General features: G+C 38.9%; 7 protein-coding genes across 12 annotated transcripts; 2 read left to right on the top strand and 5 right to left on the bottom strand.

The window, feature by feature from the left end:
- Window positions 1-7125: 7125 nt before the first annotated feature.
- Window positions 7126-47932, bottom strand: LOC594032 (steroid 17-alpha-hydroxylase/17,20 lyase). Of its 2 annotated transcripts, none has more exons than XM_030979992.1 (10): window positions 47828-47932; window positions 41205-41390; window positions 40137-40310; window positions 39141-39234; window positions 33924-34082; window positions 16877-17085; window positions 14857-14979; window positions 12043-12279; window positions 9902-10000; window positions 7126-9291 (listed from the first exon to the last, which is right to left on the bottom strand). In XM_030979992.1, the coding sequence occupies exons 2-10, from the start codon at window positions 41371-41373 to the stop codon at window positions 9035-9037; spliced, it is 1521 nt and encodes a 506-aa protein (XP_030835852.1). In that variant the 5' UTR covers window positions 41374-41390; window positions 47828-47932; the 3' UTR covers window positions 7126-9034. The 2 variants fall into 2 exon arrangements, with proteins under 2 accessions (XP_030835852.1, XP_030835853.1); XM_030979993.1 differs by lacking the exon at window positions 47828-47932 and adding an exon at window positions 45013-45181.
- Window positions 47933-55533: 7601 nt separating this feature from the next.
- Window positions 55534-57336, bottom strand: LOC115921617 (cytochrome P450 2F3-like). Its single transcript, XM_030979231.1, has 3 exons — window positions 57093-57336; window positions 56269-56367; window positions 55534-55790 (listed from the first exon to the last, which is right to left on the bottom strand). The coding sequence occupies exons 1-3, from the start codon at window positions 57292-57294 to the stop codon at window positions 55534-55536; spliced, it is 558 nt and encodes a 185-aa protein (XP_030835091.1). The 5' UTR covers window positions 57295-57336.
- A 286-nt stretch (window positions 57337-57622) lies between these two features.
- On the bottom strand, window positions 57623-66693 carry LOC115921615 (cytochrome P450 1A1-like). Its single transcript, XM_030979230.1, has 8 exons — window positions 66540-66693; window positions 64249-64434; window positions 63099-63272; window positions 62218-62311; window positions 61426-61584; window positions 58252-58460; window positions 58004-58126; window positions 57623-57636 (listed from the first exon to the last, which is right to left on the bottom strand). Exons 2-8 carry the CDS (start codon window positions 64415-64417, stop codon window positions 57623-57625), a joined length of 942 nt encoding a protein of 313 aa, XP_030835090.1. The 5' UTR covers window positions 64418-64434; window positions 66540-66693.
- Window positions 66694-77915: 11222 nt separating this feature from the next.
- On the bottom strand, window positions 77916-117302 carry LOC100893015 (steroid 17-alpha-hydroxylase/17,20 lyase). Of its 5 annotated transcripts, none has more exons than XM_030979988.1 (10): window positions 116867-117302; window positions 108484-108669; window positions 103278-103451; window positions 101849-101942; window positions 95622-95780; window positions 87751-87959; window positions 85710-85832; window positions 82893-83129; window positions 80886-80984; window positions 77921-80286 (listed from the first exon to the last, which is right to left on the bottom strand). In XM_030979988.1, exons 2-10 carry the CDS (start codon window positions 108650-108652, stop codon window positions 80030-80032), a joined length of 1521 nt encoding a protein of 506 aa, XP_030835848.1. In that variant the 5' UTR covers window positions 108653-108669; window positions 116867-117302; the 3' UTR covers window positions 77921-80029. The 5 variants fall into 5 exon arrangements, with proteins under 5 accessions (XP_030835851.1, XP_030835848.1, XP_030835847.1 ...); XM_030979987.1 differs by lacking the exon at window positions 116867-117302 and adding an exon at window positions 116332-116550; XM_030979989.1 differs by lacking the exon at window positions 116867-117302 and adding an exon at window positions 116512-116547.
- LOC115921614 (uncharacterized protein K02A2.6-like) lies at window positions 110371-114288 on the top strand. The gene has a single exon (XM_030979229.1). It carries the CDS (start codon window positions 110371-110373, stop codon window positions 114286-114288), a length of 3918 nt encoding a protein of 1305 aa, XP_030835089.1.
- A 267-nt stretch (window positions 117303-117569) lies between the features above and the next one.
- Window positions 117570-120717, top strand: LOC115921613. Its single transcript, XM_030979228.1, has 3 exons — window positions 117570-117618; window positions 118928-119887; window positions 120086-120717. The coding sequence occupies exons 1-3, from the start codon at window positions 117570-117572 to the stop codon at window positions 120715-120717; spliced, it is 1641 nt and encodes a 546-aa protein (XP_030835088.1).
- A 17212-nt stretch (window positions 120718-137929) lies between these two features.
- LOC100891428 lies at window positions 137930-142725 on the bottom strand. The gene is made up of 2 exons (XM_030979986.1): window positions 142307-142725; window positions 137930-140020 (listed from the first exon to the last, which is right to left on the bottom strand). The coding sequence occupies exon 2, from the start codon at window positions 139987-139989 to the stop codon at window positions 138130-138132; it is 1860 nt and encodes a 619-aa protein (XP_030835846.1). The 5' UTR covers window positions 139990-140020; window positions 142307-142725; the 3' UTR covers window positions 137930-138129.
- Window positions 142726-144179: the final 1454 nt, after the last annotated feature.

Genomic DNA, 144179 nt, shown 5'->3' with positions numbered 1-144179 from the left:
AACAAAATGTCAAATTTTCAAATTTCGAGACCAAAAAAAAATATGTCCTTTTACCCCCCCCCCCCCCTGCTTATTCAGCGGCAGGCTGAGTCGTTGAGATTTTTTTGGCCCGATTTTAACCCCCCCCCCCCCTGAAAAAAATCCTGCGTACGCCACTGTCGACAGGGTTGCAACAAAAAAATGAGATACTTTGGACATATCAAGAGAATTAATCAAAAAAGATACCCCACATCCTTCTGAACGGAAATGTACAAATACCCAAGGGGAAGACCAGCTAATTAAAGGATGGACGCACTGTACATCAAGGCAAACTGCAACATGTCAGACGCCTTAACTCCCTGACTAAAGCCACTAGGCTGACAGAAGATAGGAAGGCGTGGCAAGCTGTTGTGAAACAGAAGCCATCATAGTTGCATCCCAGCGATGGTGTCGGCGGCTTAACCCTATACAGTGCGTCCCAGAAAAAAAAACGAAACCGAGAATTATCGGTGTTTTATCATAACTTAATCAAAATCATGATTAATAAGTGACACATATCGTCGCTGTTTTCACGAAGTGACGGTAGTAAAAAAAATTACATTCACTTTGCATGACGATTTTCCTCACTACCGCCACTCTGTGAAAACAAGGACGATATTTGTAAAGCTTTATTAGATCCTCCTCTTTCATTTGGTGCAACTCATTTTGTCCCTATTTTCACGAAGTGACGGATGAGCGCGCAATTAAAAGAAAGTTAGTTTTTAATAAATCGCTTTCAAACTTTCAAACCATAATCTCAACCTCCTCAATGTACCAAGGGCAAATAAATGTTATAGGAACATATCTCAATGTTTAGTTCTATGTTTAATTATTTCCATAATTTCTTATATTTCGGGGTGAAATGAGCTGTAAAAATAACCGTCACTTCGTGAAAACACGAAATTCAAGGACGCGCTGTAATTTTGTTTTCACGAGGTGACGGCTCGTAGCCCGGCGTAAAACATACGGGATTTTTCTGTCGTGGATGGAATTCCCGAAATGGACACTTAATACGACAAAACGTTATGTTTAATTGATGTGCAGATAAAATAACTCGAACTGCGAGATACAGTACATTTTCTGTGGCTGCTTTTTCCCCCTTTGTTTGAACTTTTAACACAACCGTCATTTCGTGAACACACAAATTACACAAAACGCTTTGATTTTGTTTTCACGAAGTGAAGGCTCGTAGCCGCGCGTGTATAAAACATATGGGATTTTTATTGAGTGAAGCAATTTCATGATAACCAACAATGGCAGTAGTGTAATATAATACTTGTCAAAGTAGGCCTAGTAGTAGAAGTTCCATTCTGATCCTTATTATCCTGATTATCTTTTGCAATACGTCTAGAGGATAAACTTATGACAACTGACAATTTGTCATGAATCATTGTCTTTATAAGCTCACCATTATATGCATCTGGCTCGAATTTGCTTAGGTATTTGGTACTGGATGATTTAAATGGTAAAAATTAACTTGTGTCCTACCCATTCTAGTCTTATTCATTTGCATTTATGTTTTATTCATTCAAGTTCTAAGGTTTCTGACTGTTTTCAAGACAATATCTTTTTTTGTCGAACATAGTTCTATATAGCTTGATATCTCATGGTAATTTTGAGGGGAAAGCAATCAAAGCAACGATTTCTGAATTGTAGCGACAATCGTTCGCCTTTGCCGCTCTTCAATAATACTATGACAAGCAGTATTAATTCATTTTTCTCCACTTTTATTCATAATAATTGCAGAGGTTTAGGGAAAAGAATTAAACAAAACGCCAAAATAGAGGGAATCCAAGTCCCAGACTTCAGTGAAGATCAAGCTGATTTTGAAGATATACGTATCGTTCAATATGCAGACGATACGACGATTATTACTAGATCTGTTAAATTTGTTAAAGAAATAATGAAAGAAGTAGAACTGTTTGGAGCACATGCGGGACCAAACATTAACTGGACCAAATCAAATCTTATAAAACTAAATATAAATGACGATGAAGTTGAAGATTTACATTTCACCGAAGACCCTATAAAATGTCTTGGTATTTATGTAGGTAAACATTTAAACTGGGAAAGTAAAGTACAGAAAATAAAGAATACCTTGGATTTATGGAAAATGAGAAAACTTACATTGTACGGAAAAGTTGCTGTGATTAAACATTTAGTTATGTCTCAGATAGTACATACTGCCACTGCAGTTCCGATCCCTTCTAAAATAATTAAACGTATAAATAAACTGGCTTACACATTTGTATGGAATTCTAAAACAGAAAAGGTGAAACGAAACATCTGTCACAATCCTGGAGTAGAAGGGGGGTTGGGAATGATCGACTTAGAGTCAAAATGCCGGTCACTCCGTCTTTCATGGATTCATAAATATTTAAGAGATGAACAAAGTGTTTGGAAAATTTTGTTTAAATATTGGATCAAGAAAATTGGGGATTTGCCACTTTGTTTGCATTTTAATTGCAAAAAAAGTGATATGTATCGTATATGTAGAAAAAAACAGTTGCCTAACTTTAATGTTGTCATGTTTTGTTCTTAGGCTGAATTAAAATATATTGATATGTTTAAAGTAACAGATCTTAAAAATGAAATGATTTGGTATAAAAGCAATATTAAAGATATGAATGAGTTATTGTATTTTCCAAACTGGATGAGAAACAATATTTTTAAAGTGAAACAAGTCTTAGTAAACGGTATCTGGAAAGAAGTTGATTCTATTTGTATTAATTTTCAAGAAAATGAATTACTTTCCGCCTTCAAATTGGCAAAGTTAAAAAGTGCATTTCCGAATTTGTTGGTTGCAGAAATTACGTAATAGGTTACAATATGTAAAAAGTCCATCGTCTGCAGTGGAATCCAGTACAATAAAATAGTAACAGGTGACTCCATTGATGTAGCGGTCATGAAAGCCAAACATTATTTTAATTTGATGTTAGAAAAAAATAGACAGGATCTGCCGTACATTTATTTTTGGAACGCTTATTTTGATTTACCCAATGAGTTTAACTGGAAAACGTTGCTCCATTATCCAAATTTTACTTTATAAATGACAACAGAATTAAGCAGTTTAATTTTAAATATCTTCATAGAATATTGCCCAGTAAAGACAATTTATGTAAATGAAAGATTAAAAATAATAATCTATGTGATATATGTAAATTCCGGACACAACTAACCACCTTCTCCTGGCTTGCAAGAAGGTTTCGCTTTTTTTGAAGATTGTATCCAAATTAATTGGTACTTTGTTTAATTTTAAAATCTTTTTGAACGAAGAAATTCTTTTCATAGGTCATGAAATAGAGAGAAGAGAAATGAATCTTGTCAATCTTATTTTAAACTTCGCTCAGCTATTATCTATAGAAACTATATTAGAGAATGTTTTGGAAGTGAAAGCACAGGAAACATGCTGTATATTTCATAAAAGAATTAAAGGTGGAAATTCGCACCTATCTCAATATGAAATGTAATCAAAAGAAATTCGATACAAACGAAGTTACAAAAGTTACAAAAATGTTTTCATTATTTTAGTTAGTGATTATGTCACATTAGTTTCATGTTCTGTACTATGTATGATATGTTACAATTGCATGAATTTTGTATTTAAACACTGTTGTAAATAGCTGTTATTTTATGATATGAACAATAAAGTCCCTCGAAAGAGGATAAATAGAAAACAAATTAATTAATTTTTCAAGGACTCATGATAAATTCGTTTAACCGTTGATTCCCCTCGATTGATTCTTTTGTTGGGATTATTTGGCGGGGAGAGATAGAAGTGAACGGCGGGTCTCACACTTAACAACGTTCATATGGCTCCGAATAGTCTCATTGGACAACGCCCCTATCGTCAGAGTCCAGCAACCTAACATGTACGTTAGCCTTTGGACTTTTACCTCCCACCCCCCCCCCCAAAAAAAAAAAAAAAAAAAAATCGTTAAAAATTCATTTTTTGTTTTAACGAAAAGCACATCCACCCCGACGTACGTTGACACTAGCTCTTTCATTGGAACCCTCATGTCTCATTGACTTTCTAAAGTTCACCCACCGTAATTTGGTTAAAATAGGTCGCTAGCTCGCCATTGCCTATATAACACATGTGAAACAAGTCAAACTTTGGACGCAATTTGCCACGCGATTGTAAGGTTATAGGTCAGGTACACGAAGGATAACAAGCATGAATTATCATAGATCAGTTCTGATCGGTTCATTATGTCCATTTCATTGTATTATGTAGTTTGGTAGGTTTATTTTAATAACTATTTAATTATTAGATATCAATGAAGATATGGAACAGATTCTTGTATTTTATATTTAGCAAAGCAATCTCACAAACAAAATCACTATCAAGTGTCGTCTGATCCATCGATTGCCGTCTGCTATATATATATACGCGAACTAGCCTACGTTTGTGCTGGCGAAAATGAGACATCGGATCAATATGCTCAAACAGTAGGCCTAAGCTTTTTTAAGTGTAATATATATATTTTTTTCCGAGGCAAGTTCTCATTTCATCATAGAAAATGGAATAGTATACTATTATATAAATCAATAACTTGACACATCTGTTAATGAAGTATGATGAAGAGTTCATCATAAATAATTAAAATGAAATCTAAAACTAATCAAAATTGTTTAAAGTAGTAGTCTACCACTTTAAACGATTTTGATTAGTTTTAGATTTTATTGTATATATTTATGATGAAATTTCTATCATACTTCATTAACAGATGTGTCAAGTTATTGATTTATATTAAATTATATATATATGCATCAATTATGTCAAAGATTTTTGGTATCCTTCCATGTAATATGTTTTGTGAACTAAAAAGTATCAATAAAACATCGAAATATAAAAGTACTATTTATATTATCATTTTTATAAGTATATATAATTAGTAATGGTATTGGTAGTCAGTAGTAGTATCATTATCATGGAGGAAAACAATTAAATGTAAGGAGGTCGTTGGTGGCGGGCTTTAGAACCGTGACCTTCACCCCGTTTCCACCCCGCTTATAGGTAAGCAAGGCTTAGTTTTTATGTGTGTTTAAATTGTTAAATTTGATAATATTGCTACTATGTTTTGTTTATATCCTGGTTTAAACGAATTAGTTTTATTATAAGGCTTAAAAATATGTTCAAAGAACATGATATTTGTTAACAGAAAGGTGTAATTTAAGGCGATATTGTTGTTACGTAATGCTCAGAGGGTGTGACTTTTTAATGTACGAGTAGATTACACGTAGAGGAAATGGATGCGTAGGCTATGCCTGTACGGTTACGTGCAGAATGCGTTTGTGTGTATGGACAATTGGGCCTTGGAGTGTGACTATTGTAGTCGGGAACTTGGGCGCTAATGAATATGTATTAGGTTTTGGTGTACAGTGTAGACAAACGTGATTAACGAAGAATTATGATTTTTTTAAGTTTGATTAATTATGTTAGGAATTCGTTATTGATCCAGCTTATACACTTTGGGCATTTGCAATGTCTTAAATAAGTTAAAGTTAATGTCATTAACGATTCAAATGTTTTAGTGTAGTAAACACTGATTACCCATTTTTGTCATAATTCTGAAAGATATGTCGTTGTTTATTTTTGTAATTGATAACTGTCTATCATTACTTGACCCCGTTTCCACCCCGCTTATAGCGGTGTGTCCATACAGAATAAAGAGCACCAACTCTACTCCTCAGGCTGCCATTGTCATCTGTATTGTCCGAGGTCTACCCCCACTCATTCCGGCTACCTGTCACAATCTACAGCCCCCTACATAAAGATGAATTAATTCAATTTTCTGAAATATTTACATGATGTTTCTCTAAATAATTTAAGCCAGCATAACCCGAACCTTAGTTGATGTAGCTCTCTCTTTTTAAAAATTATTATTAAGACCTCGTTAAACTTCTTGTAAATAATCTTTTTTGAATATTCCCATCTTTAATTTACCAGATTATGGTACATAATTTTGACATCTGACAAAAGTTATAAATCATATAATATTGAGAGCAAACTTTACGAAACGCTGGAAACGGAAAATTAACAGGGAAAAAAAGTGTTGTGCTGTTCATGTTACTTTCGAAAAATCACAGTAAGGAGATCGCAATGGCCTTGTCCATAACTTTTAGGAAAGTGAGAACGCCAAAACGAGGTATTAGGCCAAATGAAGGAGGAGGCCCTTTTTTCCCTTTTTTTTTTAAATGGCCCTTGGTTCATTTTCCTTGACAGTCAGGCTACTTTTTTTTTTTTTTTATATTTTTTTTGAGCAAAAGATCATTTTAGCAGTATGTTTTTCATGTTTTTTTACATTACTTAAAAAAAATAACAACAAAAAATAAATTAAAAATTAAAAAAAGCAGGCGGCCCTCAAAAAAGAAGCGGGCGGGGACGCAAAACATAATTTTTGTTTGAAATGGCCTTACGACAACGTTCTAAGGTTTATCCCACTGATCTGTACGTAAAATACAGATCAGTTGGGGGATCAGTTGGCAGTCAGACCGCAGCGTGCGCGATACATCATGCTTTTTTTTTAATTAAAGCAATGACGGTCAGGGTTTTAGGAAGTTTCAAGCAAAGAGAGAATAAGACAGACCAATCTCCTTGGACAGACAGACGGACAGAAAGGGGGAAGGGATTAAGGGTAATATGACTGAATCGTCAATGGGAGATTTCTCATTTTATTGATAGCGATCTTAGATTTTTGATTCCTTGTCCGATATTTCTGTAGCTTCTCAAAATTATATATGTTTTTCTCTCTGATTTTTTCACATCTGTTTCTAGATACCAACTGTCTACGAATGGCTAATTCTCCTTTTTTTATAATGTCGTTTTATAGCTTCATGGCCATACACAAAACATCACCTCTGAGAATATGCAATGGGTTTCAATGAAAATTATTGTTTTTATTTTTACTACATTCCATGAACACCGTCTGAATATTTCTTTAGAAATTGATATTACAAAATATATCATTATTATTTACTGTAAAATATTGTTGATCTTTACATAATACAAACATGATCTAATATTGTACATCGCAGCAATTATAAAGAATTATGCAATTATATGTACATCATTCTGAATTCTGTAGAAACTCGAAAAACAAATTTTGACAATTAGAAAAAAATAACGCTAAAAAGGGGAAATTAATGCGAATGAAGCAACATCAGCACAATTCAGACCACAGTTCTAATCTAATTCACAAGTTACAGACTCACAAATGCATATAAAGTCAATATTGAAAATTAGTACTGTCAAGAAGATAGACCAAGAAGATAGACCAGGAAGCTTGACTATTGTCTCAGCATTCTTCCAGTATTCGCGGTAAAGGTAAAGTAAATAATTGGCCTTCCCTACCCATTTATGTGTACATGGTTCCCCTTCAAATGACTTGAAGACAAGCAACGGAAAATAAATATCCTCTCCACCTTATATGATAGGCCTACACCTGTATAACATGCATATAAATCTTCAATTATATTCATTTCATTTCATTTCATTTATTTTCCACATTAAAAACCAGAAAATAAATACAAGGTAACAGATTACATTGTACACATTTGACACATAGAGCAAATGAAAAACAGATACATAAGCATAAAATAACAATGAAAATCTACATCAGTTAACAAACATCAACATAAACATAAAAAGGTAAGTAATGTAGACGGGGCTAGAAAAAGCGAAGCTTATCGAGTCTAGCCCCGGTAGCAATGAAGGGGAAGTCCCCCCTGAGAATGTGGATGGCCAAGTAAAGGCGGAGTAAACCCATCCTCAGGGTGGACTCTCCCTTCAAACGTCTGGTTTCATAATTAGATTAAATTGACCCGATGATAACATAATTGCGATTTGAAACATAATAATAATTGTTTTAAAATTTATATGACTATTTAGAATTGCAAAGATATTGTTTATATTTATACTTAAGTTATCGTAATGATGCAGATTGTTTGAGACTGTTATTTCTAGAATATTGTTAAAATCTGTTATAAAGTCAACACAGCTCTGAGAAGGAGGTCTATAAATTACTGCAATAATCATTTTTTTTAATGTAACAACACCAAATATTTAGATAAACAGGGGATTCAAAATGTTGGTAAAAGTCAAGGGGTAAACAAACAACAAATTATTTCTTCATAACTTTCAACACTTTAGACACAAGAAGTAGGAAGGTACACAACCCTGCCACAATCGACTTTATAATCCATCAATTTTTTTAAAGGAATCACATGTGTGGCATTTCTTATATTCTTACATTTCTTGTAGAGTCTTGTATCACTGCACCTTTGCATTCAATATTTACTAGTAAAACCATCCCAGAGCTGCCAATCCACTGAAAAAGACTTGTTTCTACTGATTAACAGTAATTTCAAAATATAGACAGTTGGGATTTTTCAATCATGGATTACTATATAAAGAAACATTAATAACTGTTACTGGTCGTAAATAATAAATTTTGTCCTCCTGCAAAAATATTAGTCATTGATTTGGTGTCAAGACCATCTAAATGCAATGGACAGAAAGTCCTTTTAACCACATCCATTACATTCACCAAAGATGTGTTTTAGCTTTTAAAAATAATTAAGAATTCACTTTCCTGAATCAATCTAACTTAATATTTGATAAAAGAGGACTCACAAAACCATCTGAGGCAGCTTAAACAGGCATGCGGATAGAGGCCCAGGCCGGTATTTTAAATTATATCAAAAATACTTAAATGTACTGGTGACAAATGTGTCATCACGTAGCCAATACAAAATCATGTGCAACAAACGTGTTACAAATCAGTGTGTGCTCATATAATTTGCTCTTCCATTATGGCCTGCCAATCAAAGCCTACAAATAATTAGCTTTACCCTGCGAGGGAGTAGTTTTAAGCTTGGGGTAACATAATTAGCCCAAAGCTTCAACTGAATACCAAAGTTGACTAGTATTTTACCTAAGCCGATAGCTGAGTAAAATATTAACCTTTCTGATTTAGTATTGAATTGAATTGAATACTGGCTCTGGACCCTACTAGTCTCGTTTGTTGATCATGATCTCATAAGAGATAAGGAGTCTACCAAATGCTGTCTGAGGAATCATGTTTAAGATGTCTTCAGACTCCTTTCCTGGGACCTTGCTGAAGGTGTAGTTCTGCAGGAACCAGGAAAAGATAAGGAAGAGATCAGCCTTGGCCACGGCTTCACCTAGACATCCACGACGACCCGCTCCAAAGGGCAGGAAGCTTGGAGGATGCTCACGGACAGTGCCACTACCATCCATGAAGTGCTCTGCAGAAAACAAAGAAATGATTAATTAGTTGAGTGCACTAAATAAAGAAAGCACAAGTGGCGAATAATCTCCAATAAAAATATTGTCCTGTCCCATTGTTTTAAAATATCATATTGTAGTAGGCTTGGAGTATCAACAGTGAGTTGATCGTTAATCAGTAGGACATGTTTTTAGACATGAAAACAGTGAGTGCCAACTGCAAAAAGAACGATCATTTGAATATGTTTGAGCCCCTGCAAGATATCAATCTACATTTACCACCTTTTATCTAGGAGCAATTTGGCCAGTTGGTCCTGTTCTTGAGGGAGAATATGTACGGAGTAGTCATTGGTCATCAATGTGGTTATTTAGAGGATGAAATAACTACCTGAAAAACTGTTTATTTCCTACCCCAATCCTCCCAAACCAAGCTCATAGAGTTTAAGCTATCCTGGGAGAGACATTCTTGAGGGTCATAGTGTATATATTATGTATTGATCATCACTGTCGTTCCTTTGGGAAAGTCAGAGACACATTCCACATCATACATCCATACATCCTTATCCCCCATGCACTCATCAAGTCTAAGATATCACTGGCAGAGGTACGTTGTAGAATTCATTTTTTTACCTGGAAGGAACTTGTCCGGCTGGTCCCATTCTTGAGGGTCATAGTGCATGGAGTGTGTGTTGATCAACACCACTGTCCCTTTGGGGATATGATAGCCACCTGCAAAGTCAACGGGAGCCAGAAACAATCAATGTAAGCAACAATTTGTAGTTTTAATACACAAGCAATCTCTAACACTGTAACACAAAACCATGACCTTTATAGACAGGTGGATAGGATAAGAGGCAACATTGAGTGCAGTTGAAACAAGTATCATTTGACAAAAGATGATGCATTCATATTCATATAACCTATACATCACACGTGTAATATTGAAATTTGAAAAAATATATTTCCATAACTCTGTGGATGAGTTTGGTTCTATACATCAACAAACCATCAGCAGTTTGATCTCGATACATATATGTATCACGGTATATTTTGGGAAAAACATTTTCCCGATTTTTCTGCAACCTGCTGCCCCTCGCCGCGTGAAAATCCTCAAAAATTATCTTATCCCTCATTTGACATTACGGACAGCTCAAGAAAGAATAAGAATCCACAAGATAATGCATTCAAGTTTTAACCATCCCTACGAGCACTTGCAACTACTTTATACATGTGGCGCATTATAGCTTTTCACACATTACCTTAATGGAACAATCGCAGTGTTACCAACTTACCACATAGTTAACGACACTGTGTACCACATAGTCAAACGTAGTGTGGGCCACATGTGATTTTAGGACATGTGGTAACGCTGTGGTGTACTATGTGGTGCGTACCACAGTGTGGTAACGCTGTGGTATCAATTGCACCACATAGTAGGAGATATGCCAAAAGTCAGGAATTAACTGTTTCAACCGGAAATAAGCCCACAGACTATGTGGATATTACTTTGTGATAAACCACATGATCTCAAAATCTCACACTGACAATATACTGTGAACACAGAGTTTACACATAGCGATTCATACCACACTGTGTTAAATATTGTAAACCACATGATTTGAAACCAACACTGTGACTATACTGTGAACACAGAGTTTACACATAGTTCGGTACATACCACACTGTTGTAAATGTGTGTCACTCTGTGTTAAATATGTACAACTATATGGTAAACCACATGATTTGAAACCAACACTGTGACTATACTGTGAGCACAGAATTTACACATAGTTCAGTACATACCACACTATTGTAAATGTGTGTCAACCTGCGTTAAATATGTATGCCTATGTGGCAAACAACATGATTTGAGCCCCACACTGTGAAAATACTGTAATCACAGAGTTTACATATAATTCAGTACATACCACACTGTGGTAAATATTCGTCAATATGTGTTAAATATGTATGACTATGTGGCAAACAACATGATTTGAACCCCACACTGTGACAATACTGTGAACACAGAATTTGCGCATAGTTCAGTATATACCACACTGTGGTACAAAAGTATCACTCTGTGTTAAATATGTACGACTATGTGGACTATGTGGTAAACCACATGATTTGAACCCCACACTGTGACAATACTGTGAACACAGAATTTGCGCATAGTTCAGTACATACCACACTGTGGTACAAAAGTATCACTCTGTGTTAAATATGTACGACTATGTGGACTATGTGGTAAACCACATGATTTGAACAACACACAGTGACAATACTGTGAACACACAATGTACACATAGTTCAGTACATACCTCACTGTGGTACATACATGTCACTCTGGGTTAAATATGTACGACTATGTAGTAAACCACATTATTTGAACCACACACTGTGACAATACTGTGAACACAGAGTTAACACATAGTGCAATACATATACCACTGTGGTAAATATGTGGTACTCTGTGTCAAGTATGTCAGTTTATGTGGATATTATGTGGTAAACCACATGGACTGAAACTCCACACTGTGACAACAATGTGAACACGTAATGTCCACACATAGTTGACTATATGTGAACATAGTGTGGCAACACCATGATTGTTCCATAAGGGTTCTGCCTCACGACCTTTCTTTCCAGGCAATGCTCGAACATGCCTGACATAGCAGTGGCGGGCATATTTCAAAAGTTGTGCCCTATACACCCCTCCATCCACCAATTAAGATGGCTTTTAATTGATGAGGAACCTTTCTCAAACTTACCAAATTCTGTATCCCTGGTAGTAGCATGAAGATTGGTCGGAACAATACTGCTGTAACGCAACACCTCATAGAGGCTTGCCTCCGTGTATACGAGCTTCCCGCGGTCGTTGATGGTAGGAAGACGATCACGGCCGATGACATCATCGATCTCGGCGCGGATCTTTGCCTGGATTTCTGGGTAGGTCGCAAGGAGAGCCATGGCCCAGTACAGGGTCTCAACGGTTGTCTGAATACCAGCTATAAAACACAAAAATTTTAGCATCAGTTCTGACATTTAGGAACTTCTAATTTCTGCAATTTTGAGATTTTTCGACATCAGTTAACAAAAAATGATTAAAAATAAGAATTTTGTGTTCAGTTTTGTCCTCTCAGAATTTAATTCTTTTTGGAGGCGTTGATTTAAATTCAATATCAATAAGTATTTTTTTAATCAACAAAGACATTTCTAAAAAGGAACGTCAAATTAAGAAGTATAGTGTACATCCAGGATCCGGAACATTTTTTTTTAATTTAGGTTTTATTTCCACATTAACTGCATATGAAAAGAATTTACAAAGTAAGGCATATACAAGGTAACAAAACATGTACATAATAATCGATTGATACAACAGTGATAAAAACGATTTAATGGCAAGTCATTAAATACAAATGATGCTTACAATAATCTGCAGTAATGAGGAGGAAACCTTGGGAGCATTATGCTTGAAATTAAGGTTCCCTTTACATAATACATTTGTTACATACTATATAAAACAAAAAACAAAACAAAAGAACAAAAACGGGTGTGTGGTGTAGCCAGTCAACAATTAGTGTTGATAATACCGATGCACAGTGGGCCAGGGAGGAACCAAATCGTGCCAAAACTAATTTCTGGGGATTTATTTTCTATAAATCCATAGGAAATGTTTGTATGTCCAGGGATTTCCGCTTAAATGGTATTACCAACATTTTCTCTGATATCTAAGCTTTAAGTTGATACCAGATTTGGCTGCCCGATTGTGCCCGTTATTATGTTAGAGCCGTTTTCCTTGCAACATTGCCCCGAAAAATGTGTTTATTTTGGTCCGCGGTGTCAGAACAAGTGTCACGCGCCCCCAAGCGACGTGATTTATGACCGCGAATCCTTCATGATTCAGCCGCGTACTAAAAACAAACATATTTTTCGGGACAATGTGGCAAGGGGAATCGGCTCTAACATGACAACGGGCAAGATCGAGCAGCCAAATTTGGTATCAACTTAAAGCTTAGACATTAGACAAAATGGTGGTATTAAAATATAAGCGGAACTCTGCGGAAATCTAAACGTTTTCTCTGGATTTATAAAAAAACATGGATAATTAGTCCATTTTTCAGTGAATTAACCTTTAATATAATGAAGATTGTGTTTCTATACATATTAACCAATTCATGCAACGAAATGAACTATCAGGAATATGTGAGAGCAATGTCATATCAATAACTTAAGAACTTCATGTTAAATTGAAAGATTTATAAAATAAGTCACTTTTGCACTAAAACTGTGAATATGTAGGATTTTGCTGTTTGAAGGAGTAAATTTGTACCCTATTTGTGCTTACCGGAATCAAATCTTTCACTGAGGTATTCCTCAATGTATTACAGTTCAACTGGTCAAGAAGAGAATTGAAAACAATGAGTTTTGGCGCACTTTGGTTCCTCCCTGGCCCACCGTGCGTTGCCATGGTTACGCGGACGAGCGTTGAATCGGCTGTGCGTAAACGAAAACAGTACAAATGTGTACCGATTATGCCTAATAATAATCGATGGACGTGGGGAGGAAAAGCGCCTGCACATGCAGTGTAGCAAATTCTAGCAAAAAGAAATACCATACATGGAAAGCTTAGGTTTGGGCGGACATTTTGAGATTACCATCATTGCGGGAATCGGCCGGAATCCTAATAAACATGCTACTTTTATATAAAAATTGCAATTTTTTTCCTTTTTTTGTGAAATTTAATGCTCATTTTTCCCAAAATGAAGCTTCAATAAATTTGGTCATTGTATTTTCTAATTGGGTTACCAATAGGCAAGAAGTGCACGCAGTATTAAGTTGATTGCTTTTCCCTTCATACATTCTCAACACCTATTGTAAAGTTGCCTCTTTTATCATTTTTGGAGCAACATATAGATTTTCCCATGTTCGCAGGGGTATATGACACTTTTAAAATTTGCTAAATATTTAAATATGGGTGGAAAACTATTCTTTAGAATGTTTTCTTCCCCAAGCGAATGAAAAAAATATAAAAATTCACATTCGCCGATTTTGAATTTTGGCACACTCTGAGGCGATTCTGGCCCACTGTGCGATGGTCTCTATCATGATGACCTTAAGCATTTTCACACTGGAGTAGAAGTTTATGTTTCAAGTGATATTTAAAAGTAATTAAACTTGGCAGCTGTTTGAGCGAAATGTCCGAGGAGTTCCAGTACACAGGACCAGTATAAATCAATTTTTTTAGAGAGATTAAAGGGCAATTCAACCTTTTTAATAACTTCATTAGTTTGTGTGCAAGCAGAAAAACAAACAAAAGAAAATGTTCGAAATATGACATCACTACATAATTATATGCGAATCTCAAATTGGCAATGTGGCTAGTGTATTGTGATGTATTCAAACCCAACGCTAGTGATTGTTGAACTAATTTCTTATTTCTAATTTATTTTCAAATACATTCACGCCTGTCGATGGGAGGGGGGGGGGTTCGATTAGCCTCCTCCTATGCCCTTTATAATTAATACAGGGGCACTACCGACTGGAGTTTAGTTCACAGGCTAATACATTAATCATACATGTACCTCCAAACATATCAGCGATCGTCTGGAAGACGTGAGTATCGGTCAGTTTGTCCACATTCTCTCCTTCTTTCCTTGCATCTTCTTGAGCTTTGAGAAGTAGACTGTAAAAATTATTGATGTTCTCTATGAAGAGGAATAGAAAATGCAACACATTTAGCTGTAATGACTCAGTTATGTTTATAAAGGTGGACTAAGTTTAAACTGGGCCCTGTTTCATAAAACTTCTTGTCAGTAACAAATGCTAAATTTCTATGACAGATTTGCTCGCAGCCAATCAAACACAAACATTTCAGTAGCTTACGTACAACAGTTATTGTGACTGTCATAACAGGGCACTAGTTTTACTTAGTCTGCCTAGGTCACATTTTCCGCGGCGGCCGTGCGGTCTAAAATATATACGGCCACTAGCAATTCTATAACTGCCGCAGTATTCCCACAGTCAGATACGGTCAGGCGCGGATCGAGGATTTCTTAGGGGGGGGGGGGGGGGATTTGAAATCAATTTGAAATTTAGTGTGCTGAAATTTGAAAATCGTGCCGGCCAATATTTCGCTGAGTGGGGGGGGGGGGGGGATTGCGTACTAATGTTTTTGGGGGCCCTCGAAAATTTGAAAAAACGCCCCCCCCCCCCCTTGAGCACCAGGGGGAGGGGGGCATCTAAAAAAAAGGATAAAATTAACGTGTTTTTACACTTTTTTTCCCAGGGGGGGGGGAGGGGGCGGGGGACCCGGGCCCCTGGATCCGCCACGGGATACGGTTGCGGTCACATGTTTTAGGGTAGCCGCACGGCGTATTTTGAATTTGTGGAGACAGAAAATCTGCGGATGCATTATACGGCCTTTAAAGTGATAACGCACGGTCGCCTTAGGGCGTCCCGGCGGCGGCCGTAGCTTTTTGACAATTACTTAGACAGACACAAGGCAACCGCAAGGTGCCCGTAAGGCGGCTGAAGGGGGACCATATTGATGCCACCGCTTCAACCCTGAGTATATGAAACGCAAGGTCACCATACGTCCGACGTACGGTCGCCGTGGAATCGCTATACGACATGGCTACGGCGTGTCTAATCGCTACAGCGAAGCTAGACATTAAAACAGTTATAACTCCGCGTTATAATCACACGGCGAATCATACGGCTTGTAAAGATAGGAATACACCCTAGGGTGACCCTGAGACCACCGCAGATTCTCTGCGGCCGCCGCAAGTATCTATCAATTTCGGGGGCGTACGACCGCCGTATCGTTTGGTTGTCCTCGGCCGCCCGCTCATTATATTTCGGGCCGCTCGTATTATTAATATTATTTTTTATTTTGTTTAATTCAATTTTTTTTTCTTTTTTTCCCCTTTTTTTTGAGGGAGCAATCTTAAAGGCCAAGCATACCATTTTATGCATTTGCAAGGATCAACATGCGTCCCGTTGACAGTTTGGTCTTTTCAGTTTGCAATTCTGTATTTATTAAACTTGCCATTTTTATTTTTGTATGCCAAAATGCCGTTCATTCCAGTCAGGTTCTGAGCATTCTTAAACTTATTTTAAAGCCCATCTGTACTAGTTTACAGGAGGGATTAGACCACCCTGCAAGGTCACTGGACAGGTGGTTTCTCATCAAGTCAGCTCTCAGTTAACATAAGATAAAGAGGATCATGGGGGACCAATGGTCACCGATTAGGCATTGTGGCATTAGGGAGGGGGAGGGGGTAGTGAGCTAATTTTTCTTCTCTTTTGCCCCCCCCCTGGAAATGTTAAAATCGCGCTGACCAATATTTCGCTCATTGAGGGGGGGGGGGGGGGGGGGATAAGGAGCACAGTTTTTTTTTTGCCTCAACGGGGGGGGGGGGGGGAGGAGTGAACACTCCTTTTTTTCACAACACCCCTCCCCCCCTCGAGCAGAACAACAAGAAACGTTTTTTGGCCGGGGGGGGCATTTTCGTCGGACCACCCCCCCGTGGATCCGCGCCTGGCCAACCCCTACCCACCACTGAATTATACTGTGATATATGATTCCACTAATTCTCTCACCCGGATCATAATGTTCTCTTGTTTCCTCCACCTGCGAACGCAGGAAGCCAAACTGCTTTTCTAAGTTTTTCTTTATCATCCGTGCACCGCTGGTGGGAAGGTACTTGGCCCAAGAGAAGTAGTCTGCTGCTAGACCTAATCCAGATGTTTCACTGAGTTCGTCGTTTAAGTCCATCCACTGCACAACTTTAGGGTCTTCCAACTCATAACTACAATCCAATAATTATATAAAGAAATCAATTTCCGGGCACTTGCAGTGGACGCATTTTCACCAGGCGTTATTTCTTGAAAGATACTTGCACAGGATTAGGGTTCGCATTGGGTTTAGGATTTGGGTAAGGGTAATCTTGAAAATGAGCTGTGCCACTTGACTTCGTCTCAGGACATAGTGCAGTCCCAAGATTACGGAGGAGCTATCCCAATAAACAAAATCACGTGAAAATCACGTCAATATCAAGGTATCGACTTGAGGAGAGTTACGTTCTTCAAACACCGTACATTTACGTAAATGTGTTAATACGTTTATTGCATTAGGTAACTTAAAACACACGTACACTAAATCACGCAATTGTCACTGCAATATCACCATTATAATAACGTGATTATCCCTACCTTGGAGACCATGGTTTGTAAACCTAATACTCCCGTGTTTGTTTGGTTATGAAATTACATCTTCATACACGAAATTATCGCGTCGCAGAAACACGTGAAGCGTTAATGATAGTTTTAGTCAAAATATCTGCGTGAAATTCACGTGAATATTACGAGGCTGACTTGAGATGAATCATGTTCTTCATTCACGTGAAATTTACGTCGAAGAGGAAGTATGTTACTGTAACCCGCGTTCAACCCAATAATTACGCAAATGTTACACAATAAATGAACCAAAATAATGACGTTCTCATCCCGTTTCTGAACATCGTGTCTTGGATCTTCCATAATTACGTCCAGGCGCGCCGGAATCAGTTTGGGATTAGAGGGGGTTGGGTGGGGGGGGGGGGGTGCAAACATCCCAGAAGAGAAAGCTAGTTGCAACTGGTCCAGTTGATGAACCGTTTTTAATGCCAACTGGTAACCCTGGAAATTGAAATGGGCTTAATGATCCAGTTCCAGGCCAGTTATAATTCAACTGGTCTAGCTGAGCCATTAGAACCATTTGGTAAAACTTCCAACCAGTTGGACAGCAACAATACTTCAATACTGGTACATCTGTATTTCCAATGTAAAGGCATTGGTAATAAGTAGACTTACATTATTGAATTAATCGAAAAAAATTCGTATACTTGTACTTTATTGAAATTATTTTAGTTCACAGTTAATGTTTCCCTTATTCATGTTTAACTATTTATACGAAGTAGCGAAATGTTCTAATAACTGGTAATTTATATTTGTAGTATTTTCGAAATGAATTGCATATAACTAAATCATCAGTAATTAAGAAATATGCTGTAAATTCAGATAAATTGTTTAAAAACATAGATCTGCACGCACCCCATATTCAATATGCAAATGAATTGGTGTCAGCTGGGTCAACTCGAAATATGCCAACGCTCAGTCATCAACTGGTGCAACTGGAAATGTGCACACTCCAGTTATCAACTGGTGCAATGAAAATATGCCAACCGTCAGTTATCAACTGGTGAACATAGAAATATGCCAACAGTCACGGGATTATCACCACGGAACTTAAATAGTAACTGTGAAACCATCAAGACACCCAAGAATAACTCATTTTCACATATGGAAAACACGGAATACCCAGCTTATATTAATAATCCGTTTGAGTCACGCGATCATCACCGCGGAACTGCTGGCAACTTTGACTACGATTTAAATAGGTGTTTTAAGACACCTAATCATGACTAATTTTTCACACCTAAATATCACGGATTCACAGCTTAGATTAGTAATCAGTTTTAACTACGTGATCATCACCAAGAAAGTTATGGTAACTTTGAAACCATTTAAATAGGTGTTTTAATACACCTAATAATGACTAATTTTTCACACCTAAATATCACGGATTCACAGCTTAGATTAGTAATCAGTTTTAACTACGTGATCATCACCAAGAAAGTTATGGTAACTTTGAAACCATTTAAATAGGTGTTTTAAGACACCTAATAATGACTAATTTTTCACTCCTGAAAGTCACGTATGACAAGCTTAGATCAATAATCCGTTTGAGTCACGAGATCATCACCGCGGAACTTATGGCAACTTTGACTACCATTTAAAAAGGTGTTTTAAAATACTTAATAATTACTAATTTTCACACCTACATATCACGTTTTCACAGCTTAGATTAGTAATCAGCTTGAGCCACGTGATCATAACCAAGAAATTTATGGTAACTTTGAAACCTTTTAAAGAGGTGTGTAAGACACCTCAGAATTACTAGTTGAATATAACCAGAGATTCACGGACAGAACAATAAGACGATTAGCCGGTGTAAGTAACGTGATTATTACCATCAACCTTGGATAACCTGTGAAACCAATCAATAAAGGTGCTTACAAGACCAAATAATTACGTATTTATCGCCACCATCGGTTAACTGACAAAAAACTCGTTGCTTGGTCAAGTGGTTATTTGGTCATAAACACTTGATTTACAGAGGTAAGTGGAATCACGTTATTATTATTATTATTATTATTTTATTTGGCAAATCAAGTCACATAATACAACAATATAACAAACATGAATTGAGATTAAAAAATCAATAGAAAGCATATATAAATATTGCAATAGCAGGTGCATCCGGTCGAGCTGCCCGGGTATGGAAAAAGTTAACCAAATAACTGTGATCCGCAGATCTTCCTCCCCACACCCGACTAGATGCACCTGATATTGGTTAAAATAAAGCTTTAAAAAGAAAAGATAGATGAGAAGAAAAATGGAGGAAAAAGGGAGAAAAACGAAGGAAAAAGAAAAAGAAAAAAAGAAAAGAAAGAGAAAAAAAAAAAAAAAAAAGAAAAAAGAAAAAAAAAAAAAAACATTGCATGACAATTTTTTTTTAAATTGTGAATTCATGACAGGTATAGTAACATATTGTTACTGTTAATCATTAACACCATCATCACGTTGTAAAAAAAAATATATAATATCATTATCATTATCGTTATTAACATTATTACTACTACCGTTACTATCATTATTATTATGATTATTATAATTTATATCATTGACATCAATATTTATATTAAAACATCAACAAAAAATTAATTTTCATTGAGAATACAATTTCAACAACAACCAGTCTCGAAGCTATTGCACGATCATAATATGTACAGATGAAGGTAAGCCCTATATCATGTTTATGAAAATATTAAAATTCAGTAATACAATTTTGGAATGGTTTGGAATGGTTAAAATGGACTGTGTATTATTTCAAGTACATATCATTATTGTTTCATATTATATAATGAGAAATGGAACAAAAATTATACGGTATACATCTCAGGTGGTTATTATGTGAAGTCTTATTTATAGAATTGAAGAATTATTTATATTCTATAAATGACTATAAACAGCAGCAATTAAACAACTAGCAATAAGAAAGCATAAACAGCATTAAAAGATCACACTGTTACAAATATGTATAAGCATATTCGTCATTATTATCAACATCATTTATATTATTGTTATTGCAATCATTATTATTGCTACGATTATAACATAATAGTTACAATCATTATTAATATTATTAAGAAATATAATGTATAATACAACATGAATAAATACGGAATCATATATACAGATTCACAAGCCAGAGTTCAACACCTTCAAGTGGGAGCACCAAGTGCCAATTTGAGTCAATAGTACATCGTTACGAATATGTTGAGGAAGTGTGTCCCACAATCTGGGAAATGAGTTAATGGCTGACGAACGCAGTCTTTCAGTTCGAGCGAACAAATGTTTGAACTTCAGGTCGGTACTATACCTTGGGTTTACATTTATGGCGCTGTTTACACTATCGCAGGATACATACATAAACAAACATTTGATAATGAATGTGATCAAAATATACTTCCGACGAGACTCAAGAGATGACCAGCGGAGGCGTCGCAACCTTTCCTCGTATGACATTTCCATTCTTCTTTGTTTAAGGATAATTCGGGTTGCTCTACGTTGAATACCTTCAATCTTACCGATTAAATTTTTCGTATACGGGGACCAACCGGTAGACCATACTCGAGTATGGGTAGAATAAGAGCTTTGTACAGACAAAGTGTAGCGTGGGAAGAGAGACCAGATGAAACACTAGAAAGCAGCCCAAGGAGCCGGTTGGCTCGTGAGACAATGTAGTTGACGTGACTATCCCAAGATAAGCGGTTATTTATCATGACACCTAAATATTTGGTCTCAGTTACTACATCAAGAAGAACGCTATTGATGCTGTACTCGGGAATACCTGGATTCTTAGCGCATGATATCCTCATGACTTTAGATTTTGAAGCGTTGAGACACATCTTGTTGTCTTGGCACCACTGATGAATGCTATCGATGTCATTTTGGAGGTATTGGTGATCGACGGGAGCATACATGGGGCGAGAGATGACAGTGTCATCCGCGAATAATGCACATGAGGAGTCAATGTAGCGGGGCAGGTCATTGATGAACAAGTTAAATAGACAAGGACCTAATACGCTGCCCTGTGGGATACCGGATGTTGGTGAACTCCGTGAAGAGAAATATCCTTTATACTGAACACGCTGTTGACGTCCAGACAGGAAAGACCGAATCCAGTACCATACGTCACCAGTAACATTATATAATGAAGACAATTTGTGCAATAGAACATCGTGAGGCATGCGGTCGAAGGCTTTTGAAAAGTCGAAAAAGACTGCGTCAATACGGGGCGGGCGACGTTGATCTAAGATAGACATCCACTGGTGAGTAATGGTCAGAAGTTGGGTCACACATGATTTTTTAGATACAAAACCATGCTGGACTTGTGATGAAAGGCAATTCGATTCCATGTGATTGCAGATTGCCCTAGAAATGAACGATTCCATCAATTTACTAACAATGGACGTTAGTGCTACTGGACGATAATTTGTTACAAGCGACCGATCACCAGCTTTGAAAACAGGTGAGATATTAGCCTGTTTCCACGAAGATGGTAGAGATTGATGTCGAAGAAACAAGGCGAATAGGCGCTGAAGAATTGGTGAGATAACTTTTACAGATTTCTTAAGCATCGTTGGCGTGATAGAATCAGGTCCTGGACTTTTCTTATCTTGTAGAAGCATTATAGCCTTTGCTATATCACTAGTAGATATCTCGACGGAACAAAGTGGAGGAATCGGATGAACACACGCGTCAGGAACATTTGGTAAGTTACTAGGAGGAGGATAAATAGACTGGAAGTAAGTTGCAAACCTTTCTGCAATGTCGTTTGGTTTATTGATGACGTTGTTGTTATCAACGAGGACCGGAGGGGCCAAGCTAGTCTTTCTTGACCTAACATAGGCAAAGAAACGTTTTCGGTTATCATTCAATGTAAACAGGTGGTTGACATACAACCAGTATGAACTGTTAATCATGCTCTTCGTTTTATTCCGGACTTCTTTGAACTTCATCCAGTCACCTGAACTATTAGAGCATTTAGCAATTGTGAAGAGCCTATGTTTCTTCCTAATGAGGCCCTTGATTTCTCGAGTGATCCACGCTTTTGTCTTCTTGGATCCGGATAACTTATGTGGTATGGCATCACGGGAAGCTGCCAACAACAAATCAAGGAATCCTTCCCAAGTGGCATCAACATCATTAGGGTCAAAATACAGGTCCCAGGGAGCTAACTCCAACAATTGATTGAAATGGTCAAAGTCGGCTTTTTTGTAGAGGAGAAATTCGCGTAATGTACCCTTTCCAACGAATGGCTTGAACAGTCTGAATCTAAAATAGATGGCGAGATGATCACTCGAAACCGGGTTAGGCTGAACATTAATAGAATCAAATAGATCTGGACGGTTAGTGTAGAAGTGGTCAATCGTCGAACCAATTGTGGGGTTACGTGTTGACTGGCGTGTGGCAGACTTCACTTCCTGAGACAGATCAGCTGCTTCCAACATGGACAACAGCCTAACAGCATCAGGTGCATCAGGATCCTTCACATCGATGTTAAAATCACCAGTCAGTATGATACCTCTGTGATTCAATGAGGACACCTGGATCTGGTCGATGTGGTCTTGAAGTCGATCCCAGAAGTCCGATAGGTTGCTTGGAGGTCTGTATAGTGCAGATACAATCCATTTTGAACCGTTTATGGATATCTCCGCTGATATATTTTCTAACTGTTGGTGGTCGAGATTTTCCAACCGTCTAGGGTTTAGACATGCTTTCAAGCACAAAAGAACACCACCACCGTGACGTACATCATTAACAGTTTCACGATCTCGTCGAAATATGACATAGTCATCAGGGATCGAAAGTTCACTATCAGTACATGATGAATCCAGCCAGGTTTCCGTAATACAGATAATGTCAGGTCGAGTGCATTCTATGAAAGTTAACAAATCTATGCACTTGTGCCGTATACTTCGGGCATTGAATGATATTCCAGACAAGCAACGGTGCGTTGACAATCTGGTTTCTGTGGTAGAGGGTCCTGGATTGACTTCTATATCTCCACTACATATTATCGAGAGTTGAAATGTGATATATGAATTAGCGTAGTAGGGAATACGGGCTCCGTGGTACCCTCTGTGTAGACTACTTTGACACCGTACAGGTTCAAAGCGATGAGCATATTCAGTTACAGGCGCTTGCCTGGGGCAAGTACTTAAGAGAAGGATTAGTAGTACGCTTAACTTGTGTATCTCCATCGGAGCGTATTGGCCAGTACCCCTTGCTTTTGAATGATGTTACCCTTCTATTGTCTGAGGGGGACACTTCTATTGTTCTCTTGTCCCCTTCTCAACATACACAGCAAAGTGACTACACGAACATGGCTTCAGTACATACCCAGTACAGCATAAATCAAGAAGTGTTTTCCAGGAAATATCACAACTGGAAGCGTAAAATTCAATTCCAAACTTGTCCTGGTGCTTCCCAGATATACACTTTCTCCAGTAGTTAACAGTAAAAACATGACGTTTGACGAAACAACGATCACAAAGTTAAAAATTAGGTTAGATGAGAACGTGAACAGGAGTACCTTTTTTGTTTAAATGAAGGCACGTGTCGATAACGTTTAAATCTAGTTCAAAAGGCACTATACTTTAAAATCACTTAAAATACACTCCCAAAAGAGGTTACTTTTTGGTGTTCTGTTTATTGGGATAGTTGCTATATCATCCCCCCAAAATAAGCAGCCGATATCTGTTTTATATACTGCAACAGGGGCGGATCCAGCCGGCGGCAAGAGGGGGCCCAATCCGTGAGAAAATATTTTGCGGCGACTCAGCCAGCCGATGAATAAGCGGGGGGGGGGGGGCACTTTTTTGCCGGGGGGGTGGGGCCCGGGCCCGCCGGGCCCCACTCCATCCCCCCGTGGATCCGCACCTGTACTGCAACCCCGAGAGACTTTGAAGAAGAAAAATATATGACGGTCAAAGTAGTTAATTATTCAAATGAAAATTTATCCTCTAAGAGCATTGCGCGTCTCGCTCAGCGTATCCAGTGCGTCTGTAGCGTCTCATACATTCGCACTTTTATTGTACATTCATGTTTCCAGTATTATTTCCATTATACGCTACTCATTTATATTTATTTATTCGGACCACGTGCGTTCATCCATCCAATCGCGCATCTTGGTTCCAAATTCAAGTTCAAGTTCAAGTTCATTTATTCAAAACCACACAAAACATGATATAATCTTTTACATAAAAAAGAGACTGGTAATAGTACATTAGTCAACATATAATAACTTGATTACATCATTAAGTGAATGGTTTTTAGGACCCCTGTAGAAGCTAAGCTTGTGAGCGGGGCCCTATAGTCAACAAAATACAAACATTAACGATATGGCAAGGTGAATAAAAAGAATGTAATGTTTATACAAGGGATGGAAACAAACTAAGCTACAGAATATAGAACACAAACAAATATTCACACGCGTGCGCACACGCACACACACACTCACACACACACACACACACACGCACGCACACACACACACACACACACAGAGTCCTTAGTGGTCTATAGGCATTTGAGAATGTGAAATTATTAAGATACAAAGTAGAATTATGTCAGTCTTCCAAGTTGGTACGTTTTAGATAACCTTCTAAACCTAGAAAGAGTTGTACTATTTTTTTTTATATCATTAGGCAAACTGTTCCATTCTTTGATGCAAAAGATATGGAAAGAGGTCAGAGTGATATTTGTTCTTGCAAAAGGCTGATGAATAAAACCCCCTCTAACGTGTATTATAATTATGAATTTGCGAGTTCTGACGGAAAAAAATCTTTTAACGTACATTCATGAGGCATAGACTTAAGATTAAACATAAACAATATGCAATTGAACGACACAAGTCCACTCAGTGGTAACATTCTTAGTCGAAGGAACAATGGAGAACTTGGATGTCTATAATATGAATTAGTAATAAGCCTTATTGCCTTCTTCTGCCATACTTTCAACTTATCAAGATATGACTTAAAAGTGTTTCCCCAAGCAACATTACAATATGTCAAATAAGGAAGAATTATACTATTATATAACGTTATCAGCACTCTTTCAGGTAAAATCAATTTCAATCTAAAAATTACACCTACACTTCGGGACAACTTAGTGCATACAACATCTAAATAATTCTTCCAAGATAAATGCTCATCCATTGTAGAGGTGTTGTGGTCGAGTGGATACGTCGCCGGACTGTTGATCACAAGGTCCGCGATTCGAGTCCCGCCGCCGCACTAATGTCCTTTGGCAAGATATTGATCTACATTTGCCACACGCCACCCAGGTAAAGTAAATGGGTACCTGGTAGGAATTTATTCCTTGAAATGCTAGAGCGCTATAATGGCAGCACAGCTAAAGCTGGGGTAATAATATCCAAGTTTGGAAGCGCTTAGAGACTTATTGTGAGTTGCGCTATATAAAAGCTGAATATTATTGTTATTATAGTTAACCCTAAGAACTGAACATTTTCGCTAAGCGCAACATCATGGCCTCCAACATTAAGAGAAGTAATACCATCTGGAAGCTTTTTACCCTTTGAGCGAAAAATAACACATTTGGTCTTTTGAACATTCAACAATACCATGCATACAGTTTCTGAATCTCTTGATTTGCAATTAGTAATAAATCTTCAGCCTTCTTATCAACCAGCAGCAAGCTGGTATCATCAGAAAACAGGGAGTATGAGAATAATGTTGACGAGTGTATTATATCATTTATATAGATTAAAAACAACAGGGGACCAAGAACAGAACCCCTAGGTACACCATATTTAATAGAAGCAAGTTGGGAACTAGTACCATCCACCACAACAAGTTGAGTCCTGTCAAACAAATAGCTTTGGAACCAAGACAATGCTACACTACGTATTCCATAGTGCTCCAGTTTCCTGAGGAGGATACCATGGTCAATGGTATTAAACGCCTTAGATAGATCTAAGAATATCCCCAGACAATACTTGTCTCCATCAATAGCTTTGATGAAATTACTTAATAAATTAAACACACCCATTTGTGTGGAGAAGTGCTTACGAAAACCGCACTGCTAAGGAATCAAGATATTCTTTTTAGATAGAAACTCATAAAGCGTTTATAAATTATTTTCTCAAGAATTTTAGAAAAGATTGGTAACAGTGCTATTGGCATATAATTAATGACATTATTACGGTCAGATTTTTTATATACTGGTACCACTTTAGCTACCTTGAGTTTATCTGGAACAAATCCCTGTGATAAAGACATATTAATGATTTTACATAAGGGATCAATAAAAAGGTGAATGCACTCCTTTATAATTCTAGGTGAAATATCATCAGAGCCACTCGATTTAGATGGTTTCAAAGACGACACAATATCGATGATCTCAGAGTTTGAAGTTGGTTTTAGAAACATAGATGCATTATCTTCACACTGTTCATATAATCACAAAAAGATTGTGGTACTTGAGGAATATCTTTACTGATTTTCATGGGTAGTCCAATGAAATATTTATTAAAACTTTCAGCCTTATCCTTGGCAGATGATAGGAGTACTCCATTAAAATCCATCTTTTGAGGAAGTGAATGCCTATTTGACCGACCTAACAATTCATTGATATGAGACCAAGTTTTTCTTATATCGCCTTTAACACTGTGGAACAAATCATCGTAATAATTTTGCTTGGCTATACGAAGAGTATTAATCAAGACATTCTTATAATCAACATATTTCTTTTTATTCTCAGCTGTTGGTCTCTTGACATAACTAACATAAAGCTTATGTTTGCGGTTTATTGAGTTCAACAAAACATGAGTTACCCAAGGTTTTTTACATTTACTCTTTAATGTTACCTCAACTAATGGGAAACATAAATTATATAATTTTAGAAACATTTGTAGAAAATGTTCATATAGATCATTGACGCCTTCCAGTGAAGGCAGAGCCTTCCAATCAATTTCAGCCAAGTTTTGCTTGAACCTTGAGATTATTTTATCATTTATTTTCCGCTTCAAAACCTGTCCATCTCTCTTAACAGAAGTTACTACAGAGTCCTTTTTTATACAAAATATAGGCATATGATCTGAAATATCTGAACATATTACACCCGAGCTAAACTCATTTTGAATGCAGTTTGTGAAAATAGTGTCAATCAATGTTGTACTAATTTCGGTTATACGGGTAGGTTTAGTGACAAGAGAAAATAATCCAAATGAATAAATAAAATCAACAAAATCCTTAACACTATGATCATTATTATAATTCAATAAATTGATGTTGAAGTCCCCCATTAGATAAATCTCCTTGTTTTCTTTACTCAATATCTGTAGCTGATGTTATAAATTTTCAACAAAGGATGTACTATCAACGTTAGGAGCCCTATATACACATCCAACAATAATCTTTTTACTGGAGCTTGTTATTTCAACAAAAACAATTTCATACCCTGAATTTGACCCAGATAAATCTACACGTAATTTAAATTCCAAATCATCTTTGATGTACAAACATACCCCACCGCCAGGGGCGTAAATCCGTACCGAGTAGTGGGGGGGGGGGGATGATCGGCGATAGCCATCACATACTAGCACGAGCACACGCCCACACTTATTTACGCAAGCGCGCGCGATCGCGCACGCACAAACACACAACACACACACACACTCTCCCGCGCGAAGCGCGGAAGCTTTTGCATTTCATTAAATTATTAGAGAAAGAGACGATTTGTTAAACTGTGCTCGACTCCTAATCTTTGTCTGAATTCGGTTTACCCCTCCCGCGCAAAGCGCGTAAGTTTTGACGTTTCATTAAATTATTAGAGAAAGCAGACGATTCGTTGTACCGTTTTCGACTCTTAAGCCCTATTTATCTGAATTCAGTTTTCCCCCTCTCGCGCGAAGCGCGGAAGCCTTGACGTTTCCTTAAATTATCAGAGAAAGCAGACGAATGGGTGTACTGTACTTGTTCTCGACTCTTAATTCTCGTCTGAATTCAGTTTCCCCCTTCCCGCGCGAAGCGCGAAAACTTAGACGTTTGATTTAATTATTATAGAAAGAAAACGATTCGTTGCACCGTTTTCGACTCTTAATAAACCCTATTTGTCTGACTTCAGTTTCCCCCTCTCGCGCGAAGCGCGGAAGCCTTGACGTTTCCTTAAATTATTAGTGAAAGCAGACGATTGGTGTACTATTCTCGACACTTAATTCTCATCTGAATTCAGTTACCCCTTCCCGCGCGAAGCGCAAAAAGCTTAGACGTTTGATTTAAATATAATAGAAAGAAGACGATTCGTTGCACCGTTTTTGACTGTCATTAAGCCCTATTTATCTGAATTCAGTTTCCCCCTTCCCGCGCGAAGCGCGAATAGCTTAGACGTTTGATTTAATTATTATAGACAGAAGACGATTCGTTGCACCGTTTTCGACTCTTATTAAGCCCTATTTATCTGAATTCGATTCAATTCATTCAATATAAACAACAAATTAATTAATTCATAGACCTACACAAACATCACATGCAGGCGCGTACACAGGGGGGGGTTTCTAAATTTCCCTAAACCCCCCCCCCCCCTTTTGGATTTAAAAAAAAAAAAAAAAAAAAAAAAAAAATATTCCCATGGCTGACCTCAAAAAGATGACCTTACCCCCCCCCCCCCCCCCCAACGGAGCAAAATGTCAAATTTTCAAATTTCGATACCAAAAAAAAAAAAAAGTGTCCTTTTATTTGATTGTATTTGATTGATCACAACTTCAATAATTCATAACTTTCTTATTTTCATTCAGAATTTGCTCAAACTTTCACTCACCTGATTTTCTTATTATTCTGCCTCTATCGAAACAAACTTATTCTGGGGGTGGACTTTCCCTTTAAGTTTTAGGTGTGAACAAATGACAACCGCCGAGTAGGACTTGGGAAATGCAACAGTTACCGTATTATTTATCACTCTCAATCAGATGCGTTCACAGTTTTCATACCTCCTAAAAAAATGTTTCTGGAATTCATATAATGAAACATGTACTGTGTTTATTAATTAAATCTAATGAATTCTTTAATTTCCTCAGCCAAATCCTTTCTCAAATATATAAACAATAAGAATGTGTACAGGCTTACCTTCAAATAACTGAAGAGACAGACGGCCACTATAAGTCTTGAACACGCTAGGTCTGGAACTTCAGTCTTCATCTAGCCCCCCCCCCCTACCCTCGGAGGGACCGCATGCGCGTTCCTAAAATCTCCAGGAAAGGGGTACTTCGCGCGACAAAATCCGGCCCGAGAATTGTAAAAAAAAGGGGGTGTATTTGACTTTTCATCCGGAGGTTTCTTTGAAAAGGGGGTGAGTTTTTTTCTCTCTCTCTCTTTGGACTCCTGAGAAATGTAAAAAGGGGGTTATATAATATCTTGAATATCATAGAAAAATTGATCAAATCCCGGGATCAAATTCCTGAAATTTCTGCTAGCTTTGAAAGCTCATTCAGGATTATTTCATTTTGAAAAGTAAAAACATTGGCCCCCAGTCCCCCTCGATCGACTAGAGCTCACCTGAAATTAGGAGGGGGTGGGGGTGGTACATTTAGCAGTGTTCCGGATGATTTTTTTTTTTTTTTTTTTTTTTTTTTTTTTTGGGGGGGGGGGGGGGTCTCCAAGGCAAGAAAAGCCAGCGAAAAGCCGGCGAAAGGAGGAATAAAAAATGTTGGCAGTCCAGAGATAGGGGGGGGGGGATGCTTTCAAAGGGAGTGAACGAGCATACGCGTACCCTAAATAACACTGAGTGGGGGGGGGGGGGGGGAGCCGGGCATCTACTGTACATGATTGCACTTTTTAAGCGCTCGCGTGCTGGCGCACTTTACGTCTGGGCTATAATAATACCTTGCAAAATAACGAAAAATTATTCTGAAGTTTATGAAGTGTTTGTTCGCGCACGTCGCGCAACTATTCTTAATGATCGTGAGATACTGTTTACGTGTTGGCTATACAGTTATACATACATACAAAAAATAACTAATTTCTCATGCATCATGCTGAAATTGAAACAATCACATTTTTTTCTTCTTCTTCTTCTTCCTTTTTGTTCTCTCTTTTTTTGGGTGTAATATTAGGGGGGATGTTTGTACAGGCCACCCCCCCCCCCTCCTTTAAGCCAGGGGGGATGCATCCCCCACCCCCCGGGATTTACGCTCCTGCCCACCGCCATTCTTTTCTGCTCTACATGTACGAAGTTTCAGAGACACCTATTACAGAAAAATCATGCTTTAAGCAAGACAAAAATTTCCAAGTACATTCTGTTGAAATGCACCGCAATCAACATGCAAAATCTCTTAGCATTATGTTCACATCTTCTTCAACAATGGTATCCATTATTAACTATTTAGAAAACCAATGGCACAACAAACTCTATACACATACAAGTCTTGAAAAAGACTACTCAAGATGGACCTATCAAACATGCACACACACAGCACACACACATACATAACAAAGCACACGCGGACATTCACACACACACACACACATGCACACACGCACACACACACACACAATACATGAATATGAGTAGATATAACAAATATAAGAACAAAGGTAGCGGTAAAGATACACATAGTGAAAGAATTTAGAAAAATAGGATGAATAAGAGAGAAAAAAAGGATGGTGAGGAAAGAAGTAAAAACAAAAAAAGTCAGAAATCTTTGGAGATTACAAGGCACCCTCATATTTTTAACACGAGGTTTTCTTCACTCCTGCATCCATCTTCAGTTGAGTCACACGCCACGTCTTCGTGATCTCCTCTCCACACTCGAGATGACCCAAGTTGGGCGGGAATCCATCAATCGGTTCTTGAGATAACGCGATCACGAGAACGGGACGGACGGACAACCCGAAAACATAATGGCTGCAGGCGCGGATCCAGGATTTCTTAGGGGGGGGGGGCCCAAATTTGAAATTATGCGAGCCAAATATTGGTACGTAATGGTGACCAACAGTGACGTGATGCGGGGGGGGGGGGTCGGTGCAGGGAGGGGCGAATTTCCCCCTCCCTCCTCCGCGAAACGCGGAAGCTTTGACGTTTCATTTAATTATTAGAAAAAGAAGACGGTTCGTTGTACCGTTCTTGAAAATAAATCTCGTCTGAATTTAGTTTTTCCCCTCTTGCGCGAAGCGCGGAAAATTTTAGGATTTATTAAATTATTAGAGAAAGAAGACGATTCGTTGTAGAGTTCTCGACTCTAAATTCTCGTCTGAATTAAGGTTCCCCCCCGGAAGCTTTTAAGTTTCCTTAAATCATTAGAGAAAAAAGACGATTCGTTGTACCGATTTCGAAAATAATCCTCGTCTGAATTTAGATTCTCCCCCCCCCCTCCCGCGCGAAGCGCGGAAGCTTTTACGTTTCATTAAATCATTAGAGAAACAAAACGATTCGTTGTACAGTTCTCGACTCTTAATCCTCGTCTGAATTCAGTTTACCCCTTCCGCGCGAAGCGTAGAAGCATTTACGATTCATTAAATCATTAGAGAAAGAAGACGATTCGTTGTACCGTTCTCGACTCTTAATCCTTGTCTAGATTCAGTTCCCCCCCCCTCTCCCCCTCCTGGGCGAAGCGCGGAAGCTCTGACGTTTCATTAAACTATAAAAGAAAGAAGGCGATTCGTTGTACCGTTCTCGAATCTTAATCCTCGTCTGAATTCAGGATCCCCCCCCTCCCGCGCGAAGCGCGGAAGCTTTTAAGTTTCCTAAAATCATTAGGAAAAAAAGACGATTCGTTGTACTGTTTTCGAAAATAATCCTCGTCTGAATTTAGATTCTCCCCCCACCCGCGCGAAGCGCGGAAGCTTTTACGTTTCATTAAATCATTAGAGAAACAAGACGATTTGCTGTTCAGTTCTCGACTCTTAATCCTCGTCTGAATTCAGGTCCCCCCCCCCCCCGCGCGAAGCGCGGAAGCTTTTAATTTTCAATAAATCATTAGAGAAAGAAGACGATTCGTTGTACCGCTCTCGAAAATAATCCTCGTCGGAATTAAGTCCCCCCCCCCCCTCCATCCCACGCGAAGCGCGGAAGCTTTTACGTTTTATTAAATCATAAAAGATTGGTATTACCGTTTTCGCCTCTGAATCCTTGTCTGAATTCAGGTTCCCCCTCCCGCGCAAAGCGCGGAAGCTTCACGTTTCATAAGATTATGAGACAAAGAAGACGATTCGCAGTACCGTTCTCGATTGTTAATCCTTGTCTGGGGCGGCGGCGAAGCCGGCCCCGGAAGGTCGGAGGTTTTAGGCGTTTAATTAAGGTCATATGAGCATATTTTTCTTTGTATACCTTATTATTTCGTGACACTGGCAGGCAACTATTTGGCGTTGGGTCCAGGGGGCGGAGCCCCCCCAAAATTCAGGGGTTTTAGGCATTAAATTACCGTCAGATGAGCATCTAAGGGCCCGCCGTAGGGCCCTTGGCGGGATCCAGGGGGCAGAGCCCACGGAAGCTTAGGGGTTTTAGGCATTTAATCACGGTCAGATGAGCATATTTTGATGCCTCATTATTTGTTAACGCTGGCAGTTAACTATTCTTTCTTTCTTGCTCTCATTCTATTTTATTTCTCTTTAATATACTTTTTCAACAAAAGTGTGGGGGGGGGGGGGGGAGAGCTCGAGGCTCCCGATCCCCGCCGTACCTCGGGCCCTGACATGTAGGAATATCAAGAATCATATTTCTTGCCTGACTCTGCAAATTTAGGAATTTGTCATTTTCCAACAAACACATACAAACGTATAATTTACTAAAAAGTGAGGAAAAATCTCGGAAATGATGTCTTTTCAGCATTATTTGTAATCACCGTTGTGGAATTAGAAATAAACCACGTTTGAATTTGATTTCCACTAAGCCCCCCCCCCCCCTTTCAGTACGCCAGTATCTCCTCTTTTCCTTTACCTTTCCTTCCTTCTCTCTTATTTGTTTTATGGGGGGGGGGGGGGGGGGTCAACAGCCTGGGAGGCAAAGCCCTTTCGGCCCCCCGATCTCCTTCTTCCCCCTTTTCTTTTCCTCTTCCTCTTCTTTCTTTCACTTTATCTCCTCTTTCCCTTTCGCTTCTTTTCCTTTTTTCTCTCTTTTTTTTTTTTTTTTTTTTTTTTTTTTTGCGGGGGGGGGGGGGGCCAAGGCCCGCTCGGCCCCCCCCCCTGGATCCGCGCCTGAATGGCTGATCCTGCTACTTCGTTGCGGAGGCATAACAAAGAATAGAGAGTTGCCCTGCATCACAGTCGCATAAATATTATTAAATTTAAATTTAAATAACTCAATTTTCTTACTGCCTATATAAAGTTTCTTTCCAATTCAACTCCATCTGTACTGCTGATTTGTATGCTTCATAACAAGCTGATGTTAAGATTTGCCTTTCGACTAAAAAACTACTAAATAAAAAACCTACCCACGAGTATCAAAACCGTTGGGTAGAACTCACCTTCGTCCAAAGCACATCTGTGCGAGAACATTGTACATGATTAGATTGAGGAGAAACTTGGGGTCTATTGGTTGTCCCTCCGTCATGGCCAACTTCTTTTCAACCTTGGGGTAGACGCTGGAGATGAGACCCTGAAGAGGCTTGCCTGTTGCAAAATGCCTGGGAGCAAGGAAGAAAGGAAGGAGGTGTCGTAGTCGAGTGGTTTAATTGAGCACTTGACTGTATAAACAGACAGTTTTCTGCATTTTGATATGTTTTATTGATTTCTTGATGCATATGTTGTTATTATTAAGTTCTTATTTAATGTACTTCCTCTATCAATGTGTTCTATTACATTCTTCTCACTTTGATTACTATGTATTTTAAATTTGTCTATAAATCGATAATAATGTCTCCCAATTTGGATAACTTTCAATCATCAATAATAATTTTCCATAATTTGGATAACTTCAAATCAAATCAACTCAAATTCATAATGTTATACAGTTTTGCTAACTTCCAATATTACCGTATCCACATGACTGTATAAACAGACAATTTTCTGCATTTATCATACATGCATAGTTTGAACAGCTCTTTTTCGAATCCTTCTTTAAAATAATCCTAACAGTATTTGATCTACATGTATATTACCGTTAGTTTTAGTTACACATTCATTTATAAATTATGTTGACCTTATCTTTATATTTTGTTTTATGTATGCACCAGCCAATGTGGAGAGCCTCTCGACAGAATTTTTTTAATTCTTTTAGGTGATCCTCAGGCATTGGCTGGTGCTAAATATCATTATGTTTACAGTATGTTCTATCATTTGTTAACCTTGTGATGTTTTGTATGTTATCATCTTGCCTGGAAATGAAATAAATAAATAAAAAAATAAATAAATAAAATGCAAAGGTCGTGTTAGGAATACTCCCAAAGGGAGTGGAGATAGTGCACACTGCATGTGTGCGAACGAATCTGATGACCGGGGTAATAATATCTGTTAAAGGTACTATGTCCCTTTTGCAGCCAACGTCAACTTCTGTAGAACTTTGCAGCAATTATGACTGTGTCACGTATTTCCTATCTGTGAAATTTAACGTTAGCAGTGTCCTAGTATTCAAATTATGCACGGAACCCGTTTAGTTTCTAGACTTCCCTGTCAGACACTATTGAGTGACTGACTAACATCTTTTTTAACACGTATCAAAGGAGAAGTCTACCCTATTCTCGCGCGATTAGTGGGGAAATGGCGGTCAATAAGGATCGCGCCAATCACTCGGCTTAACGTTTATAGTCGGCGAATAACAAAAATCATATAGGGTCCAGAACTAGACTACCAGTTGACTTGCTGATACCCCCACCACCCCCCTCCCCTAAAATTACAAATACATGAATGAAATAAGAATATATATGTAAAAGCGATCTTGGCCTTTGATCCATCAAAGTTTTGAAAATGGACTTAAACCCCTTTTGAACCACTTGATATTTTGGACGATATCATAAACAAATTTTAAAAAATTGGAATGCTCCGTTTCAATGATAAATTGGGCCCGCAATATATTCCATAGGTAAAAACTTTATGGTAAGGGTAACTGTTTCTGTTTCTGAAAGAAATAAAAATCAATATTCAACGCTCAAATGTTTGGGCAAGATTTGACTGCAGCCTGCACTGTTTGTTAATACCCACCACCCCGTCTCTGTCCATAAACACAGTCTACAGGAACAGTAACAGTTTCTCATTGAAACATGGACTAAAGTAACCTGTCTACGCAGTAGCAAACACTACATTCCTTGAATAGGACATTGCAAATAGAGGTCACAGACAGTACTCTTCATTAAAGACTAGGGGCCCACCTGTACTTTCTCATCGATCATGCAGTTATACCAGGAACTTGGAAGAAATCCGCCCCCCCCCCACTCAGTGTTATTTAGGGAACGCGTATGATTGCTCCCTGTTTTTGAAAGCACCCCCTATCTGAGGACTGCCAACATTTCCGAACCCCCCTTTCGCGGGCTTTTCGCGGGCTTTACCTGCCTTGCAGACCCCCCTATATTCGGAAAAAAATCTCGATGTACCCCCTAAATTCAGAATAATTTCTCAGGAGTCCAAAGAGATGAGAAAATAAAGAAAAAACACCCCCTTTTAAAGAAATCTCCAGGTGAAAAGTCAAATACACCCCCTTTTTTTTTTACAATTCTCGGGCCGGACTTTGTCGCACGAAAAGTCCCCCTTTACCGGAGATTTTGGTAACACGTATGCGGTCATTCCGACCCCGGAGTGGGGGGGGGGGAAGGAAGTGAGACCCAAGCAGGGTTCCACACATTAACTCCACACTATTTTGGGGGCATTGAACTTTTTACAGACTCTGTGTATGAACCAGGGCTCAAATTAATTTTTTGTCCACGGGGCTCTTCCCCCCTCCAAAAAAGAGCCCCCGTGAGCCTTCTCACGGGGGCTCTTTTAGTACTGACGGGGGCTCTTTTTTATACAAATATCCATTATATTGGAACCTATGATACTCCTCAATTTTTTGCAATTTCGTTATTATCATTTTAATCAGCGTTTTCCCTCTTACAAATTTACAAGCTACATAGCTGTTCTCTCGATTTTTTCCCGTTCTGCACATTATTTCCTCCTCATTATTCGGAGCAACTTTTACATTCTTTCTTTGCTGAGCCGCGTAGCGGCGAGGCGATTTTGTGTGTGTGCTATTTTGGACAGGCGCGGATCCACGGGTCGATTCTACCGGCCCGCCCCCCCCCCTAGCCTCCCAAACCGCTAAAAAAATAGGATAGTAACGTAAATTTTACCTTAAGAAATAAAATAAAAAACGCCCCCCCCCCCTGACCTGCCAGTGACACAAATGCGGCATCAAAATATTTGTGCTTCTCTGACCGTAATTAAATGCCTAAAACCCCTGAACCCCCCCCCCCCCCCCCACACCAATTTACGCTCGCTACCCTCTACCTGATCGTAAATATTTTAGCCCCCACTTTGATAAACGTTCCGCGGGGCCTGTGCATATAATATATACGCATACAACACTGATCTTTATGATGTCTTTAACGTGACATATTTTCTTCTCACCTTGCAAATGAGAAAGAAAACAAGGTCATTAAAAGGGATTAAGCGACAAATAATGATTGTGATTCAAATTGATGCGAATATTTGTTTGGATAAGAACTGCTATTCACCCGAATCTTCTTTGTAAAAACAACTTTTACAAATCGCAGCCATGCTTACTGAGTTGAGACGTTCCATTCAATGTAAAATTCTCATTAAAGAATACACTTCTCCTAATCTGAAAGTGATCTTACAACACAGTGGCAGATTTGCATGGCTGTGATTTGTAAAAGTCGTTTTTACAAAGAAGATTCTGGTGAAAAGCATTGCTTATTCAAAAAAAAATCCTTGCATCAATTTGAATCACAATGATTATTTGTCGCATGATCCTTTTATTAAATAACCTTGTTTTCTTTTTTGTTTGCAAGGGGAGAAGAAGCTATGTCACGTTAAGAAATCATAAAGATCAGTTGTATTATGCGCATATATTATGATATTATGATCATCGATCATGCAGTTATACCAGGAACTTGGAAGGAACCCGCCCCCCCCCCCCCCCCCCCCACTCAGTGTTATTTAGGGTACGCGTATGATTGTTCCCTGTTTTTGAAAGCACCCCCTATTATTCGGAGCAACTTTTACATTTTTTCTTTACTGAGCCGCGTAGCGGCGAGGCGATTTTGTGTGTGTGCTATTTTGGACAGGCGCGGATCCACGGGTCGATTCTACCGGCCCGCCCCCCCCCCCCCTAGCCTCCCAAACCGCTAAAAAAATAGGATAGTAACGTAAATTTTACCTTAAGAAATAAAATAAAAAACGCCCCCCCCTGACCTGCCAGTGACACAAATGCGGCATCAAAATATTTGTGCTTCTCTGACCGTAATTAAATGCCTAAAACCCCTGAACCCCCCCCCCCCCCACACCAATTTACGCTCGCTACCCTCTACCTGATCGTAAATATTTTAGCCCCCACTTTGATAAACGTTCCGCGGGGCCTGTGCATATAATATATACGCATACAACACTGATCTTTATGATGTCTTTAACGTGACATATTTTCTTCTCACCTTGCAAATGAGAAAGAAAACAAGGTCATTAAAAGGGATTAAGCGACAAATAATGATTGTGATTCAAATTGATGCGAATATTTGTTTGGATAAGCACTGCTATTCACCCGAATCTTCTTTGTAAAAACAACTTTTACAAATCGCAGCCATGCTTACTGAGTTGAGACGTTCCATTCAATGTAAAATTCTCATTGAAGAATACACTTCTCCTAATCTGAAAGTGATCTTACAACACAGTGGCAGATTTGCATGGCTGTGATTTGTAAAAGTCGTTTTTACAAAGAAGATTCTGGTGAAAAGCATTGCTTATTCAAAAAAAAATCCTTGCATCAATTTGAATCACAATGATTATTTGTCGCATGATCCTTTTATTAAATAACCTTGTTTTCTTTTTTGTTTGCAAGGGGAGAAGAAGCTATGTCACGTTAAGAAATCATAAAGATCAGTTGTATTATGCGTATATATTATGATACCAGAACAAATGTTGATTATCAGAATGTCATTTTGGAATACCTCTATACAAATACCACATTGTCTTTAGCCCGTATCAGTATTAGTATGATCCAATATAAAGCTATTATTCTTTATTCAGTTCAGTATAATGCTCTTCACTCGCTGGTATGAACCCAACGTAAAAACGCAAAAATGCAAAATGTTGCCGGATCCAGACTTAGATTCGGACGCCCATTCATCACTGGCGCCTGTGATTCAATTCCCCGCTTCCCCGCTGAATACATGGCAATGATCATGATAATGATAAACACCCCGTATGTACACTGTATACAAAGACCGCTAATGGGAGACAAGCAAAGTGGTTTTTAAGGGCAGGTGGTCTTTATATTTAGGTTCTGTTGGTTTGTGTTTCATTGAGAAGCCAGTTACAAGAGAAACAAACACATGTGGCCTTTATACAGCCCGGGTAATAAATAACATGATTGCAGTGCGCTGAGGGAGAATATTATTAATACTGATGGAGTAATCTTGGGTAAATAAGACATATTATTATTATTATTATTATTATTATTACTATTATCAAAGGCAGGTAGTCTTTCTACACAGGTGGTCGCTTGAGCAGGTCTGACTATATTAGCTCAGTTTTACCTGAGAGCTGAGTGAGCCAACCTGCGATGAAGTTTCCAGGTCTCATTGTAAGGGCTAAAAGCAATATCCTTGAATCCTTCCGTGAGGAGTTCCACTGAAAATTGAAATACATGAAAACACGATATCAGCAAGAATATACACCTACTTAATTATGTTTGCGTACATCCTTTTTCAATACATTCATTTTAACCCCTACTGTAAAGATCGACAGTGGCCGGCATTTATGATGCCCTTTAGGTCAACCAAATTTGATTAGCATTAATATATTGCTGGCCAAGAGAAAACAATAAAATACAAGGATTATTTTCTTAATAAAGTTTTCTTAATTTTAAGCATGCAATACTATGGTGACTGCATGCCCCAACACCTCAAATGTCAATTCCTTCTCTCTAACTTTCTCTCTCCCACATATTGCTTTGTCTTTCTCCGACTCTGCATATCTTTGCTGCATATAACCTCTCTGCTCTTTCATCTGCTATCTGAATTTGCAAAGATAATTTCAGTATCTAAACATATATAACTATAAAAAAAAACATGATTATGCAACAAACGCAAAGCAACATTGTTATAATTGAGTAAAGTAGAAGAAGCAAAGGAGAGAAGGCAGGAAAAGCTAGAAAGGTAGTCGACTTGGATGGGGCTTGGATTACTACCTCAGTCATAGCATCAGAATAATGTTGATATTATACATACAGCACTCCGTCCTGGTGGTCCCTTATCATTACATCAGTCAAATCATAAAATATTATGTTGATTATTATAATTATCCCAGTTATAGCATAAAGTATTACTTGATATCATATAGCAATTCTGTAACTGTCTGGTGCTCCGACATTATTACCTCAGTCATAGTTAAAATAGTATGTTGATATCCAACAACTATTATCCCTGTCACGGCATAAAATATTATGTTCACAACTTAAACAACCATTATTCTATATAATCATAGCATAAATTATTATGTTGATATTTGATTACTAAACCCTATCCACTTACTAGAGAAGAAATCTGGACGACCAGCAAAGTCCACGCTCTGTTTGAGGACGGCTTCCTTGATCAATGCTTGACGGTTGAGAACTACCATCCATCTCTGCCCCGCCTTGAAGCCAAAGACATCACCGTACTTCTTGGCCCATTCCCCAAAGACAACCTCAGGAGAATCATTCATACCTGAAAACCAAAGGAGCATAACAAACATGAAAGATTTAACTAACATTAAAATGTATCAAGATGAGATATCAAGAGGAGAAGCTGTATAAAACCTCTAACAATGACAGTAACAGCCAAAATAAGAAAGCACAAAATTTAGTCTAGATGTAGATCTGAAGTTCAATGGCAATATGAAAATCTAGTACCAAACTGTTTTTGAATACTTTCTTGTGAAATGGAGCTCTCTTTTGGATTTTGGATTATAGCTTCTAATAAGATTCTTCACAGACATTTGCATGCAGTGGCTTAATGAGCAAAAACGTGCCTTTTTTCCCCTTTTTTTTTCTGGGGGGGGGGGGGGGGGGTGACAAAAAAAAACCCGCATCAACCCACTCTTACATGAAAGCACCGCTGCACGTTTTTCAAAGTAGGGTCAAGGGGCAAAGCCCCGGCGGGTGTCAAGGGGCAGAGCCCCCGAAGCTCAGGTGGTATGGGCATCAGTGACGGATCCAGGAATTTCTTACGGGGGGGGGCACAAAATGGCATGGGTTGAAATATATATAATACGATGAAGCGACAGAGGAAGGCTTTAGCGGCGAGGGAGCGGAGCGACCAAGCGGGGGTGGGTATGGCAGGGGGTTATGACCCCCTCCCAGAATAGGAAGCTTTTACAATTTTAGAACCACATTAGACGCATTTTCAGGCACTTCCTGGAGTAATATGACGTAAAATTTCTTTCTCCTACCCCCTCCAAGAATAGGGATTTTTTGCAATTTGAGAACCACATTTGGCGCATTAATGTTGAAGTTTGTGCAGCTGAATGGCTCTCGATCCACTCTGTGTATTTTTCTGCGATTTTGTTGGAATATCACTAGAAGTGGGTGCCTGGTAAATTAGGATCTACATTTGACTTACTGTAGATGCTGCCAACGATAGGCAGGCCTCTTGGACCAGGAGGAAATCGCTTTGGCCTCACGATGGTCCAGAGGGCCAGCGTAGCAGTTACCACTCCAAGGGTTGCTGTAATGGTCAGGGCATTAATCTGACCCAAGCCAGACTCTCCAGCTCCAAGCAGATCAATCATGATGGATTTTAATCAAGCTATAAACAAATAGCAAAAAGAAGTTTCCATGGATTTGCATGTATATATGGTTCCTGCCGGTACATCATTAAAAATTGATTTAAATGGTAGAATACTTTAATGTCTATACGATAGCTCACTTGTACTGGACTTTTCTCAAAGCCAAAGTTATATCCTTGTAGGCTCGAACATTGGATAAGTGTGAAAAGCCAAAAGCAACCTGCCTGCAAATATAGAGCAAACGAAAAACAACTGAATCTTTCAAAAGGATTATAAGGTGGAACAAGCAAAGTGACCTTCCCCGACTCCTCCCGTAAGCACACTAAAGACATGTACTATCTTTTTCATGTGACAATGCAATGCCAGACGTATACAGTGACCGGGAATCAAAGGCCAACGCCTAAATTCCGTACTAGATGATGATTGATTGATTGATTGATTTTATTCACCAAGTCTCCAACATACAACAATATAAAAGAATAACAGATCGAATTAAGTCAGCTTGAACAGGATAACACACGAAAGCTCGAGTCAGAGCTTATTTCCAGTGGGGTCCCCTACAAAATTATTAAGTTAAAGTCGTATTATCTACAGAAAATTAAAAAAAACTTATTAAAGATAATAATGATGATAGTAATAATAATGAAATTTAAATAATAATGATATAAATAATAAGTACAAGAAGCATAGGAAGATAAAAAAAGAAGAAGAAGAAAATGCAGAAAAAAAGGAAGAAAAAAAAAAGAAGGAGAAGAAGAAAGAGGAGGAGAAGGAGGAGGAAGAAGATGAATATAATGATGAATATGTTGAATTTCTAAAACGTACGAAAACATAAGTATATACAAAATTAAAAAGTATGAACCTGGCAGAGAAAAGAAAAGTATTCTGTATTAAGGCTATATCAATGTCATTCGAATATCTCTTCTGATTCCTTTAATTATCCCCTCGCCGACGAAGTCGGAAAGGATAACGATAACGATAAGGATAAGGAAAAGGCGCTATATCGAATATCTTTTGGATGGATGGATGGATATTAACGCTGCCGCCCGTCCGTCACAAATCTGGTTTCCGTTCAATAACTTTAGTAATGTTAGATAAATGTTAATAAAATTTGATATGAAGGTACATGGTATCAAAACACAGCCTAAGTTCGATTTCAGAATAAGTAGGTCAAAGGCAGGGGGTGCCCGGCAGGACCACCCCCTGGCAAAAATGGCCCCACAAAAGTTTGACAAAAATATGGTAACCACAAAAATGTACCTTTTTCTTTCTTTTTTCTGCTCAAAGGGGGGGGGGGGGGAGGGGGTGTTGAGTAACTCATTCCCCCCCCCCCTTTTGTTTTAAATATATATTTTTAGTGCTCACTCACACCTTTTCTTTCGTAAATGTACCAAAGAGTAGGGCAGGAGAGACACTGCAGTAGTCATGTACACACAAAAAACAATACAAAAAGCACCTGTAAAAAAGAATGCACATTATTATACCATTGACCTAATTCGAATGGACGTTCGTCGTTTTGTTAAAGAATTCATTGTGATTGTCTCCGTCAATGTCGTTTTAATAACATTCCGTACATGTTTCTTCACTTTGATCTCTTGAGGTCTGCCACCAATAATGCTACGTTTACACTATGTTCCCGGTCGCCACGGCAACCCCGTTTCGGTCCAACGTGGACGAAACGGGATTGACGTGACACAACGAGGGGGCCCGTATGGGCGAACGTGACAGGCCGTGATTGCCGTGGATACTGTGTCATAATTTTCAACTGTCAATATATTTGCCACGGCAGTCACGGTGCGGATCAGAAACCTAGAAGGCCGTAGTAAAACGGGGTGAACGGAACACAACGTGACAGTCCTTAATAGGCCGTAACAAAACTTGGAGATGGTCCGTAGTGGGACTGGAAGCCCGCACATTCCCCGGCATCTTACGGTCTTTTCAAGTTTTGTTACGTTCTGCCACGTTTAGTGCACGTTTTGTCACGGTTGCTTCACGGTTGCTGCGCATTTTGTCCCGTCTAGCCACGTTTTGCCAAGGTTTGCCCCGGTTCTCACGGCAGGCCAGGGTATATGGTAGCCTTTTTGTCGCGTTTAATCACGGCGCATCCCGGCGTCTGACGGTTTACAGGCGCGGCGCGTTGCGTTCTGACACGGCGCACACGGTCGGGAGGTAGTAAGACGGGCGCGACAGCAGCTTCATTCGAGTCTGAGCAATCGACGACACATTACTGCATCTACAATACGAAGAAAGAAGGCCAAGCTATGCCACCGAAGAAGCCAAGACGTTCGAAGGCCCTCCGTCCTGAACCACCACCGCCACCACCACCAGTGGTAGAGGAGCAGGAACAGCCTGAAGATCCTCGCCGTTCACTCCTGCCAAATAAAGAAGAGCATGCTGCTGCTGCTGACCCGGTCCCTGAACTGGAACCTGAACCTGAGGCTGGGGAGGCTGAGGAAGACGCACCAGCTAGGAGGAGGGCAGCCCCCAGGGTCGTCACCACCTTTACGGAGGATGAGAAGGAGCTCATCATTGACTTCCTCCAGCAGCATCCTACGCTGTACGTTATTGTTTGGGAGGCCTTCTTTTTATACCGTGGGCACAACCGTACTCCAAAGCTGCCCGGCATCCACGATTCATCCGTAGAAAGCCTTGACAGAACGTGAGGGACCCCATCAGAACATGACGGGCCGCGAGGGAACGTACTGACATCCGTGGTAGACCGGGGCCTAACCGTAGTGCGCCTTGGAGCCTCCGGGACTCAGCAGCCCGTTTCCCCGCACGTCCCGTCACGGATACCGTGAAAGACCGTGAGAAAACTTGATAAGACCTAACAAAACTTGAACACAGAGAAAAATATTGCCAAAATCTCACGGCGCACTAGGTTTCGGGCAAACGGGGCTGCCGTGGCCGCCGGGAACATAGTGTAAACGTAGCATAAGCCGGGACAGAATCAAGATAGTGATTTTAAACATGTTAATATGAATGCGCAGAAGATAATAAATCGCTTAAATCATTGGAAATCAATGTGCAGCTGTGGTTAATAATCGGAAATTGTTGTTCCATGTACTATGTTTTATTTTTGAAAAACATGTTGGTATTACCAGATAGGTTATATTTGGATTGTTTGTGATTTAAAATCCCGTTTCCCCCAATTTCCTCATAATATTCCAGAATTACAACGCACATAGCTCATAAAGATCATGGCCTTCTAATTGTTTGTTGAGGTCATTGGTGCGAATCAGTAATAATAAATTTCATATCACCAAAATCGTCTGCTTTTCCACTTTGCTGCTCCTCATTGGTAATGTTTTTTTAAATTTAAGACACACTCTTACAGAGCACACCCTTCAAACAAAACCCAAGAGAGGGAAACTGCTCCTTTATCAATGACGCAGTCGTTATTGTTAAAACAGCTGAATGTTCTCATTAAGATGCACATAATGAGAAGGCGGCGGATCTCGTTGGATCAAAGAAAGAATCACGTCGAATGTCCATCCGTAGTAGGTCCATGATTAGGGACTTTTAGCACGAATTTGCACGAAGACAATGTGAATTGCTACGGTCGACGTCATTTTAATGCACTGCCTTGAATGGACGTCACAGGTATCAGTCCACGCAAATCTAAAAGTCCCTTATACCCACCCTGACGACGTACGCACAAGTTTAACCAGCAAGGACGAAGAAGAAGAAGAAATTTGTTTTTATCTGTCGTTTCCTCTTAGAAGAATGGCGGAACTTGATTAGTGATACTGTATTATAAAATGTCACAATGGACACGTCACTAGGCGATAACAAGTCTTTGTCTGTCTGATAACAACAGTGCTGTGTTTATACTGTGTCTGTGTCTAAAACTTTGAGAGTACTTTATAAATAATGATGACATATCGTTTGTTTACATATGACTTTATTAGTTGATTACGTCAAAGCATTTCCCAAGTATGGGACGCCACGTTATAAATTAATATTCGACGAATCCTGGGGGGGGGGGGGCGGAGCGCTGGATTCCCTCAAATTCCACTGGACAGATTTTGTATATAATTTCAGTTTAAATACCATGCGATTATGTATGTCTCCGTTTGTTATTTTGACTCTTTGATTACTTTCATAGCTTGATATAATTGGATGTATTTTTAATACCTATTGAAAAAATAAGTTTTCATTATTGTTTAATGTTTATGATAATTGAATGTGAATGTGGAATATGAAAAATAGTAATCTGAAAATAAGTAATAATGATAATAATACATAATAATGATAAATAATTGATTATGGTGATGATGAAGGAGAAGAAGGAAAAGAAGAAGAAAGCGAAGTTTCTGATCACTACGCAATTAGATACCTCTTTCTCTCTCTCTCTCTCTCTCTCTCTTTCTCTTTTTCCCCTCTCTCTCTCTCTACCATGGGCATAAATCTGTAATTGATACCTATTGTTCAGGGGGGATGATCTATTCATTCATCCCCCCTGAACAATAGGTATTACGTAAGGATTGACGCTCATGCGCTCTACTGTTTTTTCCTCTCTTCCTCCATCTCCCTCTGCCAGTTTCTGTTTCAGTTTCAGTTTCAGTTTAATTTTTCATTTCCAACAGAACAGTAATTATGACAAGAAATCAGAAATACAATTCAACATTCAATGATATAATACATTTGACATGGTTTAAAGTTGTGAAATAGAAAGTATACATAATTATCCGGTATAATTAAAAAAAAAAAAAAAAATTATAAAGATAAACCTGTCTAACCTCCCCCTATATTTCTTTCTTTCTGTCCATCCGCGTCCCTTCTCTCTACATCCTTGTAATACAGGGTATATATATATATATATATATATAAAAGTGCGAGAATTCTAAACTCTGACAGAACAACGGGTGTTCCATAATATGTAGGCGTGAAGAAAATGGTCTATGATTGAGTGATATTAAGTTTGTATGCCATGTATGCCATGTATATTTGTTCATACAATGTATTTGCTTTTGTATGTGTTTGCACTTCAGAACCTGAAGAAGGCCTCACAAACCGAAAGCTCGTAATACAATAGTAAAGTACAGCTACGTTCCTAGACCATTTTCTTCACGCCTACACCCCCCCCCCCCCTCGATCCCTGTATCTTTACTCTTTCCTCCGTCCCACTCTATATTCCTCTCTCGTTCCTTCCATTCTTATTTTGCCGTTTTTTTTACTATGTAATATCTCAAATATATTTTTTCTGTATATTTCCATATATTATTCTTCTTTATCTTTCTACCCAACAAACATCAAAAAGGAGCCAAACAGAGTATACGTCTTGCGTTTAAATCCGTACAACTTTGATATCTCTGCACATATTTCAGACGAGAATTTGCTCTTTTTTTACAAATGATTCTACTAATTAGATGAAAATAAAATTGCGCTAGCAAACTCAATGCCTAACTACTTCACATATTACTTTCTCTTGATTACTTGATTATTGAGTGTCACTTTGAATTCAAATGACTTTTTAGAACTGCTTTTAGTACAAAACAAAATACTTTCTGTTTCTCCTCAAGTGCATGTAAAGAAAGCTTATCATCGGTCATTCAATCGAAATACATAGACAGCTGTTCACTAAACTTATCCTCAAGATATTTTGGATTCGGATTGGAATAGAGTAGTACGCTGTCAACTGCGTACAATAATAGTTTAAAGTCTTTTATACAAATACACATATCATTGATATAACTTGTAAATCAAATTGGGTCTATTATGCTTACCTGAGGAACACCGCATGTTATATACATTAGTTTGGAACGAATATCATGAATGACCACTACTTGTGTCGATCATGGACAAGTAAGATATGAACTAATCCCTGTTAAAACCCATTATTTGTAACTTTTTCAATGAGACGCCATGATTAACTGTATCAAAAGCTATTTGCAGATCAAGGAGCACCAAACCAACAAAGCGCCCGTGGGAAGTTTGTGTCCTCAAACAAGCAGTCAAATGAATTAGACATGTTTCAGTCGAATAGTCGTGTCAAAAACCAGATTGAAATTCATAAATTATATCATTTTCTTTGAAGTATTTTTCAATTTGAACAAAGACCGATTTTTCTATAATTTTTAAAGCTACGCTTAAAACACGAATAGATCTATAATTGCTAACATCAGTTTTATCTTTCTTTTTAAAAAGTGAAGTCACTGTTGCTTATTTTCAGATCCTCTGGAAAAATACACGTCAAGATAGAAAGGTTCATTAATAAACTTAAATGCTTATATAAAACCTTCGCACCATCTTTCAGAAATTTAGCTGGAATCATGTTAACCCAGTACTTTTTGATACATTTCAGATGACAGATCACAGCAAAGCAAATTGCAGTAGTCATGTAAACAAAAGCAGCACCTGTAAAAAAAAAAATTATGAACATTATTATACGTACCCTGACGAAGTATGTACAAGTTTAACCAGTAATGAGGAAAAGAAGAACATTTGTTTTTACCTTTGGTTTCCTCTTAGAAGAATGGCAGAAACTTGATTAAAGATGTGTAATGATTGGCGTAAGAGTGCAGGGGCAGCTGCTCAACAACCTAAGATTTGCTGACGTAATTGTCCTTATAGCTGACAATGATAGAGACCTCCAATCAGAACAGCTCAATCTTTGGACTAAAAATAAACATTACCAAAACAGGAGTACAAGCAATAAGCAAACACCCTCAACTACTGAATATAAACATTGGAGGAGAACAGCTCAAACATGCAGAAAAGTTCATTTACCTTGGAGGAACAATATGGTAGACAAGAAGTGTGCTCGGAAGAAGTACAGCATCGAATTTGGGAAGGCAATTAATATACAAATGATGCACAGGTTTGAGTGCGTCGGTTGGGATTGTGTGCACAAGGTACCTTTGAATGGTTTGAACCCACGAGGCCCAGCCGAGTGAGTTTTAGACCAAATTCAAAGGTACCGCGTGCACACAATTCCACCGACCCACAAATTAAACCTGTGCATCATCTGTTTTATAAGATGGGACCCCAAAAATTGTCAAAAATACAAAAAATTGTTATTTTACAGATTTACCGGATGCATGGCAAAATCATGCGTCTGGTAATTTTTTTTCCGGACGCATGATTTTTAACTTATCATGCAATTAAAAAAAGAAAGAAAAAAAATTGTCAGTGTAAACTTTAAAAAAAAAAAATTAAACAAATTATAGATTTTTTTTTTTTTTTTAAAACAGATTATAATTATAACAAAAACACGACAAAAAAAAATCGTTAAAAAAAAAAAAAAAAAAAAAAAAAAAATGACAATTATTAAAAAAAAAAGGATATCGGTGGTATCGATCGCCGATATCGCGTGCATCCAGTAAAAATAATTACATGGTAATTGACCAATCAGATTGCAGGGATTCTTCTACCCATCTTATAAAAGATATGATATACGCTGCTCAACTAGTATTACTGTACAAAGTCCTGGTTTTGTCGATTCTATTACATGGTGCAGAAACATAAACATTAAAAAAGATGGCATATTGAGATGGCATATGGTACAGGAGAATCATGGGTGTGACCAGTGGCGTAGACAGGTTCGTACACCTGGGGGGATGACTGGGCTGCCAACGATAGTGAGGGCGCAAAGCGCCCCAGCGAGGGAGCGAAGCGACCGAGCGGGGGGAGGGTGTGGGAGGGGGGTGTCCCCCTCCCACGGTAGGGAGCTTTTGCAATTTTGAACTTGAAATCGTGCAATCTGATGCATACTTAATGAGGTAAAATAACACACACAAGCGTGCACGCACACACACACATACTCACACACACACACACACATACTACGCCTTGAATGGACAGACATACATCGACAAGATCTACACACCGTGGCATACGAATACAGAATGGACTGACACATATAATTGCATATTGAACCACACTACGTATTTATTTATCTCTGTGAATTTTGCTGTTACACCTCTTCAGAAAAAAAACCAATGTCAACTGTGTACACGCAGGTATAGTCTTTGTTGTCTTGATAGGGGTATGTGGTTATGAATGAAAACAGCCTCTGTGGCCATTTGTGAATAGAACACATAAACAACAAACAAATAACGATTAAACTTTGAACAATATGTCTGTTTATTATAAAGCATAATGAATACGTACATACTTTTTTTTTTTACCTCAAAGAAACAGGCATAGTATCCATAGATGGATATTGGCTGGCGGCTCATTAACATACAGATACAAAAAACATAAACAGTATCACTATGATCCATGGAGTAACAATACTGCTTTGTAAGTTTGTGAAGAAATCGGAACCATAACGGCATTGCATCGTTTCAAATTAGGGCATTATTTACTTCTATTTGATCTCAGTCTTATAATGATAATAATAATAATAATAAATAATAATAATAATAATAATAATAATAATAATAATAATAATAATAATAATAATAATAATACAAATAAAAAATAATACTAATACAAAAAATAATGCTAATACTAATAGGTTCCTTTTATCTCGCATTTCAAGACAGGGTAAATTCACACTGCGCTTTACATGAAACAAACTTCTTTAAACATTTCAAACTTATGTCTTCATGCATCAATCAACATACTTGAAATGAATACAAAACAAAGTGCATCTTAAATAAAACAAAAATAAATAAATAGTTAACAATACAGAAAAGATGTAGCTGCTGCAAGCTTAACAACAAACTAATGTATACCAGTCAGTCCTGATATCAGTATTAGTGTAACAATAGTCATATAGTGGGAGCATGAAGTTGAACAATTCATGATTATACATAATTATATATGTTTGTTTGAATAATACTTGTTATAAAGATAGTAGTATGGTACTCTCTGTCACGAATTATTATGTATACTGTTGTATCACATTCATTTTCTATTCTGTTTTAGAATTGGCTTTCACCGTGTGAATGCGGCTAACAATAAACACAATTACAATAATGATGAGGATTATTATTATCATCATCATAATTATTATTATTATTAATATTATAATTGTTATCATTATTATTATTACTATTATTATCATCATTATAACTTATTAAGTAAGCAAATATCATTCCCAAAACCTGGGGGGGGGGGATGATTGTACATGCCTCCCCCCCCCCCCCACCTTGTGAGGTGGGGGGATGCATCCCCCTCATCCCCCCGTTGTCTACGCCCCTGGGTGTGACCAGACTTGACAGGATGAGAAACACACCCATACCAACACAACTGAACATGGAAGAAACCATCATCGACAGGGTTGCCACAAAAAGATTGAGATACTTTGGACATAATAAGAGAATGAATCAAAAAAGATACCCCACATCCTTCTGAACGGAAATGTACAAACGCCCAAGGGAAAGACCAGATAATTAAGGAATGGACGGACTGTATATCAAGGCAAACTGCAACATGTCAGACACCTTGATTCCCTGACTAAAGCTACTAGGCTGACAGAAGATAGGAAGGCGTGGCAAGCCGTTGTGAAACACAAGCCATCATAGTTACATCCCAGCGATGGTGCGGGCGGCTTAACCCTATACAGTGCGTCCCAGACAAAAACGAAACCGAGAATTATCGATGTTTTATCATAACTTAATAAAAATCATGATTAATAAATGACACATATTTGTAAAGCTTTATTAGATCCTCCTCTTTCATTTGGTGCAACTCATATTGTCCCTATTTTCACGAAGTGACGGATGAGCGCGGAATTAAAAGAAAGTTAGTTTCTATTAGATCCTCCTCTTTCATTTGGTGCAACTCATATTGCCCCTATTCACGAAGTGACGGATGAGCGCGCAATTAAAAGAAAGTTAGTTTTTAATAGAACGCTTTCAAACATTCAAACCATAATCTCAACCTCTTTAATGTACCGAGGGCAAATAAATGTTATATCCTGGGATAGAAACATATCTCAATGTTTAGTTCTATGTTTAAATATTTCCATAATTTCTTATATTTTGGGGGAAATGAGCTGTAAACATAACCGTCACTTCGTGAAAACACGAAATTCAAAGACGCGCTGTGATTTTGTTTTCACGAAGTGACGGCTCGTAGCCCGCGCGTAAAACATACGGGATTTTTCTGTCGTGGATGGAATTTCCGAAATGGACACTAAATACGACAAAACGTTATGTTTAATTGATGTGCAGATAAAATAACTCGAACTGCGAGATACAATACATTTTCTGTGGTTGCTTTTTGTATTCCTTTGTTTGAACTTTTAACACAACCGTCATTTCGTGAACACACAAATTACACAGAACGCTTTTATTTTTGTTTTCACGAAGTGAAGGCTCGTAGCCGCGCGTGTATAAAACATATGGGATTTTTATTGTGTTAAGCAATTTCATGATAACCAACAATGGCAGTAGTGTATTATAATACTTGTCAAAGTAGGCCTAGTAGTAGAGGTATCATTCTGATCCTTATTATCCTGATTATCTTTTGCAATACGTCTAGAGGATAAACTCATGACAATTGACAATTTGTCATGAATCATTGTCTTTATAAGCTCACCATTATATGCATCTGGCTCGAATTTGCTTAAGTATTTGGTACTGGATGGTTTAAATGGTAAAATTAACTTGTGTCCTATCCATTCTAGTCTTATTCATTTGCATTATGTTTTATTCATTCAAGATCTAAGGTTTCTGACTGTTTTCAAGACAATATCTCTTTTGTCGATCATAGTTCTATGTAGCTTGATATCTCATGGTAATTTTAAGGGGAAAGCAATCCAAGCAACGATTTCTGACAGTCGTTCGCCTTTGCTGCTCTTCAATAATACTATGACAAGCAGTATTATTTAATTTTTCAAGGACTCATGATAAAAAACTCCCCTACTTTACGTCAAGTATTTCATTGTATTATGTAGTTTGGTAGGTTTATTTCAATAACTGTTTAATTATCAGATATCAATGATAGTTTAAAGATATGGAAAAGATTCTTGTATTTTATATTTAGCAAAGCAATCTCACATACAAAATCACTATCAAGTGTCGTCTGATCCGCCGATTGCCGTCTGCTATATACGCGACCTAGCCTACGTTTGGGCTGGCGAAAATGAGACAACCGGAGCAATATGCTCAAACAGTAGGCCTAAGCTTTTTTAAGTGTTAATATATTTTAGGCAAGTTCTCATTTCATCATAGAAAATGAAATATTATACTACCACTTAAACAATTTTGATTAGTTTTAGATTTCATTGTAATTATTTATGATGAACTCTTTACCATATTTCATTAACAGATGTGTCAAAGTTATTGATTCATATTAAATTATATATGCATCAATTATGTAAAAGATTTATGGTTTCCTTCCATGTAATATGTTTTGTGAACTGAAAAGTATCAATAAAACATCGAAATATAAATGTACTATTTATATTATCATTTTTATATGTATATAGAAGTAGTAATGGTATTGGTTGTCAGTAGTAATATCATTTTCATGGAGGAAACAATTAAAGACCTCGTTAAACTTCTTGTAAATAATCCTTTCTGAATATTCCCATCTTTAATTTATCATAATGTGTTATAGAGGGTTTGGGAGGGGGTTGTAGATAGTGCGTTTGTAATATTATATTTTTGTAATATTTTGTGTTTTATTTCTATGTTTGATTATTTCTGGACCTCTAGGAAGAACAGAGCCATTTTAATAATGGCTCTGAATAGAGCTTTCCAGCCGTTTTTTAATTCTTGATTTGTATTATTTGTAAATTGTATTCTTGTATGTATTGAATTTTTATACGGAAAATAAACCAAACCAAACCAAACCAAGATTATGGTGGATAATTTTGACATCTGACAAAAGTTATAAATATTGAGAGCAAACTATACGAAACGCTGGAAACGGAAAATTAACAGGGAAAAAAGTGTTATGCTGTTCATGTTACTTTCGAAAAATCAAAGTAAGGAGATCGCAATGGCCTTGTCCATAATTTTTAGGAAAGTGAGAACGCCAAAACGAGGTATTAGGCCAAATGAAATTAAAAAAACATGTTTAGCGTCCTGCCTTTTTGAAAAATAGGAAGGAGGAGGCCCTTTTTTTCTTTCTTTTTTAAATGGCCCTTGGTACATTTCCTTTGATAGTCGGGCTATTTTTTTTGTTGAGGAAAAGATCATTTTAGCAGTATGTTTTTCATGTTTCAAACTAAACAAAAAATGCAGGGCGGCCCTCAAAAAAGAAGCGGGCGGGGACGCAAAACATAATTTTTGTTTGAAATGGCCTTACGACAACGTTCTGACTAAGGGTTTATCCCACTGATCTGTACGTAAAATACAGATCAGTTGGGGGATCAGTTGGCAGTCAGACCGCAGCGTGCGCGATACATCATGCTTTTTTTTTTTATTAAAGCAATGACGGTCAGGGTTTTAGGAAGTTTCAAGCAAAGAGAGAATAAGACAGATCTCCTTGGACAGACAGAAAGGGGGAAGGGATTAAGGGTAATATGACTGAATCGTCAATGGGAGATTTCTCAATTTATTGATAGTGATCTTAGATTTTTCATTCCTCATATTTCTGTAGCTTCTCAAAATTATATTTGTTTTTCTCTCTGATTTGTTCACATCTGTTTCTAGATACCAACTGTCTACGAATGGCTAATTCTCCTTTTTATAATGTCGTTTGATAGCTTCATGGCCATAGACACAAAACATCACTTCTGAGAATATGCAATGGGTTTCAATGTTAATTATTGTTTTTATTTTTACTACATTCCATGAACACCGTCTGATTATTTCTTTAGAAATTGATATTACAAAATATATCATTATTATTTACTGTAAAATATAATTTTGATCTTTACACAATACAAAACATGATTTAATATTGTACATCGCAGCAATTACAAAAAATTATGCAATTATATGTACATCATTCTGAATTCTGTAGAAACTCGAAATCTTTTTTTTGACAATTAGAAAAAAATAACGCTAAAAGGGGGAAATTAATGCGAATGAAGCAACATCAGCACAATTCAGACCACAGTTCTAATCTAATGCACAAGTTACAGACTCACAAATGTATATATAGTACATATTGAAATAAGTACTGTCAAGAAGATAGACCAAGAAGATAGACCTGGAAGCTTGACTACTGTCTCAGCATTCTTCCAGTATTCGCGGTAAAGGTAAAGTAAATAATTGGCCTTCCCTACCCATTTATTTGTACATGGTTCCACTTTAAATGACTTGAAGACAAGCAACGGAAAATACATCTCCTCTCTACCTTGTATGATAGGGCTACACCTGTATAGCATGCATAGGAAATCTTCAATTATATTCACGTAACAACACCAAATATTTAGATAAACAGGTGATTCAGAATGTTGGTAAAAGTCAAGGGGTAAACAAACAACAAATTATTTCTTCATAACTTTCAACACTTTAGACACAAGAAGTAGGAAGATACACAACCCTGCCACAATCGACTTTATAATCCATCAATTTTTTAAAGGAATCACATGTGTGGCATTTCTTATATTCTTACATTTCTTGTAGAGTCTTGTATCACTGCACCTTTGCATTCAATATTTACTAGTAAAACAATCCCAGAGCTACCAATCCACTGAAAAAGATTTTTTTTTTTTTTTTTTTTTTTTTACTGATTACCAGTAATTTGAAATATAGACAGTTGGGATTTTTCAATCAATGATTACTATATAAAGGAACATTAATAACTGTTACTGGTCGTAAATGATCAATTAGTCATTGATTTGGTGTCAAGACCATCTAAATGCAATGGACAGAAAGTCCTTTTAACCACATCCATTACATTGACCAAAGATGTGTTTTAACTTTTAAAAATAATTAAGAATTCACTTTCCTGAATCAATCTAACTGAATATTTGATAAAAGAGGACTCACAATACCATCTGGGGCAGCTTAAACAGGCATGCGGATAAAGGCCCAGACCGGTATTTTAAATTATATCCAAAATACTTATGTATTGTATATATGTATTGGTGACATAATTTGCTCATCCATTATGGCCTGCCAATCAAAGCCTCCAAATAATTGGCTTTAGCCTGCGAGTGAGTTGTTTTAAACTAGGGGTAACATAATTAGCCCAAAGCTTCAACTGAATACCAAAGTTGACTAGTATTTTACCTAAGCCGATAGCTGAGTAAAATATTAATCTTTCTGATGTAGTATTGAATTGAATACTGGCCGATGCAGGACCCTACTAGTCTCGTTTGTTGATCATGATCTCATAGGAGAGAAGGAGTCTACCAGATGCTGTCTGAGGAATCATCTTCAAGATGTCTTCAGACTCCTTTCCTGGGACCTTGCTAGTTGTGTAGTTCTGCATGAACCAGGTAAAGATAAGGAAGAGATCAGCCTTGGCCACAGCTTCACCTAGACATCCACGACGGCCCGCTCCAAAGGGCAGGAAGCTTGGAGGATGATCACGGACAGTGCCACTGCCATCCATGAAGTGCTCTGCAGGAAAAAGAAATGATTTGTTTTATTGCACTACATAAAGATGCTCGAGAGGTGAATACTCTACAAACAAAATATTGTCCTGTCCCGTGTTGTCATATACTATAGCAATAGTCTTTGAAAATCTACAGTGAATTGATTATTAATCAGATGTTCTCAGACATTAAAAAAGAATGAGGCTCAACACTAACAGGCGCCCAGGAAAAATGGGCGCATACATTGTTCAATTTTTACACAGGGCTCACACACCCCCTCACCCTAAAAGTTAGTGTGGAGCCCTGCCTAGGAGCACTTCGTCCAGTTCTTAGTCATGTTGAGTGAGGCTGTGCATGGAGTAGTTTTGGATCATCTCTGTGGGTCTTTAGAGGATGAAATAACCACCAGAAAAAAACTGTATATTTCCTACCCCTCACCTCCCAAACCAAGCTCTTGAGTATTAAATATCCTGGGGGAGACATCGTAGAATTCATTTTTTTACCTGGAAGGAACTTGTCTGGTTGGTCCCATTCTTGAGGGTCATAGTGCATAGAGTATGTGTTGATTATCACTGTGGTTCCTTTTGGGATATGATAGCCACCTGCAAAGTCAACAGGAGCCAGAAACAATCAATGTAAAAAACAATTTCATGATTTGTAGTTTTCATACACTAGCGGTCTGTAATACAGGTTCCATTTACAATGTAATAATGTTAAAAAAATACAAAACATGACCTTTTATAGACATGTGGAAAGGATGACAGGCAACACTGAGTGCAGTTGAAAGAAGTACACTTATCAATTGGCAAAAGATGATGCAGTCATATCCATATAACTTATACATCACACATCTAATATTGGTATTTGAAACAAATGTATCTCAATACCTTTGTGGATGAGTTTGGTTCTATACATCAACAAAACATCAACTGTTTGATCTAGATACATGTATGTACCATAGTATATAGTGGAGGAAAAATTTTCTCAATTTGTCTGCAACCTGCTGAGCCTTTCCCCGTGAAAAATCCTTAAAAAATTATCTTATCCGCCATGTGACATCACAGACAGCTCAAGGAAGATCAAGAATACACGTACGATGATCATTTAACTATACTTACTAGCAATTGCAAGTACTTTATACATGTACATGTAGCGCATCATAGCTTTTTACACAATACTGCCTAACGATCTTCCTCTCCAGGAAATGCTAGAACATGTCTGACATAGCAGTAGCTTTGATTTCAAAAGGTGTGCCCCATAAAACCCTCCATCCACCAATTAAGACGGCTTTTAATTGAAAAAAAAACAATTTTCTCATTAATATTACCAAACTCTGTATCCCTGGTAGTAGCATGAGGAAGAGCGTTCGGAACAATACTGCTGTACCGCAACACTTCATAGAGGCTTGCTTCCGTGTAGGGAAGCTTCCCGCGGTCATTGATGGTAGGAAGACGATCACGGCCGATGACATCATCGATCTCGACGCGGATCTTTGCCTGGATTTCTGGGTAGGTCACTAGGAGAGCCATGGCCCAGTATAGGGTCTCAACGGTTGTCAAAATACCAGCTATAAAATACAACAAATAAAGTTTTGAAATAAGCTTTGACCTTTGGAAACTCATCTTTCAGTCTTCAAATTTTGAGATTTAATTGTCATCAATAAAAAAAAAATCATTGCAAATAAAACATCTTGTCCTCTCAGAATTTTCTTTTTTTGAAGGGTAAATTGACTGAGATTTAATAATGATCAATAATCATTTTTTAATCCATAAAGACATGTCTAATATAGGAACGTCAAATTAAATGGTACATGTGTACTGAATTGAATTACATTGAAAAGCTTTTACACAAAGAATTTTACATCCGGGATCCTGAACATGAGAGAGTAAAGGGTAATCCAACCTTTGTAATAAGTTCGTTTATGTGCAAGCAGAAAAACAAACAAAATAAAATGTTTAAAATATGGTATCACTACATCTATGCGAATCTCAAATTGATAATCTGGTTAGTGCATGATTGTGATGTATTCGCACCCAACGCTAGTGTTTGTTGCATACAGTGAAATAGCACTCATTTCATATTTCTAATCTATCCTCAAGTGTATTACGTGCATGCCCAGGGGGGGGGGGGGGGGTTGGGGGAGGGGGAGGAGTCTGTCCCCCTCCTGCCTTTTTAGAATTAATACAGGGGCACCATGTTTCTGCAGGTAACAAGCTAATACATTAATCATACATGTACCTGTAAAAATATCAGCGATCGTCTGGAAGATGTGAGTATCGGTCAGTTTGTCCACGTTCTCTCCTTCTTTCCTTGCATCTTCTTGAGCTTTGAGAAGTAGACTGTAGACATTATTGATGTTCTCTATGAAGAGGAATAGAAAATGCAACACATTTAGCTGTAATGACTCAGTCATGTTCATGAAGGTGGACTAAGACTGTTTCATAAGACTTCTCAGCCAATCAAATACCGAAATTTCAGTAGCTCACCCGGATCATAATGTTCTCTCGTTTCATCCACCTGCAAACGCAAGAAGCCCCAAAGCCTTTCTTGGAGTTCCTTCAACATCCATGGACCGTTGGTGGGAAGGTACTTGGCCCAAGAGAAGAAGTCTGCTGCTAGACCTAATCCCAAATGTTCATTGATTTCGTCGTTTGTGTTCATCCATTGCGCCACATTAGGGTCTTCCAACTCATAACTGCAATCCAATAATGACATCAAGAAAAATCAGTTAAAAACAAAAAAGTAATTGTACCTTCTTGTAGGGTTTTGCCGGACACTTGCAGTGGACGCATTTTCACCAGGCGTTATTTCTTGAAAGATACATGCACAGGATTAAGGTTCGCCTTGCAACTGAATCTTAAAGTAGATTAAAGCCGCTGGGCAATGACAATGACAATAACAATTTATTCTTATGTCACCCACATTGCGGGGTATAGGAGAAGTTTACAATCAGTTTGAATTTGTCAATTTAACACTGTCAATACAAATCGAATTAATGTTAAAGGTAAAGACCAGTTTTGGAACGCCCCCCCCCCCCTCTCAAAAAATGAAACGAAAGCTCTTATTATCAATCATGTGAAAGAATATGTTTTGACTAATACATGATGATAACATTTTTGCCGGGAAACCGCCTACTAATAGATATATGTGGTAAATTAGTTTATCTTTTGGGACCAAATAGATAATACGCACATGATTCCTACGACTGGGCCAAATTTCTTATCATTTTGATCGTTTCTTTCACAATGCAATCGCATGACCAGAACTGGTCTTAGATAAAGACCAGTTTTGGTCATGCGATTGCATTGTGAAAGAAACTTTGTGGAAACGTTCAGAAAAGGTTGATCATCTAGCATATAAGTATTGGTGTGCACTGCAAGGTTCTGGAATCATCAAACTGATAAGAAATTTGGCCCAGTCTTGGTAAAGATACAAGCACTATACACAGAAAGATGGATATGGGATCATATTGCTCCGGTTGTCCCATTTTCGCTCGCTGGACGTACATAGCAGACGACAATCGGCGGATTAGACGACACTTGGTATAGTGAATTTGTATGTGAGATTGCTTTTCTAAATATAAAATACAAGAACATTTTCTATATCTTTAAACTATCATCAATATCTGATAATTAAACAGTTATTAAAATAAACCTACCAAACTACATAATGCAATGAAATACTTGACTTAAAGAAGGGGAGTTTGATGTGGTGCACAATTGCGCCCCTCTGTAAATAATCGAATAGTCCATGGCGATCATGAATATTCATGTTTTTGCTTACCTCGGCAAAATGTTTGCTTATCTTCAATAGAAAAATTACGGTGGGGGGTTGGCTGAAATGGACATAATGAAACGATCAGAACTGATCTATGATAATTCATGCTTGTTATCCTTCGTGTGCCTGACCTATAACCTTACAATCGCTTGGCAAACTGAGTCCAAAGTTCGACTTGTTTCACATGTGTTATATAGGCAATGGCGAGCTTGCAACCTATTTTGATCAAATTATGGGGGATGAACTTTCAAAAGTCTATGGGACATGAGGGTTCCAATGAAAGAGTTTGTGATAACGTACGTCGGGTGGATGTGCTTTTCTTTTAAACAAAACAAAATGAAGTTGTATAATTCCATAGGCTAACATGTTGGGCTGCTGACTCTGACGATAGGGGGCGTTGTCAAATGAGACTAAACGGAGCTATATGTACGCGACACGTGCGCGATGATCCGGTCCGGATAGATATAATAATTTACCAAATATATCAATTAATAGGCGGTTCTCCGGCAAAATTTGTATCATCACGAATTAGTCAAAACATATTTTTTCACATGATTGGTAATAATAAGAGCTTCCATTTCATTTTTGAGAGGGGGCGTTTCCAATCAATAAAAAAAATAACACTATCGACAATAGTGAGAAAAATTTTGATGATAATAATAATAATAATAGCAATATCAAATAACAATAGTAATAATTTATTTTAAAAAACGTTAATAATAATTACAACCATAATGACAAAATGAATGGAAGCAATTGAAAAAGAAAGTTACTGGCACGAGAAAATTGATATTTGAATTAATGAATTACTAAAAATTGTCTTTATATCAATTTAATAATTTTATATAAGACAAAAAAGAGAAACATAAAGTTAATATTGAACTCATAACATTGTGCACATACTTAAATTAATGAAAGTTTAAACGTGTTTGTTCATTATTGGAGTTAAAAAGCTAATCCATTGCGTCCTTTCATTGTACGCGTAAGGAGAGTGATGCCCGGTCAATATTTTTCGCTATACTGCTAGCAGTCAGTAGCGTATTTCATGCCTGCAGTTTTGACCAATCAGAAGCCTAGAATCTTCATATGTAGGGTAGGGTATTGAATGTAGGGCAACTGTGGCTAAAACACGTATTAAATAACTCATGTACCTGTGAAACGGGAATGAATAGAGAACATTCTAATATTATATATCATGGCTGTGATCTAGTTCGATTTTCTTTAAAAAGGTTAGTGTTTTTAATGATACAAATGTATTGTATTCTAATGGGCATTACAACAAAAACACAACAAAATAAAGCTAGATGGATCTTCGACTGCGCGCAGTCGAAAATTATGTCTCCGTCATAGAGCGATGTTACAAACCCAAACAGAAGCAAATTTTAAAATTCCAGTTTGATTCTAATTCATTAACAGGTTCTCAGAATATTTTGATTACAAACTATTTTTGCATACATTATGAGCCCCATGACATTATCCATTTGACCTCTTGACCCCAAAATCTAATCAGTTCATTGGCTCTACAAGATACGTACAATGTACATGACCCAAGTTTAAAGTTGGCGGGGATCGACCTGTCAATCGGTTCTTGAGATATAACGCGATCATGAGAAAGGGACGGACGGACAACCCGAAAACATGGCTACGGCTACTTCGTTGCGGAGGCATAACAAAGAATAGAGAGTTGTCCTGCATCACAGTCGCATTAATATTATTAAATTTAATTAAAATAAATCTATTTTCTTATTGCCTATATAAAGTTTCTTTCCAACTCAGCTCATAACAAGCTGATGTTAAGATTGGATTGCTTGCCTTTTGACTAAAAACTTCTAAATAAAACCCTTGCTTTACCACAAGTTCCAAAACCGTTGTGCAGAACTCACCTTCGTCCAAAGCACATCTGTGCGAGTACGTTGTACATGAGTAGAGTGATGAGGACCTTAGGGTCTATTGGTTGTCCCTCCGTCATGGCCAACTTCTTCTCAACCTTGGGGTAGACGCTGGAGATGAGATCCTGAAGAGGCTTGCCTGTTGCAAAATGCCTGGGAGCGAGGAAGAATGAAAAGAACTAGGTGTCTCATCGTGTTGTTTGAGCACTTGACTGGAAATTCCCCCATTCATGCGATGACATCTCAACAACAAAAAATAAATAATAAGATATTTGGAATAATCGAAATGCTAACATTTAATATACATGTGGCATAATAAGCAATTTTAAAGTTTAATTACCCAAATTCGAGAAATTTTTAGTCCACTTTCACTATGCAACGTGTACGTCTAAACTCTGTGTATGTCTACTTCTTGCTAGTGCACCGAGCTAGCGCCCCAGCTCCCTGTCCCACGTGTGACGTCATGATTCAGGACCCGTATATTATTTCGCTTTCAAGCCAGGATTTGAAAATCTGAGAAGGGTCTTGGAAAATGCTTATTGAAGTGTTAAATTAATATTTACCCAACCTTAAAGCAAATGATTCGTGTTCTCAATGATATAGGCTTTCCTTACATGTTTAATTTGCCCATTTTGTGAAATTTATTCGCACAGTTACTTAAATACTGATGAAGTTACCTTGGGTACATAAGACATATTATTATAGTTATTACTATTATTAATTATAGACATGTATTCTTTCTACACAGGTGGTCGCTTAACTCTGAGTGTATTATCTAAGTTTTACCTGAGAGCTGAGTGAGCCAACTTGCGATGAAGTTTCCAGGTCTCACTGTATGGGCTGAAAGCAATATCCTTGAATCCATCCGAGAAAATGTCCACTGAAAATTGAAATACACGAAAACACAATATCAGCAGTGCACATAAATTTACGTTTACATACATTCATTTTCCATACATTCATTTTGACCCCTTCTGTGACAATCGACACTGGCCGACATTGTGTATGCCCTTTTGGTCAACCAAATTTGACTAGCATTAATATCTTGGTGGCCCAGAGAATACAATAAAATACAAGGATTTAACAAAAAGGTATAACTATGGTGACTGCTGCATGCACCAACACCTCAAAAGTCAATTCCTTCTCTCTAACTTTCTATCTCTCCCATGTATTGCTTTGTCTTTCTCTGAATCTGCATATCTTTGCTTCATATAACCTCTATGGTCTTTCATCTTCTATCTGATGTTGAAAATATAATTTCAGTATCTAAACATATCAAAAAATTACATGATTATGCAACAAAAGGAAAGCAACATTGTTATAAGTATAGCTGAAGAAGCGAAGGAAAGAAGGCAAGAAAAGCTGAAAGGTAGTGGAGTTGGATGGCACAATTATAAAAAGCCTTACATTATAAGTACCCATGTGTCCTGGCACTCCAACATTACTACCTCGGTCATAGCATCAACGTATTATGTTAATTACTATAATTATCCTAGTCATAGCATAAAATATTACTTAATATCATACCAATTCTGTAACCGTCTGGTGCTCCGACATTATTACCCCAATCATAATTAAAAATATTATGTTGATATCCAGTAACTATTATCCTTGTCATGGCATAAAATATCATGTTGATATTTAATTACTAAATCCTATCCACTCACGAGAGAGGAAATCTGGACGGTCAGCAAAGCCAACGCTCTGTTTGAGGACGGCTTCCTTGATCAATGCTTGACGGTTGAGAACTACAATCCATCTCTCTCCCGCCTTGAAGCCAAAGATATCACCGTACTTCTTGGCCCATTCCCCAAAGACAACCTCAGGAGAATCATTTATACCTAAAAACCAAAGAAGTATAATAAACATGAAATATTTAACTAAAAGTAAGATGTATCAAGATGAGATTTCAAGAGGAGAAGCCGTATGATAAAACATCAAGCAATTACAATAACATCCAAAATAATTCGAAATCACAAAGCTTAGTCTAGATACATGCATGTAGATCTAGAGTTCCATGTCAATGAGAAAATCTAGTACCAAACTATCGTAAAATGTTTTTGAATACTTTCTTGTGAAAAGGAGCTATTTTTTGGATTTGGTATTGTAGAGCTAGATTTTGAACAGGACATTGTACCGTAGCATGTATGAAAGTATTTTATCTTCCCATATGTCTATTTGCATTCTGCTGTCATCAAACTCCATTTTGCTCTTTCCATCACATTTAATCACCGTCACCATTCCCTCTACAGGCTCTCGTGCTATGTTCACTCTCTCCAACTTTAGTCTCTTTTATTACTCCTTTCATGTTTATCCTTTCATGTTCATCCTTTGGTTTTTGTTCTTTACACTATACGATTGGTTAAGCTTTATTGAATATTCATAGCAACTCATTGATATGCACGGAAATCTATGGATATTTATGTACCTCCTTCTATTTACCATCTCTGTTATTTGAATGTTTATTAGTTACAGTTGTTATACGATGTACATGTAAATCCATGTAGATAAATGCAAGTAAGGTTGCAAGCATGTATGGAGTGAAGATGTGTTTGTTGTTCTCTGCAAGTATAGACCCGCCGTGCCTTAGCCGTATAGGCCACCCTATATTATCATAACTTCTAATAAGATTCTTCACAGACATTTGCACGACTTTGTATTTCACTGTTTTCCTTTTTCTTCTTTCAAAAGAGCTCTTTGGGAGTTGAAGTTTGTGGAGCTGAATGGCACTCGATCCACTCTGAGTATTTTTCTTCCATTGTGTTGCATATCACTATAAGTTGGTGCCTGGTAAATTAGGATCTACATTTGACTTACTGTAGATGCTGCCAACGATAGGCAGGCCTCTTGGACCAGGAGGAAATCGCTTTGGCCTCACGATGGTCCAGAGGGCCAGCGTAGCAGTGACCATTCCAAGGGTTGCTGTGATGGTCAGGGCATTAATCTGACCAAAGCCAGACTCTCCAGCTCCAAGCAGGTCAATCATGATGGATTTTAATCAAGCTAAAAACAAATAGAAAAAAAAAGTTTCCATGGATTTGCATGTAAATGGTTCCTGCCGTTCCTGCCAATCATAAATTGATTTAAATGGCAGAATGACTTTAATTACTATACGGTTGGTAATTATATGTACTGGACAGTCTGGACTTGTCTCAAAGCCATCCTTATATATCCTTGTAGGTTCGAACATTGGATAAGTGTGAAAAGCCAAAAGCAACCTGCCTGAAAATATAGAGCAAACGAAAAACAACTGAATCTTTCAAAAGGCTTAAAAAAAAGGTGGAACAAGCAAAGTGACCTTCCCCGACTCCTCCCGTAAGCACACTAAAGACATGTACTATCTTTCTCATGTGACAATGCAATGCCAGACGTATACAGTGACCGGGAATCAAAGGCCAACGCCTAAATTCCGTACTAGATGATGATTGATTGATTGATTGATTTTATTCACCAAGTTTCCAACATACAGCAATATAAAAGAATAACAGATAGAATTAAGACAGCTTGAGCAGGATAACACACGAAAGCTCGAGTCAGAGCTTATTTCCAGTAGGGTCCCCGACAAAATTATTAAGTTAAAGTCGTATTATCTACAGAAATTTAAGAAAAAACTTATTAAAGATAATAATGATGATAGTAATAATGACGACATTAAAATAATGATATAAATGATAAGTACAAGAAGCGTAGGAAGATAAAAAAAAAAAAAAAAAAAAGAAGAAAGAGGAGGAGAAGAAGGAGGAAGAAGAGGAAAATAATGATGAATATTTTAAATTTCTAAAACGTACGAAAACATAAGTATATACAAAATTAAAAAGTATAAATCTGGCAGAGAAGAGAAAAGTATTCTGTATTCAGGCTATATCAATGTCATTCGCATCTCTCCTCTGATTCCTTTAATTATCCCCTCGCCGACGAAGTCGGACAGGATATAAACGCTGCCGTCCGTCCGTCACAAATCTGGTTTCCGTTCAATATTAGATGATGTTAATGAAATTTGATATGAAGGTACATAGTATCAAAACACAGCCTAATTTCGGCTTTGAAGTAAGTAGGTCAAAGGCAGGGGGGGGTGCCCGACGGGACCACCCCCTGGCAAAAATGGCCCCACCCCTGGCACCAAAAAAGTTTGAAAGAAATGTGGTTCCCACAAAAATGTACCTTTTTCTTTTTTGTTTTGCTCAAGGGGGGGGGGGGGGGATGTTGAGTAACTCACTACCCAAAAAAAACTTTTTTATTTTTAAAATTTTTTTTTTAGTGCTCACCCACACCTTTTCTTTCGTAAATTTACCAAAGAGTAATATGGAGAGACACTGCAGTAGTTATGTACACACACAAAACAATACAAAAAGCACCTGTAAAAAGAATGCACATTATTATACCATTGACCTAATTCGAATGGACATTTGTCGTTTTGTTAACGAATTCAATTTGATTTTCTCCGTCAATGTCGTTTTAATAACATTCCATACATGTTTCTTCACTTTGTTCTCATGAGGTCCGCCACCAATAAGCCGGGACAGAATTAAGATAGTGATTTTAGACATGTTATTATGCATGCGCAGAAGAAAATAAATCGCTTAAATTATGGGAAATCAATGTGCAGTTGTGGTTAATAATCGGAAATTGTTGTTCCGTGTACTATGATAAATTTTTAAAACACATGTTGATATTACCAGATAGGTTATATTTGGATTGTTTGTGATTTAAAATCCCGTTTTCCCCAATTTTCTCATAATAGCCCAGAATTACAACGCACAGGGCTCATTAAGATCATGGCCTTCTAATTATTTGTTAAAGTCATTGGTGCGTGCGAAAGTGTGCGAATCAGTAATAATAAATTTTATATCACCAAAATCGTCTGCTTTTCCACTTTGCTGCTCCCCATTGGTAATGTTTATTATTTAAGACACACTCTTACAGAGCGCACCCTCCAAACAAAACTCAAGAGAGGGAAACTGCTCCTTTGTCAATGACGCAGTCGTTATTGTAAAAACAGCTGAATGTTCTCACTAAGATGCACATAATCGGAAGGCGGAGGATCTCGTTGGATCAAAGAAAGAATCAAGTCGAATGTCCATCCGTAATATATCCATGATTATACCTACCCTAACGACGTACGCACAAGTTTAACCAGCAAGGACGAAGAAGAAGAAGAAATTTGTTTTTATCTGTCGTTTCCTTTTAGAAGAATGGCAGGACTTGAGTAATGATATTGTATTATAAAATGTCACAATGGACACGTCACTAGGCGATAACAAGTCTTTGTCTGTCTGATAACAACAGTATGTGCTGTGTTTGTACTGTGTCTGTGTCTAAAACTTTGAGAGTACTTTATAAATAATGATGACATATCGTTTGTTTACATATGACTTTATTAGTTGATTACGTCAATGCATTTCCCAAGTATGGGACGCCGCGTTATTAATTAATATTCGACGAATCCTGTGGGAGGGGGGGGGGGGGGGCGGTGCGCTGGATTCCCTCAAATTCCACTGGACACATTTTTATATAATTTCAGTTTAAATACCATGCGATTGTATATGTATGTCTCCGTTTGTTATTTTGACTCTTTCATTACTTTCATTGCTTGATATCATTGGATGTATTTTTAGTACCTATTGAAAGAATAAGTTTTCATTATTGTTTAATGTTCATGATAATTGAATGTGAATGTGATATATAGTAATCTGAAACTAAGTAATAATGATAATAATACATAACTAGAAATGCAATCGTGTCAGAACGATGTGCGTGCAATGACGATGCATTGTTTTACGTGTCAAACGAAAGAACATCTTTCGGACTAGTAAATACGCAGAGTATGAAATAGCATTTAATGTCATGCTTGAACGATTTTAAAAATTTGGCCTCGAGATGCTCTGCACTTGGCCACTTAGAATGTGCCTATAAAATTTCAAGAAAATAAAGATCGTTCTGGGTCCAAAAGCGTGAACCCGATTTCCCCATAGACAATGCGTGTAATGCATGGGCGGAAAACGTACAGGATCTGTATTATGACCGGAATTTGTATAGTGACCGTTGTTCAAATGCAATTTACTCACAATTTTCTGTGTGAACATATACCATACTTGGTATCATTCGAAAGGGCACTTCATTGCGGTCAGTTCGACACCATTGTCATCTGCGCGCAACGTACTGCATGCATCAAACGCGCTATTACGTAATGCATAGTAAATTCATCATTTTTGGCGATAACTTTGCGCTGACATATTTAAATTTTACCAAACTTAGCAAACAGTTGTCACGTATATGGATACTTGTTTCTGTCAAGTTTCATTGATGTAGGTATAAAGATCGCCATTTTAAAGCAAGTTTAAATTATTTTGGAATTTTCTTGAAAATGGCGAATTTGGAGGGCAATTTTCTCAAATTTGGTCAGTGATAGGGTATATAATTTTGTATATGGCTGGAAAGGACATATCTTCAAGTATCTAAATCCAAAAAAGGGTACAGGTTTTCCAAGCCATTATGGAGATACGGCCACAGAAATAAAGCCAATTCCCAGAACTTTAGAGGGCGCTATTTATGTTGTGCAAAACCATTGGAGCGTGAAATTTGGCATGGCTACGTGCAATTATAAGATATAGATACTTTAATATTTAAATACAAAACGGAATTTATATAAGAAACTTATGGCAGTTTTAGATTATTTAGGGGTCAATTTTTAAAGAATTTGAGAGATTTTTGACGGAGTCGGTTTTAGATTTGAATTTTGAGTATGAAGATGGCGATTTGAAGGGCAGGTTATCGTCGCAGATGAAAAAAACATCTCTCAGACTATCTAGAGGAATTTGTTAGAAGTTTGTAGGATCTAGGATAGTGGAGATAGGAAGGAGGATAGAAAGGTCTTAAAATGGACCAGAAACGGACAAAATGGCGCCTGGACGTTTACGCATGAGTGATTTCGAGAATCGAAGAATGTAGTGACCTTGATGAGATGTTAGAGACTGTGCCTATGAAGTGTGAAATGAATCGAGCAAGAGAAAAGGACCTAGATAGGAATAACAAGCACTACGTGCAAAACGAATGGGATTCCGGAAGACAAGAAGAAGAAGAAGTAAGAGAATATTAATAAGAAGAAAGTGAACGAAAACAAGGCAATGACGAAGGTCGTCATTGCAATAATGATAAATAACTGATTATGGTGATAATGAAAGAGAAGAAGGAAAAGAAGAAGAAAGCGAAGTTTCTGATCACTACGCAACTAGATACCTCTTTCTCTCTCTCTCTCTCTCTTTCTCTTTTTCCCCTCTCTCTCTCTCTCTATACCATGGGCATAAATCTGTAATTGATACCTATTGTTCAGGGGGATGATCTATTCATTCATCCCCCTGAACAATAGGTATTACGTAAGGATTGACGCCCATGCGCTCTATTGTTCTTTCCTCTCTTCCTCCATCTCCCTCTGCCAGTTTCTGTTTCAGTTTCAGTTTCAGTTTAATTTTTCATTTCCAACAGAACAGTAATTATGACAAGAAATCAGAAATACAATTCAACATTCAAAGATATAATACATTTGACATGGTTTAAAGTTGTGAAATAGAAAGTAAACATAATTATCCGGTATAATTTAAAAAAATATTTTTTTATAAAGATAAACCTGTCTAACCTCCCCATATATTTCTTTCTTTCTCTCCATCCGCGTCCCTTCTCTCTACATCCTTGTAATACAGGGTATTATATATATATAAAAGTGCGAGAATTCTAAACTCTGACAGAACAACGGGTGTTCCATAATATGTAGGCGTGAAGAAAATGGTCTATGATTGAGTGATATTAAGTTTGTATGCCATGTGTGCCATGTATATTTGTTCATACAATGTATTTGTTTTTGTATGTGTTTGCACTTTAGAACCTGAAGAAGGCCTCACAAACCGAAAGCTCGTAATACAATAGTAAAGTACAGCTACGTTCCTAGACCATTTTCTTCACGCCTACACCCCCCCCCTCGATCCCTGTATCTTTACTCTTTCCTCCGTCCCACTCTATATTCCTCTCTCGTTCCTTCCATTCTTATTTTGCCTTTTTCTTTACTATGTAATATCTCAAATATATTTTGTCTGTATATTTCCATATATTATTCTCCTTTATCTTTCTACCGAACAAACATTAAAAAGGAGCAAAACAGAGTATACGTCTTGCTTTTAAATCCGTACAACTTTGATATCTCTGCACACATTTCAGACGAGAATTTGCTCTTTTTTTACAAATGATTCTACTAATTGGATGAAAATAAAATTGCGCTAGCAAACTCAATGCCTAACTACTTCACATATTACTTTCCCTTGATTACTTGATTATTTAGTGTCACTTTGAATTCAAATGACTTTTTAGAACTGCTTTTAGAACAAAACAAAATACTTTCTGTTTCTCCTCAAGTGCATGTAAAAAAAGCTTATTATCGGTCATTCAATCGAATAGACACAAAGACAGCTGTTCACTGAACTTATCCTCAAGATATTTTGGATTCGGATTGAATAGAGTAGTAGGCTGTCAACTGCGTACAATAATAGTTTAAAGTCTTTTATACAAATACACATATCATTGATATAACTTGTAAATCAAATTGGGTCTATTATGTTTACCTGAGGAACACCGCATGTTATATACATTAGTTTGGTACGAATATCATGAATGACCACTACTTGTGTCGATCATAGACAAGTAAGATCTGAACCACTCCTTGTTAAAACCCATTATTTGTAACTTTTATAATGAGACGTCATGATTAACTAAATCTTTGCACCATCTTTCAGAAATGTAGCTGGAATCTTGTCTAAAAGATCACAGCAAAGCAAATTGCAGTAGTCATGTACACAAAAGCAGCACCTGTAAACAAAAATAATGAACGTTATTATACATACCCTGACGAACTGACAAGTTTAACCAGTAATGACGAACAAGAAGAACATTTGTTTTTACCTTTGGTTTCCTCTTAGAAGAATGGCAGATACTTGATTAATAATGTGTAATGATTTAGCGTAAGAGTACAGGGACAGCTGATCAACAACCTAAGATTTGCTGACGTCATTGTCCTTATAGCTGACAATGATAGAGACCTCCAATCAGAACAGCTCAAACTTTGGACTGAAAATAAACATTACCAAAACAGGAGTACAAGTCATAAGCAAACACTCTCAACTACTGAATATAAACATTGGAGGAGAACAGCTCAAACAATCAGAAAAGTTCATTTACCTGGGAGGAACAATATGGTAGACAGGAAGTCTGCTCGGAAGAAGTACAGCATCGAATTTGGAAAGGCACTAATATCTGGGCATCAAAAGATATAATATACGCTGCTCAACAAGAATTACTGTACAAAGTCCTGGTGTTGTCGATTCTTTTATATGGTGCATTAAAAATGTCGATGCAAATAGACTTCACACCGGCTTTTGAGATGGCATATGTCCCAGGAGAATCATAGGTGTTACCAGACTTGACAGGATGAGAAACACACACGTACCAACACAACTGAACATGGAAGAAACCATCATCGACAGACAGGCGCGTACCCAGGGGGGGGGGGGGGGGGGTCGGGGTTAAACCCTCCCCCCTTGACTTTTTTTATGTGTATGTTTTGTGTATGTTTTGGGGGAAACCCCCCTTTAAATTATGCCAATGGATGACCTAAAAAAGGTGACCTTACTCCCCCCCCCCCCACCCCCACAACGGAACAAAATGTCAAATTTTCAAATTTCGAGACCAAAAAAAAATGTCCTCTTACCCCCCCCCCCCCCTGCTTATTTAGCGGCCGGCTGAGTCGTTGAGATTTTTTTGGCCCGATTTTAACCCCCCCCCCCTGAAAAAATCCTGCGTACGCTACTGTCGACAGGGTTGCAGCAAAAAAAATGAGATACTTTGGACATATCAAGAGAATTAATCAAAAAAGATACCCCACATCCTTCTGAACGGAAATGTACAAACACCCAAGGGGAAGACCAGCTAATTAAGGGATGGACGCACTGTATATCAAGGCAAACTGCAACATGTCAGACGCCTTAACTCCCTGACTAAAGCCACTAGGCTGACAGAAGATAGGAAGGCGTGGCAAGCTGTTGTGAAACAGAAGCCATCATAGTTGCATCCCAGCGATGGTGTCGGCGGCTTAACCCTTACCGTGCGTCCCAGAGAAAAAACGAAACCGTGAATTATCGATGTTTAACAGAACTTAATCAAAATCATGATTAATAAGTGACACATGATTTAAAGCTTTATTAGATCCTCCTCTTTCATTTGGTGCAACTCATTTTGTCCCTATTTTCACGAAGTGACGGATGAGTGCGCAATTAAAAGAAAGTTAGTTTTTAATAAATCGCTTTCAAACTCTCAAACCATAATCTCAACCTCTTTAATGTACCAAGGGCAAATTAATGTTATAGGAACATATCTCAATGTTTAGTTCTATGTTTAATTATTTCCATAATTTCTTATATTTCGGGGTGAAATGAGCTGTAAAAATAACCGTCACTTCGTGAAAACACGAAATTCAAGGACGCGCTGTAATTTTGTTTTCACGAGGTGACGGCTCGTAGCCCGGCGTAAAGCGTATGGGATTTTTCTGTCGTGGATGGAATTCCCAAAATGGACACTTAATACGACAAAACATTATGTTTAATTGATGTGCAGATAAAATAACTCGAACTGCGAGATACACTACATTTTCTGTGGTTGCTTTTTGTATTCCTTTGTTTGAACTTTTAACACTACCGTCATTTCGTGAACACACAAATTACACAGAACGCTTTTATTTTTGTTTTCACGAAGTGAAGGCTCGTAGCCGCGCGTGTATAAAACATATGGGCTTTTTATTGAGTGAAGCAATTTCATGATAACCAACAATGGCAGTAGTGTAATATAATACTTGTCAAAGTAGGCCTAGTAGTAGAAGTTCCATTCTGATCCTTATTATCCTGATTATCGTTTGCAATACGTCTAGAGGATAAACTTATGACAACTGACAATTTGTCATGAATCATTGTCTTTATAAGCTCACCATTATATGCATCTGGCTCGAATTTGCTTAGGTATTTGGTACTGGATGATTTAAATGGTAAAAATTAACTTGTGTCCTACCCATTCTAGTCTTATTCATTTGCATTTATGTTTTATTCATTCAAATTCTAAGGTTTCTGACTGTTTTCAAGACAATATCTTTTTTTGTCGAACATAGTTCTATATAGCTTGATATCTCATGGTAATTTTGAGGGGAAAGCAATCAAAGCAACGATTTCTGAATTGTAGCGACAATCGTTCGCCTTTGCTGCTCTTCAATAATACTATGACAAGCAGTATTAATTAATTTTTCTCCACTTTTATTTATAATAATTGCAGAGGTTTAGGGAAAAGAATTAAACAAAACGCCAAAATAGAGGGTATCCAAGTCCCAGACTTCAATGAAGATCGAGCTGATTTTAAAGATATACGTATCGTTCAATATGCAGACGATACGACGATTATTACTAGATCTGTTAAATTTGTTAAAGAAATAATGAAAGAAGTAGAACTGTTTGGAGCACATGCGGGACCAAAAATTAACTGGATCAAATCAAATCTTATAAAACTAAATATAAATGACGATGAAGTTGAAGATTTACATTTCACCGAAGACCCTATATGTCTTGGTATTTATGTAGGTAAACATTTAAACTGGGAAAGTAAAGTAGAGAAAATAAAGAATACCTTGGATTTATGGAAAATGAGAAAACTTACATTGTACGGAAAAGTTGCTGTGATTAAACATTTAGTTATGTCTTAGATAGTACATACTGCCACGGCAGTTCCGATCCCTTCTAAAATAATTGTTTGTTTGTTTGTTCGTTTTGTTTTATTTCCACTTTTTCATATCAATACGTATAAATAAACTGGCTTACACATTTTTATGGAATTCTAAAACAGAAAAGGTGAAACGAAACATCTGTCACAATCCTGGAGTAGAAGGGGGGTTGGGAATGATCGACTTAGAGTCAAAATGCCGGTCACTCCGTCTTTCATGGATTCATAAATATTTAAGAGACGAACAAAGTGTTTGGAAAATGTTGTTTAAATATTGGATCAAGAAAGTTGGGGATTTGCCACTTTTTTTGCATTTTAATTGCAAAAAAAGTGATATGTATCGTATATGTAGAAAAAACAGTTGCCTAACTTTTATGTTGTCATGTTTTGTTCTTGGGCTGAATTAAAATATATTGATATGTTTAAAGTAACAGATCTTGAAAATGAAATGATTTGGTATAAAAGCAATATTAAAGATATGAATGAGTTATTGTATTTTCCAAACTGGATGAGAAACAATATTTTTAAAGTGAAACAAGTCTTAGTAAACGGTATCTGGAAAGAAGTTGATTCTATTTGTATTAATTTTCAAGAAAATGAATTACTTTCCGCCTTCAAATTGGGAAAGTAAAAAAAGTGCATTTGGTTGCAGAAATTACGTAAAAGGTTACAATATGTAAAAAGTCCACCGTCTGCAGTGGAATCCAGTACAATAAAAATTGTAACAGGTGACTCCATTGATGTAGCGGTCATGAAAGCCAAACATTATTTTAATTTGATGTTAGAAAAAAATAGACAGGATCTGCCGTACATTTATTTTTGGAACGCTTATTTTGATTTACCTAATGAGTTTAACTGGAAAACGTTGCTCCATTATAAATTTTACTTTATAAATGACAACAAAATTTAGCAGTTTAATTTCAAATATCTTCATAGAATATTGCCCAGTAAAGACAATTTATGTAAATGAAAGATTAAAAATAATAATCTATGTGATATATGTAAAATTCCGGACACAACTAACCACCTTCTCCTGGCTTGCAAGAAGGTTTCGCTTTTTTTGAAGATTGTATCCAAATTAATTGGTACTTTGTTTAATTTTAAAATCTTTTTGAACGAAGAAATTCTTTTCATAGGTCATAAAATAGAGAGAAGAGAAATGAATCTTGTCAATCTTATTTTAAACTTCGCTCAGCTATTATCTATAGAAACTATATTAGAGAATGTTTTGGAAGTGAAAGCACAGGAAACATGCTGTATATTTGATAAAAGAATTAAAGGTGGAAATTCGCACCTATCTCAATATGAAATGTAATCAAAAGAAATTCGATACAAACGAAGTTACAAAAGTTACAAAAATGTTTTCATTATTTTAGTTAGTGATTATGTCACATTAGTTTCATGTTCTGTACTATGTATGATATGTTACAATTGCATGAATTTTGTATTTAAACACTGTTGTAAATAGCTGTTTTTTTATGATATGAACAAATAAAGTCCCTCGAAAGAGGATAAATGGAAAACTAATTAATTAATTTTTCAAGGACTCATGATAAATTCGTTTAACCGTTGATTCCCCTCGATTGATTCTTTTGTTCGGATTATTTGGCGGGGAGAGATAGAAGTGAACGGTCTCACGCTTAACAAAGTTCATATGGCTCCGAATAGTCTCATTGGACAACGCCCCTATCGTCAGAGTCCAGCAACCTAACATGTACGTTAGCCTTTGGACTTTTACCCCCCACCCCCCCAAAAAAAAAAAAAAAAATATATCGTTAAAAATTCATTTTTTGTTTTAACGAAAAGCACATCCACCCCGACGTACGTTGACACTAGCTCTTTCATTGGAACCCTCATGTCTCATTGACTTTTGAAAGTTCACCCACCGTAATTTGGTTATTAAAATAGGTCGCTAGCTCGCCATTGCCTATATAACACATATGAAACAAGTCGAACTTTGGACGCAATTTGCCACGCGATTGTAAGGTTATGGGTCAGGTACACGAAGGATAACAAGCATGAATTATCATAGATCAGTTCTGATAGGTTCATTATGTCCATTTCATTGTATTATGTAGTTTGGTAGGTTTATTTTAATAACTGTTTAATTATTAGATATCAATGAAGATATGGAACAGATTCTTGTATTTTATATTTAGCAAAGCAATCTCACATACAAAATCACTATCAAGTGTCGTCTGATTCATCGATTGCCGTCTGCTATATATATACGCGAACTAGCCTACGTTTGTGCTGGCGAAAATGAGACATCGGATCAATATGATCAAACAGTAGGCCTAAGCTTTTTTAAGTGTAATATTTTTTTTTTTCCGAGGCAAGTTCTCATTTCATCATAGAAAATGGAATAGTATACTATTATATAAATCAATAACTTGACACATCTGTTAATGAAGTATGATAAAGAGTTCATCATAAATAATTAAAATGAAATCTAAAACTAATCAAAATTGTTTAAAGTGGTAGTCTACCACTTTAAACGATTTTGATTAGTTTTAGATTTCATTGTATTTATTTACGATGAAATTTCTATCATACTTCGTTAACAGATGTGTCAAGTTATTGATTTATATTAAATTATATATATGCATCAATTATGTAAAAGATTTATGGTATCCTTCCATGTAATATGTTTTGTGAACTAAAAAGTATCAATAAAACATCGAAATATAAAAGTACTATTTATATTATCATTTTTATAAGTATATATAATTAGTAATGGTATTGGTAGTCAGTAGTAGTATCATTATCATGGAGGAAAACAATTAAATGTAAGGAGGTCGTTGGTAGCGGGCTTTAGAACCGTGACCTTCACCCCGTTTCCACCCCGCTTATAGGTAAGCAAGGCTTAGTTTTTATGTGTGTTTAAATTGTTAAATTTGATAATATTGCTACTATGTTTTGTTTATATCCTGGTTTAAACGAATTAGTTTTATTATAAGGCTTAAAAATATGTTCAAAGAACATGATATTTGTTAACAGAAAAGTGTAATTTAAGGCGATATTGTTGTTACGTAATGCTCAGAGGGTGTGACTTTTTAATGTACGAGTAGATTACACGTATAGGAAATGGATGCGTAGGCTATGCCTGTACGGGTACGTGTAGAATGCGTTTGTGTGTATGGAAAATTGGGCCTTGGAGTGTGACTATTGTAGTCGGGAACTTGGGCGCTAATGAATATGTATTAGGTTTTGGTGTACAGTATAGATAAACCTGATTAACGAAGAATTATGATTTTTTGAGTTTGATTAATTATGTTAGGAATTCGTTATTGATCCAGCTTATACACTTTGGGCATTTGCAATGTCTTAAATAAGTTAAAGTTAATGTCATTAACGATTCAAATGTTTACCTATTTTTGTCATAATTCTGAAAGATATGTCGTTGTTTATTTTTGTAATTGATAACTGTCTATCATTACTCGACCCCGTTTCCACCCCGCTTATAGCGGTGTGTCCATACAGAATAAAGAGCACCAACTCTACTCCTCAGGCTGCCATTGTCATCTGTATTGTCCGAGGTCTACCCCCACTCATTCCGGCTACCCGTCACAATCTACAGCCCCCTACATAAAGATGAATGAATTCAATTTTCTGTCAATATTTACATGATGTTTCTCTAAAAAATTTAAGCCAGCATAACCCGAACCTAAGTTGATGTAGCTCTCTCTTTTTAAAAATTATTATTAAGACCTCGTTAAACTTCTTGTAAAATAATCCTTTTTGAATATTCCCATCTTTAATTTACCAGATTATGGTACATAATTTTGACATCTGACAAAAGTTATGAATCATATAATATTGAGAGCAAACTTTACGAAACGCTGGAAACGGAAAATTAACAGGGAAAAAAAGTGTTGTGCTGTTCATGTTACTTTCGAAAAATCAAAGTAAGGAGATCGCAATGGCCTTGTCCATAACTTTTAGGAAAGTGAGAACGCACAAAACGAGGTATTAGGCCAAAATAAGGAGGAGGCCCTTTTTTTCCTTTTTTTTTTAAATGGCCCTTGGTTCATTTTCCTTGACAGTCGGGCTATTTTTTTTTTTTTTTTTTTTTTTTTTTTGAGAAAAAGATCATTTTAGCAGTATGTTTTTCATCTTTTTTCATTATTTAAAAAAAATAACAACAAAAAATAAATTAAAAATTAAAAAAAGCAGGCGGCCCTCAAAAAAGAAGCGGGCGGGGACGCAAAACATAATTTTTGTTTGAAATGGCCTTTCGACAACGTTCTAAGGTTTATCCCACTGATCTGTACGTAAAATACAGATCAGTTGGGGATCAGTTGGCAGTCAGACCGCAGCGTGCGCGATACATCATGCTTTTTTTTATTAAAGCAATGACGGTCAGGGTTTTAGGAAGTTTCAAGCAAAGAGAGAATAAGACAGACCAATCTCCTTGGACAGACAGACAGAAAGGGGGAAGGGATTAAGGGTAATATGACTGAATCGTCAATGGGAGATTTCTCACTTTATTGATAATGATCTTAGATTTTTGATTCCTTGTCCGATATTTCTGTAGCTTCTCAAAATTATATTTGTTTTTCTCTCTGATTTGTTCACATCTGTTTCTAGATACCAACTGTCTACGAATGGCTAATTCTCCTTTTTATAATGTCGTTTTATAGCTTCGTGGCCATACACAAAACATCACTTCTGAGAATATGCAATGGGCTTCAATGAAAATTATTGTTTTTATTTTTACTACATTCCATGAACACCGTCTGATTATTTCTTTAGAAATTGATATTACAAAATATATCATTATTATTTACTGTAAAATATTGTTGATCTTTACATAATACAAACATGATCTAATATTGTACGTCGCAGCAATTATAAAGAATTATGCAATTATATGTACATCATTCTAAATTCTGTAGAAACTCGAAAAACAAATTTTGACAATTAGAAAAAAATAACGCTAAAAAGGGGAAATTAATGCAAATGAAGCAACATCAGCACAATTCAGACCACAGTTCTAATCTAATTCACAAGTTACAGACTCACAAATGCATATAAAGTCAATATTGAAAATTAGTACTGTCAAGAAGATAGGCCAAGAAGATAGACCTGGAAGCTTGACTACTGTCTCAGCTTTCTTCCAGTATTCGCGGTAAAGGTAAAGTAAATAATTGGCCTTCCCTACCCATTTATGTGTACATGGTTCCCCTTCAAATGACTTGAAGACAAGCAACGGAAAATACATATCCTCTCCACCTTATATGATAGGCCTACACCTGTATAACATGCATATAAATCTTCAATTATATTCATTTCATTTCATTTCATTTATTTTCCACATTAAAAACCAGAAAATATATACAAGGTAACAGATTACATTGTACACATTTGACACATAGAGCAAATGAAAAACAGATACATAAGCATAAAATAACAATGAAAATCTACATCAGTTAACAAACATCAACATAAACATAAAAAGGTAAGTAAAGTAGATGGGGCTAGAAAAAGCGAAGCTTATCGAGTCTAGCCCCGGTAGCAATAAAGGGGAAGTCCACCCTGAGAATGTGTATGGCCTAGTAAAGGCGGAGTAAACCCATCCTCAGGGTTGACTCTCCCTTCAAACGTCTGGTTTTATAATTAGATTAAATTGACCCGATGATAACATAATTGCGATTTGAAACATAATAATAATTGTTTTTAAATTTGTATGACTATTTAGAATTGCAAAGATATTGTTTATATTTATACTTAAATTGTCGTAATGATGCAGATTGTTTGAGACTGTTATCTCTAGAATATTGTTAACATCTGTTATAAAGTCAACACAGCTCTGAGAAGGAGGTCTATAAATTACTGCAATAATCATTTTTTTTTAATGTAACAACACCAAATATTTAGATAAACAGGGGATTCAGAATGTTGGTAAAAGTCAAGGGGTAAACAAACAACAAATTATTTCTTCATAACTTTCAACACTTTAGACACAAGATGTAGGAAGGTACACAACCCTGCCACAATCGACTTTATCATCCATCCATTTTTTAAAGGAATCACATGTGAGGCATTTCTTGTTAGTATTTATTCATTTATGTAGAGTCTTGTATCACTGCACCTTTGCATTCAATATTTACTAGTAAAACCATCCAGAGCTGCCAATCCACTGAAAAAGACTTGTTTCTACTGATTAACAGTAATTTCAAAATATAGACAGTTGGGATTTTTCAATCAAGGATTACTATATAAAGAAACATTAATAACTGTTACTGGTCGTAAATAATCAATTAGTCATTGATTTGGTGTCAAGACCATCTAAATGCAATGGACAGAAAGTCCTTTTAACCACATCCATTACATTGACCAAAGATGTGTTTTAGCTTTTAAAAATAATTAAGAATTCACTTTCCTGAATCAATCTAACTTAATATTTGATAAAAGAGGACTCACAAAACCATCTGAGGCAGCTTAAACAGGCATGCGGATAGAGGCCCAGGCCGGTATTTTAAATTATATCAAAAATACTTAAATGTACTGGTGACAAATGTGTCATCACGTAGCCAATACAAAATCATGTGCAACAAACGTGTTACAAATCAGTGTGTGCTCATATAATTTGCTCTTCCATTATGGCCTGCCAATCAAAGCCTACAAATAATTAGCTTTACCCTGCGAGGGAGTAGTTTTAAGCTTGGGGTAACATAATTAGCCCAAAGCTTCAACTGAATACCAAAGTTGACTAGTATTTTACCTAAGCCGATAGCTGAGTAAAATATTAACCTTTCTGATTTAGTATTGAATTGAATACTGGCTCAGGACCCTACTAGTCTCGTTTGTTGATCATGATCTCATAGGAGATAAGGAGTCTACCAAATGCTGTCTGAGGAATCATGTTTAAGATGTCTTCAGACTCCTTTCCTGGGACCTTGCTGAAGGTGTAGTTCTGCAGGAACCAGGAAAAGATAAGGAAGAGATCAGCCTTGGCCACGGCTTCACCTAGACATCCACGACGACCCGCTCCAAAGGGCAGGAAGCTTGGAGGATGCTCACGGACAGTGCCACTACCATCCATGAAGTGCTCTGCAGAAAACAAAGAAATGATTAATTAGTTGAGTGCACTAAATAAAGAAAGCACAAGTGGCGCATAATCTCCAATAAAAATATTGTCCTGTCCCATTGTTTTAAAATATCATATTGTAGTAGGCTTGGAGTATCAACAGTGAGTTGATCGTTAATCAGTAGGACATGTTTTTAGACATGAAAACAGTGAGTGCCAACTGCAAAAAGAACGATCATTTGAATATGTTTGAGCCCCTGCAAGATATCAATCTACATTTACCACCTTTTATCTAGGAGCAATTTGGCCAGTTGGTCCTGTTCTTGAGGGAGAATATGTACGGAGTAGTCATTGGTCATCAATGTGGTTATTTAGAGGATGAAATAACTACCTGAAAAACTGTTTATTTCCTACCCCAATCCTCCCAAACCAAGCTCATAGAGTTTAAGCTATCCTGGGAGAGACATTCTTGAGGGTCATTATGTATTGATCATCACTGTCGTTCCTTTGGGAAAGTCAGAGACACATTCCACATCATACATCCATACATCCTTATCCCCCATGCACTCATCAAGTCTAAGATATCACTGGCAGAGGTACGTTGTATAATCCATTTTTTTACCTGGAAGGAACTTGTCCGGCTGGTCCCATTCTTGAGGGTCATAGTGCATGGAGTGTGTGTTGATCAACACCACTGTCCCTTTGGGGATATGATAGCCACCTGCAAAGTCAACGGGAGCCAGAAACAATCAATGTAAGCAACAATTTGTATATTTAATACACAAGCAATCTCTAACACTGTAACACAAAACCATGACCTTTATAGACAGGTGGATAGGATAAGAGGCAACATTGAGTGCAGTTGAAACAAATATCATTTGGCAAAAGATGATGCATTCATATTCATATAACCTATACATCACACGTGTAATATTGAAATTTGAAAAAATATATTTCCATAACTCTGTGGATGAGTTTGGTTCTATACATCAACAAACCATCAGCAGTTTGATCTCGATACATATATGTATCACGGTATATTTTGGGGAAAACATTTTCCCGATTTTTCTGCAACCTGCTGCCCCTCGCCGCGTGAAAATCCTCAAAAATTATCTTATCCCTCATTTGACATTACGGACAGCTCAAGAAAGAATAAGAATCCACAAGATAATGCATTCAAGTTTTAACCATCCCTACGAGCACTTGCAACTACTTTATACATGTAGCGCATTATAGCTTTTCACACATTACCTTTATGGAACAATCACAGTGTTACCAACTTACCACATAGTTAACGACACTGTGTACCACATAGTCAAACGTAGTGTGGGCCACATGTGATTTTGGGACATGTGGTAACGCTGTGGTGTACTATGTGGTGCGTACCACAGTGTGGTAACGCTGTGGTATCAATTGCACCACATAGTAGGAGATATGCCAAAAGTCAGGAATTAACTGTTTCAACCGGAAATAAGCCCACAGACTATGTGGATATTACTTTGTGATAAACCACATGATCTCAAAATCTCACACTGACAATATACTGTGAACACAGAGTTTACACATAGCGATTCATACCACACTGTGTTAAATATTGTAAACCACATGATTTGAAACCAACACTGTGACTATACTGTGAACACAGAGTTTACACATAGTTCGGTACATACCACACTGTTGTAAATGTGTGTCACTCTGTGTTAAATATGTACAACTATAAGGTAAACCACATGATTTGAAACCAACACTGTGACTATACTGTGAGCACAGAATTTACACATAGTTCAGTACATACCACACTATTGTAAATGTGTGTCAACCTGCGTTAAATATGTATACCTATGTGGCAAACAACATGATTTGAGCCCCACACTGTGAAAATACTGTGATCACAGAGTTTACACATAATTCAGTACATACCACACTGTGGTATATATTCGTCAATATGTGTTAAATATGTATGACTATGTGGCAAACAACATGATTTGAACCCCACACTGTGACAATACTGTGAACACAGAATTTGCGCATAGTTCAGTACATACCACACTGTGGTACAAAAGTATCACTCTGTGTTAAATATGTACGACTATGTGGACTATGTGGTAAACCACATGATTTGAACAACACACAGTGACAATACTGTGAACACACAATTTACACATAGTTCAGTACATACCTCACTGTGGTACATAAATGTCACTCTGTGTTAAAAATGTACGACTACGTAGTAAACCACATGATTTGAACCCCACACTGTGACAATACTGTGACCACAGAGTTAACACATAGTGCAATACATATACCACTGTGGTAAATATGTGGTACTCTGTGTCAAGTATGTCAGTTTATGTGGATATTATGTGGTAAACCACATGGACTGAAACTCCACACTGTGACAACAATGTGAACACGTAATGTCCACACATAGTTGACTATATGTGAACATAGTGTGGCAACACCATGATTGTTCCATAAGGGTTCTGCCTCACGACCTTTCTTTCCAGGCAATGCTCGAACTTGCCAGACATAGCAGTAGCTGGCATATTTCAAAAGTTGTGCCCTATACACCCCTCCATCCACCAATTAAGATGGCTTTTAATTGATGAGGAACCTTTCTCAAACTTACCAAATTCTGTATCCCTGGTAGTAGCATGAAGATTGGTCGGAACAATACTGCTGTAACGCAACACCTCATAGAGGCTTGCCTCCGTGTATACGAGCTTCCCGCGGTCGTTGATGGTAGGAAGACGATCACGGCCGATGACATCATCGATCTCGGCGCGGATCTTTGCCTGGATTTCTGGGTAGGTCGCAAGGAGAGCCATGGCCCAGTACAGGGTCTCAACGGTTGTCTGAATACCAGCTATAAAATACAAAAATTTTGGCATTAGTTCTGACATTTAGGAACTTCTAATTTCTGCAATTTTGAGATTTTTCGACATCAGTTAACAAAAAATGATTAAAAATAAGAATTTTGTGTTCAGTTTTGTCCTCTCAGAATTTAATTCTTTTTGGAGGGGTTGATTTAGATTCAATATCAATAAGTATTTTTTTAATCAACAAAGACATTTCTAAAAAGGAACGTCAAATTAAGAGGTATAGTGTACATCCAGGATCCGGAACATTTTTTTTTAAATTTAGGTTTTATTTCCACATTAACTGCATATGAAAAGAATTTACAAAGTAAGGCATATACAAGGTAACAAAACATGTACATAATAATCGATTGATACAACAGTAATAAAAACGATTTAATGGCAAGACATTAAATACAAATGATGCTTACAATAATCTGCAATAATGAGGAGGAAACCTTGGGAGCATTATGCTTGAAATTAAGGTTCCCTTTACATAATACATTTGTTACATACTATATAAAACAAAAAACAAATCAAAAGAACAAAAACGGGTGTGTGGTGTAGCCAGTCAACAAGTGTTGATAATACCGATGCACAGTGGGCCAGGGAGGAACCAAATCGTGCCAAAACTAATTTCTGGGGATTTATTTTCTAAAAATCCATAGGAAATGTTTGTATGTCCAGGGATTTCCGCTTAAATGGTATTACCAACATTTTCTCTGATATCTAAGCTTTAAGTTGATACCAGATTTGGCTGCCCGATTGTGCCCGTTATTATGTTAGAGCCGTTTTCCTTGCAACATTGCCCCGAAAAATGTGTTTATTTTGGTCCGCGGTGTCAGAACAAGTGTCACGCGCCCCCAAGCGACGTGATTTATGACCGCGAATCCTTCATGATTCAGCCGCATACTAAAAACAAACATATTTTTCGGGACAATGTGGCAAGGGGAATCGGCTCTAACATGACAACGGGCAAGATCGAGCAGCCAAATTTGGTATCAACTTAAAGCTTAGACATCAGACAAAATGGTGGTATTAAAATATAAGCGGAACTCTGCGGAAATCTAAACGTTTTCTCTGGATTTATAAAAAACATGGATAATTAGTCCATTTTTCAGTGAATTAACCTTTAATATATAATGAAGATTGTGTTTCTATACATATTAACCAATTCATGCAACGAAATGAACTATCAGGAATATGTGAGAGCAATGTCATATCAATAACTTAAGAACTTCATGTTAAATTGAAAGATTTATAAAATAAGTCACTTTTGCACTAAAACTGTGAATATGTAGGATTTTGCTGTTTGAAGGAGTAAATTTGTACCCTTCTTGTGCTTACCGGAATCAAATCTTTCACTGAGGTATTCCTCAATGTATTACAGTTCAACTGGTCAAGAAGAGAATTGAAAACAATGAGTTTTGGCGCACTTTATTTGGTTCCTCCCTGGCCCACCGTGCGTTGCCATGGTTACGCGGACGAGCGTTGAATCGGCTGTACGTAAACGAAAACAGTACAAATGTGTACCGATTATGCCTAATAATAATCGATGGACGTGGGGAGGAAAAGTGCCTGCACATGCAGTGTAGCAAATTCTAGCAAAAAGAAATACCATACATGGAAAGCTTAGGTTTGGGCGGACATTTTGAGATTACCATCATTGCGGGAATCGGCCGGAATCCTAATAAACATGCTACTTTTATATAAAAATTGCAATTTTTTCCTTTTTTTGTGAAATTTAATGCTCATTTTTCCCAAAATGAAGCTTCAATAAATTTGGTCATTGTATTTTCTAATTGGGTTACCAATATGCAAGAAGTGCACGCAGTATCAAGTTGATTGCTTTTCCCTTCATACATTCTCAACACCTATTGTAAAGTTGCCTCTTTTATCATTTTTGGAGCAACATAGATGTTCTCATGTTCGCAGGGGTATATGACACTTTTAAAATTTGCTAAAATAATATTTAAATATGGGTGGAAAAATATTCTTTAGAATGTTTTCGTCCCCAAGCGAATGAAAAAAATATAAAAATTCACATTCGCCGATTTTGAATTTTGGCACACTTTGAGGCGATTCTGGCCCACTGTGCGATGGTCTCTATCACGATGACCTTAAGCATTTTCACACTGGAGTAGAAGTTTATGTTTCAAGTGATATTTAAAAGTAATTAAACTTGGCAGCTGTTTGAGCGAAATGTCCGAGGAGTTCCAGTACACAGGACCAGTATAAATCAATTTTTTTAGAGAGATTAAAGGGCAATTCAACCTTTTTAATAACTTCATTAGTTTGTGTGCAAGCAGAAAAACAAACAAAAGAAAATGTTCGAAATATGACATCACTACATAATTATATGCGAATCTCAAATTGGCAATGTGGCTAGTGTATTGTGATGTATTCAAACCCAACGCTAGTGATTGTTGAACTAATTTCTTATTTCTAATCTATTTTCAAATACATTCACGCCTGTCGATGGGAGGGGGGGGGTTCGATTAGCCTCCTCCTATGCCCTTTATAATTAATACAGGGGCACTACCGACTGGAGTTTAGTTCACAGGCTAATACATTAATCATACATGTACCTCCAAACATATCAGCGATCGTCTGGAAGACGTGAGTATCGGTCAGTTTGTCCACATTCTCTCCTTCTTTCCTTGCATCTTCTTGAGCTTTGAGAAGTAGACTGTAGAAATTATTGATGTTCTCTATGAAGAGGAATAGAAAATGCAACACATTTAGCTGTAATGACTCAGTTATGTTTATAAAGGTGGACTAAGTTTAAACTGGGCCCTGTTTCATAAAACTTCTTGTCAGTAACAAATGCTAAATTTCTATGACAGATTTGCTCGCAGCCAATCAAACACAAACATTTCAGTAGCTTACGTACAACAGTTATTGTGACTGTCATAACAGGGCACTAGTTTTACTTAGTCTGCCTAGGTCACATTTTCCGCGGCGGCCGTGCGGTCTAAAATATATACGGCCACTAGCAATTCTATAACTGCCGCAGTATTCCCACAGTCAGATACGGTCAGGCGCGGATCGAGGATTTCTTAGGGGGGGGGGGGGGGATTTGAAATCAATTTGAAATTTAGTGTGCTGAAATTTGAAAATCGTGCCGGCCAATATTTCGCTGAGTGGGGGGGGGGGGGGGGGGATTGCGTACTAATGTTTTTGGGGGCCCTCGAAAATTTGAAAAAACGCTCCCCCCCCCCCCCTTGAGCACCAGGGGGAGGGGGGCATCTAAAAAAAAGGATAAAATTAACGTGTTTTTACACTTTTTTTCCCAGGGGGGGGGGGGGGGGGGGGGAGGGGGCGGGGGACCCGGGCCCCTGGATCCGCCACGGGATACGGTTGCGGTCACATGTTTTAGGGTAGCCGCACGGCGTATTTTGAATTTGTGGAGACAGAAAATCTGCGGATGCATTACGGCCTTTAAAGTGATAACGCACGGTCGCCTTAGGGCGTCCCGGCGGCGGCCGTAGCTTTTTGACAATTACTTAGACAGACACAAGGCAACCGCAAGGTGCCCGTAAGGCGGCTGAAGGGGGACCATATTGATGCCACCGCTTCAACCCTGAGTATATGAAACGCAAGGTCACCATACGTCCGACGTACGGTCGCCGTGGAATCGCTCTACGACATGGCTACGGCGTGTCTAATCGCTACAGCGAAGCTAGACATTAAAACAGTTATAACTCCGCGTTATAATCACACGGCGAATCATACGGCTTGTAAAGATAGGAATACACCCTAGGGTGACCCTGAGACCACCGCAGATTCTCTGCGGCCGCCGCAAGTATCTATCAATTTCGGGGGCGTACGACCGCCGTATCGTTTGGTTGTCCTCGACCGCCCGCTCATTATATTTCGGGCCGCTCGTATTATTAATATTATTTTTTATTTTGTTTAATTCAATTTTTTTTTCTTTTTTTCCCCTTTTTTTTGAGGGAGCAATCTTAAAGGCCAAGCATACCATTTTATGCATTTGCAAGGATCAACATGCGTCCCGTTGACAGTTTGGTCTTTTCAGTTTGCAATTCTGTATTTATTAAACTTGCCATTTTTATTTTTGTATGCCAAAATGCCGTTCATTCCAGTCAGGTTCTGAGCATTCTTAAACTTATTTTAAAGCCCATCTGTACTAGTTTACAGGAGGGATTAGACCACCCTGCAAGGTCACTGGACAGGTGGTTTCTCATCAAGTCAGCTCTCAGTTAACATAAGATAAAGAGGATCATGGGGGACCAATGGTCACCGATTAGGCATTGTGGCATTAGGGAGGGGGAGGGGGTAGTGAGCTAATTTTTCTTCTCTTTTGCCCCCCCCCCCCGGAAATGTTAAAATCGCGCTGACCAATATTTCGCTCATTGAGGGGGGGGGGGGGATAAGGAGCACAGTTTTTTTTTTGCCTCAACGGGGGGGGGGGGGGAGGAGTGAACACTCCTTTTTTTCACAACACCCCTCCCCCCCCCCCCCCCCTCGAGCAGAACAACAAGAAACGTTTTTTGGCCGGGGGGGGGAGGGCATTTTCGTCGGACCACCCCCCGTGGATCCGCGCCTGGCCAACCCCTACCCACCACTGAATTATACTGTGATATATGATTCCACTAATTCTCTCACCCGGATCATAATGTTCTCTTGTTTCCTCCACCTGCGAACGCAGGAAGCCAAACTGCTTTTCTAAGTTTTTCTTTATCATCCGTGCACCGCTGGTGGGAAGGTACTTGGCCCAAGAGAAGTAGTCTGCTGCTAGACCTAATCCAGATGTTTCACTGAGTTCGTCGTTTAAGTCCATCCACTGCACAACTTTAGGGTCTTCCAACTCATAACTACAATCCAATAATTATATAAAGAAATCAATTTCCGGACACTTGCAGTGGACGCATTTTCACCAGGCGTTATTTCTTGAAAGATACTTGCACAGGATTAGGGTTCGCATTGGGTTTAGGATTTGGGTAAGGGTAATCTTGAAAATGAGCTGTGCCACTCGACTTCGTCTCAGGACATAGTGCAGTCCCAAGATTACGGAGGAGCTATAGTTGCTATATCATCCCCCCAAAATAAGCAGCCGATATCTGTTTTATATACTGCAACAGGGGCGGATCCAGCCGGCGGCAAGAGGGGGCCCAATCCGTGAGAAAATATTTTGCGGCGACTCAGCCAGCCGATGAATAAGCGGGGGGGGGGGGGGCACTTTTTTGCCGGGGGGTGGGGCCCGGGCCCGCCGGGCCCCACTCCATCCCCCCGTGGATCCGCACCTGTACTGCAACCCCGAGAGACTTTGAAGAAGAAAAATATATGACGGTCAAAGTAGTTAATTATTCAAATGAAAATTTATCCTCTAAGAGCATTGCGCGTCTCGCTCAGCGTATCCAGTGCGTCTGTAGCGTCTCATACATTCGCACTTTTATTGTACATTCATGTTTCCAGTATTATTTCCATTATACGCTACTCATTTATATTTATTTATTCAGACCACGTGCGTTCATCCATCCAATCGCGCATCTTGGTTCCAAATTCAAGTTCAAGTTCAAGTTCATTTATTCAAAACCACACAAAACATGATATAATCTTTTACATAAAAAAGAGACTGGTAATAGTACATTAGTCAACATATAATAACTTGATTACATCATTAAGTGAATGGTTTTTAGGACCCCTGTAGAAGCTAAGCTTGTGAGCGGGGCCCTATAGTCAACAAAATACAAACATTAACGATATGGCAAGGTGAATAAAAAGAATGTAATGTTTATACAAGGGATGGAAACAAACTAAGCTACAGAATATAGAACACAAACAAATATTCACACGCGTGCGCACACGCACACACACACGCACGCACACACACACACACACACACACACACACACAGAGTCCTTAGTGGTCTATAGGCATTTGAGAATGTGAAATTATTAAGATACAAAGTAGAATTATGTCAGTCTTCCAAGTTGGTACGTTTTAGATAACCTTCTAAACCTAGAAAGAGTTGTACTATTTTTTTTTTATATCATTAGGCAAACTGTTCCATTCTTTGATGCAAAAGATATGGAAAGAGGTCAGAGTGATATTTGTTCTTGCAAAAGGCTGATGAATAAAACCCCCTCTAACGTGTATTATAATTATGAATTTGCGAGTTCTGACGGAAAAAAATCTTTTAACGTACATTCATGAGGCATAGACTTAAGATTAAACATAAACAATATGCAATTGAACGACACAAGTCCACTCAGTGGTAACATTCTTAGTCGAAGGAACAATGGAGAACTTGGATGTCTATAATATGAATTAGTAATAAGCCTTATTGCCTTCTTCTGCCATACTTTCAACTTATCAAGATATGACTTAAAAGTGTTTCCCCAAGCAACATTACAATATGTCAAATAAGGAAGAATTATACTATTATATAACGTTATCAGCACTCTTTCAGGTAAAATCAATTTCAATCTAAAAATTACACCTACACTTCGGGACAACTTAGTGCATACAACATCTAAATAATTCTTCCAAGATAAATGCTCATCCATTGTAGAGGTGTTGTGGTCGAGTGGATACGTCGCCGGACTGTTGATCACAAGGTCCGCGATTCGAGTCCCGCCGCCGCACTAATGTCCTTTGGCAAGATATTGATCTACATTTGCCACACGCCACCCAGGTAAAGTAAATGGGTACCTGGTAGGAATTTATTCCTTGAAATGCTAGAGCGCTATAATGGCAGCACAGCTAAAGCTGGGGTAATAATATCCAAGTTTGGAAGCGCTTAGAGACTTATTGTGAGTTGCGCTATATAAAAGCTGAATATTATTGTTATTATAGTTAACCCTAAGAACTGAACATTTTCGCTAAGCGCAACATCATGGCCTCCAACATTAAGAGAAGTAATACCATCTGGAAGCTTTTTACCCTTTGAGCGAAAAATAAAACATTTGGTCTTTTGAAAATTCAACAATACCATGCATACAGTTTCTGAATCTCTTGATTTGCAATTAGTAATAAATCTTCAGCCTTCCTATCAACCAGCAGCAAGCTGGTATCATCAGAAAACAGGGAGTATGAGAATAATGTTGACGAGTGTATTATATCATTTATATAGATTAAAAACAACAGGGGACCAAGAACAGAACCCTTAGGTACACCATATTTAATAGAAGCAAGTTGGGAACTAGTACCATCCACCACAACAAGTTGAGTCCTGTCAAACAAATAGCTTTGGAACCAAGACAATGCTACACTACGTATTCCATAATGCTCCAGTTTCCTGAGGAGGATACCATGGTCAATGGTATTAAACGCCTTAGATAGATCTAAGAATATCCCCAGACAATACTTGTCTCCATCAATAGCTTTGATGAAATTACTTAATAAATTAAACACACCCATTTGTGTGGAGAAGTGCTTACGAAAACCGCACTGCTAAGGAATCAAGATATTCTTTTTAGATAGAAACTCATAAAGCGTTTATAAATTATTTTCTCAAGAATTTTAGAAAAGATTGGTAACAGTGCTATTGGCATATAATTAATGACATTATTACGGTCAGATTTTTTATATACTGGTACCACTTTAGCTACCTTGAGTTTATCTGGAACAAATCCCTGTGATAAAGACATATTAATGATTTTACATAAGGGATCAATAAAAAGGTGAATGCACTCCTTTATAATTCTAGGTGAAATATCATCAGAGCCACTCGATTTAGATGGTTTCAAAGACGACACAATATCGATGATCTCAGAGTTTGAAGTTGGTTTTAGAAACATAGATGCATTATCTTCACACTGTTCATATAATCACAAAAAGATTGTGGTACTTGAGGAATATCTTTACTGATTTTCATGGGTAGTCCAATGAAATATTTATTAAAACTTTCAGCCTTATCCTTGGCAGATGATAGGAGTACTCCATTAAAATCCATCTTTTGAGGAAGTGAATGCCTATTTGACCGACCTAACAATTCATTGATATGAGACCAAGTTTTTCTTATATCGCCTTTAACAATGTGGAACAAATCATCGTAATAATTTTGCTTGGCTATACGAAGAGTATTAATCAAGACATTCTTATAATCAACATATTTCTTTTTATTCTCAGCTGTTGGTCTCTTGACATAACTAACATAAAGCTTATGTTTGCGGTTTATTGAGTTCAACAAAACATGAGTTACCCAAGGCTTTTTACATTTACTCTTTAATGTTACCTCAACTAATGGGAAACATAAATTATATAATTTTAGAAACATTTGTAGAAAATGTTCATATAGATCATTGACGCCTTCCAGTGAAGGCAGAGCCTTCCAATCAATTTCAGCCAAGTGTTGCTTGAACCTTGAGATTATTTTATCATTTATTTTCCGCTTCAAAACCTGTCCATCTCTCTTAACAGAAGTTACTACAGAGTCCTTTTTTATACAAAATATAGGCATATGATCTGAAATATCTGAACATATTACACCCGAGCTAAACTCATTTTGAATGCAGTTTGTGAAAATAGTGTCAATCAATGTTGTACTAATTTCGGTTATACGGGTAGGTTTAGTGACAAGAGAAAATAATCCAAATGAATACATAAAATCAACAAAATCCTTAACACTATGATCATTATTATAATTCAATAAATTGATGTTGAAGTCCCCCATTAGATAAATCTCCTTGTTTTCTTTACTCAATATCTGTAGCTGATGTTATAAATTTTCAACAAAGGATGTACTATCAACGTTAGGAGCCCTATATACACATCCAACAATAATCTTTTTACTGGAGCTTGTTATTTCAACAAAAACAATTTCATACCCTGAATTTGACCCAGATAAATCTACACGTAATTTAAATTCCAAATCATCTTTGATGTACAAACATACCCCACCGCCAGGGGCGTAAATCCGTACCGAGTAGTGGGGGGGGGGATGATCGGCGATAGCCATCACATACTAGCACGAGCACACGCCCACACTTATTTACGCAAGCGCGCGCGATCGCGCACGCACAAACACACAACACACACACACACTCTCCCGCGCGAAGCGCGGAAGCTTTTGCATTTCATTAAATTATTAGAGAAAGAGACGATTTGTTAAACTGTGCTCGACTCCTAATCTTTGTCTGAATTCGGTTTACCCCTCCCGCGCAAAGCGCGTAAGTTTTGACGTTTCATTAAATTATTAGAGAAAGCAGACGATTCGTTGTACCGTTTTCGACTCTTAAGCCCTATTTATCTGAATTCAGTTTTCCCCCTCTCGCGCGAAGCGCGGAAGCCTTGACGTTCCTTAAATTATCAGAGAAAGCAGACGATTGGGTGTACTGTACTTGTTCTCGACTCTTAATTCTCGTCTGAATTCAGTTTCCCCCTTCCCGCGCGAAGCGCGAAAACTTAGACGTTTGATTTAATTATTATAGAAAGAAAACGATTCGTTGCACCGTTTTCGACTCTTAATAAACCCTATTTGTCTGACTTCAGTTTCCCCCTCTCGCGCGAAGCGCGGAAGCCTTGACGTTTCCTTAAATTATTAGTGAAAGCAGACGATTGGTGTACTATTCTCGACACTTAATTCTCATCTGAATTCAGTTACCCCTTCCCGCGCGAAGCGCAAAAAGCTTAGACGTTTGATTTAAATATAATAGAAAGAAGACGATTCGTTGCACCGTTTTTGACTGTCATTAAGCCCTATTTATCTGAATTCAGTTTCCCCCTTCCCGCGCGAAGCGCGAATAGCTTAGACGTTTGATTTAATTATTATAGACAGAAGACGATTCGTTGCACCGTTTTCGACTCTTATTAAGCCCTATTTATCTGAATTCGATTCAATTCATTCAATATAAACAACAAATTAATTAATTCATAGACCTACACAAACATCACATGCAGGCGCGTACACAGGGGGGGGGGTTCTAAATTTCCCTAAACCCCCCCCCTTTTGGATTTTTTTTTTTTTTTTAACAAAAAAAAAAAAAAAAAAAAATATTCCCATGGCTGACCTCAAAAAGATGACCTTACCCCCCCCCCCCCCCCCAACGGAGCAAAATGTCAAATTTTCAAATTTCGATACCAAAAAAAAAAAAAAAAGTGTCCTTTTATTTGATTGTATTTGATTGATCACAACTTCAATAATTCATAACTTTCTTATTTTCATTCAGAATTTGCTCAAACTTTCACTCACCTGATTTTCTTATTATTCTGCCTCTATCGAAACAAACTTATTCTGGGGGTGGACTTTCCCTTTAAGTTTTAGGTGTGAACAAATGACAACCGCCGAGTAGGACTTGGGAAGTGCAACAGTTACCGTATTATTTATCACTCTCAATCAGATGCGTTCACAGTTTTCATACCTCCTAAAAAAATGTTTCTGGAATTCATATAATGAAACATGTACTGTGTTTATTAATTAAATCTAATGAATTCTTTAATTTCCTCAGCCAAATCCTTTCTCAAATATATAAACAATAAGAATGTGTACAGGCTTACCTTCAAATAACTGAAGAGACAGACGGCCACTATAAGTCTTGAACACGCTAGGTCTGGAACTTCAGTCTTCATCTAGCCCCCCCCCCCCCCTACCCTCGGAGGGACCGCATGCGCGTTCCTAAAATCTCCAGGAAAGGGGTACTTCGCGCGACAAAATCCGGCCCGAGAATTGTAAAAAAAAGGGGGTGTATTTGACTTTTCATCCGGAGGTTTCTTTGAAAAGGGGGTGAGTTTTTTTCTCTCTCTCTCTTTGGACTCCTGAGAAATGTAAAAAGGGGGTTATATAATATCTTGAATATCATAGAAAAATTGATCAAATCCCGGGATCAAATTCCTGAAATTTCTGCTAGCTTTGAAAGCTCATTCAGGATTATTTCATTTTGAAAAGTAAAAACATTGGCCCCCAGTCCCCCTCGATCGACTAGAGCTCACCTGAAATTAGGAGGGGGTGGGGGTGGTACATTTAGCAGTGTTCCGGATGATTTTTTTTTTTTTTTTTTTTTTTTTTTTTTTGGGGGGGGGGGGGGGGGGGGGGTCTCCAAGGCAAGAAAAGCCAGCGAAAAGCCGGCGAAAGGAGGAATAAAAAAAGTTGGCAGTCCAGAGATAGGGGGGGGGGGATGCTTTCAAAGGGAGTGAACGAGCATACGCGTACCCTAAATAACACTGAGTGGGGGGGGGGGGGAGCCGGGCATCTACTGTACGTGATTGCACTTTTTAAGCGCTCGCGTGCTGGCGCACTTTACGTCTGGGCTATAATAATACCTTGCAAAATAACGAAAAATTATTCTGAAGTTTATGAAGTGTTTGTTCGCGCACGTCGCGCAACTATTCTTAATGATCGTGAGATACTGTTTACGTGTTGGCTATACAGTTATACATACATACAAAAAATAACTAATTTCTCATGCATCATGCTGAAATTGAAACAATCACATTTTTTTCTTCTTCTTCTTCTTCCTTTTTGTTCTCTCTTTTTTTGGGTGTAATATTAGGGGGGATGTTTGTACAGGCCACCCCCCCCTCCTTTAAGCCAGGGGGATGCATCCCCCCACCCCCCGGGATTTACGCTCCTGCCCACCGCCATTCTTTTCTGCTCTACATGTACGAAGTTTCAGAGACACCTATTACAGAAAAATCATGCTTTAAGCAAGACAAAAATTTCCAAGTACATTCTGTTGAAATGCACCGCAATCAACATGCAAAATCTCTTAGCATTATGTTCACATCTTCTTCAACAATGGTATCCATTATTAACTATTTAGAAAACCAATGGCACAACAAACTCTATACACATACAAGTCTTGAAAAAGACTACTCAAGATGGACCTATCAAACATGCACACACACAGCACACACACATACATAACAAAGCACACGCGGACATTCACACACACACACACACACACCCACACACACACACACACAATACATGAATATGAGTAGATATAACAAATATAAGAACAAAGGTAGCGGTAAAGATACACATAGTGAAAGAATTTAGAAAAATAGGATGAATAAGAGAGAAAGAAAGGATGGTGAGGAAAGAAGTAAAAACAAAAAAGTCAGAAATCTTTGGAGATTACAAGGCACCCTCATATTTTTAACACGAGGTTTTCTTCACTCCTGCATCCATCTTCAGTTGAGTCACACGCCACGTCTTCGTGATCTCCTCTCCACACTCGAGATGACCCAAGTTGGGCGGGAATCCATCAATCGGTTCTTGAGATAACGCGATCACGAGAACGGGACGGACGGACAACCCGAAAACATAATGGCTGATCCTGCTACTTCGTTGCGGAGGCATAACAAAGAATAGAGAGTTGCCCTGCATCACAGTCGCATAAATATTATTAAATTTAAATTTAAATAACTCAATTTTCTTACTGCCTATATAAAGTTTCTTTCCAATTCAACTCCATCTGTACTGCTAATTTGTATGCTTCATAACAAGCTGATGTTAAGATTTGCCTTTCGACTAAAAAACTACTAAATAAAAAACCTACCCACGAGTATCAAAACCGTTGGGTAGAACTCACCTTCGTCCAAAGCACATCTGTGCGAGAACATTGTACATGATTAGATTGAGGAGAAACTTGGGGTCTATTGGTTGTCCCTCCGTCATGGCCAACTTCTTTTCAACCTTGGGGTAGACGCTGGAGATGAGACCCTGAAGAGGCTTGCCTGTTGCAAAATGCCTGGGAGCAAGGAAGAAAGGAAGGAGGTGTCGTAGTCGAGTGGTTTAATTGAGCACTTGACTGTATAAACAGACAGTTTTTCTGCATTTTGATATGTTTTATTGATTTCTTAATGCATATGTTGTTATTATTAAGTTCTTATTTAATGTACTTCCTCTATCAATGTGTTCTATCACATTCTTCTCACTTTGATTACTATGTATTTTAAATTTGTCTATAAATCGATAATAATGTCTTCCAATTTGGATAACTTTCAATCATCAATAATAATTTTCCATAATTTGGATAACTTCAAATCAAATCAACTCAAATTCATAATGTTATACAGTTTTGCTAACTTCCAATATTACCGTATCCACATGACTGTATAAACAGACAATTTTCTGCATTTATCATACATGCATAGTTTGAACAGCTCTTTTTCGAATCCTTCTTTAAAATAATCCTAACAGTATTTGATCTACATGTATATTACCGTTAGTTTTAGTTACACATTCATTTATAAATTATGTTGACCTTATCTTTATATTTTGTTTTATGTATGCACCAGCCAATGTGGAGAGCCTCTCGACAGAATTTTTTTAATTCTTTTAGGTGATCCTCAGGCATTGGCTGGTGCTAAATATCATTATGTTTACAGTATGTTCTATCATTTGTTAACCTTGTGATGTTTTGTATGTTATCATCTTGCCTGGAAATGAAATAAATAAATAAAAAAATAAATAAATAAAATGCAAAGGTCGTGTTAGGAATACTCCCAAAGGGAGTGGAGATAGTGCACACTGCATGTGTGCGAACGAATCTGATGACCGGGGTAATAATATCTGTTAAAGGTACTATGTCCCTTTTGCAGCCAACGTCAACTTCTGTAGAACTTTGCAGCAATTATGACTGTGTCACGTATTTCCTATCTGTGAAATTTAACGTTAGCAGTGTCCTAGTATTCAAATTATGCACGGAACCCGTTTAGTTTCTAGACTTCCCTGTCAGACACTATTGAGTGACTGACTAACATCTTTTTTAACACGTATCAAAGGAGAAGTCTACCCTATTCTCGCGCGATTAGTGGGGAAATGGCGTTCAATAAGGATCGCGCCAATCACTCGGCTTAACGTTTATAGTCGGCGAATAACAAAAATCATATAGGGTCCAGAACTAGACTACCAGTTGACTTGCTGATACCCCCACCACCCCCCTCCCCTAAAATTACAAATACATGAATGAAATAAGAATATATATGTAAAAGCGATCTTGGCCTTTGATCCATCAAAGTTTTGAAAATGGACTTAAACCCCTTTTGAACCACTTGATATTTTGGACGATATCATAAACAAATTTTAAAAAATTGGAATGCTCCGTTTCAATGATAAATTGGGCCCGCAATATATTCCATAGGTAAAAACTTTATGGTAAGGGTAACTGTTTCTGTTTCTGAAAGAAATAAAAATCAATATTCAACGCTCAAATGTTTGGGCAAGATTTGACTGCAGCCTGCACTGTTTGTTAATACCCACCACCCCGTCTCTGTCCATAAACACAGTCTACAGGAACAGTAACAGTTTCTCATTGAAACATGGACTAAAGTAACCTGTCTACGCAGTAGCAAACACTACATTCCTTGAATAGGACATTGCAAATAGAGGTCACAGACAGTACTCTTCATTAAAGACTAGGGGCCCACCTGTACATTCTCATCGATCATGCAGTTATACCAGGAACTTGGAAGGAATCCGCCCCCCCCCCCCCACTCAGTGTTATTTAGGGTACGCGTATGATTGCTCCCTGTTTTTGAAAGCACCCCCTATCTGAGGACTGCCAACATTTCCGAACCCCCCTTTCGCGGGCTTTTCGCGGGCTTTACCTGCCTTGCAGACCCCCCTATATTCGGAAAAAAATCTCAATGTACCCCCTAAATTCAGAATAATTTCTCAGGAGTCCAAAGAGATGAGAAAATAAAGAAAAAACACCCCCTTTTAAAGAAATCTCCAGGTGAAAAGTCAAATACACCCCCTTTTTTTTTTACAATTCTCGGGCCGGACTTTGTCGCACGAAAAGTCCCCCTTTACCGGAGATTTTGGTAACACGTATGCGGTCATTCCGACCCCGGAGTGGGGGGGGGGGGAAGGAAGTGAGACCCAAGCAGGGTTCCACACATTAACTCCACACTATTTTGGGGGCATTGAACTTTTTACAGACTCTGTGTATGAACCAGGGCTCAAATTAATTTTTTGTCCACGGGGCTCTTCCCCCCTCCAAAAAAAGAGCCCCCGTGAGCCTTCTCACGGGGGCTCTTTTAGTACTGACGGGGCTCTTTTTATACAAATATCCATTATATTGGAACCTATGATACTCCTCAATTTTTTGCAATTTCGTTATTATCATTTTAATCAGCGTTTTCCCTCTTACAAATTTACAAGCTACATAGCTGTTCTCTCGATTTTTTCCCGTTCTGCACATTATTTCCTCCTCATTATTCGGAGCAACTTTTACATTCTTTCTTTGCTGAGCCGCGTAGCGGCGAGGCGATTTTGTGTGTGTGCTATTTTGGACAGGCGCGGATCCACGGGTCGATTCTACCGGCCCGCCCCCCCCCCCCCCTAGCCTCCCAAACCGCTAAAAAAATAGGATAGTAACGTAAATTTTACCTTAAGAAATAAAATAAAAAACGCCCCCCCCCCCCCTGACCTGCCAGTGACACAAATGCGGCATCAAAATATTTGTGCTTCTCTGACCGTAATTAAATGCCTAAAACCCCTGAACCCCCCCCCCCACACACCAATTTACGCTCGCTACCCTCTACCTGATCGTAAATATTTTAGCCCCCACTTTGATAAACGTTCCGCGGATCCTGTGCATATAATATATACGCATACAACACTGATCTTTATGATGTCTTTAACGTGACATATTTTCTTCTCCCCTTGCAAATGAGAAAGAAAACAAGGTCATTAAAAGGGATTAAGCGACAAATAATGATTGTGATTCAAATTAGTGCGAATATTTGTTTGGATAAGAACTGCTATTCACCCGAATCTTCTTTGTAAAAACAACTTTTACACATCGCAGCCATGCTTACTGAGTTGAGACGTTCCATTCAATGTAAAATTCTCATTAAAGAATACACTTCTCCTAATCTGAAAGTGATCTTACAACACAGTGGCAGATTTGCATGGCTGTGATTTGTAAAAGTCGTTTTTACAAAGAAGATTCTGGTGAAAAGCATTGCTTATTCAAAAAAAATCCTTGCATCAATTTGAATCACAATGATTATTTGTCGCATGATCCTTTTATTAAATAACCTTGTTTTCTTTTTTGTTTGCAAGGGGAGAAGGAGCTATGTCACGTTAAGAAATCATAAAGATCAGTTGTATTATGCGTATATATTATGATATTATGATCATCGATCATGCAGTTATACCAGGAACTTGGAAGGAACCCGCCCCCCCCCCCCACTCAGTGTTATTTAGGGTACGCGTATGATTGTTCCCTGTTTTTGAAAGCACCCCCTATTATTCGGAGCAACTTTTACATTTTTTCTTTACTGAGCCGCGTAGCGGCGAGGCGATTTTGTGTGTGTGCTATTTTGGACAGGCGCGGATCCACGGGTCGATTCTACCGGCCCGCACCCCTAGCCTCCCAAACCGCTAAAAAAATAGGATAGTAACGTAAATTTTACCTTAAGAAATAAAATAAAAAACGCCCCCCCCCCCTGACCTGCCAGTGACACAAATGCGGCATCAAAATATTTGTGCTTCTCTGACCGTAATTAAATGCCTAAAACCCCTGAACCCCCCCCCCCCCACACCAATTTACGCTCGCTACCCTCTACCTGATCGTAAATATTTTAGCCCCCACTTTGATAAACGTTCCGCGGGGCCTGTGCATATAATATATACGCATACAACACTGATCTTTATGATGTCTTTAACGTGACATATTTTCTTCTCCCCTTGCAAATGAGAAAGAAAACGAGGTCATTAAAAGGGATTAAGCGACAAATAATGATTGTGATTCAAATTGATGCGAATATTTGTTTGGATAAGAACTGCTATTCACCCGAATCTTCTTTGTAAAAACAACTTTTACACATCGCAGCCATGCTTACTGAGTTGAGACGTTCCATTCAATGTAAAATTCTCATTAAAGAATACACTTCTCCTAATCTGAAAGTGATCTTACAACACAGTGGCAGATTTGCATGGCTGTGATTTGTAAAAGTCGTTTTTACAAAGAAGATTCTGGTGAAAAGCATTGCTTATTCAAAAAAAATCCTTGCATCAATTTGAATCACAATGATTATTTGTCGCATGATCCTTTTATTAAATAACCTTGTTTTCTTTTTTGTTTGCAAGGGGAGAAGGAGCTATGTCACGTTAAGAAATCATAAAGATCAGTTGTATTATGCGTATATATTATGATATTATGATCATCGATCATGCAGTTATACCAGGAACTTGGAAGGAACCCGCCCCCCCCCCCCCCCCACTCAGTGTTATTTAGGGTACGCGTATGATTGTTCCCTGTTTTTGAAAGCACCCCCTATTATTCGGAGCAACTTTTACATTTTTTCTTTACTGAGCCGCGTAGCGGCGAGGCGATTTTGTGTGTGTGCTATTTTGGACAGGCGCGGATCCACGGGTCGATTCTACCGGCCCGCACCCCTAGCCTCCCAAACCGCTAAAAAAATAGGATAGTAACGTAAATTTTACCTTAAGAAATAAAATAAAAAACGCCCCCCCCCCCCTGACCTGCCAGTGACACAAATGCGGCATCAAAATATTTGTGCTTCTCTGACCGTAATTAAATGCCTAAAACCCCTGAACCCCCCCCCCCACACCAATTTACGCTCGCTACCCTCTACCTGATCGTAAATACTTTAGCCCCCACTTTGATAAACGTTCCGCGGGGCCTGTGCATATAATATATACGCATACAACACTGATCTTTATGATGTCTTTAACGTGACATATTTTCTTCTCACCTTGCAAATGAGAAAGAAAACAAGGTCATTAAAAGGGATTAAGCGACAAATAATGATTGTGATTCAAATTGATGCGAATATTTGTTTGCTATTCACCCGAATCTTCTTTGTAAAAACAACTTTTACAAATCGCAGCCATGCTTACTGAGTTGAGACGTTCCATTCAATGTAAAATTCTCATTGAAGAATACACTTCTCCTAATCTGAAAGTGATCTTACAACACAGTGGCAGATTTGCATGGCTGTGATTTGTAAAAGTCGTTTTTACAAAGAAGATTCTGGTGAAAAGCATTGCTTATTCAAAAAAAAATCCTTGCATCAATTTGAATCACAATGATTATTTGTCGCATGATCCTTTTATTAAATAACCTTGTTTTCTTTTTTGTTTGCAAGGGGAGAAGAAGCTATGTCACGTTAAGAAATCATAAAGATCAGTTGTATTATGCGTATATATTATGATACCAGAACAAATGTTGATTATCAGAATGTCATTTTGGAATACCTCTATACAAATACCACATTGTCTTTAGCCCGTATCAGTATTAGTATGATCCAATATAAAGCTATTATTCTTTATTCAGTTCAGTATAATGCTCTTCACTCGCTGGTATGAACCCAACGTAAAAACGCAAAAATGCAAAATGTTGCCGGATCCAGACTTAGATTCGGACGCCCATTCATCACTGGCGCCTGTGATTCAATTCCCCGCTTCCCCGCTGAATACATGGCAATGATCATGATAATGATAAACACCCCGTATGTACACTGTATACAAAGACCGCTAATGGGAGTCGAGGAAATTGTTTTTTAAAGGCAGGTGGTCTTTATATTTAGGTTCTGTAAGTTTGTGTTTCATTGAGAAGCCAGTTACAAGAGAAACAAACACATGTGGCCTTTATACAGCCCGGGTAATAAATAACATGATTGCAGTGCGCTGAGGGAGAATATTATTAATACTGATGGAGTAATCTTGGGTAAATAAGACATATTATTATTATTATTATTATTATTACTATTATCAAAGGCAGGTAGTCTTTCTACACAGGTGGTCGCTTGAGCAGGTCTGACTATATTAGCTCAGTTTTACCTGAGAGCTGAGTGAGCCAACCTGCGATGAAGTTTCCAGGTCTCATTGTAAGGGCTAAAAGCAATATCCTTGAATCCTTCCGTGAGGAGTTCCACTGAAAATTGAAATACATGAAAACACGATATCAGCAAGAATATACACCTACTTAATTATGTTTGCGTACATCCTTTTTCAATACATTCATTTTAACCCCTTCTGTAAAGATCGACAGTGGCCGGCATTTATGATGCCCTTTAGGTCAACCAAATTTGATTAGCATTAATATATTGCTGGCCAAGAGAAAACAATAAAATACAAGGATTATTTTCTTAATAAAGTTTTTTTAATTTTAAGCATGCAATACTATGGTGACTGCATGCCCCAACACCTCAAATGTCAATTCCTTCTCTCTAACTTTCTCTCTCCCACATATTGCTTTGTTTTTCTCCGAATCTGCATATCTTTGCTGCATATAACCTCTCTGCTCTTTCATCTGCTATCTGATGTTGCAAAGATAATTTCAGTATCTAAACATATATAACTATAAAAAAAAAACATGATTATGCAACAAACGCAGAGCAACATTGTTATAATTGAGTAAAGTTGAAGAAGCAAAGGAGAGAAGGCAGGAAAAGCTAAAAAGGTAGTCGACTTGGATGGGGCTTGGATTACTACCTCAGTCATAGCATTAGAATAATGTTGATATTATACATACAGCAGTCCGTCCTGGTGGTCCCTTATCATTACATCAGTCAAATCATAAAATATTATGTTGATTATTATAATTATCCCAGTCATAGCATAAAGTATTACTTGATATCATATAGCAATTCTGTAACTGTCTGGTGCTCCGACATTATTACCCCATAGTCATAGTATACAAATATACACTGTCTTGATAAGTTCTGGTTTAAAAACTATGCGCACGAGGTGACTCCAATAGAACTATTTGCTGACGGGCGCAGCACCGAAGCAAATGGTACTATTGGAGTCACCGAGGCCCATAGTTTTTTTAACTAGTACCTCGAAAAGAAGACAAGGTATATTTGTTTTATATCCTGCATCCAAAATTTATCTTGAAAACAATGTTATCAAAATTTTAAAATTTGAAAAAGTTCATTTTTTTAATAAAAAGATAATTTAAAATAATTTAAAAATTATGAGATTAAAAAAGAATTAAAAAAATTGAAAGAAAAAAAAAATCCAAATAATTTCAACTCCTAAAAAGTACTCTCATATAGCTCTCAACCAATCAAAAACCAATAATTTTTTGATGCAGGATATAATTAAAAAATAGTATGTTGATATCCAACAACTATTATCCCTGTAACAACTATTATCCCTGTCACGGCACAAAATATTATGTTGACAACTTAAACAACCATTATTCTATATAGTCATAGCATAAATTATCATGTTAATATTTGAATACTAAATCCTATCCACTTACGGGAGTAGAAGTCTGGACGACCAGCAAAGTCCTCGCCCTGTTTGAGGACGGCTTCCTTGATCAATGCTTGGCGGTTGAGGACTACCATCCATCTCTGCCCCGCCTTGAAGCCAACGACATCACCGTACTTCTTGGCCCATTCCCCAAAGACAACCTCAGGAGAATCATTTATACCTGAAAACCAAAGGAGCATAACAAACATGAAAGATTTAACTAACAGTAAAATGTATCAAGATGAGATATCAAGAGGAGAAGCTGTATAAAACCTCAAACAATGACAGTAACAGCCAAAATAAGAAAGCACAAAACTTAGTCTAGATGTAGATCTAAAGTACAATAGCAATAAGAAAATCTAGTACCAAATTGTTTTTGAATACTTGTTTGTGAAATGGATCTATTTTTGGATTTTGGATTAAAACGTATAATAATATTCTTCATAGAAATTTGCATGCAGTGGCGCAATGAGCAAAAACGGTTTATATATATATATATATATATATATATATATCTATTTTTTTTTTATTCCTGGGAGGGGGGGGGTGACAAAAAAATCCGCATCAACCCACTCTTACCCGAAGGCCCCTCTGAACGTTTTTCAAAGTAGGGTCTAGGGGCAAGGCCCCGGCGGGTGTCAAGGGGCAGAGCCCCCGAAGCTCAAGGGGTATGGGCATCAGTGACGGATCCAGGAATTTCTTACGGGGGGGGGGGCACAAAATGGCATGGGGTGAAATATAATTATTTAATACGATGAAGCGACAGAGCGAGGGAGGGGGTTCTGACCCCCTCCCAGAATAGGAAGCATTTGCAATTTTAGAACCACATTAGACGCATTTTCAGGTACTTCCTAGAGTAATATGGCGTAAAATTGGTTTCTCCTACCCCCTCCAAGAGTAGGGATCTTTTGTAATTTGAGAACCACATTTGTCCGGCTCTTCCTGGAAAAACACGAGGCCTTCTGAATGGTTAGAAGTTAGAGAAAAGTGATCTGTCACGTCGTGAGACGTTGTATATGCTTCGTTGCTGCACAATGCACACAGACGGTGGTCCGGTGCTTCATCAGTAGTACTTGCAAAAATTATCTCGAGTGTATAAACTGTGTTGTTATCAGGGGCGTCGCTAGACCTTTTTAAGTGGGGGTGGGTGTGTAGAGGCCACCGATTAACGACAAAATTAGTCACCAATTACCGACAAATATATCAATGCCTATGTCCTAATGTTTACAAATTTAACCCTATAAACCCGGGGCCAGGAGCTTATTCCCGAAGCTGTGACACTTTATTACATTTTTAAAGAAAGAAGACGATTCGTTAACGTTCTCGACTCTTAATCCTAGTCTTAATTCAGTTGCCCCCTTCCACGCGAAGCGCGGAAGCTTTGCCGTTTCATTAAATTGAAAGAAGACGATTCGTTTTACATTTCTCTACTCTTAATCCTTGTTTGAATTCAGTTTCCCCAATGGGCCCCAGTGGAACATTCGTTCGCAAATCTGTGCATGTACAGTCCGAGTGGTTGGTCTTCTTCTTATCGAGTCACTACACAAGTCCCGTCCAGTGGTCCACACAGGCTTTGGCACGGCAATTCACGGCTTCCAGGTCATCTTGGGTGCATGGCTCTGGCAGGAGTGGGCAGGCTAGCAGGTGTTCCATTGTCTGTTCCTGGCCGCATTCACATGCCGTTTGTTCGTCTCCTAGACCCCACCTCTGCATTAGGACTCTGCATCGACCGTAGCCAGTTCTTAGGCGGTTGAGGCTAAGCCAGGTAAGCCAAGTCTCACTGGAGCCGGTTGCGAGGGATTCCTTCGGGCTGAGGGAGAGTTTATGTGGAGTGGTCTGAAGGTGGTTAGACCACAAAGTCATCCTTTGGTTGTGAGGGCTAGTATTAAGAGGCTCTACAGAGTGCAGAAAGCTGTGTCTGGATTTGAGCCGCTTGCCCACTGGCTGTTGTTCGAAGAGTGGGTGGAGAGGATTTTTTTTCTTGTTTGTCCTTTTCTTTCTGGGACAAGACCAACCTTCTGACGTGTGGAGGGGCAATACCGCAGAGCAGGTAGATGTCCTCTACTTTAGTTGGTCTAAGGCATCCAGTGATCGCTCTGAAAGATGAATTTAGAGCTGGGTCAATCTTGGGTGCATGGGCCGACCTACTCCATACTGGTGATGCATACTCCGCAGCAGAGAAGCAAAGCGCGAGGGCTGTCGTCCGGATTGTTCTGGCATCAGTCCCCCAGTTGGTGTTGGCTAGCTTCTTGAGGATGCTGTTGCGGGCTCCAACTTTTGCCTTTGTGTTGGCAATGTGGTTCTTGTAGGTAAGGGAGCGATCGAGTGTGACGCCTAAGTAGACTGGGTTGGGAGTATGCTTCAGCCTTTTCCCATACCAGCTGATCCTTAGTTGATGGTTGGCATCCCTGTACTTGAGGTGGAATGCGCTTATCTGAGTTTTATCAGGGTTAGCTCTCAGGTGGTTGGTCGCATAGTATGGGATGAGACCGGCCAGGGCATCACTGAGGGACTCCTCCAACTTCACAAAAGACTGGTTCTGGGTGGCGATGCAGAGATCATCGGCGTAGAGGAAGCTCCTGGTGTTTGGGTGGATCGGTTGGTCATTCGTGTACACGTTAAAGAGTAACGGTGCGAGCACACTTCCTTGTGGTAGGCCATTTTTCTGTCTGCGCCATCTGCTGCGATTCCCATTGAGAACCACAAAATATCGCCGATTGGACAGCAACGTCTGGATGAGTCCAGTCAGTCTCACGTCCTTTGTCAGCTCAAAGATCTTCCTGGTAAGGATTCTGTGGTTCACAGTGTCGTAGGCAGCAGAGAGATCAACGAAAGCAGCTCCGGTGATTAGCTTAATCTCATACCCGTCCTCAATGATCTGAGTGAGGTTTAGGAGTTGGCCAGTGCATGATGTTCCTGGCCTAAACCCTGCTTGTTCTGGAAATAGATGTTCATCCACGAATGGGGCGATGCGGTTGAGGATAAGCCGCTCGAACAGCTTATATGTATGACACAGTAGGGAGATAGACCTGTAGCTCTTTGGACTGGCTGCATCTTTACCAGGCTTCAACAGGGCAATAACTTTGGATTTCCTCCAGAGTTTTGGGATGTTGTTGGTGCCCAAACATTCGTTGAACATTTTGAGAAGCCAGTTCAGGGCGCCTGGTCTAAGCTGTTTGATCTGCTCGCAGAGGATGTCATCAAGTCCAGCAGCTTTGTTGTTTTTCATTGCTTTGATGGCAGCAAGCAGGTCGTTCATGGTGAACGGTCTAGTGAAGCCTGGGTCATCTTGAGAGCTTGGAGCGTCTGGGACCTTAGGGAGTCTGGCTCTTCTGGTTCTTCTGGGGTGATGGTCAGGATTTCCCCGACCATTCAATAGGAGTTGATGGGCAACTTGGTCAGCAGTGACTTCAGATCTTGGTTGGGCCTTTGTATAGTCATTGCCCAGTATCCGGATCGTTTTCCATGCCTTCCTGCTGCTATGTGTCATGTCAGTGGATTGAATGAATTCCTGCCACTTCCTCGAGTCCTTCTAGATTCACCAATTTCCTTGGTCAGATTTTCTCCAGATTCCAGTGTCTCCTCACTAAAGTGGTCCAACTGGAAGTGTTCGATGTAGTCTTCATACATCACCTTGGAGTGGTCCGTCAAGCCTTGAATGTAGCTTGTGCGACATCCTCGGGTGATATTACACCTTGACGATTTCTTCATCAACTCTACAAAGGTGTCGTAGTTTTGGGGGTGGCAGGTAGGTCCTGGATGTAGGAGTCAAAGTCCTTAGCAAACTTTTCCCAGTTTGCCTTCCTCAGGTTGAAACGACGTCGGAAGGGTACTGCTCGTGGATTAATGACTGCATTAACCTTAAGCCCTATCGGTCGGTGCTGGGAGTGAGGGATTGGGTCGAGAATGACTTTCTCGCACTGGTTAGCAATCCTGGTAGATGTAAATATCAGGTCAGGGTTGAAGCCACGTCTCCACCTTGCACTGTTGAAAGAGGCAGGAAGCTTAGCGTCATGAATGAGCTGGTTAGCATCTGCCCATGTTTCAACGAGTTCACCATCTTCGTTCATTTCTTTATATCCCAAGGAAATGCTATGGCTGTTGAAATCACCAATGACCACATTCATCCTGCCGTCAGTAGCTCTGCCGGGCAGCTCGAAAGGCTCTTGAGGTGGCTTGTACACGGAGCTTACGGTGATTCCCATTAGGTCAATAGAAAGGACCTCAATGTTATTGATGTCTGATAGGTAAGATTTGTCCACAGCAAGATCATTTCGGGCAAAGATTGCACTTCCGTATTGGTCATGTGGTCTCTCTGCGATGAGGGTCATTCCGGAGATACGAGGGCGAACTCGTGTAGGCCCGTGATGGGTCTCCTGGAGGCAGAGAATGTCACAGTTGGTTGTTTTGCATAGGTCAGCCAAGAGTTCTTGTTTGGCGCCTGAAAGAACTTCAATGTTGAATGATATGATACTCAGGGCCGGTCCTGACAAGGACCCATGAGTTCGACCCTGGGCCTCATCAACAAATTGGTCATCATTGTCATTGGTAACCATGGTGTTGGTTGTGGTAGTTACTAAAAGAAACTTGAGTAGTGTGGTTGAAGGATTCGCAGATTTTCATCTGACAGGGACCGCGACGTGAACGCTCCTTCAATGGCCCCCCCCCGAGTGGTTGGTAGCGTGTTATCTCCCGGCAGTGCTTGTCGCAGGAGCTTCTTGAAAGGAATTTTCTACTAGTGTTACTGTTAATGGCCACTAATTAGGCCCATTAGTGACTATAAAAACATATGCTCTCTCTAGCTATCTGAAAATGTGTCAGTTTGCAATAGAAATGAAGAAATGCGCATTATGTTGAAAATCATGTGATAGCACGAACATTTATATATATATCACTTATATGGAATTAAAAATAAGTCATGGTTTAATGGGGGGGTGGCTAGCACCTTCACCCCCCCCCACCCCCCCCCCCCCCCCCACCACCAAGCCTCCCCCACAGTACGCCAGTGTTTGCATGACTATGTGTTTCATTATATTTTCTTTTCTTTTTTTGTTTATCCCTCTCTTTCTTTCTCTTCTTTCAAAAGAGCTCTTTGGGAGTTGAAGTTTGTGGTGCTGAATGGCTCTCGATCCACTCTGTGTATTTTTCTGCGATTTTGTTGGAATATCACTAGAAGTTGGTGCCTGGTAAATTAGGATATACATTTGACTTACTGTAGATGCTGCCAACGATAGGCAGACCTCTTGGACCAGGGGGAAATCGCTTTGGCCTCATGATGGTCCAGAGGGCCAGCGTAGCAGTGACCACTCCAAGGGTTGCTGTGATGGTCAGGGCATTAAACTGACCAAAGCCAGACTCTCCAGCTCCAAGCAGGTCAATCATGATGGATTCTAATCAAGCTAAAAACAAATAGAAAAAAAATGTTTCCATGGATTTGCATGTATATGGTTCCTGCCAGTACATCATGAATTGATTTAAACGGTAGGATGACTTTAATTACTATATATACGGTTGGTAATTGTACTGGACAGCCCGGACTTGTCTCACAGCCATAGTTTATATCCGTGTAGGCTCGAACATTGAATCAGTGTGAAAAGCCAAAAGCAACTTGCCTGAAAATATAGAGCAAACGAAAAACAACTGAATCTTTCAAAAGGATTATAAGGTGGACCAAGCAAAGTGACCTTCCGCGACTCCTCCCGTAAGCACACTAAAGACATGGACTATCTTTCTCATGTGACAATGCAATGCCAGACGTATACAGTGACCGGGAATCAAAGGCCAACGCCTATATTCCGTACTAGATGATTATTGATTGATTGATTGATTTTATTCACCAAGTCTCCAACATACAACAATATAAAAGAATAACAGATCAAAATTAAGTCAGCTTGAACCCACGAAAGCTCGAGTCAGAGCTTATTTCCAGTTGGGCCCCCGACAAAATTATTAAGTTAAAGTCATATTATCTACAGAAAGTTAAGAAAAAATTATTAAAAATAATAATGATGATAGTAATAATAACAACATTAAAGTAGAAATGATAGAAATAATAAGTACAAGAAGAATAGGAAGATAAAAAAGAAGATGAAGAAAAGAAAGAAGAAAAAGAAGAAGGTGAAGAAGAAAGAGGAGGAGGAGAAGGAGGAGGAAGAGGAAGAAGCTGGATACGTCGTAGTTCACGCCGTACGGAGGCATCCTGTGCTCCATTTACAAATTGGTCACACAACGCATGATCCTTCAATTGTGTAAGGGCAGCTTGATCTTCCTTTTCCGCAGATTTCATTATCCTGCAATAGGTTCGTAGAAGTGCTCTACTAAAATCACAAAGCGATTCTCCCTCCTGTTGCCGACGATTGTGGAATTTGCTGCTTAGAGTTTGGGTTGTTTCTTGATAACTGTAATGTTATGAGCTGAAGTTATGCAGCACTCCTATTTGAATATAACTTACACCTGTATGTGCTCATTGTTAAACAGCCATGCACATTCATTCAGAAGCAACCATGCAGAAAGCACTCTTCAATACAGTACTCTTGGCACACAGAGTGTGTGATGTATTTAATGAGTAATTAGCCATGCACACATTCAACCCTCATACACTGCCTTATGTACTGGACATGTGAGAGTGGTAAGTTGCACTTGACCACTAGCATGCACAGCATAAGCATGATGTTTTAGTTACACCAATAAACTCCTGAACCTCAAGCAAAGATATGTGGAGCTTTATTATACTTTCTTGACCCAGCTACATGTAGTACTAACCAAGAAGTCAACATAACAAACCCACTATTTTTGACATGGTGGCAAGCGGTGAGTGCAAGTCTTCAACGTGCCAGTTTTTTGTGCCAGCCTACCAGTACAGTACCATGTGCTACACAGCAGCAGCCATCTTGGATTTTGCAACACAGCAGCAGCCATCTTGGATTTTGCAATACAGCAGCAGCCATTTTGGTTTTTTCCTTGTTCAGGAGAAACACACAGGAATTTGTAGACACCATTATTCCATGAACAGTTAGTTTGTTTGATGCCTGAGGGTGAGTGGTGACACATTCCAGCATTTTGTTCCTTTTTCTGAAGCACAGCATTGAAGTAACATTAACATGGCTGATCATATACCACGAATGGATTGGGGTGCACCAAACCTTGCTGAAGCTTTTCGTATGTTCAGACAAAGATTGAGCCTATACTTTTTGGCTAAGCACACACCTAAAGAGGATGAAGTTCCTATCATTCTACTTGCTGCGGGTGAAGAGGGCCTTCAGCGATACAATTGTTGGACATTATCAGAGTCTGAACAAACAGCAAAGATCATCCTAGACCGTTTTGAGGAGCAACTAGAACCTCAAGACAATTTTCGAGTGTGTCGGCTGAAGCTGTCGAGAACAATGCAGAGGCCAGATGAAAAGTTGGACGATTTCATAAACAGATGTCGACAGATAGCTCGTAAATGCGAATTTGATCACAAGGAGCTAGATGAGCGAATCCTTGAACAGATTATTGCCAGCACACCCATCGCAGATTTCCGGAAAGACCTACTTACTACAAAGAAGGACTTTACACTACAGGGTGCTCTACAGCTGGGAAGGACGTATGAAGCATCAAAGTCACATGTCCAAACCCTCCAGTCTCTGTATCATCCAACACAGAGCATAGATGCAGTGCAACAGCAGAAACAACCTAAGAGTTTATGTAAGAACTGTGGGAGACAACATAGATTCGGCAAGGAGTATTGTCCAGCAGCGAGTGTTACATGTTTCTCGTGCAATAAGCAAGGACATTGTGCTCAATTGTGCCTATCAACCAAGCTCAAACAACCACAGAAATATCATAAGTCTTATGCTTCTTCCCGGAAGAAGAGGGGGGTGGATGAACGCCAACACCCATCACGACGTTCCAAACAGGTGGATAACGTGCGAGAGGAACACACCGAATCTGAAAGTGAACTGGGTACATTACCACAACGATTTGACAGGTTTCATTTTGACACGATTATCATTGACTCTGTGAAGAGGAATGAAGCTATTGCACACTTGGACATCAAATTGGACGACAAACCAGGTGTCCATGACCTGAAAGTAAAGGTGGATACAGGAGCAGAAGCGAATACACTGCCACTTCGAACTTTCAGAAACATGTATCCAGAGCAGCTTGATCGTCAAGGTTTTCCACGAAATCTACCAGATGCAGGCACAATCCTTTCAGCTTACAATGAAACGCTGATTGGTCAGTATGGAACAGTTGTTATTCCCTGCAAGTATGGAGACACAGCATGGACTGATACCTTATTCTACGTGGTTCAGTCCAACGGCCCAGTGATACTTGGTCTCCAGTCATCTGTAGAGTTTGGACTTGTTACTCTCCATTGCTCTTTGAACATTGAAACGCAAGTCAGTGGTGTCCAGGCTCTAGTACAACTCTTTCCACAGCAGTTCGATAGGATTGGAGAATTTCGTACCACACATCACTTGACAGTTGACCCCAACGTTCCAAGTCATGTTGACGCTCCTAGAAAGATGCCTATTGCCTTGAAAGACAAAGTCAAGGCAGAACTGGACAGTATGGAAAGCCAGGGTGTCATCAAGCAAATCATCGAACCAACCGAATGGGTGAACTCAATCACATATGTCACCAAGAAGGATGGAAGCATTCGCATTTGCTTAGACCCTCGCAGATTGAACAAGGCACTTATCAGACCTCACTACAAACAGCAGACCTTGGAGGAGTTGAATCACAAGTTTCACAACATGCAGCACTTCTCCAAGTTAGATGCAAAGTGCGGCTACTGGTCAGTCAAGTTAGATGAGGCCAGCCAAAGACTTACCACATTCCAGACACCTTTTGGAAGATATGTCTTCTGTCGCCTACCATTTGGACTCAGTGTAAGTCAGGACATTTTCCAGTTGGAGATGGACAGAGTTCTAGAAGGCTGTAAAGGGGCAGAATGCATAGCAGATGATATCGTAATCTTTGGGCGTACAGTAGAAGAGCATGACCGCAACCTTCTCAACTTCATGCAAGTAGCAGCAAAGAGAGGCCTCACACTGAACTCAAACAAGTGCCATATCAGGCAAACGAGTATCAACTTCTTTGGTAATCGATACTCAGAGGATGGTATCCAGCCAGATCCCCAGAAGGTAGCTGACCTCGCAGGAATGCCGACTCCCAGCACCAAGGCAGAGTTGCAGCACTTCCTAGGTTTCATTACTTACCTATCTCACTTCATCCCAGATTTCAGCACAAAGACTGCAGTTCTGAGAGATCTCCTTAAGAAAGAGGCTGATTTCATCTGGGAACCACATCATCAAGCAGCCATGGAGAAACTCAAGCAAGAAGTTTCAGAGAAGTCACTACTCCAGTTCTTCGACACAACATCCCCAGTGTATTTGCAGTGCGATGCAAGTCTTCAAGGGTTAGGAGTTGCACTCCTACAGCATGACCAGGAAGGTAGACTCCGCCCAGTAGCTTACGCAAGCAAAGCCCTATCTTCAACTGAAACACGCTATTCGTGTATTGAACGAGAGCTGCTTGCTATTTTGTTCGGAGTAGAACGTTTTCACACATATCTCTATGGAAGGCTATTCCATGTGATCACAGACCATAAGCCACTTCTGATGATTATGGACAAACCTCTCACAGCAGCCCCTCCAAGGCTACAAAGGATGTTGATTCGACTACAGGGATACAACTTCCAGATCACACACCGTCCAGGACTAGACAACCTGCTCGCAGACAGTCTCTCACGATTACCAAGCACTCACAACAATGAAACAGTTGAACTTGATCTGAGAGTAGATCTGGTGCAGTTCTCGTCGAGGAAAGTAGATGAACTGAAACACACTACAAGACAAGACAAAGTCCTAAGTGCACTGATGGAAGTTATTGTGACGGGCTGGCCTGATACGGTGAAGCGAGTGCAACCAGAGTTGAGAGAGTTCTGGAGTTACCGAGATGAGTTAACAGTAAGCGACGGTATAATTCTCAAGGGAAGCAGAGTTGTCATTCCCAAGCAGATGCAACTAGACATCTTGGAGAAGCTCCATACCAGTCACCTAGGCCAACAAAAAACCAAGTTGCTGGCCAGAGGAAAGGTGTTCTGGAGTAACATGAACAAAGACATTGACAGAGTGGTGCAGTCATGTGTGAGATGCCAGGAACATCAACCAGCACAAACGCCAGAGCCACTCCAGCCACACGACATTCCCACGATGCCCTGGAACACGGTGGCAACCGACATGTTTGAATTCAAAGGCAAACAATGGTTAATTGTGGTGGACTACTACAGCAAGTACCCAGTGGTTCGCCAGTTACCAGACCAAGCAACAAGCAGTGCTGTAATCACTATGATGCAACAAGTGTTTGCAGAGCATGGCATACCAGCAAAGGTGGTGAGCGACAATGGACCCCAGTATGCCAGTTACCAGTTCAAGTCGTTTGCAGAGTCATGGGGTTTTGAACATGCTACATCGTCCCCAAGACGACCACAAGGCAACGGATTTGTAGAGAGACAAATCAGAACCATCAAGGGTATCATGAAGAAGACTTCAGACATTCAGCTAGCACTACTTCTTTGGCGTACAACTCCCATATCAGAGAAACTACCAAGTCCAGCTGAAGTTCTCATGAATCGCCAGTTGAGAACTACACTCCCAGCCAAGTTGCAGAGAACACAGCCAGATGCTGATGACATCTACAATCAGCTGCAGGAAAGACAGAATAGTCAAAAGTTCTATTTTGACAAACATGCCAGAAGAGCTGACTTGCCAGAGCTTTACCTTGGGCAAGATGTACGATACCGCGACCCAGTGTCCAGACGGTCGTGTCCTGCAACAGTTGATACCAGGGCCGAGGGACAGCGCTCCTACATTCTCCAGAGCCCTGAGGGAAGTTACCTACGAAGAAACAGGCAGCACATAAGACCTGACCATACCGACCAGTCTACAACTGAGGTTCCCAGGGTGATGATAGCAACGGTCCAGGTGATGAAGGTGCCTCATCCACTGACCACGATGAGCAGTTGAGCACTCCACATCGTGCATTTCCCGAGACTCGAAGTAGCCCAGGACGGGAGGAGGCTCCACCTCGAAGCCCAGGACGGGAGGAGACTCCACCTCGAAGACAACGTTCAAGTGCTCTACTAAAATCACAAAGCGATTCTCCCTCCTGTTGCCGACGATTGTGGAATTTGCTGCTTAGAGTTTGGGTTGTTTCTTGATAACCGAAGCAAAGTTTAAGGGTACTGACAACCTCATCAAAATCATGCCGTTTGTCATCCTGTAGGTACATTACCTCCTCCCGGGCTGCACCTGCTAGATGATCAAGGAGTAATCTGGCCTTCTCTGTACTAGACAGATTGAATTGAGCTGTGAGTTCCTCAAATTCCTCAAACCATTCTGGAAGTGAAAGATCATTCACACTTTCAGGAAGCCCCTTAAACTTGGAGAGGTGGCTCTGCGAAATTCCTTGCAGTCCCATTGATCGCCGAAAGAACTGAGTCATCATGTCAGCATCAAGTGCTTGTCCTGAAGGGGTATTCATGGTGCAAGGAGGGCACTGATACAAAATTATGTGCACAATTAAATATAGCAATACAGATTAACATGAAGTTTTAATTAAAAATTAAAAAAAAAAAAAAAAATTGCACATGAGTTCAATTCGTTAATACTGTTTTTGTTTTCCCGCGGGCCGAGGCTGTCTCTTCACTATACACAGTCTGCAAACTTCCAGCTGACGATTCCACTTTAGCTCCTGATCCTTGCTCGTTGTGGTGTTGTTCAGGTCGTCCGATGAACTTCAAAAGCGCCTATCCCACTTCTGACACCAGTGAAATAAAGGCCAAAGAATTCACTCTCGGACGCTTTGCAGTTGATGTTTGGTTATTTTATTTTGAAGGCAACAAAACAGCCCCGCCCACACTATATAAAAAAAAGGCTTGACTTCAACGTACGCTCTTGTACAATACAGTCTTTATGGTCGACCATGTAACTCAATTGCCCACTATGCACGTGCACCACTTGTGACTTCTCTGCAGTAATGTCTTCTCCAGTAATGTGAAAGCTGTGACCTCCTGCAACAACTACTGGGATTCGTTAGTGACCTCCAGACGAACATGGAGCTAGGTCTGCAAACTGACGTCCTTGTCATGGACTTCAGCAAAGCCTTTGACAAGGTCGGTCACCAGAGACTAATGCACAAGCTGGACCACTATGGAGTGAGAGGCAAAAGCAACAGGTGGATCACCAAATTTCTTCACCATCGAACCCAGCAAGTTGTTCTAGAAGGCCATATCACCTGAGGTCGACGTCGACTCAGGAGTACCTCAAGTCTCTGTTCTCGGACCCTCTCTTTTCCTGTACTACATCAACGACCTGCCAGACAACCTCACCTCTCCAGTACGTCTCTTCGCAGACGACGCCATCATCTACCTAGCGATCAAGGGCAGACAAGACTCTATTGAACTACAGGAGGACCTTAATAGGCTTGCTGAATTGTCCTCTGAATGGATGATGGAGCTCAATACGGACAAGTGCAATACCACCACAGTGTCCAGGAAGAAGAGCCAGATACGACACCAGTACATCCTGAACAATACACCACTGGAAGCAGTCTCATCAACCAAGTACCTAGGCATCACAATCACATCAGACTTGAAATGGGACAAGCACATCACAAGCATATGCCAGAAAGCAAACAACACCCTTGCCTTCCTCAGACGAAATCTCCGGATCAACTCACCAAAACTGAAGAGTACTGCCTACAAAGCTCTAGTAAGACCACTCATTGAGTACAGTTCTACAGTTTGGGATCCCTCCTCTGCAAACCACATCCATCAACTAGAAATGGTACAAAGACGGACCGCTAGATTCACCCTCAATCGGTACCACAACACCTCTAGCGTGACCTCCATGCTCCAACAACTTGACTGGACCACACTCGAGCAACGCAGAGAAAATTACAGACTGGTGATGATTTACAAGCTCCACAACAACCTGGTAGCACTCGACACAGCATCCTACATCAACCCTGTCACAAGACCTTCCATGACTGCCCATGCACATAGTTACCAAGTCCTCCGTTCAAGAACTGAGCAATATAAGCAGTCCTTCTTTCCCAGGACTGTGAGGAGTTGGAACAACCTGCCATCAGAAACAGTATGTGCCTCATCCGTCAATGCCTGACGGGAGGCAGCAACTAAGTCCGGGAACTTTTTACTTCCACAATGTAAATAGCATTGCACCATGCACCTTGCTCTTGTAAGCACACACACACACTCATCAGTCTGCAATAATCTTCAACTGTGAAGGAGGTAGACTTAACCCAAAGAAGAAGAAGAAGAAGAAGAACCCATGCAAGCCCAGGTCATTGTCCAGCGTGCACTCAAGCCATTGCAAGAGAGGCCTGAGTGCACACTGAACAATAGCCTGCACCAACCCAGGTCCAGCCACGTACAGGAGGCAACAATCTCACATTACTACAATTAAGAAAAACCAAAGAATTCACTCTCAGACGCTTTGCAGTTGATGTTTGGGTATTTTATTTTGAAGACAACAAAACAGCCCCACCCACACTATATAAAAAAAAGGCTTGACTTCAACGTACGCCCTTGTACAATACAGTCTTTGTGGTCATGTAACTCAATTGCCCACTATGCACGTGCACCACCTGTGACTTCTCTGCAGTAATGTCTTCTCCAGTAATGTGAAAGCTGTGACCTCCTGCAACCGAACCCATGCAAGCCCAGGTCATTGTCCAGCGTGCACTCAAGCCATCGCAAGAGAGGCCTGAGTGCACACTGAACAATAGCCTGCACTAACCCAGGTCCAGCCACAGGAGGTAACAATCTCACATTACTACAATTTCCCCCCAATTAATGACATTACCTGGTAATACATTAATTTAGCAATAAAATCAAAATTGCAAAACACACAAGAAAAATACATAAATGACAATATCCGTACAAAGTCAAGAATGATACTCTAGACAAACAACTTCCTAAAAAGGTTGACAATACCGCTGTTCCCCCCTTAAGGGGTTAACTTCTTAAAAAAGAAAACATAAGTATATACAAAATTAAAAAGTATGAACCTGGTAGAGAAGAGAAAAGTGTTCTGTATTCAGGCTATATCAGTCATATAACATGTCATTCGCCCCTCTCCTCTGATTCCTTTAATTATCCCCTGCCGACGAAGTCGGAGGGGATATAGTAACGCTGCCGTCTGTCCTTCCGTCTCTCCGTCCGTCACAAATCTGGTTTCCGTTCAATAACTTTAGTAATGATAGATGGATGTTAATGAAATTTGATATGACGGTACATGGTATCAAAACACAGCCTGAGTTCGAGTTCGGAGTAAGTAGGTCAAAGGCATGGGGTGCCCCACCCCTGGCACAAAAAAAGGTTGAACAAAATATGGTAACAACAAAAATGTACCTTTTTCTTCCTTTTTTCTGCTCAAAGGGGTGGGGTGTTGAGTAGCTCACTACCCCCCCCCCCCATATCAATAAAATCGTTTGCTTTTCCACTTTGCTGCTCCCCATTGGTAATGTGAGCACTAATTTCTTTTTTTGGCCCTCGAAAATTTGAAAAATCGCACCCCCCCCCCCCCCCCCCCTCTTGAGCGCCAGGGGATCGAGGGGCCCATCTCCAAAAAAGGTAAAATTAACGTGTTTTATACTTTTTTCCCCCAGGGTTGGGTGCCCCGCTGGATCCGCCACTGATGGACACGTCACTATAGGCAATAACAATTAAGTCTTTGTCTGTCTGATAACAACAGTATGTGCTGTGTTTATACTGTGTCTGTGTCTAAAACTTTGAGAGTACTTTATAAATAATGATGACATATCGTTTGTTTACATATATTTCTATTAGTAGATTACGTCAATGCATTTCCCGAGTATGGGACGCCGGGTTATAAATTAATATTCGACGAATCCTGTGGAGGGGGGGGGGGCGGAGCGCTGATATGGCGCCCCGCCGCTCGCTGACTTTTTTCTTTCGTGTCTTGCGCATCTTTTAAAATAATTTTTTTGAAAATCGGACCTACCGTTACAAAGTCACGTGATTTGTGGACAAAACATAATTATGGAAATTCATTTTTCCAAAAAAGAGATAAAATACTGGTTATTTGGTCTTGTTTATAGTTTGGGTGTTTATTTCGGGGTTTTAGATAAACTTCTAAACCTAGAAAGAGTTGTACTTTTTTTTGTATATCATAAGGCAAACTGTTTCATTCTTTGATGCAAGAGATTTTGAAAGAGGTCAGAGTGATATTTGTTCTTGCAAAAGGCTGATGAATAAAACCCCCTCTGACGTGTATTATAATTATGAATTTGTGAGTTTTGACGGAATAAATCTTTTAACGTACATTCATAATGCATAGACTGGAGTTTAAACATAAACAAAACGCAACTGAACGACACAAGTCCACTCAGTGGTAACATTCTTAGTCGAAGAAACAATGGAGAACTTGGATGTCTATAATTACAATTTATAGTGTGAAAGACTGTCACATAGTGTGAAAGACTGTCAAGCTTATAACACTTTTGGCCCCTTGAACTCGGACCATCGAATAGTTTCCACCAGAATACAATTGAGCTTGAGAAGCAACAAGAAGGTAAAAGCCAAATCAAATCTTCCTCATGACTGGCAGCTCTTTAAATCAGATAGTAGTGTTAAGGAAGCATATACAGTAGAGGTCAACAACAGATTTGAGGCATTGTATCAATTCATCAAGAATCCTACAGCGAATGAGATCTTCTCCGCACTGATAGAAGCTCACGAAGGAGCAGCCACAAAATACGTATCAAAGAGAAAGGGCAAGAAGAAACGGGTGCCATGGGAAAACGAAAAGATTAGGGAGAAACGGAAATGCCTTAAAGTAGCATATAATAAAAAGAATGGCGCACCAACTGCCGAACACGCAGAAACACTTGACAAAGTCAAGAAAGATCTCCAGGATGCATACAATGAAGAGCAGTCAAATTACATAGCTCAAAAATGCACTGAGATAGAGATTGGTGCATTCCAACAGCAGACTAGGAAAGTATGGAATATTGTGAAAGAGATCACTGGAAAGGCCTCGACCCCAGTGGATCAGCTTAGAGGTAAAACACCACAAGAGAGACTAAACCATTGGAAAGATCACTTTTCTTATCTACTTGGTCAACCTCCACCAGACAACAACAACCCAGTAAGGAAGATGGTCCAAAAGACACTCCAAATCAAAACAAGCAAATTTACCATTGGAGAACTCAAAGTAGCAGTTACCTCCCTCTCCAATAATAAATGCCCCGGTGTGGATGGAATCCCAGCAGAGGTATGGAAGTCTGGTGCCCTTGACCAACAGCTTCTGGAAGTATGCAACAGATCACTTATCCATGGCGAGAAACCAGACTTGTGGTCTCGGAGCATAATAATCCCTGTACCCCAAAAGGGAGATCTCAGTACCCCTCAAAACTACCGTGGTATAGCACTGACCCCAGTAGCTGCAAAAGTATTCAACAAAATGCTTTTGAATAAAATCCGTCCTCACCTGGAACCCCTTCTCCGCAAGAACCAGAATGGATTCCGTCCAGGAAGATCTACAGTAGCGCAAATTCTAACTTTGCGAAGACTGGTGGAAGGTATTAAAGCAAAGTGGATTTTAAGAAGGCCTTTGATTCAATCAATAGGAAGAAGATTTTAGAGATCTTAAGAGCCTATGGAATACCACACACAATAGTTACAGCAGTAGGATTGATGTACAAAGATACCACAGCTCAAGTACGTTCACCAGATGGAGAGACTGACTCCTTTACCATCTTTACCATCTTTACCATCAGGAGTGCTTCAAGGAGATACCTTAGCCCCATACCTATTCATCATTGCATTGGATTATGCTCTAAGAATGGCTACTGAAGGGTTCGAGGATCTAGGCTTCACCCTACAGGAAAGGAAAAGTAGCAGATATCCTGCTGAAATGATCACAGATACCGACTTTGCTGATGATATTGCACTAATCTCATACAATCTGGAAAAGGCACAGAAGCTCCTAGAACAAGTAGAGTCTGCAGCAAGCCAAGTCGGTCTACAAATAAACAGCACTAAGACAGAATTCATGATGTACAACCTTCGTGAAGGCGAGATCTGTACTGCTGACAGGACAAAGCTGAAGCAGGTCCAAGACTTTCAGTACCTCGGCTCGTGGGTTGATCAGTCAAAACAAGACCTGAGTATCCGAAAGGCAAAAGCCTGGACAGCTTTGAACAAGCTGACAGCCATTTGGAAATCAAACCTCGGTAGAAAACTGAAAGTCCGTTTCTTTAGGGCTTCAGTGGAAACTGTACTGCTCTATGGATCAGAAGCCTGGACATTGACGAGTAGCCTGGCAAAACAACTGAATGGTTGCTATACAAGACTCTTGAGAGCAGCACTAAATGTCAACTGGAGTGACCATAATTATGACCAATATTGAACTGTATAGGGACATTACACCGATCTCAGCCAGACTGAGAGACCGTCGCCTCCGTTTCAGTGGGCACTGCTGGAGGAGCAAGAGTGAAATTATTTCACAAATGCTCTTCTGGGAGCCCTCAAGGGGCAAACGCACCAGAGGGCGCCCAGCAATGACTTACATTGACCAGTTAGAAAAAGACACCTGTCTACCAAGACAGGAGCTCCCAAAGATCATGGAGAATAGAACTGAATGGAAAAAGCTTGTCAAATCAGTGCGAGTACGCTCGACCTAGTAGTAGTATTAGAATTAGTATATAATAAGCCTTATTGCCTTCTTCTGCAATACTCTCAACTTATCAAGATATGACTTAAAAGTGTTTCCCCAAGCAACATTACAATATGTCAAATAAGGAAGAATAATACTATCATATAATATTATCAGCACTCTTTCAGGTAAAATGAATTTGAATCTAAAAATGACACCTACACTTCGGGACAACTTAGTGCATACAACATCTAAATGATTCTTCCAAGATAAATGCTCATCCATAGTTAATCCTAAGAACTGAACATTTTCACTATAAAGCGCACTATCATGGCCTCAAACATTAAGAAAAGTAATACCATCTGCAAGCTGTTTACGCTTTGAGCGGAAAATAACACATTTGGTCTTTTGAACATTCAACAATAACTTATTACAAAAATACCATGCATACAGTTTCTGAATCTCTTGATTTGCAATTAGTAATAAATCTTCAGCCTTCTTATCAACCAACAGCAAGCTGGTATCATCAGCAAACAGTGAGTATGAGAATAATGTTGATGAGTGTGTTATATCATTTATATAGATTAAAAACAACAGGGGACCAAGAAAAGGACCCTGAGGTACACCTTATTTAATGGCAGCAAGATGGGAACTAGTACCATCCACCACAACAAATTGAGTCCTGTCAAACAATAGCTTTGGAACCAAGAAAATGCTACACCACGTATTCCATAATGCTCTAGTTTCCTGAGGAGGATACCATATGGTCAATGGTATCAAACGCCTTAGATAGATCTAAGAATATCCCCAGACAATACCTGTCTCCATCAATAGCTTTTATGATATTGCTTAATAACTGAAACACACCCATTTGTGTGGAGAAGTGCTTACGAAGGCCACACTGCTGAGGAATCAAGATATTCTTTTTAGATAGAAAGTCATTTAAGCGTTTATAAATTATTTTCTGAAGGATTTTAGAAAAGATTGGTAACAATGCTATTGGCCTATAATTAATGACATTTTTACGGTCAGATTTTGTATACACTGGTGCCACTTTAGCTACCTTGAGTTTATCCGGAACAACTCCCCGAGATAAAGACATATTAATGATTTTACATAAGGGATCAATAAAAAGGTGTATGCACTCCTTTATAATTCTAGGTGAAATATCATCAGAACCACTAGATTTAGATGGTTTCAAAGATGATACAATATCGATGATATCAGAGTTTGAAGTTGGTTTTTAGAAACATAGATGCATTATCGTCACACTGTTTCATATAATCACAAAATATTGTGGTACTTGAGGAATATCTTTACTGATTTTCATGGGTAGTCCAATGAAATATTTATTAAAACTTTCAGCCTTATCCTTGGCAGATGAAAGAAGTACTCCACTAAAATCCATCTCTTGAGGAAGTGAATGCCTATTTGACCGACCTAACAATTCATAGATATGAGACCAAGTTTTTCTTATATTGCCTTTAACACTGTTGAACAAATCATTGTAATAATCATTGTAATAACTTTGATATCTGTGCACAAATTTCAGACGAGAATTTGCATTTTTTACAAATGATTCTACTAATTCGATGAAAATAAAATTACGCTAGCCAACTCAACGCCTAAATACTTCACAGATTATATGCTCTTGATAACTCGATTATGGTGTATCACTTTGAATTCAAATTACTTTTTAGAACTACTTTTAGAACAGAACAAAATACTTTCTGTTTTTTCCCAAGTGTAAAGAAAGCTTATTATCAGTCATCCAATCGACACAGGTAGACAGCTGTTCACTGAGCTTTCCCTCAAGCTATTTTGGATACGGATTTGAATAGAGTAGTACGCTGTCAACTGCGTACAATAATAGTTTAAAGTCTTTTATACAAATACACATACCATTGATATAACTTGTAAATAAAATTGGGTCTAAAATGCTTACCTGAGGAACATCGCATGTTATATACATTAGTTTGGAGCGAATATCATAAATGACCACAACTTGTGTCGATCATAGACAAGTAGGATATGAACCAGGGGCGTAAATCCCGGGGGATGGGGGGGGGGGCTGCATCCCCCCTGGCTTGAAGTAGGGGGGATGGCCTGTACAAACATCCCCCCCCCCTGATATTACAAAAAAAAAAGAGAAAAAAAGGAAGAAGAAGAAGAAGAAAAAAAGTGATTGTTTCAATTTCAGCATAATGCATGAGAAATGAGTTATTTTTTTGTTATGTATGTATAACTGTATAGCCTACACGCATACAGTATGTCACGATCATTAAGAGTAGTTGCGCGACGTGCGCGAACAAGCACTTCATAAACACTTCAGAATAATTTTTCGTTATTTTGCAAGGTATTATTATAGCCCAGACGAAAAGTGCGCCAGCGCACGAGCGCTTAAAAAGTGCAATAATATACAGTAGATGCCCGGCTCCCCCCACTTAGTGTTATTTAGGGTACGCGTATGCTCGTTCCCTCCCTTTAAAAGCACCCCCACCCTATCTCAGGACTGCCAACATTTCTGCTGGCTTTTCCTGCCTTGGAGACCCCCCCCCCCGAAATCCGGAACACTGCTAAATGTACCACACCCCCCCCCCCCCCCCAATATCAGGTAAGCTCTAGTCGATCGAGGGGGACTGGGGGCCAATGCTTTTACTTTTCAAAATGAAATAATCCAACATTTCTGCTGGCTTTTCCTGCCTTGGAGACCCCCCCCCCCCCCAAAAAAAAAAAAAAAAAAAAAAAAAATCCGGAACACTGCTAAATGTACCACCCCCCCCCCCCCCCCACCAATTTCAGGAGAGCTCTAGTCGATCGAGGGGGACTAGGGGCCAATGTTTTTACTTTTCAAAATGAAATAATCCTGAGTGAGCTTTCAAAGCTAGCAGGAATTTCAGGAATTTGATCCCGGAATTTGATCAATTTTTCTATGATATTCAAGATATTTTATAACCCCCTTTTTACATTTCTCAGGATTCCAAAGAGAGAGAGAAAAAAAAGCACCCCCTTTTTAAAGAAATCTCCGGGTGAAAAGTCGAATACCCCCCCCCCCCTCCCCTTTTTTTTGTTTACAATTCTCGGGCCGGATTTTGTCGCGCGAAAAAGTACCCCTTTCCTGGAGATTTTAGGAACGTGCATGCGGTCCCTCCGACCCCGGAGTGTGTGTGTGTGTGGGGGGGGGGGTAGAAGAAGACTGAAGTTCCAGACCTGGCGTGTTCAAGACTTACAGTGGCCGTTTGTCTCTTCAGTTATTTCAAGGTATGTCTGTACGCATTCTTATTATTTTTATATTTGAGAAAGGATTTGGCTGAGGAAATTAAAGAATTCATTAGATGTAATTAATAAACACAGTACATGTATTATTATATGAATTCCAGAAACATTTGTTAAGAGGTGTGAAAACTGTGAACGCATTGAGAGCAGGGCTCAAATTAATTTTTTGTCCACGGGGGCTCTTCCCCCCCCCCCCAAAAAAAAAGAGCCCCCGTGAGCCTTCTCACGGGGGCTCTTTTAGTACTGACGGGGGCTCTTTTTTATACAAATATCCATTATATTGGTACCTATGATACTCCTCAAGTTTTTGCAATTTCATTATTATCATTTTAATCAGCGTTTTCCCTCTTACAAATTTACAAGCTACATAGCTGTTCTCTCGATTTTTTCCCGTTCTGCACATTATTTCCTCCTCATTATTCGGAGCAACTTTTACATTCTTTCTTTACTGAGCCGCGTAGCGGCGAGGCGATTTTGTGTGTGTGCTATTTTGGACAGGCGCGGATCCACGAGTCGATTCTACCGGCCCGCCCCCCCCCCCCCCCCCTAGCCTCCCAAACCGGTAAAAAAAAATAGGATAGTAACGTAAATTTTACCTTAAGAAATAAAATAAAAACGCCCCCCCCCCCCTGACCTGCCAGTGACACAAATGCGGCACAAAATATTTGTGCTTCTCTGACCGTAATTAAATACCTAAAACCCCTGAACCCCCCCCCCCCCCCCAACACCAATTTACGCTCGCTACCCTCTACCTGATCGTAAATACTTTAGCCCCCCACTTTGATAAACGTTCCGCGGGGCCTGTGCATATAATATATACGCATACAACACTGATCTTTATGATGTCTTTAACGTGACATATCTTCTTCTCCCCTTGCAAACGAGAAAGAAAACAAGGTCATTAAAAGGGACTAAGCGACAAATAATGATTGTGATTCAAATTGATGCGAATATTTGTTTGAATAAGCACTGCTATTCACCCGAATCTTTGTAAAAACAACTTTTACAAATCGCAGCCATGCTTACTGAGTTGAGACGTTCCATTCAATGTAAAATACTCATTAAAGAATACACTTCTCCTAATCTGAAAGTGATCTTACAACACAGTGGCAGATTTGCATGGCTGTGATTTGTAAAAGTCGTTTTTACAAAGAAGATTCTGGTGAAAAGCATTGCTTATTCAAAAAAAAATCCTTGCATCAATTTGAATCACAATGATTATTTGTCGCATGATCCTTTTATTAAATAACCTTGTTTTCTTTTTTGTTTGCAGGGGGAGAAGAAGCTATGTCACGTTAAGAAATTATAAAGATCAGTTGTATTATGCGTATGATACCAGAACAAATGTTGATTATCAGAATGTCATTTTGGAATACTTCTATACAAATACCACATTGTCTTTAGCCCGTATCAGTATTAGTATGATCCAATATAAAGCTATTATTCTTTATTCAGTTCAGTATAATGCTTTTCCTATAAAATAGTTTTGCTATTTTTTTAATGGTTGAGACGCTAAGAAATGGTTTCAAATGTACATTACACAAACCCTGAACCATTGCAAAATGATGGTGGTTCTCTCTCTCTCTCATTGGGCCGTATGCATAAAAAGTAGCAATTGCTTGTGCTAGCCTTTTACTTGTATCCGTATGCATAAACATAAGCAATTGCTTGCAAGCAAATGCTTTTGCTAGCAAGCACAAGCAATTGCTTGATGTCCGCAAGCAATTGCTTAAAGATCAAGCAATTGCTTAAAAACGTATGCATAAAACGAACCTTTTGCTTGTTCTTATAAGCAATTGCTTACGTTTTTTCAAGCTCCGTCATAGCAGCTTGAGCTCTTGCTTAATCGGGACGTTCGCGGTTAAGCATCATGTTTATGCCAGCGCTCAAAATACACGGGGGCGGTGGGCGATTCGCCCCCGTGAGCTACATAATCGCCCCCGTCAGGTTGCTCACGGGGGCGATTTTTAATTTTGCAATGTGGAATTATAAAATAAAGAATATCTTTTCTGTTATAACTTTTACACGATATTGAGTTTCAATTTTCAAATCTTAAACCAATGAAATGAAACTTAGATTGGCGTGCAAGATTTCTCGTTTCATGAATAGGCCTATAATTACCGATTCAGCTCGCAGTGCAGTGCCGCCGTCAGCAGTTGTTATAGGCCTACTACGCCGTTAGTAACGGTACGTGTGCACGCTGCCGCGCCACTGGCGTACCTATGGGGGGGGGGCAGGGGGGGCAGAGTGCCCCCCCCCCCCCATGACGGGCTCCAGGGGAAAAAAAGAAAAAGGGGAAAGAAAAGAAAAGAAAGGGAAAAGAAAGAAAAAGAAAAAAGGAAAAGGGAAGAAATAAGGAAAGAAAGAGAAAAAAGGAAAAAAAGGAAAGAAAAAAGGAAAAATAAGAGAAAAGGAAGAAAAAGGGAAAAGAAAAGGAAAGGAATGAAAATGGGGAAATTTAAAAAAAAAAAGACCATGGCCGTACGCACCAGGGGGGGGGGGGGCAGTTGACCCCAGATATTTTGAAAAGTTTTTTCCTGAAAATGTAGTGTAGGCCTATACCAAATCCTTCAATTCTACTTTTGAAAATGCAAAAGTACCCTCATAACCAGTTTGGTCGCTCGAACTCCCTTCACTCCTTTTGCTATTGAGATTCTTCGAAAACTTTTAACGCATCTTTCCCCCTCCTCCACCAGAAAAATATTCCGCATACGGCCCTGAAAAATTAAAACAAATGAAAATAGGAAAATATAAGTGATATAACAAATTTGAAACTCTTCGCTGGCGCGAACTGCTTGCTAGCCTATTTTGTATTAAATGTTTTCACTTGCTCGTCCCCCTGAAAAAAGAAAAGGATTAGTATTGCCTAGAATACAATTGTGCCTGCCCCGACGGGCCCCGACCTGCAACCATGGCAACAATAACACACAATATATGTACCAAATGTTACTAAAAGAGACTAATTCATTTTTCTCGCTCGCTACACTCGCTCGCGAATAAAATGAATAGACATTGCTTTGGAAACAATTGTGCCCACCCTTGACCTGCAACAGTATCATTAAAAATGGAAGAGTTTTTTCGCCCTCTCGCCAAAAAGGAATTGAATCGCGTCAAACGCGATTGCGTCCATCCTGACCTGCACCAATAAAAACAAGTTTATTTATTAATTTCTATTAAAAGAGAATTTTTTTTTTTTGCTTGCTCGCTATGCTCGCTCGCCAAAATGGAATTGACACCGCTAACATGCCCGCCCCAACCTGCAACAACCAGTTAATAATTATGTACCAAACGTTATTCAAAGAAGTTTTGGTGTGCTCGTGCTCGCCAAAACGGAATTAACATCACCTTAGACATGATTGTGTAAGCCCTGCCCTGCAACAAAAAAATCTGAAATTTATGAACCAATTATCATTACAAAAATTTTGCTCGCTCGCTACGCTTGCTCGCCAAAATAGATATAACACCGCTTTTAATAATCACGTCCCTGACATGGAACAATAAACCCAAGTTTATATACCATATTTTCCCTATAAAAGAGAAGTGATTTTTTTTTTGCTCGCTCGCTACGCTCGCTCACCAAAATAGAAATAACACCGCTTTTAATAATCACGTCCCTGACATGGAACAATGAACCCAAGTTTTATGTACCATATTTTCCCTATAAAAGAAAAGTGATTTTTTTTCGCTCGCTACGCTCGCTAGCTCGTGGAATTATGTGCCCACCACTAACCTGCTACAATATCATTAAAAAGAGAAATGTAGGGGGTTGCCTGCCCGCCAAAATGGGATTGACATTGCCTGAAACACGATTGTGCCCGCCCCCTACCTGCAACAATGAAACAAATTTTATATAGCAATTCATTGAGAGAAAGATGTATTTTCGCTCGCTAGCTAAAATGGGTATAAAATCACCCTAAACACAATATTGTTCCCGCGCCCTGCATGGGACAATTGAACGAAGTTTAAGTGGCAATTATTTAAAAAGAAGTGATTTTTTTCTTGCTCGCTACACTCGTTTGCAAAAAAATGAAATTAACGTCGCTAACAAGTGAATGTTCCCACCCCAACTTGTAACAATACCAGTTTATATACCAAACGTTACTTAAAGATTTTTTTTTGCTCGCTCGCTCGCCAGAAGTGAAAATTAGCATCGCCTTTTTTGTTTGTTTCGGTCGCTTGCCCCCCCCCCCCCTGACGGAGTACCCCATGTACGCCACTGTGCCGCGCCATGTCTGCTGGAGCTGGAGGCGATCGCGCAAGGGCAGAAACATGGTCATGGAGAAGTTTTTCGTTGTAAAGCGTAAACCCGCTGAAATCTGGTGATTTCAAATGACCAGCAAATGATGAACCTCGACAAGTAAATCAATATTAGGGACTTTTAGATTTGCACGATGAGAACGTGGACTGCAACGTGTGACCTCCTTTTAAGGCACTGCCAGCTAGTGCTTAAAAGGACGTCACATGTCACTGCCAGTGCCTTAAAAGGACGTAACACGTCCACGCAAATCTAAAAGTCCCTATTGATAAGAAGAGGAAGACCAAGATATGATATGGTAACATGGGCATGCATCTATGGAGGGGGGATTAGGGGGTTTAACCCCCTCCTCCCCCCGGCCCCCTTGGGCTGCCAAGTGAAAATGTGATATTAAAGCGGGGGGGGGTGGGGTGCTGGCGAGGAGGACTACTAATCTATTTTTTTTTCAGGGGGGGGGGAGTGAAGAGCCGTTTTAGCATGACTTACTTTCACCTATCTCAGATAATCCTAAGTTTTTGGTTGCTGCTTTATATGTAGTTGATAATGCATGATTAAATCAAATAGAGAGAGAGAGAGAGAGAACCACCATCATTTTGCAATGGTTCAGGGTTTGTGTAATGTACATTTGAAACCATTTCTTAGCGTCTCAACCCTTAAAAAAATAGCAAAACTATTTTTGAGGAAAAGCATTATACTGAACTGAATAAAGAATAATAGCTTTATATTGGATCATACTAATACTGATACGGGCTAAAGACAATGTGGTATTTGTATAGAGGTATTCCAAAATGACATTCTGATAATCAACATTTGTTCTGGTATCATTATGTATATACGCATAATACAACTGATCTTTATGATTTCTTAACGTGACATAGCTTCTTCTCCTCCTGCAAACAAAAAAGAAAACAAGGTTATTTAATAAAAGGATCATGCGACAAAATTGTGATTCAAATTGATGCAAGGATTTTTTTGAATAAGCAATGCTTTTCACCAGAATCTTCTTTGTAAAAACGACTTTTACAAATCACAGCCATGCACATCTGCCACTGTGTTGTAAGATCACTTTCAGATTAGGAGAAGTGTATTCTTTAATGAGTATTTTACATTGAATGGAACGTCTCAACTCAGTAAGCATGGCTGCGATTTGTAAAAGTTGTTATTACAAAGAAGATTCGGGTGAATAGCAGTGGGGGGGGGGGGGGGTTCAGGGGTTTTAGGCATTTAATTACGGTCAGAGAAGCACAAATATTTTGATGCCGCATTTGTGTCACTGGCAGGTCAGGGGGGGGGGCGTTTTTTATTTTATTTCTTAAGGTAAAATTTACGTTACTATCCTATTTTGTTTTACCGGTTTAGGAGGCTAGGGGGGGGGGGGCGGGCCGGTAGAATCGACCCGTGGATCCGCGCCTGTCCAAAATAGCACACACACAAAATCGCCTCGCCGCTACGCGGCTCAGTAAAGAAAGAATGTAAAAGTTGCTCCGAATAATGAGGAGGAAATAATGTGCAGAACGGGAAAAAAATCGAGAGAACAGCTATGTAGCTTGTAATTGTAAGAGGGAAAACGCTGATTAAAATGATAATAATGAAATAGCAAAAAGTTGAGGAGTATCATAGGTACCAATATAATGGATATTTGTATAAAAAAGAGCCCCCGTCAGTACTAAAAGAGCCCCCGTGAGAAGGCTCACGGGGGCTCTTTTTTTTTGGGGGGGGGGGGAAGAGCCCCCGTGGACAAAAAATTAATTTGAGCCCTGCTTATATTCAATGCTTAACTACAAGTAATAGGCTCATATCGCCTCTTTGAGAAAATAAAGCCCAGAGAAAATAATTTGCAAGAGTAATGACAGATCACAGTTTATTTCAGAGAATTCAAATTCAAGAAAATACACACATCTAATACAATACACATTTCTCTTTTAATACATATCTTTTACGTGTCTACATGTACGTTTACACACTCAAGCGTTATCTAATCTGAAATAGAGATTTTTCAAATAAAAATAATCATATATATATATATATAAACAATGATAAAGGAAAAAGTAATATATTTTAAAGGGGCTTGGTAACATTGTTCAGATGAGAGATAGTGGTGCTAAGGTAGTGACTTCAATGCTAGATGTACAATTAAAGATAATCTGAAAATTTGAGTGAAAACGGACCATTATTCATGGTACAAATTAAGAAAAAATGATCTGATCGATTCCTTAATTCTCCCAACTATATTATTACAATTTAATTACATTTTAGGTGAATGGAAATCGTCACAAAGCAATAAAATGGCTCTACATTCCATTCCAGACATTTAAGTGTTGACAGATTTTTTATAGCCTGTTTTATGTCTTTTTTTCATGCAAAAACGGTTGGGAAAATTCAAAATGGTTGGGAGAATTTACTGTTAATCACTGTTAGAGGGTGTCATACATCGACTCCTTCAAAGAAAATCATATAGTGCAGCGGCTTAGCAAGAAAATTGTGCACTTTTTGATAAAAGCATGAAACTTCTAGCATAGTTTGCTTTCACCATAAGATTTATTTTCAGATGTGGAGGGAAGTCAGATTTGACCTCTGATGACCCTGAGAGGTCAAATCCAAAATGGCCGCCAGGCCGCATGGTCTAATGTACAAACATGCTTAACTTTTGAACCAAATAGTCCAGAGAAACGTTTAAGGTGTCATTTCCAACTAAGTTGGGGATGCCAATTCATTTGGTAATACTTTTGAGATCGCCTGAACTCAGGGTTTTGTATTTAGGTCAAGGTCAAGGTCAAAATTGACTAAAAATAGCAAGTTTTGAATGGTTACAAATGGTTAAATCTCATTTATTTGTCATTTGTTCTCAAATTTCTTTAGGAATGGTTCCCCTGAATAGTCCTCCACCTTAATCCTTTTCAGGTAGTCTATTTCAGTTTGATTTGACCTCTGATGACCCTGAGAGGTCAAATCTAAAATGGCCGCCAGGCCGCATGGTCTAATGTACAAACATGCTTAACTTTTGAACCAAATAGTCCAGAGAAACGTTTAAGGTGTCATTTCCAACTAAGTTGGGGATGCCAATTCATTTGGTAATACTTTTGAGATCGCCTGAACTCAGGGTTTTGTATTTAGGTCAAGGTCAAGGTCAAAATTGACTAAAAATAGCAAGTTTTGAATGGTTACAAATGGTTAAATCTCATTTATTTGTCATTTGTTCTCAAATTTCTTTAGGAATGGTTCCCCTGAATAGTCCTCCACCTTAATCCTTTTCAGGTAGTCTATTTCAGTTTGATTTGACCTCTGATGACCCTGAGAGGTCAAATCTAAAATGGCCGCCAGTCGGGCTAATGTATAAACGCAGTAACTTTTGAACCAAATAATCCAGAAAAACATTTAAGGTGTCATTTCCAACTAAATTGGGGATGCCAGTTCATCTGGTAGTACATTTGAGATCGCCAGAACTCAGGGTGTGGCATTTATGTCAAGGTCGAGGTCAAAATTGACTAAAAATAGCAAGTTTTGAATGGTTACAGAAGGTTAAATCCCCATTATTTGTCATTTGTTCTCCCTAGCTATGTTCTCAAATTTATTAAGGAATGGTTCCCCTGCAGAGTTCTCCACCTTAATCCTTTTCAACAGTTTGATGTGACCTCTGATGACCCTAAGAGGTCAAATCCAAAATAGCCGCCAGTCCGCATGGTCTAATGTACAAACGTGGTAACTTTTGAACCAAAAAGTGTAGAAAAACGTTTGAGGTGTCATTTCTAACTAACTTGGGGATGCCAATTCATTACGTAATACATTGAGATCGCCAGAACTCAGGGATTTGCAATAAGGTCAAGTTAAAGGTCATATTAGGCTAAAAAAAGTGCTGTTTTCTTTTGACACTTCAGGTTTCATTATTTTAAAAATTAATAAAAAGACCTGTGTACCACCACTTTGACTATCCAGGGCCAAATTTCATAGAGCGGCTTATCGGCTGGTTCTGTGCTTACGTATTAGTTTCTACTTCAAAGCACCGCTAACCGTAAGCACACGAAAATGCATTAACCTTACGCTGCTTACTGGACGAAAATGAATTTTGTAACAATGCAACTCATTGTGAACGTACAAGGTACAAATTTGTCTGCTACAGTTATAGCACGAAAATTTGCTTACCGGTTAGCAGCTTTATGAAATTGGGCCCAGAAGACAAAAAAAGCTATTCCAAATACGACCTAAAACCTGTTCATAACCACAGCTATAGATATCTACATGAATTTAGCACTGTCCACAACTTATGCATATCCTAATGATGGTAACGATCAAAATCTAACAGTCTCCAGAACAACATCACAGTTCAGTGCATCCTTTCTTGCAGCGACAGTGGATTATTCATGCCACAATTTTTATGCTTCCGGAGAGTGGTCCAAAGAGGCTGCCACCCAGTTGTTTCGTTTGTCCAGCCCAAGTCAGATGGCTCTGCATCTCTGGATTCTTGGCCAATATCTGGTTTCAACAGTTGGCCTGGTAGCAAGTGCGCTTGAGGTGCTGCTTGAGTGCTGCCTGGGATGGAGGAAAGTTCTCCAGGTTTCTAGACTTCTGTGCGAAGAGCTGTTTCCTGGCATCATTCACTATCATGCTCTCACTGGTTCGGTCATATTAGCACCACAAATCGCTCTGGCAGTAACATTGATCCTTCACTGACCTCCCTAGGCATGCACAGGAGTTCATTGAAGGAATCATTCACCTCTGGGAAAGACTTCTAAGTTTTTCCTGTGAACGTAGAAACAGTGTGACACCCGGTGAACGCATGAAAGATTGGAAGAGTCATACATTGTGTCAGACTCATGGTTGCAACTATCATGATTTTATGAAAAGCCTTGTACCGTAAGCTTGATCTGAAACCAAAAGCGATCCCCAGCATCAGGAGCTGTCTTGCTGAATGAAGCCACGGCCAGTTCAACCGCATCAGTACCAACACTACGTATGGGTACCCTTTTACACCCATGGGACAAGGCCTGCCAAGTGTGACTCAGCAGGAGAGCAGAGTACTCCACTTCCATCTGTTGCATATTATACAGTTCCTTGCCCTGTGGTAGAGGAAGGTAAACGGCTTCGCATGACATGAAATCAAACAATACGGTTTTGTTCTCATTGAATCGAAGGAAGTCCTTCCAGCATTCTGGCAGCAAAATAGAAGGAGCCACCCTTTTCCTGGTGCCCTTTCCCTTTTCCTGCCCTATTGAGGCTTTCAGGCTAGCAGGTAAGTATACACCATAGCCAACGTCGATGCGGATGCTTTTCTCGAGTTGAGCAAAGATGTATGGGGCAAACACTTTCCCTCCATACTCTTGAAATGTTCTTGATGTTCCAGGGTTGAGCATTTGAACCACAGCTTCACCATCAATAATTATTGCTTGGGCCACAGGTGCACTATTGTTTTCGAGCAGATTTGATTCCAGGCAGCGAAGTAGATCTGCTTTAACTCCAAACCGCATTTACCTCCAGTTAACAAAGCTGGCGGGACTGCCTGGTTTTCATGAGAGAAGAAATTGTCCATATCTCCATCCCTTGACTGACACGAGATGTAAATCCTCAAAAAGAGACCACAGTCACTCTTAAGTGCTGCAAGCTGTGCCTTCTGTTTTAACATATATATATAACCTTCGCCGGCTGCCAACTGAAAAATGGCAACTTGTTCGTATGAAGTGTTTGTGTGACAGCTAGGTGTCGTACACTGCTCTAGCCTTTCTGTCACAAACTTTGTGTACTGCTCACCTAGGGTCTCAATCCTTCTCCCCGTTTCAGCCAATTGGATGTCCATGATATGTCGCTTGTGCCAATGACTAGTATGTCTTGACTTTGTTCTAGAGATGGATTTCCCATCTCTTTCAGTACTGTCAGAAGTTCCCATCCCTCAAGAATGCTGCCTGCACTCCAGGTTGCTGGTCAAGGTGATGTTTGTATAGTGTTAGCGGAAACGTTTTGCTTTATGGCATGTTCCTCAAACTCTGTAGCGATTATTTAAATTACTTAAACCAAATAAAACACAAAGTAACTTAAAGAACATCTTACCAGTATTATTGAGCAGTAACGGAAAGGAGCAGTTTCCCTGACTTGAATTGAGGTTTGTACCGTATACTGTCTAGCTGCCCACTGACCATGCTATATGCATATGGTCATTTACAAGACAACTACTGGTTTGGTGCTATAATTAGTGAAATAAGCTAACTGACAGGGATTACGATGGAGACTATGCAGGGGAACCACTCCTAAAGAAATGTGAGAACATAGGGGGACAAATAAATGGGAAAACTTTTTGTAAACATTCAAAACTTGCTATTTTTTCAGTCAATTTTGACCTTGACCTTGACTTCATGCAAAGCCCAGAGTTCTGGCGTACCCAAAAGTATTACCAAATGAATTGGTATCCCCAACTTAGTTGGAAATGACACCTTAAACGTTTTTCTGGACTATTTAGTTCAAGAGTTAAGCGTGTTTGGACAATTATTAGACTATGCGGCGGACTGGCAGCCATTTTTTATTTGACCTCTCAGGGTCATCAGAGGTCAAATCTGATTTCGCTCTACATTCTGAAAATGAATCTCATGGTCTGCAGGGGAACCACTCTTAAAGAAATTTGAGAACATAGGAGCGAACAAATGACAAATAAATGGGATTTGTTTCGTTGTAAACATTGAAAACTTGCTATTTTTAGTCAATTTTGACCTTAACCTTGACCTAAATGCCAAACCCCGAAATCTGGCGATCTCAAAAGTATTACCAAATGCATTGGCATCCTCAATTTAGTTGGAAACGACACCTTAAATGTTTTTCTGGACTATTTGGTTCAAAAGTTAAGCGTGTTTGTACATTAGACCATGCGGACTGGCGGCCATTTTGAATTTGACCTCTCAGGGTCATCAGAGGTCAAATCTGACTTCCCTCCACATCTAAAAATGAATCTTATGGTCTAAACTAACTATGCTAGAAGTTTCATGCTTTTATCAAAAAGTGCACAATTCTCGTTATATGGGGAGCTAATCCGCTGTACTAATAGATATATTCGTGGTTTGAGAATTTTTTCAGGATTTTTTGCATGTCAGAGGGTTAGTATAGTAGAAGGAATATAGAAAGTAACATACAAAAATTAAGCAATTTTTGTCATCAACCTTCAACAATGTTACCAAGTCACTTTAAGGATTCGTGAAGACATTCAGCAAAGTCATACAATATTTATCAGTTTGTTTCTTTAGAAAATGCCACAATTTTTTTTCTTTTTGAATGTGTATGAAATTCAGGGGTGAGAGAGGGGGCGGCAGTTTCGTATCATTCACTTTTTTCATCTACATGTATGCTTGAATGGACACCTATCCACAACCATACAAGTCTTTGTCAAGAAAAAGCTTACATTATAATTTGATGCAAATCTCCCCCTCTCCCCTCTCCCCTCCCCCCCCCCCCCCCCCCATTCAATTTCCCTATTCATATGACTATGGGAGACCTAAATGTGAACATACTTTCACTTTCGAAAAATTGAATCTAATCCTATAGATGTTGAATCTGATTGGACTGCAACAAGTGTACAAGGTTTAAAATGACAAACTGTACATGTACAGAAATTTTGACAGTGCATGTTTACAACTGTTGTAAAATATAAACATCCATATTTTGCTACAAACAAGAAAATTTACGATATGATTACATGTACTTTGCATATAGATTTAGGGCCATCTAAATTCTGTATGTCAATACCGCGTTTCTGGGGAAGGTATTAGATTTTAAATCTTGGCCCTGGTTCATAAAAGTCTATTAACAAGTTACAATTAACTGTTATCAGCTACTAAAATCATTGCATTTGATTGGTCGTTAGCAAATGTGCTCCAGAAATGTGACAGCTGTTACTAATTATGATATTTAATAACATTTCATTTATAAAGTGCCTTTTCATAAAATACAAAGCTCATTAAAAGAAAATACTTGCAATTTACAAAGCAAAATGACATTATTATACAAAGCATACATTGATAAAGAACAAAGAAGAATATTAAAAGAAATTAGAAAAGATGTATTTGCAGACATGCCTTGAAAGCTGCAAGAGTATGGCAATTCTTTAGAACAGATAATTATGATAGTATTCAACATTTCATATATATATATATAGTGCCTTTTCATAAGATACAAAGCACATAAAAAGAAAATACTTACAAACAAACAAGGCAAAAGAACATTATCATACAAAGCAATTAAGCAAACAATGATTACGAACAAAGAGGAATATTAAAAGAAATTAGAAAAGATGTATTTGCAGACATGCCTTAAAAGCTGCAGGGTATGGCAATTCTTTAGAACAGGGGGTAAGGAGTTCAGGGTTCTGGGGCAGTAACTAACAAAGCCCTATCACATACTGGTTCGAGGGAGGGCAAACAATTACTAGTGGCCGAGTGTTAAGTTTAATGAGACAGGGCCAAGGGCAGGGAGCAGCGCTCAAAATACACGGGGGCGATGGGCGATTCGCCCCCGTGAGCTACATAATCGCCTCCGTCAGGTAATTGCTCACGAGGGCGTTTGCAAAATTAAAAATCGCCCCAGTGGAATTATAAAATAAAGATTATCTTTTCTGTTATAACTTTAACACAATATTGAGTTTCAATTTCAAACCTTAAACCAATGAAATAGAACTTAGATTAGAGTGCAAGATTTCTCGTTTGAATTTGTCGGTGTCTAGAGAGTAAAGACCACCATTATTGTAAAGAAATTTACGCTTATTCGCCGAAGGATGGCGGTATATATCCCATCTCTATGAGTATTACCGATACAAACAACGGAAGCTCGCAGTGCAATGCGGCCGTCAGCAATGGCAATAGGACCGGTACATATGCACACTGCCGCCCTATATCTGATGGAGCTCGAGGCGATCGCGCATGGGCTGAAACATATGGTTATGGAGAAGTTTTTCGTTGTGAAAAGCGTGAATCCTCTGATATCTGGTGATTTAAAAAGACCAGCAAAATGAACCTCGACCAGTAAATCAATATTGAGAAGAATAGGAAGACATTGCGGAAGGATATAGTAACATGGGCGGAGTCACGGGGGGGGGGGGGGGGGGTTTAAGGGGGTTACACCCCCCTTTTGCTGCCAAGTGAAAGTGTGATGTGCATAGAAAAACGCCATTACGTGTCCAGACCCACACAGTATTAGTAGATGTAAGTAGATGCCAGGAAAACATCACTTACGGGGGTTCAAAATAGCACCAAAAAAAAAAAATAATGGACGATGCTCTGCATTTGGGTCATATCTCCCCCCCCTTAGCAAAAAAGCTAGATCCGCCCCTGGGTAAAGCCTTAAAATAATGAAAGAATGTGAAGGTTGCTCCGAATAATGAGGAGGAAATAATGTGCAGAACGGGAAGAAATCGAGAGAATGTCATCATGGGATTAAAGTCAGTAACAGCTATGCAGGCCTAACTAATTTGTAAGAGGGAAAATGCTGACTTCAATAAATGATAATGATGAAATCGCTAAGAATTGAGGAGTAAGATGGGTACCAACGTAATGAAAATTTGTATTAAAAAGAGCCCCCGTGATCGAGAAGGCTCACGGGGGCTCTTTTTTTTTTGAAGAGCCCACGTGGGCAAAAAATAAATTTGAGCCTTGGCAGGGAGTATCTTGTCAATCAGACATAACACCATCAGATTCACTACCATCAGGACTGGAATTATCCCATTCACCATACTCACTTGAACTAGACTCACAGTCGCTAAAAGGGTATTCTAGAAAGAGTTCTGAGTCTGAGTATTCTACTTCCCCTGTAACAAGAACAGACAGATGTCTTGGTACTATACCCTCATGCGGGATCTTGCAGCGAAGGATTATTCTCGCTGCTATTTCTTGAAGAGGCAACGCTGTTCTTGGTGGGGATAACAAGGTCATTAGCTCTTCATTTTCTGGTGCATCTGGATCAAAATGACTACTTTTACAGATCATCTCTTTCACTGTCAAACCATCAGCATTTCGCGCTTCAATATCGCATCCATTGTGGATAAGGATCAGAGCAGTTTCCTTTGTGAACTGCTGTTTGGCATATTGAACATCACCCAGTAACGAATGCAACATTGAGTTCCCATTACTGTCAATTTGAGTTGCATCTTCACATCGCACCATCCTTGAGATCAAACGCTTCATACGATTCTCTTTCACTTGCTTTCGTCGGCACTCTTCCTTTTTTCCTCTGTCTTTGGAAGACCTCCAATTCAATTCATGAATGCGTTCCAAAATACAGTGAGTGATTGATGCACAAGATTTGTCACCAATTTGTATTCTAATAACTCTTACCATTCTTTCACCAAACTGAAGCAGTGATTCAAACGTATTCTTTGACTTGGCAAAGTCATAGAGAGCAATATCGAACAATATATTGCCAACTTTATTCACCAAATGCGAGTTCATCTCGTGCAGACGGTCCTGGGAGTATTTATTAAACACCTGAAGACAAAGATCTAGCAACTTGTAACACTCATCAACTACATCATCTTCAAGTTTTTTGTAATGGATACCATTCACTATGGTGACAAGGACTGATCCAAGCTCAAATCTTGATTCCAGCTCCAACTGTATTGATTCTCTACAGATTTGAGAACCCTGTGCCAGTGTTTCCTGGTTCCTTTCCTTCTGAAAGATAACGCCATCAAGCCCATGCTTTAGAACTCTTTGCAAGATGTAGTCATCTTTTATTTCTTCTGGGAGCACTCTTTCTGCAACCAAGAAGCACTGGTTCTTTAAAGACCAATGATCTGACTTAATGTTTTCCCATTCTTCTCGAGTCCTGCATTCCTTTGTTTCAGAGAAAAGAGAGAAAGAAGCAGCTGCGTCAGACTTTCCATGATTCCCATAAGGTGTAATACCACTTTCTTCGTGAATAGACAGAGCTCTGCAGAAATGTGTACATGGGTGGCTCTCACCTGTGCAAGCAGGTGCATTGAGATTGGTATAAAGGCCCAGTGCCACTCCAAGAATTTCATGAACTCTTGCCTTTTCTGCATTGGACAATTGCAATTCATGGGTTTTCCCCTGGACAAAGAATTCAACGATGTCTTGGAAATTGTAAATTGCTGCGATGCAAGGAGGATCGAGTCCATTTGAGTTACATATCAGTGTTGCGCCATGATTGATGAGAAGTCTGAGGATCTCCTTTCTTGACTGCTCATCCCAGCCATGACAGTGATCACTACCTAAACGTGGAATGTTCTTACAGTTGTAGCCCACAGAAGCACAGTGCATTGGTGTGTTTCCATCTTTGGAGCCCTTTGCATTGGGGTCAGCTCCATGATCAAGGAGGAGCTGGACCATTTCCTTCTTATCTTGAGCACAAGCGATCATCAGAGGCGACCAACCATGCAGTTCGTCTCTAGCATCCAGATCAACATTTTGAGAAGCAAATATTCCTTTCATGTCATCAAGACTCACTGGATTAGGCCAATCCAGTCTTGAAGCCAAGTTGAGTGGTTGCTGGTCCTGGTTGACTGCTGCCATTTTCTATCAAAAGTTTCACTTCACAGCAGATCTATAATGGAAAACAACAAGAGACAATATATAAACAAAATATAACTGATTACAGACATTTATTGGGTTTATTGTTTTACCATGTAAGAATCGTAGTCCTAAATAGGACTAGTTAACCTGAGAGCAGTTTAAATCTGGTTTACAAGTTCTCTCCAACAGGACTGAATCTTCTGAAGTCAGTAGGACGGTAGTCTGCATGTCCTAACCTGTATTGCAGGTGGTACATGCTAGAGCATGTTTCTAAAGCCCCAACAGATGGGGCTAATACTAACTGCTGGTCTAAGGCGTTCCTAACTCTGGGAAGCTCCGACGCCGATGCATCAAAAAACATTCGGGTTGGGCGACATTATCTCAAAATATGCAAAGGGAGTAATTACAATTTTGTCTTACTAGGTTGCTCGACTCCTGGGCTTCTATCCATCAACTTAGAATTATAATTTGAAGAAGTCTTCCCTGGGAAAAAGGGGGTGATTCTTCGTCCTACCCCGACGATTCTTCAATGTTGTATCGTCGATTCAACAGGCGAAGGGAAAGTATGCATGCGCGGTAGTGCATACTTTCTCTTCGCTGGTTAAATCGACGATACAACATGGAGGAATCGTCTGGGTAGGACGAAGAATCACCCCCTTTTGCCATCGAAGACTCCTTCAAATTATAATTTCAAGTTGATGGATAGATGCCCAGAGGAGTCGAGCAACCTATTAAGTCAAAATTGTAATTACTCTCTTTGCATATTTTGAGATAATGTCGCCCAACCCGCTGTCAGAATGTTTTTCGATGCACCACCCGAAGCTCAGACAGTAAAATACTTTTTTTTTAAAACTTTCCGATGTTTAGAAATTCAAATTGTGAGTCCACTGTCAAACTTGCCGATCAGCCGCATCGGCATGATAGTGTGCATCTGTGCATGAGTGTATTGACTATTCATGTATTCAAATGCTGCCTATTAACACGTAGTGCAGTGCTAGAGGGCAATACGCATTAGCATTAACTCTTTTAGACCGAAAGCTTCAGTCTCTGTGATATCGACTGTGGTTCCGCTGAGATTGCATCTGGCTCCACTGACCGCCTCTGTACATAGAATGAAGTACGGCCTATGCCGTACTAGTGGAACAAATGGTTCGGTTTAGCAGGACCGCGATGAATGAGATATGCAACAAGATTTTCACTCTTTACATCCTCATAAATGCACTTTTGCTGCAATACTTCAACAGGCTAATAAAAATATAAAAAATAACAAATATGGCTTTGACTTACGATAGCTTGCTCATTTATATCCTAAATTAATGATTAATCCGAGAAAGTCTCGTAGTCGACATGATTCGTTGCCATCCATCTTGGTTTTAATTAATGAATATTCATTTTTTCTTTTCGAACGTCCAATAGCTACGTACGAGTCAACCCAGTGATATATGAATAGATCATAAACCCAATACGAAACGAGTGTTCTGATTGGCCATTCGCTATGTTTTGGTAGATTGACCCGGAAATATATCGGCCGGTTGATGTCATAGATTACTAATTTGAATGGATGAACGGTACGTTTTCACGGTTCAGAGAAAAAAATTGGATAAGGTCTAAGTCAAAAACTTTCGCGTTTGTATGATAGGTCAATTAATATATTATTTAGTGTAAATAGGAGTACAGTACAATACATACTTTACTTTACTTTAACGCAAATACTGGAAGAATGCTGAGACAGCAGTCGAGCTTCCAGGTCTATCTTCTTGTACTCGTACTCTTTAATAATAATTCTCATTATATGCAAGGGAGGCAGAGGGGCAAGAGCTACATGTAGGTTGCATCTTGACTGGACAATGTACCATGATGATGTACAATGTCCTAATATGACATGTACAACCCTAAAGAAATGTTTCCTTGCTATTGCATTGTCCGAAGCTCTGACGTAGGCGCAATCCCCAGTACATACAGATATTAATCCTGCTGCAGAGGGGCATATAAGTAATTATACTTGAACAAAAGTTGAAGCCCAACATTAAGTGGCAGCTGGATTGGCCAGATTACCCCCACGGTATCATCGTAACTATGAGATCTCTGTAGTACCGTCTGTAGACCCTAGAATATATGGGGAATGTCAACAAATATCAGTTTTATTAAAGAAATGACCCATATCAGATGGTTATTTCTGTCTATGAGTATGACTCTCTATGCTTGGCTATGCTTTGCTGGAGTGTGATTGGGCATTGTTTGCCATATAGTCTACTCGACGCCATCACACATACGAGCATTCATCAAAATCGGTATGTGGGACCGAGCCTGCACTTACCAGCTCGGACCGTGTCTTGAAACACTTCAGTTCGCTGTCAGATTTGGGCTAGTCTAGACTCTAGGGCTCCGAGGAGAGATTTATGGACAGGAGTCCCGAGCGAGCTGACACTATGCCATATAACAATATATAGACCTATCATCAGAATCGAAGACAAGACCGACTCACTATCCTGTCGATCATCAGATCATCAACATCATGAAAAGGAGCCCGTTTTCGGCCACTTAAGCATTTTTTGTACTTTTTACTTCAGTTAATAGAAACAATAACATTTTTATGACATAAAGTGTTGATATATATCCTTCCTTAATAAATAGTATATTCAACTTACTACGACACGACACATTTCCATGGCAACAACGATAATTGCAAAAGCTTTCCGGGTGCTAGTTTTCGGCCACCAGTGTCAGTTTTCGGCCGTGATATTTATGCGACCCGGAAGTGAAATTGCTTATGCTGTTGTATAACAAACAAATTAAAAAGGTAATCTGAAAATGATATTATTGATATGAATATTTGTATGATATATATTATAGACGCTATATGCACATTCCAAAAGTATAAGTCATTTCCATGGCAACAGGAACATTTGGAAGTCCTGGAAAGGACTTGTAAACCAGATTAAAACTACTCTTATCAGGTTTACTGGTCCTATTCAGGACAACCCCTTCTTACATGGTAAAAAAATAAACCTAATGTCTGTTATCAATTATATTGTTGTTTTTTTGTTTGTATCTTGTTGTTTTCCATTATAGATCTGCTGTGAAGTGAAACTTTTGATGGACAATGGCATCTGTCAACCAGGACCAGCAACCACTCAACTTATAGCTTCAAGAATGTATTTGGCTAATCCAGTAAGTCTTGATGACATGACAGGAATATTTGCTACTCAAAATGTTGATCTGGATGCTAGAGACGAACGTGGTTGGTCGCCTCTGATGATCGCTTGTGGGGAAGATAAGAAGGAAATGGTCCAGCTCCTCCTTGATCATGGAGCTGACCCCAATGCAAAGGGCTCCAAAGATGGAAACACACCAATGCACTGTGCTTCTGTGGGCTACAACTGTTAGAATATTCCAGATTTACATTGTAACTCCTTTCATTATCTGGGACAAGCAGTCAAGAAAGGAGATCCTCAGACTTCTCATCAATCATGGCGCAACACTGATATGTAACTCAAATGGACTCGATCCTCCTTGTATCGCAGCAATTTACAACTTCCAAGACATCGTTGAATTCTTTGTCCAGGGGAAAACCCATGAGTTACAATTGTCCGATGCAGAAAAGGCAAGAGTTTATGAAATTCTTGGAGTGGCACTGGGCCTTAATACTAACCTCTATGCACCTCTATGCACAGGTGAAAACCACCCATATACACATTTCTGCAGAGCTCTGTCTATTCAAGAGGAAAGTGGTATTACATCCTTTAGGAATCATGGAAAGTCTGACGCAACTGCTTCTTTCTCTCTTTTCTCTGAAACAAAGGAATGCAAGACTAAGAAAGATTGGGAAAACACCAAGTCAGATCATTGGTCTTTAAAGAACCAGTGCTTCTTGGTTGCAGAAAGAGTGCTCCCAGAAGAAATAAAAGATGGCTACATCTTGCAAAGAGTATTCCAACATGGGCTTGATGGCGTGATGTTTCACAAGAGAGGAAACCAGGAAACACTGTCGCAAGGCTCTCAGATCTGTAGAGAATCTATACAGTTGGAGCTGGAATCGAAACTTGAGCTTGGATCAGTCATTTTAGAAATAGTGAATGGTATCCGTTACAAAAAACTTAAAGATGAAGTAGTTGATGAGTGTTACAAGTTGCTAGATCTTTGTCTTCAGATGTTTAGTAAAGACTCCCAGGACCGTCTGCACAAGCTGA

Source organism: Strongylocentrotus purpuratus, unplaced genomic scaffold (genome assembly GCF_000002235.5).
Source record: "Strongylocentrotus purpuratus isolate Spur 01 unplaced genomic scaffold, Spur_5.0 spur5_scaffold_10, whole genome shotgun sequence".
In the NCBI taxonomy this organism is placed as follows: domain Eukaryota; kingdom Metazoa; phylum Echinodermata; class Echinoidea; order Camarodonta; family Strongylocentrotidae; genus Strongylocentrotus; species Strongylocentrotus purpuratus.
This window is presented reverse-complemented; position numbering and strand designations above follow the sequence as displayed.

Coding starts and splice junctions, on each gene's coding strand:
- LOC100893015 (XM_030979988.1), bottom strand. CDS start 108,652: ATGATTGACCTGCTTGGAGCTGGAGAGTCTGGCTTTGGTCAGTTTAAT. Junction 101,943..103,277: donor TCGTCCAGACTTCTACTCCC/GTAAGTGGATAG, acceptor TTCAATTTTCAG/TGGAACTCCTCACGGAAGGA. Junction 95,781..101,848: donor TTGGCTCACTCAGCTCTCAG/GTAAAACTGAGC, acceptor CCTTGCTCCCAG/GCATTTTGCAACAGGCAAGC.
- LOC594032 (XM_030979992.1), bottom strand. CDS start 41,373: ATGATTGATCTGCTTGGAGCTGGAGAGTCTGGCTTGGGTCAGATTAAT. Junction 14,980..16,876: donor AAGAGAACATTATGATCCGG/GTGAGAGAATTA, acceptor TCCTCTTCATAG/AGAACATCAATAATTTTTAC. Junction 10,001..12,042: donor TACCAGGGATACAGAATTTG/GTAAGTTTGAGA, acceptor TTGACTTTGCAG/GTGGCTATCATATCCCCAAA.
- LOC115921613 (XM_030979228.1), top strand. CDS start 117,570: ATGACGGTACATGGTATCAAAACACAGCCTGAGTTCGAGTTCGGAGTA. Junction 117,619..118,927: donor TGAGTTCGAGTTCGGAGTAA/GTAGGTCAAAGG, acceptor TCTTTAAATCAG/ATAGTAGTGTTAAGGAAGCA. Junction 119,888..120,085: donor TTTGCGAAGACTGGTGGAAG/GTATTAAAGCAA, acceptor CTTTACCATCAG/GAGTGCTTCAAGGAGATACC.
- LOC100891428 (XM_030979986.1), bottom strand. CDS start 139,989: ATGGCAGCAGTCAACCAGGACCAGCAACCACTCAACTTGGCTTCAAGA.
- LOC115921615 (XM_030979230.1), bottom strand. CDS start 64,417: ATGATTGACCTGCTTGGAGCTGGAGAGTCTGGCTTTGGTCAGATTAAT. Junction 63,273..64,248: donor TATCGTTGGCAGCATCTACA/GTAAGTCAAATG, acceptor TTTGGTTTTTAG/GTATAAATGATTCTCCTGAG. Junction 58,461..61,425: donor CAGATGTGCTTTGGACGAAG/GTGAGTTCTGCA, acceptor ATTGGATTGCAG/TTATGAGTTGGAAGACCCTA.
- LOC115921617 (XM_030979231.1), bottom strand. CDS start 57,294: ATGGCTCTCCTAGTGACCTACCCAGAAATCCAGGCAAAGATCCGCGTC. Junction 56,368..57,092: donor TACCAGGGATACAGAGTTTG/GTAATATTAATG, acceptor TTGACTTTGCAG/GTGGCTATCATATCCCAAAA. Junction 55,791..56,268: donor ACCAGACAAGTTCCTTCCAG/GTAAAAAAATGA, acceptor TTTTTCCTGCAG/AGCACTTCATGGATGGCAGT.
- LOC115921614 (XM_030979229.1), top strand. CDS start 110,371: ATGGCTGATCATATACCACGAATGGATTGGGGTGCACCAAACCTTGCT.